This window comes from Ostrea edulis, chromosome 4 (genome assembly GCF_947568905.1).
Source record: "Ostrea edulis chromosome 4, xbOstEdul1.1, whole genome shotgun sequence".
Classification (NCBI taxonomy): Eukaryota; Metazoa; Mollusca; class Bivalvia; order Ostreida; family Ostreidae; genus Ostrea; species Ostrea edulis.
In genome coordinates, this window is record NC_079167.1 from 72,994,867 (window position 1) to 73,134,408 (window position 139,542).

Genomic DNA, 139,542 nt, shown 5'->3' on the forward strand with positions numbered 1-139,542 from the left:
ATAACTCCGTTTACCTGATCAGAATATGGGGCTCACGGCGGGTGTGACCGGTCAGCAGGGGATGCTTACTCCTCCTAGGCACCTGATCCCACCTCTGGTGTGTCCAGGGGTCCGTGTTTGCCCAACTATCTATTTTGTATTGCTTGTAGGAGTTATGAGATTGATTACTGTTCGTTATCTTCACCTTGCATGTTAGTCGTGAAAATGTTTTATTTCATAAATATAGAAAACATTCTCCCTCCGTTTTTCTGAATATAAATCAAGTGCTTCATGAACAAGAGGCCCATGGGTCATATCGCTCACCTGAATCACCTTGGTTCTGCCATTGTTCAACTGCTGATTTTTTAAAAGAGGATAGATTTTTTTTTTTACAATCGTTATTACCATGAATTTTTTTTATCCCCAAAGTGTCACAATTGAACATGAAATCACACAGCATGGGAATGCCTCAACACTAATATGATGAACATGACCTTGCTGTTCTGGTGAAGGTCGTAGATCATGGTATGAAATGATATGTCCCATATACACAATGTGAAAGCTTTATCTTTGTGATATTTAATAAGTTACATTTTCTTAAAGGTAAGTCAAGGTCACAAGGTTAGAACTTCGATACAAAAAACAAAACAAGCAACAACCCAGTTTTGTCACAAGGAATGCATGTATGACACGAGACCCTATCACTCGCTATTAAAAAATTATGAGTAAAATTAAAGTTTTGAAATCTGGGTCAAGGTCTAGATCACAATGTCAAAGATCAAGTATGAAATGTGAGACCTTACTATGGTATAAGGAATTTATATGCAAATTAATGAATGCCCTACCTAGTTCAGGAGATATTGAATAGGTTAATTTTTTAAAAGTAGGCCAAGTATATAAGGTTAAAAGCTATAATATCAAAGAAAAGAATGTGTTCATGAAATATGAGAGCCCCATCACTCGCCATTCAAACGTTATGAGCAAAGTTTCGGACAGATAGCCCCGTGGGGATCCGGGTTATTGTAAAATAGGTTCTCAGTACCCCTTGCTTGTCGTAAGAGGCGACTAATGGGGCGGTCCTTCGGATAAGACCGCAAAAAACGAGGCCCAGTAGCACGATAAAGATCCCTCCCTGCTCAAAGGCCTTAAGCGCCGAGCCTAGATTATGCAGCCCTTCACCAGTAATGGTGACGTCCCCATATGAGGAAATATTTTCGAGAGGGAAGTTAAACAATATACAATCAATCAATCGGATAGATAAGGACAAAACAGTATACCCCTGACTATAGTCGCGTGGGGCATACATTTTCCCCATATATATTACCATATAACATCCCTTATTGTGGCCTTACCCTACTCCCGATATATTACCATGTAACATCCCTTATTGTGACCTTACTCTACTCCCGATATATTACCATATAACATCCCTTATTGTGACCTTACTCTACTCCCGATATATTACCATGTAACATCCCTTATTGTGACCTTACTCTACTCCCGATATATTACCATGTAACATCCCTTATTGTGGCCCTACTCTACTCCCGATATATTACCATGTAACATCCCTTATTGTGACCTTACTCCCGATATATTACCATGTAACATCCCTTATTGTGGCCTTACTCTACTCCCGATGATTTGAATGAAATTGAGAATCTACTAATGTCAGGAATGTTTCATGTAAATTTCAAACTTTTCTGGCCTAGTGGTTCTTAAGAAGAGTTTTACAGATTTTTCCTATAATACCCAATGTTAAAACTTTGATCCCCTATTGTGGCCCCACCCTATGCTCCATGATTTGGACAAACTTCAATGTACACCTATCAGGAAGCTTTCATGTAAATTTCAACTTTTCTAGCCCAGTGGTTATTGAGAAGAATATTTTTGAATTACCCCACCCTATTTTTGTGACTTATCTCCCTTCATATATTGCCCAATATATGCCTATGAGACGATTCTCTGTAAAGGTGTCAAGTTTGCATTTTAGATTCGTCTTCAACTTGGTTATTTCGCATGCAATACAGTCATACAAAAGATATTCAATGATGTGTGTTTTCCTTGGTTCAATCACTTTAAAAATGACCCAAGACGTGCCGAAAAGATCACAACACTGACGTTGTTTAAATATAGATCGTTTAGCACCGATTTGTGAAACAAACTTGAATCCCCTTCACCAAAGGATGATTTGTGCCAAGTTTGATTGAAATTGGTCCAATGATTCTGGAGAAGATAAAAATGTGAACAGTTTACAGACAGAAGGACAAACGACAGACAAATTAACTTTTTATTTTATTTGCATACATATACATGTACCGTATAGCGGGTTTTTCCACAGGGTGATACATTTGGTTTATTTTAGCTGTTAGATAGCTTTCCGCCAAACTTTCACTCGCCAAATATGCACCCAATTGCGACTTCAGTATTTGCAAGAGAGATAACTCTTCCTTTTCCGCCAAAATTTATTCCGCTAAAATTATTAGCATACCGACCAGCAAATCGCCAATTTTAGACCCGCGGAAAATCCCCGCTATACGGGTTACTAACTTTTCCAACAATTTTAAACCTGTATTTTGATTACAAGTATATCAAAATAACGTTCAAATATCATATGAAAAATTTACAACAAATGATAATTTGAAACAAAAAAAATTATGAATAGACAACGGATTCAATCCCTCCAATGCTGTTTATAATGAATGAAAATTGTATCTACAGACTTCCAAGAAATAGAAATGCTTTTTGACAATTTTAAAATGCTTGATATCCTTAAATATCAGAGATCATGTTTATCTTTAAAAAAAAAAAAAAAAGATTTCAACTATCTGGAAAATCGTTTTATTTCTTGGAAATGTTGGCAATGTTTCAATCAATTACCAGAATTAAGCTGTAGCTTTATTATTAGTGTTCATTTATAGGAAATAATCCGTCTTCTTTGTGTGTACGTGGATTTTCTTTTTCTTCTTCTTTATTTTCTTTTTACCTTACAATGGGTTTTCATACAAAAGTTTACCAAAAACAGTGGAAAAAATATTTTTTGTACCGAAATTGTTTCCATGCTCCTTTAAAACACGGCGTGTTCTTTGAAGTAATGTAAAAATTAAAGAAATGAAATCAATTAATTACAAAGTTTTGCCACCAATTTTCGTATTGCGAGATATTGCTATTGTTCATACTGTTTTGAACTATAATATTGCAATATTTAGTATGACAAAATAGGCTTTGAAAAAAAAAGTCTACTTTTTGAACACTAAAGAACCACGCACGCACACAAAGAAAATGGGGAAGGAAATAAACTATCTTATGTTTAGAGATATTTAATTGAAAATGTTAAAAAAAAAGACGAAACATGTGTAAAATAAAGGTAATTTAGAGCGTAAAGTTAACTGAAATGACGACAAGAAGAGCGGAGCAAACTACATCCGTGATGTGATTTGGTCGCGATCGGCGATGGAGAAACTGGTGTCGGTCTAGCTTACTAAGTTGAAAACACTTGATGATCACAGATTTCGACAGAAATTCAAAGGATCTGAGAGAATTGATGGTGGATATGATGGATCTAGTTAACGTTAAGATCTTAGTAGGATTTTTGGAAAGAAACAACAGTATGTTCATCGTTAGGACTCGCGGTAAACGTAGCCATGCAGGAGACGATTCAAGACAGTAGGACAGATTTAGACAAAGTGCAGGTAGGTTGCGTCTTTTATTTACCTTCAGTGTGTGTAAAAGAAAATAAAAACGAACTGACGGAGTTTTTGTTCACTTGGGAAATTTCTGTTGTAGGATTTTAATGAAGACTCGCACCGGTACCCTGACATGAACATGTAAATTTTTCTAGCCTCGAAACCAGCCTTGCTTATGATCATGCCGAGTCATAGCCGTGATGGAAGTTGCTAGGAAACAACAGGTTAACTTATCATCATAAAGTAAATAGGCTTATAACTCTGTCTACATGTCTTCGCTTCCAATATCACAGAACTTTATAAAATCGCCATGCAGAAGTTGAAGACGGTATTTAAAACTGTATAAAATGAAACAGAATGATATGTTTAATGTTTCTCTTTTATAAATTGATGAAATTCTTGTTTGTTTACAATATAAAATCTGTATAAATATCCTGCTGCGTTTGTTTCTGTAATGATATCATTGCAGTGGCGGATCCAGATTTTACGAAGGGAGGTGGGGGTGAAAGTCAAGTATTAGCCAAAATACTCAGCCATTTTAGGTGCCATTCTGGAATTTTACTCGCACTATTTCTGTTATCTAAATTTGTGGCGAGAGTGGGGGGGGGGGGGGGGGGGGGGGTCTAAATCCTCCACTGCATTGCATAAGCAAGAACCCAGGTGAAAATACAGGAACTGACTTTTGAAGCGGTGATTGTATTCATACGCAAGAACAAACTGATCACGTGACCAAATTCATGTCATACGAAATTGAACATCGATTTCATTAGTACTGTCATATAAGGAAGTGCATTGGCAAATGTAAATATATATATATATATATATATATATATATATATATATATATATATATATCATGAAAAAGGATGCAATGTTATTAAATGGGTAGCATTAATGCTAAAAATGGAAGAAAGTTGTATTTTTGTGTCGCGTGTGAAACATGACAACACTTAAGGATTCTTTTCTCCGCTGTCAGTATGTCCGTCCGCTTGTAACGCCCTAGAACTTTTAAACTGTTGGAGATAGAATTCTCATAACTAACATGTGCTGCCATTGTGTTCAAGTCAAATGATACATACAAGGATCGCTGGTGTTCTCTCTCTGTCAGAATCTACGGGACGTATACAATCTAAAAGCAGCAACTGTTGATAACATTTAAATTTGAATTCAGTAATGTCCTTTTTGGGGTGTTTTAGCTTAAAGTCATTGTCAGGCAAAAAGAAAAAAAAAGAGTTGAAATAATGATTTTTACCATGACAATTATATATAATTATTCTAATTTTCTCAAAATATACACAATTAAGCACTGATCACTGATTAAAAATTAGAGTTTGACAAAATCATGCAGGCTGCCATTTTGATGCTCTTCACTGTTCAGAGTTAAATATGTTGTAGTTTATCATCGGGTTTTATCCCAGAATCCCGATCACTTCCAAATGCTCTGCTACGTCAGCAAACCCCTTTCACTGTTCTTATTAGTTCTATAGGGAACATTGATAACAGTAATGTGTTTCTAAATTTGCCAGCTTGTCAAGCCTTTAATTGCACACATAAGCAAGGACAGTGCACGACAATTTTCTATGTGATACCAAACCCTGCTAAAGATGCTGCATCCAAATGAAGATCTTTGCAAACAATGGATAACTAATTTGAAGAATGGAAGTTGTGTTATAAAACTTTTGTATACTATCTTACTTGTTAGACAACTGTTCTGGTGCACATCCCTGTTGTCTTTTGTACATCATTATTTGAATAAATGCAACTGCAAGAACATCTGGGTTTAGAATCAATTAATCAAATTGTTCATGGTCAGTTATACAATGGAGCTCCCCCATATTCCCTACTGGATAATCACATTGTTTACAACACATGCATTCCTCTGCAGTAGGCATGTCCTCACACTGTCCACAGGAACACCATACCTCTAATGTGGAGATAACTGCATTTGATGCATGATCAGTGATGCTTTCAAGTAATTCTTCCATATATTCAGGCTCAAATGCATATGGAACAATCCCAAGGTTATTTTCTTGTGCCATTCTTGTTTAGCTGTAACCATCTGCAGGTCAGTTTACAAAGGGGTTTGCTGACGTCAGTCACAGAGATACTATCATGGCAGCCTCCATGCGCTTGCAGGAAAATTAACACTGACCATTTAACTGAACCAAGTTTTATGGCTTTAGATGACATTATAAGATAAGATATATGGTGGGTGTATACAACATACTTTAGTTTATTTATTTCACTAGAAATATGTTATACCTGACCTTTCCCTTTAAAGCTGTTCATCCTTAAGTGATGGTGTCAATTACTCTCATTTGAGAATTACTTTCGTTTTGTAAACTTTATGATTATATTCTCTTTCACTTTTGACCGACCTCACGATTTGTTCTTTGATATATGAGCCACCGTAGCTCAGACTAACCTGAAATGCAGCAACAACTTTATGATGATTTGTGTCATAGATAATTTCAGAATATCATTCATATTATTCATATTTAGACTTCAAATGAAACAAAATTAAAATTCTTAATATTACAGGGTCCACGGGATGTATAGATTTGTAAGCGTTGTTGGTAGCATTCAGAACAACACCCCCCGCCCCCACACCCCAACCCCGTCTCTCACTCTCTTTCTAAATCCCAGGTAGGATTTAAGAAATTATAGGCAAGTAGAGCTACAGTCTCAACAGAGACATCTAGTTAGACAAACCTAGTTTTTGTAATATGCGACAGTTTTCATGCAGTATCATTATTTTCTCACTCACAAAGGAGTAGTCCGAAATATCTGACGTTTTCCCGGCTTTTTTATGATTTTGATATTTCCTGGCATGATAAATATTAAAATCATAAAAAAGCAAGGAAAACTTCAGATATTTCGGACTAACAATGGAGTTGATGGTATACAATGAGTATATGTCATTATATAATGTAATTATGCCCAATTTAGAAGGAGAGTTCTGCTTCCAGGTTATCTAATTCAAACTCTGCATGATACTTACACACTAAATAGGAGAGGACGTTCTAAGTTTTAAGAACTTGCGCCCAATCCTTTCGTCTTTAATATCTTGACTATAAAATATGTTCTTCTACTTACACACACATTGAAGATCCAGACGTGCACGTTTCGGTATAAGTTTAGACAGATTAGACAAACTGTTTTCAGATTTCATGTGATTGGAACTTCGTCATTTTTGTCCAGACACACTAGTTCTGTACAGTCTCCATTCAACATTATTAAGACTTTGTGTAATGACAAACACAATGATGGCTGAAGATTTGTAGCTTTCTGGGTGTCCCAAAGTTTTTTCTGAGAGCTACTGATCTGCAGCTAACACAATAAACGATGTACATATTGGCAAATGTTTTTGGTCAAACTTACTATAAAGTTTGGTCAGTATGATAGCATTATAATAATAACAACCATATGATGATAATGAGAACATTGGTAGAAATAACGACAACGAAACGCCTCTGTGAATATGATTTATTTAGTCATACTCGGATCCAATAGTGATACTGATTTCGCCGGGGTGAATGTAGGTGGCGTGGTACCACTGGTTGGTGTCCAAGACAACTGCAAAGAAAACGATGCCAGTTTTACAACAGTGTCCATGAAATTGTTTTCTCTAGAAAGTGGTTCACATTGACGTTGAGATTAATTTTAAATGCGCTATGCAGTGCAATATGGAGTATGGGGAATTGCTTTTTGGTTTTTCTCAAACATGGTTCAACCAAACTGATACTACTGCATGTGTTGAAAATCAGTTATCAGACCTATGTAGCAAAATTAGATAGCAGATTAAAAAAGAACTGATCTTTGTATCGCGACAAATATTATTTAATGTGAAGAAGCACAAGAGCTGCATGGTTCACGGTAGAAAACAAAGAGGAGCATGAATTAGCGAGTCACCAAGGATTGGTTTCTTCTCTCCCGGATTCCGAAATAGACCCTGTTTAAGTACGCCGTGTTATGTTAAGTACGCCGTGTTATGTTAAGATGTTTGGGAGCGCAGTGGAGTGCCCGCTTCCGTTCCTTTCTGATGTCTGTATCACTCACAGCCACGTCCAGTGACAAAACATTTCATAATACATAGAACATGTTGAATATCATCTTATATTATAACAGGTCACGTGTTCTCTTTATAAATGACTTTCCGATTCATAGCACAATCGTTACTGGTAATAATAATATCTGATATCTCTGTATCACTACTTGTAGTAATAATTACTGATATCTCTCTGTATCATACTGGTAGTAATAATTACTGATATCTCTTATATCATTACTAGTAGTAATAATTACTGTTATATCTCTGTATCATTACTGGTAGTAATAATTACTGATATCTCTCTGTATCATTACTGGTAGTAATAATTACTGATATCTCTCTGTATCATTATTGGTAGTAATAATTACTGATATCTCTCTGTATCATTACTGGTAGTAATAATTACTGATATCTCTGTATAATTACTGATAGTAATAATTACTGATATCTCTGTATCATTACTGGTAGTAATAATTACTGTTATCTCTCTGTATCATTACTGGTAGTAATAATTACTGATATCTCTCTGTATCATTACTGGTAGTAATAATTACTGATATCTCTCTGTATCATTACTGATAGTAATAATTACTGATATCTCTCTGTATCATTACTGGTAGTAATAATTACTGATATCTCTCTGTATCATTACTGATAGTAATAATTACTGATATCTCTGTATCATTACTGGTAGTAATAATTACTGATATCTCTGTATCATTACTGGTAGTAATAATTACCGATATCTCTGTATAATTACTGATAGTAATAATTACTGTTATCTCTCTGTATCATTACTGGTAGTAATAATTACTGATATCTCTGTATCATTATTGGTAGTAATAATTACCGATATCTCTCTGTATCATTACTAGTAGTAATAATTACTGTTATCTCTCTGTATCATTACTGGTAGTAATAATTACTGATATCTCTGTATAATTACTGATAGTAATAATTACTGATATCTCTGTATCATTATTGGTAGTAATAATTACTTATATCTCTCTGTATTGTTACTGGTAGTAACAATTACTGATATCTCTTATATCATTATTGGTAGTAATAATTACTGATATCTCTGTATAATTACTGATAGTAATAATTACTGATATCTCTGTATCATTATTGGTAGTAATAATTACTTATATCTCTCTGTATTGTTACTGGTAGTAACAATTACTGATATCTCTTATATCATTATTGGTAGTAATAATTACTGATATCTCTCTGTAACGTTACTGGTAGTAATACTTACTGATATCTCTCTGTATCATTACTGGTAGTAATAATTACTGATATCTCTGTATAATTACTGATAGTAATAATTACTGATATCTCTGTATCATTATTGGTAGTAATAATTACTTATATCTCTCTGTATTGTTACTGGTAGTAACAATTACTGATATCTCTTATATCATTATTGGTAGTAATAATTACTGATATCTCTGTATAATTACTGATAGTAATAATTACTGATATCTCTGTATCATTATTGGTAGTAATAATTACTTATATCTCTCTGTATTGTTACTGGTAGTAACAATTACTGATATCTCTTATATCATTATTGGTAGTAATAATTGCTGATATCTCTGTATCATTACTGGTAGTAATAATTACTGATATCTCTGTATAATTACTGATAGTAATAATACTGATAGTAATAATTACTGATATCTCTGTATCATTATTGGTAGTAATAATTACTGATATCTCTCTGTATTGTTACTGGTAGTAATAATTACTGATATCTCTCTGTATCATTACTGGTAGTAATAATTACTGATATCTCTCTGTATCATTACTGGTAGTAATAATTACTGATATCTCTGTATAATTACTGATAGTAATAATTACTGATATCTCTGTATCATTATTGGTAGTAATAATTACTTATATCTCTCTGTATCATTATTGGTAGTAATAATTACTTATATCTCTCTGTATTGTTACTGGTAGTAATAATTACTGATATATCTCTGTATTGTTACTGGTAGTAATAATTACTGATATCTCTGTATCATTATTGGTAGTAATAATTACTGATATCTCTGTATCATTATTGGTAGTAATAATTACTTATATCTCTCTGTATTGTTACTGGTAGTAATAATTACTGATATCTCTCTGTATTGTTACTGGTAGTAATAATTACTGATATCTCTCTGTATAATTACTGATAGTAATAATTACTGATATCTCTGTATCATACTGGTAGTAATAATTACTGTTATCTCTCTGTATCATTATTGGTAGTAATAATTACTGATATCTCTCTGTATTGTTACTGGTAGTAATAATTACTGATATCTCTCTGTATTGTTACTGGTAGTAATAATTACTGATATCTCTCTGTATTGTTACTGGTAGTAATAATTACTGATATCTCTCTGTATTGTTACTGGTAGTAATAATTACTGATATCTCTGTATAATTACTGATAGTAATAATTACTGATATCTCTCTGTATTGTTACTGGTAGTAATAATTAATTATATCACCCTGTAGTGTTGTCTCCCTTACCGGTTACGATACCTACTGATATCGCCCTGTAGAGATATCTGCCTTACCAGTTATGTTACTTACTGATATCGCCCTTGCTGACGGTGACATTCATTGAAGTACACACATCCTCACACTCAGGGGTCGGGATCAGCGTCCAGGTTTTTTGTCCTGAAATTTGGGCCTGCCAGGATGGACGTTGCACATAGTCCAGCTGTAATTGTTGATTAACAATACTAATAAAAGTCAGATATGCAATTTATGGGTCCTGTGGAACTGGGTGACATGAATTGCTTGTACTGTTTAAGGAAAATGGTCCTACTACTATTCTACGATGTATATTGCTGAACTTTCCTACACTCGATCTCAGTATTATGCTGTTTTGCTATTTCATTACAATACACTTACATTCCATGGTGTGTTTTTTTCCTTCAAAACTTCAAAATGTCAATAATATTACAATACAAAAATATCCACGAGACATCACAATGCATAACCGCGTCCATGTTGTATTTAGGTATTCGGTAGCTGATACAAACACGGACAGTTGTTACAAACATCACGTTCAGATGTAGGTTTAGGCGCTAATGCGCGGTATATAATTTGTCTGCAATAATTGAAATTACTTCTTCATTAGGTGATATCATTTATTCGAACAAGTGATATCACGCTCAGTTACAAGTGATATCCAGGGGCGGATCCAGGAATTGCGGTTAGGGGGGCGCCACTTTATGAGGCAGGGGGTCTGGGGGCTGCCTTGAGGGCCCCAGTGGGTCCAGTGGTCCTGGTGGGGCCCAGGGGGCGAAGCCCCCGGAAGCTCCTGGATTTTACAGATTTTATAGGGCTTGGAATATGTCTACTATTTAAGTCATTTGTACTATTTTCTATCATTTCTAATAAAGTGAATTTAGTGAAATGATGCAAATTTTAAGGATTTTTGGAAAAAATTAAGTTCTCCCAATAAAGTAATGCAAGAAATCAGAAGATTTTGTCATTTATTTCTCCGGGAGTGGAAGAGATTATTGCTTCTTTTATCGTTTAGTACATTTATCTAAACAAGATACCAAGATTTACCAAAATTTGAAGAAAAAAATTTGGGGGGGGGGGGGCCTTAAATCCTCCACTGATATCCGTTAAACGAATGGTGGCTGGATTCAAATCCAATTGAATGGATGACGATTACAAACACTTAATCGGGTAGTAATATCGCTTAACGAATAATATAGGGTTATTGAACTTATATTGGTGAATATTGGCACGAGTTGGCTGTTAAAATGCACGAGCTTGCGAGTGCATTTTGACAGCCAACGAGTGCCAATATTCACCTATATAAGTTCAATAACCCTTTTATTATATAGCTAAAGTATTTAGTTGTTAAATTATATCCCTTTTCACTCAAAATACTCCAAAATAGACGAGAAGTAATCCAATATTGGCATCTAAGGTGAAGGTGTGCAATAACAGCATGCATTTCTTAACTGTTCAATATTTAACCCGTCATTAATGCATGAAGCAAACTGATTTTGTAAATGGAGACATCATAATTTATGTACAGTAAAACATTTTGCTTAAGTAAATATTAAATACCGGCTCTGTCAGATTCGGAGGACCGTCGTCTGCTATTTTGGCTTGTTTTTAAATACGTCGTTACGGTAACGTCAATATTGAACGCTCATACTCGGAATGTTTCGGGCGCATATAATTTACGCAATGGAAAGTTAGCGTTCAATAAAGTCTCAGGATATTGAACGCTAACACTCTCTAGATTTTACGCAGATTTAATAATAGACTATTTATTAGCTATATAATAAATGATATCATTTAACAGGTGTTTTCGGAGACTAGGATTCGAGCCCATGACTGCTGAATCTCTGGTCAGTTGCTTTACCAGTATAAGTATCTGGTCATAAGCAATAGAGCAGTCTGACCACCACACCCCTCCCCCTTAAGACATTTTATCCTTTCAGTTCAATGACCAGGTCATCGCACCAAATTTTGTGGGAAAATGAATCATACTAGATCAGAATTCTGGACCTCTGGATCCTCTTTCATATGCTGTTCCACTAAGCTGTCAGGATGTGTTAATGGCACTGTACACAGAAAACTTAAGTACGTGCTAAATTCCAAACAATCGCGTAAAATCTGTAATTATCCAACAAATTCGTGATTTCCGAATTCTGGATAGTGCTCAATAGGGAAGAGTACATTAGTTAATTAAGGAGGAAGTGGTTTCAAATTCTCAATGCGATAGCTTCCTGGACTAGGATGGTTCGGCATTTTAAGGCGTGTGCCTTCACCTACATGTAGTGCGACGTGGCATTATATACTATGAAACAAGCGAAATCCCTGTAAAATGGAAATAATATTCATCAAAAAAAGTTATTTGCAACGTAATTCTAAAATGAGTTTCAATTATTTCGAAATCGCTTAATTCATCTAAACGTTTCGTAAAAACAATCCGGTCTCAAAATAAACATTTACCTTTTCAAAAACCTCATCGCCTTTCTATTTTTTTATTATTACATATATTATTATTTTTTTTTTTTTAGGAACCGCGACCAGAGAAAAAAATCCTTGCGTGCATGCAACATTTCCTTCGTTAAAACCAATAAACGGTACTTTTCCTGATATTTCTTATGAACACTATTTGCAAAGGTCGTACAGGTGCAATCGATCGTTTCAATCATATAATGACCTATTAATAACATCGAACATGCAGATTGAGAGTTTAAAAATCTCACAACATTCTGTACCAAGGTCATATGCTTTATTCAATGAACTAAGGATGGTTTAAGAATCTCTTTATCAAAATAAACCTACGTGCATAATTCTCCTTTGTAGAGGATCGGGATTTCGTTTTGATAGAATATCACATGGAATTGCAAACCATTATACTTCCCTCACAGCGGTACAATGGCTAAGAACACGCTTTAGATAATGTTTTTCACGACAAATGAATGCAGTTGTACATATCCCTTGTTTAATCAGATTGTATACAGGTACAGTACATAGATCTAGGGAAAATATGAATGTTTAATCCACTTCCTTTGAGAAAGCTCAACTGGGGAGGTGGGGGTGAAAGGCTGAAAAAATATCTATAGTCTCTTTTTGTTATTTTCTCGAACACTAATTGCATGAGCCTCGCACACATCTTTAATTCATTGATATATCAGAATAAATAATCCTTCCCAGGTAGCACAAAACGTTTTCATAACATTGTATTCCTGTTGTAAGGACGTTATCAGAAAACATTACTAACAAAACATTTTTAAAATGTTATAATAACATTTTTTTTCCAGTTGTAAAAATGTTACAAGCAAACGTTTTTCTTAAAGTGACCCAAATCAAAGTAGTGTTTTAAAGATATTCTTTTGAAAATATTTTTTTTCCTTAAATTACATATTTGTCCTTCGTGTTCTTAAGGCCCTTGAACAAGTCGTACTTCCTATTCATTGGTTCTATCCGTAATGTTACAGTGTATGTGTATTTAATCAGAGACATATATTGTGTGCGTGTGTGTTATATGTCTCTAATCTAATCTAAAATACATGTACCACAGATATCGCTCAAGTTGGGTTCGATAATACTTTTGAATAGTATTAAGTCGAACCCGAGCGATGCATAGGAAATACGTGAACCTCCTGGATAGTGACTTTTGGTACCTGGTTTAGAATGTACCAAGGTTTACAGCATACCTATTCACACCGATCAATCTATCGCCACCCTGACCAACCACGGTTTTCTACTCCCCCCCCCCCCCCCCCCCCCCCATTCCGTGATATGCATCGCTGTAAAATGTGATACTTTTCTCTCATACATATACACAAATATATATATATATATATATATATATATATATATATATATATATATATATATATATACATATACAATGTATAAGTGTGTGTGTGTGTGTGTTCCGACGATCGATTCGAATGATCGGTGTTCCGTAGATAAGCGAATTTATGATTGTTTAAGCATTGAATTTAATACTGCACGCACCGATGTGCAGAGGTATTGAATAACGCGCGTAAGCTGGTGCATCAATTAAATACATGTGGTACATTGACAGCATCAATGCAGTGTCCCTTGATTACTAATATTACCCATGCTTGTCATTTCCATGATAATAATAATTATATAACCCCAAAATTTCCTTGTCATTAGACTAACTACAAATTAAACTTGTTGGTGTAACTTACATACTGTATATATTTCTTGGCAACTTTTGGTACGAGGTGGAACAATTAATACTACATGTATATGTATTATTATAAGATGATAAATGATTACAATGTACTAACATGGTGTAACATACATGTGATGTTCCTTGGTACTTTTCTGTTGCTATCTATGCTTTCTATACACATCTCTTTACTATGCATAATTTAACATATTTCACTATTTGTAATCGAAAAGAAAACCGTCGATATCTTCTACCAGACTGATTTCGGCATTGTGATGTCAACGTGAATGTCAATTTTGCATTGTGTTGTTCGGTAAACTGTTTATAATTTGCAAGATATGTATAGGAAAACCAGGTTGGAATGTACGTACAATACATAAAATCTATTTTTCAGGAATGTATATTTTGGATACAAAATAATATCAGGGACGTATATACTTAGTATATAGGTCCCTGATAATATGAAGAAGGAGAAAACACACATGTAAAACGAAAATAAAACTTTCCCCACCATTTCAATTGAGCTCCTCCCCCCAATCGTTACTATATATATATATATATATATATATATATATATATATATATATATATAAAGCATATATAAAGCACAGAAATAGCAATGAACTCTTAAATGAACATAACTGCCCTAAGTGATGAAATATTTAATATAAAGCACAGAAAATTTCACTTTATTTGGATCCCTACCAGGGGTTGAACTCACGACCTGCGGATCAACTTGCTTAGATGGTCGAGCGGTCTAGCGCGCTGGTTACATTCTGCTAGGAGATTCGGTTCCGCAGGTCGTGAGTTCAACCCCTGGTAGGGCGGAAGTGGGTATCCAAATAAAGTGAAATTTTCTGTGATATATATATATATATATATATATATATATATATATATATATATATAAAGTATATCAGATCAAAGTATTCATTTTAGAAAGCCCGACATACGTGGATGAAAGCGCCCAGTCCGGGACCCCCCATAAAGATCCAATCTAGCATGCTGGACTCAGAATCCGCCGGAAGGAAGTACGGTCGGTTGTAGTGCTGACGTAAAACAGTGGCCACTTCAGAATGACAGTTACTCCTGTTACAATGAAAATAATTCATCAACGAAAAAGCAATCTCAACGACCAACATTTATAAGTATTTCGTGAGGGTCGCTAAAGTATTTATTGACTGGGATTACAGCATGCAATTTTGTGAGATGGAAATTAACCATGTTGGAAATGCAATACTAGTATTAGAAATGTACTACTTCTTGAGAGAAAAAGTTGTCCGATAGTGTATACATTTGTTGCAATTTAACAGTAAAATAATGTGAAAGTTTAAGTGTTTTTGATAAGACTCTTTGATTCCAATGAGCTCAGAATGGGGCTAAAAACCTACACGTAAACATGTCTGAATTTAGTACATGTATATCTGTTTGGTGTTTTCACGTGTTACATTGCAGCATATGGCGGTACACTACTTGGCGATCATATAACAACACGTGCTGTGTAATTTACAATATTACAAGGCAATGATTGGTTGGAAACAAAAAGTATGTCCTGTGTCTACATTGAGTTGACTTAGCTGTGACGTGTGTCACTTCCAGTGGGATTCAATACCTATTATAGCATAAAGAGACAGGATTATTACGCACCTGTTACAACAGAGCAGCGAATAAGCCATATCTAGTTAAAATTAATCTGTTTTCCAGTTACCAGTTTGTTTTTCAGTTTATTTCATTATTCCCGTCCTTCACTATGGCCAGGGGCGGATCCAGGAATTGCGGTTAGGGGGCGCAACTTTCTGAGGCAGGGGGTCCCCAGTGAGTCCAGGGCGAAGCCCTGGTGGAAGCCCAATGGGCAAAGCCCCCGGAAGCTCCCGAATTTTACAGATTTTATACGCCTTGAAATGTCTCCTATGTACATGTAGTCATATTTACTATTTTCTGTCATTTTTAATCAGGCGAAATTGATAAAATGACGTACATTTTAAGGGTTTTTGGAAAAAATGTAAGTTCTCCCAATAAAAGTAAATCAATGGGGAAAAAAACTTCAAAAGATGTTGCCATTTATTTCTATGAGGGTGGAAGAAGTTATTGCTTCTGTTATCGTTTACACTTTTCAAAACAAAAGATCACGATTTACCTTAAATTTGGAAATTTTAGGGGTGGGTGGGGGGGGGGGGGGTGGGCGCAGTCACCGATGGCGTGTACAATGTAAAACATTGCAATATTATACAATCTTGTTTAATATGCGAAAATCTTGATTTATTTTCGATAATTTTGGCAATTATATGCGAAAACCTTGATTTATATTCGATAATCTTGTAATCAAAATTTGTAATATAAATGGCAAGAATCAAGATTTATTGCATATAAATCAAAATTTTCGCATATAAATATCAGTTTAGATTATCGAATATAAATCAATATTAACAAGATTTTTTAATATAAATCAAAATTTGCATAATATTGCACCGTTTTACACGCCATACTTCACAACCCAGGTTTACCATTCAATGCATATATTTCTAACTTTGTATGCAAGAACATTGTTCATTTAGGAGGGGAATCCCCCTCTGGTTCTAAAGCATTATTAGAAAATATTCACGCCAAATCGAAAACGACCTAATTTAAATTTGAATTAAAAAAAAACAAGGAAATTGTAATGTATTATATAAAGTCAAACCTAAAATCGAGCCAGCAAGAAATGGGTAACCATTTTCACAACATTATGGGAGTTTGTAAATAACTGTGTGATATTATAGACATTAAGAATGACGAGAATGCTAATTCATACACTTCACGGCCAAGAAAACGACATCACAGTGATTTTTCACAATCAAAAATACAGAATAGCACTAAGCGTGAAAATTCTTGGGTTTTTAAAAAGAATTATGGCTTTGGCAACATTCAGGCATGTAGAATCATTTTATTTTTTTCTTCTCTGTCCCCGCCACTTTCAAAAACAATGCTTCATACCTGACATTAACCATTAAGGTGTATAATACATGTAGTTTTTACTAGCAGCTCTGAATGTGCAATCCATCACGAAATCATAATTTTGTTAAAAAGTAATAAAAAGGAGAAATAGATCGTTTATACGGACACAGAAGTTAAAAAAAAAATTCTATCTTTAATATTTTATTTTCTTAGTCGGTTTTCGTAGAGTTGGGTTTCGTTATTTGTCTTGTTTATTTCCTTGTTTGAGACGTCATCAGCTGTGGGTGAAGTACCACAAATTTTGAACTATCCTTAGCGCTCGGGACCTTCTTTAACGTGCAAACGTCTGTCAAAACACGACACCTCCGTTTATCGGTCATATCCAAAAGATCCGTGTTCACTTTCCTAGGACGGACTCACGGGGACGAAGCGAACGCTCTAGATACCACTGAGCTCCGCAACCGGTTAGTTTGGGTCTGGTCGGTTGTATATCGTGACGTATGGCTGCAAGGCAGTACAGGCGTGACCGGTATCTCATTGGGAGATAACAGTCATGTAAACTTATTTTCAAAAGTGGAGTTCGATTGCAAACTATAGTCATAAAAGGAAAACTATAGTTCACCCAAACGTACTTTATTTAGTTTGCCGGAAGTGAATGAGTCTAGTCGAAAATTACCAACTTTTCTATCACGTACTAGCGGTCTAGTTCAAAGATGGCGGACAAAGTGTGAAAAGTAGTTTGAGCACGTTAACAGATTAAATTTTGAGGAATATATGACAGAAATCGTAAAGAAATGCATGTTTTCAGTTATTTTAGTCGATTTTACTCATTTAGGCCCATGTTTACATTTTACTCTTGCCCAAAGCATAGTAAAATGCAACGAAGTCAGTCGTTCTCCACTTGAAGCGAGCTTAATAAATGCAGTTTAAAAAACTATTCTAAATCAAAAAATTCATAATTTTGGGAAAAGTTTCGAACCCGAAAACATGGTGATCGAGAAACAAGCTGTAGCTAGCAGATTTATGCTGGTACATCTGTGATTCTTCAACGCCATTATCGAAAACTACTTTGCAAAATTGACAATTCCACAATTGATTTGTTGCAGACAGCAATATTTTTTTTATTTCTGAACTAAACTAAAATTCGTTCGCGTGCACTAGTTGACTAGACGTGCGTAAACTAAACTTCCGCACTAGACTATAGTTAACACGCGAACTCCACCACAGTCAGCTTATCCGGAAACGCGAAAACGAAAGTGGAAATCCAAAAAGGTTATCGATAAGAAAGTTCTGCAGCGATGTCACAACTGCAAGGACTCAAAATATTCTTATTTCAGATGAAATCTTAAGATCAAAAACTAAATGTTCTGAAATGATATGGATATTTCGGACTATGCATACTCAATAAACGGTTTATTTAAGAAATAAATTTCATTTTCAAAAACCCACGAGGGTACGTTTTTACGCACTGCACGAAAAGCATGCCAGCGTGAAGCGTTGCAGTTCATACCCTCATGTATTTTCTGAAAAGAAATATATCTCTTTACATATTCACATTTTATTTTCATTTCTGTGGGAGTTCCCAGAAGTACGCACATCAATAATGTAACAAATGCAACGCGTTCATGTGGAAATGGCTATCACTACAATAAGTAAAGACATAAAAACAAGATACCCACGGGCCTTATCAGTCACCCGAGTACTAATTAAAAGTATCACTAGTTCCAGAGGCTATGAAATCTAGAGAAAAAAATCCTGTTCTGAATATCTAAGCTAAATTATAATGTTCAGCAACACTATAAAACAAGATGTGGTCTTAAAACTTTAATGCCTTCAAAAGTGCATACACTGATGAAAGGTTTTACATAATATAATAGGTGTATTAACATAGGACTAATTTGAACCCATCTAGAGTCAAAACCCTCGGTTGTGAGATTCACCATTTTTTGTACATCCTTTTCTGCTATTCCTAAATATGCATTTAGATTTTATACAGTATCAGCAAACTTAAAGAAGTGCTATTGAAACTAAATTGAAACCAAATAGATATTTAGAAGGAGTAGACAGTCCTTTACCAAAATTGTACATTCCATGATCTTAGGGGTAAGGGTTTGGTTTCAGGGTGGTGTCAAAATTATGATGACGATTTAAAGAACTTCTTTAGGTTTGCTGATACTGTATAAAATCTAAAGCGGTTGTAGAGAAAAGTTTTGAAATTGGTCAGTTTTTGGCAATTTTTGCCCCGCCCTTAGGGCCCCAGGTGTGCAGGAGTACTGAAATATACAATTCATGTCCCCCTTGTCCAAAAGATGCTGCATACCAAATTTGAAAAGAATTGGAATAGCAGTTATTAAGAAGTTAAAAATGTTCAATTGTTAACGGACGACGACGGACGACAACTAAATGCAATAGGTCATCTCAGGTGACCTAAAAATGGAAATGTAAATAACATATTTTAAAAGAAAGGAAGTAATGGCTAAATATACCATCCCTGTTATAATGTCTTGTTATAAGGTCCTTGGGCAAAACAAGAATGGATATATGAAATAAAGCTATACTTTAAAAACAAATTCAGAATTTTTAATTTAATTTTTCGGTTGTTATTTGAGACCTCCGGTGACTCTGGATTAAAACGTCCCTCAGGCTATAAATTATGTAGACGTTTCGTTGGAATAATTCTATGCATGTATGTGCATATATACTGAAAAGGTAAACATTGAATGCCTACAAGGAGTGGTGTTGTCCTTGTCAAGCAATCTGCTATATTTTTATGTTTACTTCAAAATCGGAATGTCATTTTTCGAAACTAGCTTGTGATGACGATCTCTCTTTAATTTGGAAATAATTTGATTAAAGTACATTATATGTAGTGTTTGTATAACGTACCCTATGGTGAGAAATGAGATTTTGTTGCAAACTATTTTTTATATTTTATAATTATCATGCATTCATAAGGAAGTTGCAATCGCCGGAGATTTTGATAAAATTATATTTATAGGTCCTTGTGGATTACTTTGGAGAATGAAATGCGCCTCTACCATTATTTATCTCCTCCAGTGAAAAAAAAAATATATATCATGTATTAAGATTACATGAATTTTATCAGTAATAGGCTAAACCCTCGATTACAATTTTCGATGTAAGCTGTGAAACGCTAAATTACATTCCATGGAGAGTAATCTACTTACAAATCAAAACAAAAAATTAGTTTTCGTTTTCATCATTTTTGAAAAAAACAAACATCGTTTGTAGCAAGTGGGAAGAATAAGTAATTTCTACGTAACTGATTAGAAATCTTACCCGTAAAGTACCGAAGGGAGGGGGGGTGTTGTTAAATATACAGTGTCTCTTCCCGGGGTGATCTGACTCGACAGAGTGGCTATATAGCCGGGTTTTTGTAATAAAATCCTATTACATTTAACAAAACAAAACCAGTTTTCCGAGGGTGGAGGTGGTAACAACTTCACACTACAAATTAAAGTTAATCCGGGTTAACCCGGATTAAGTACAGTGTGAATGAGGAGTGGGTCAAGTTGCATCTGTTTAGGCCATGGCAAGATTTTACTGTGAATGAATTTCAAATGCAAGCGCGGATCCAAGTAGTAGGGCCGGAGCCCCAAAAATTGATGGAAAGCTTAGTTTCTATATGTTTTACATCAACTTCGTATTCTTTACCCCGTCTCGTGTAACAGGAAGGGAGAAAATGCAACGGAGCAGACTACCCCCCCCCCCCCCCGGGAATAATCTCTAGTCAGGTGGTCTACCAACCGAGCTATCTGGCCATCGGCTATCAAACTCGTCTGGCCACCCCCACCCCCCTTAAACGTCTTCACACTTTGAAGACATCAACCCAGGATCTTTATCCCTTAGCAAGTATTTTGAGCTTTCGGTGACTGGGACTGGCCGTCCACATCAAATGTAACAGGAAGAGGGAAAATACAACTGACCAGACCAAGATTCGAACCCAGGCCCCCTGGGTGCTCACCCAACTGAGTTAATTCGTCTAACTGCCACATTCCTCCCTCTTTACACGTCTTCACACCTTCAAAAAGGTAGAAAATTGATGGCTGGACCAGGAATCGAACCCGCTCCCCAGAATATCTAGTCAGGTGCTCTACCCAATGAGCCATCTGGTCTCTGGCAATCGAACCGGTCTGACTGCCACGCTCAAATAGAAACGTCACACAAACACTTGTTTCTGTAAATAAGTTGTGACGTCTGTACATACTAATGAGAACACGTCATAACTTATTCACAGAAACAAGTGCCTGTGTGACGTCACCAGGTGTAAGTGCAGTGCCATAGATACAGAGTACGTGTGTTGGGTCGTAGTAAGGGGGGTTCTACACGGAGCCAACGCCCACCGTAACATGGGACCTCCGTTTTCAAGGTCTCATGTAGCTTTCACTTTCAATGTAGGTGTTTGTCGAGGGAACAGTCACTACGTATATTTTAAGCGTCTTTGGTTGGGCATTTTTTTCTCTCAGTCAAATATCAATATTTACATTTCAAATGTTTAAGCCTTTATCATTTTTACAAATTGCAATGATAGCCATTTCCTCACGAACGCAATGCAGTTGTAGAACATGCGGGTATGAATTTTTGATAAATTTTGTACGTCTATTTCAACAGTTGCGAATTCCGATAGAAATTAGAGTAGAGTGTAAATATAAGAAATGAATTTCATTTCTGAAAACACGTGAAGGTGAGAACTGCAACATTTTATGCTGGCATACTTGTCATGAAGTGCTAAAACGCTTCCATATAAATGCTGGCGTGCAACGTCGCAATTCATACGTCAAATCCAAGTGATTCTCTCTCTCTCTCTCTCTCTCTCTCTCTCTCTCTCTCTCTCTCTCTCGTTTCCATGTTCAGATCAAGATATTTGACAAGCTATATTTATGTCTGTTTCATAAATCTGACCAGAAATGAGACAAGAGTGTATTTTTTTTAATTTACCGAATCCACCGAACAATTAACGGATGCATATGACATAGAAATGATATGGTTTAACCATGTGACATAGCAAAGCTGAATAGATTCTTTAGATTTTATAAAAACAAATTAAATCCAATTTTTTTAAGTGACAGTTACAGATTTGTGTATATATATATATATACATGTGTGTGTGTATAGCAATGAACTCTTAAATGAACATAACTGCCTTAAGTGAAGATATATTTTAATATAAAGCACATATATATATATATATATAGTGGTTTGGTTTTTCCCAATTTTTCGAAATTCGTTTGGTTCATTCATTTAGGCCGGTGTGAATTCAATTAGTTTACAAAGTGATTTCCAAAAAATATGAATGCTTTACAAGCATTGGTGTTTTTGTTGTTGTTTTTTTAATTTGAATTCTAATGCGTCATTCAAATAAATATCAAGACATGACTTGGCTGGTTTTTATATGCAGACTGGTAAACCTAAAGTTCAATATTGACAAGGTAATTTTTCCCAATTCACTATCTTACACATATACTTACCATCCGATATACCACGGTTTTTCCCCGGATGTAAAATTGGCTCTCTTTGCTGACATATTAAATACCTCCTCCAGGGTCTCAAATTCTGTTTTATAGGGAAAGAACTGGCATTCTTCTTCGATAGACGACAGAGCACCTTTTGTTTTAGTATACAAGTTTTTAAAAAAATCAAAACTAAAATTCGTCATTGCCGTCCAGTTTGTGGTTGCATCCTTGATGAGAACGGGTACAGCGGAATATGCATATTTCTTGACAAAATCCTCATGGGAAATGTTTCTTTCAATTGGAAACTGTTGGAGATTCCTGCAACAATCACAATTTGTTAGCGGTCGGGCAACTTCCATCGTGAAACCCCCGTTTTCAAAAAGACAACGGGATTCGCTAATCGCTGAATAAATCCACTCGTCCCACCCAAAATACTTCATAGCAACCCCAGCACAGACCGTGACCCCTGCTGTAATGATAATCGACAAGGTCACAGCCAATGCCAATATCTTGGGCCACGAGAAATCCACAGAAGGCTGGATTGTCAAGCCTCCCCGAGCCCTAAACACATGGGCTACCAAATCCTTATTTATGTTCCTCTGGCAGGCTTCATCCCTTAATTCACATAACCTGGAATAAAACCGCTGACGACTTTCCCCCGAGCCTTCGTTGTTGTTCACAATCTGCTCATCCAAATCCACGCTCTTCTCCTTTCTGTTTCTCATTTCTGATTTCACTCCGGCCGTGTTTATTATCTGTGAAACGCGTGTAGATACCATTAAATTTCCCACAATAAACCTTTAATGGTATGCATTGCAGTAGTAGATCTATACGCCACGCTGTTCCTTGTTTATTTCAACACTCGTTACTTATGCGTCTATATGACGACTTCCGAACAAGGAACTAAAAGATCAGTAAGTATTGCTTAATCCCAGCTAACACTAATCGTCACCAGACTCCTAAAGTAGAGAGGAGTTCCGTAAGTATGATCATATCTTAGTTGTCCATGGTTATTTATATACATTTAAACTTAAAGGCGGATCAATATATTTAAAACCCCAGATCCTATCATGCCTGTACGCGACTTAAATTGCGGAAGGACATATAGCGCTATTGCAAAATATGTAAAGCATGAGTCTTTAAATTGTCCCCCAGTATTTTTACGCACACACAGTCGATTATGTGTGTATATATTCGTTCTGCTGTTGATATTCATTGTATTTAATTATTTAAATTCCAAGCCTTTTCTTCTCTATAGATACATTAAAATCTCAATGAATCTATTCTATTTATGCATTTTTTTTATTTGATTCGTATCTTAAACTACACAGTAAAAGTATGAATGAGAAAGGGTGTATGTAAGATTTCAAGCTGAAAATTTTTCAAACATTTCAAAACCTATTGGATTCAACAGTGAAATGTGATTTTCACGTGCTCTTCTCTCTCTCTCTCTTCTCTCTCCCCCCTCTCTCTCTCTCTTCTCTCTCTCTCTCTCTCTCTCACTCTCTGATACTCTGATACTAGTGCTGCCATGTATAACACAAGACATCTGACAGACTTTTGGTTTATTTACATGAGGGCATGAACTGCCTCATGAAACCGTTACCTTATTGTTATTTCCTATATTTACATGTATTTTCTATTCTGTCGGAATACCCAGCAGTACGCACATTGTGTACAACTGTAGCGCGTTCATGAGAACATGTCTATCGTTACAATTTGTAAAGATATGAAAGGCAAAAACATTGGAAATGTAAACCTATGACTTTGGCATTTTATACATGTACGATATGTTCAAATTCAAGTTCATTTATTCACTCAAACCATATTATTTATGGTATATGGAGATAAGCCAAACTAATTAGATCAATCGATGATCATACATGTATACATATGAGCCTTGTTTTGTCATTATATTAATTGGGGGGGGGGGGTGTCATTGAGGAAAAACAATATGTAGTACATCTGATAACGTTCAACATTAGCGTTATGATTAGCGAGCTTGTATCGCTGAGAGAAAGCTATGACAAGCCGTTTTACTAATCATATCTCTCTAACTCTAAGATATATTTCTGATTCTTCTTTGATATCTCCCAACTTAAAAAAATGTCACTGTAAGAAAGAGGTAGCTCTTTCTCACTGAGATATCTTTTTAACTTTGAGAGATATCTCATTGACATCGATGAAGAGATATCTCTTTGTGGTAAAGATTTAAGAGATATTTCTCTGAGTTAAAGAGATATCTTTCTATGTTAAATATATATCTGAGATATCTACCTAGCAATATCTCTTCAAACTTAAGAGACTTCTTTCTTAGCTAAATAGACGCCTCTTTAAGTTGAAGAGCCATCTCTCTGAATTAGATAGATATCTCGATTTTTTAAAGGATTTAGTTACATAGCTTCTTATAGAAATCCCATATGCATACTTTTACTGCTTCTTTGTTCGGATACAAAGTTTTGGTTTCGTCAAAAGATTTTCATTGATTATGATATAAACAGAAGAGTTTACTGATATGATCTTGACTTCAGCTGGTAAATCTCTCAAAAAGCATAAAATTTAGCAGAGAGTATAAATAATGATAATATTAATACATGTAATAATAAGATGGTTTTAATTAGATCTTGCTACTTAATTATGGACATAGCCTAGAGATCCTTTTGTGAAAAATCACTGCTGTAGATTGTGTAGCTAAGACACTTTAAAAGTCATCAATGCAGACAACCTCTACCGATACGAAACTCAAATGTCTTCATGAAGAAAAGCCTAAAGCATACTGGAAATTGATTGATGAATAATTGAGAAAGAAATCATAAACACATGGCTGTTGAACCGTCAACTTGATTGATCATATTTTTTTTCATGAGACCACGTCGTCTAGAGGTTCCTCAGCTTTTATTCTATGTTATCGTGTATAAGTGACTTTTTCATTTTATTTTCATTGCATTTTATCTTCATTTTATAAAGTTTATGACTGCATAACCCGAACTACATACGAGATGTGAGGTCGTTATCTGAGATTCTTATTGGGGTCAGACACGAGGTATATACGGTGTGTGAGGTCGTTATCTGAGACTCTTACTGGGGTCAGACACGAGGTATATACGGTGTGTGAGGTCTCTTACTGGGAGTTAGACACGGGGTATATATACGGTGTGTGGTCGTTATCTGAGATTCTTACTGGGGGTCAGACACGGGGTATATATACGCGGTGTGGGGTCGTTTTCTGAGATTCTTACTGGAGTCAGACACGTGGTATATACGGAGTGTGAGGTCCTTATCTGAGACTCTTACTGGGAGTTAGACACGATGTATATATACGGTGTGAGGTCCTAATATGAGATTCTTACTGGGGGTCAGACACGGGGTATATATACGGTGTGAGGTCGTTATCTGAGACTCTTACTGGGGTCAGACATGAGGCATATACGGTGTGTGAGGTCGTTATCTGAGACACTTACTGGGGTCAGACACGAGGTATATACGGTGTGTGAGGTCCTTATTTGAGACTTTTTCTGGGAGTTAGACACGGGCTATATATACGGGGTGTGAGGTCGTTTTCTGAGATTCTTACTGGGGTCAGACACGAGGTATATACGGTGTGAGGTCGTTATCTGAGATATTTACTGGGGTCAGACATGAGGTATATACGGAGTGTGAGGTCGTTATCTGAGACACTTACTGGGGTCAGACACGAGGTATATACGGAGTGTGAGGTCCTTATCTGAGATTCTTACTGGGGGTCAGACAAGAGATCTGCTCAGCTGATAGATATTTTAATCACAAACTCTCATATCAAATGGACATCATATATATGTACATGTACTATGATATGTAACATAGATGTTAGTTGTTGTCAAGAATCATATATGTTTATTTGCTACTCATGCCCCCCCCCCCCTCCATGTTTTTTTTCACGCTATATCCAAGCCCAGCAAAAATGTTATCTATTTAACAAATTAATTAATGAAAACAAACCACTAACAGTCGAATATTTTGAAAAATGTTCTGCTGAAGGTGTGCGTGTGTGTGAAAAAATCCCCTAAAAATATAAACCAATGTATCAATACATACTGCATCAAGGAAAAGTATGTTTTATATCCTACAGAATGAGCATCGGAATCAATGCTCTATATGAACATCCTCTACAGAATGAGCATCGGGATCAATCCTCGTGTGTCCAAAGGGGTCACTCCCACTAGAAATGTGCGCGACTTCTCTATTATTATTTTATTTTATTTTATTTGCATCTAGGATGTATTTTTCCCCCACCTTTTGTCCTCCCCTTTCTATTGTCACCTTCTGTAGTTTTCTTTCTTTTGATGCCTGGATTGTGTGTGCGCCTATTTTAAAAGTGTAAACTGTACTGGTCCAATATTTGAAGGGTATGTAAATCTGGAAATATGCTTTGAACAATGAAAGTCCTCTGTTTGTCGCGTATAAAAGAAGCAGATCTTTGTAAATTTCACAAACAATAGGATACATCTCCCTCTTCCGAATTATGGTATCGTCCCTTGGGGCCCAACGCAGAGGGGTCACAATCTGTTTCTTTTGGGGTTTTTTTTTGCCATTACGCATTTTACGCTATGGCTGTGGAAAGGATATTCTTCATTTATTCTTGTATACTCCATCTACATGTGGACTCGGGGCAAAATTGGAATAAACTTCCCCTAGTATGTACTAGTATAGAAACGAGGTATAATCTACTCTATTCACCCCCTCCCCCTCTCTCTGGGTAGGGTGTACTGTTGCTGAGGTCCTTGTTGAAGTCCCAATATATCCTTTAATTGTTACATGAACAAAACGTATCAATATGCATGGGATAACCTTAATACTTAGTACTAGCAGAAAACAATGAACACACGTGTCAATATGCATGGGATAACCTTAATACTTAGTACTAGCAGAAAACAATGAACACACGTGTCAATATGCTTGGGATAACCTTAATACTTAGTACTAGTAGAAAACAATGAACAACACGTGTCAATATGCTTGAGATAACCGTAAAACGAAATCGAAGATTCCTCATTAGCTTTCAGTGCTGCAGGTATCAACACCGGCAATACTAAGCATGCGCCTTCACTGTCGTGATGTCTGTAATCAGACACGATATCCGGGGGAATGGTGCCAAAGTCTGCGGGAAATGGCGGGACAAAGTATATTAGAAAGACAGGCCATAATTAAGGTCCGCTATTTGTTGTCGCATGCAAAACCATATAGTCATTTGTTGCGCAATGACGCAAGACAGATTTGCAATTTGGACATAAATCCAAAAGGAACTTCTTTAGTTAATGCAAATTAAGACATTCTCTGTCGGGCGCAATAAATAATATGTCTAGCAATTAGTTTACATAATTGGAGAAAATGTGTTTTTCACAATTTTTATCACCGTTTGGAAAGCATGGATTTCAAAAGAGATTTATTGGGCTTTGATTCCAGGTCCATTTTTACACACCCAAATTCATTATATCCTGGAAAAGAGATGGCGCTAAAAGGTTAATGCTTTTTGCTAAAAACCCCACTGTCGTTGATGAGTCGTTATTCAGAAACAAGATATTCAGTCTATTTTTCATCATTCGGTTTCCTAATGATTTTACTTCAAGTCTTCGATACTGACTCCTTTACAACGGTTAGTACACGGGTCTCATCCCGGTCGGCAGACGGTCATTTAAGTTTCTCCCTCTCGCCTGAGGATCCGTTTTCACTGTAGATTAGACTGGTGCCAGGAGTCTATGAAGAGGTAGTCACTGTTTCCATCACATTTCGACAGATATTTTCTATTATTATTATTAAACTTTAAAATGGCGATTTTTGCCTGACATTTTGGCCTGGCCACCTTTGTGATATCGGTAGTTTGACCTGGTCACCTTTGTGATCAGTATTTTGGATTGACCATTGACTCATAGCGACAGGCTATGGTGCATTACGGGAGTTGCTAGCCAAAAACAAACAAAAAAAAAACAAAAAAAGAAGAAAAAGTAGGAAAAAAATTAAAAAAGCGTCAGCTTAATCACAAGGTATAGATTGTTGTAATAAATACTCGATCTAGCTTTGATGCTTTTGTAACCCATCACCTACCCCACTTTCAAAACAAGAAGCAAATCTATGTTGTTGTTTTTTTTAATTCATTGCAGTATGAAATATTGTCCGAATACCAGTTAACGTGTAAGTAATGTGACTGGTGACCATGACCTAAAAATTGAAACGTCATCATTTGTAAGATACTTTATCTAAAGTCTCAATGATCTCAAATAGCACGACATATAATCACCAAACTATTTCCCACTATAAATGTTAACATGACTTTTTGAATTCAACACAGTAGATTATCCTTACCTCATAATGTGAAGTTGCATTGCTGAAGTTCAAATAGTATTTGAAATATTTCTGAATATAATTAGAAGACATTGACCTTTTGACCCCAATAGAAATACTTGGAGGAGACACGCTTCATATAAAGATTAATTCCTTACTGTGATATAAATTCTCAATATAATTTTGACCTTGACCTTTGGACTCAATAAGCCTTAAGATCGACTCTATGAACTTATGTAACAATCAATTTAGTTTTATCACTCCCTTGTTTGGTATACATAATTTGAGAGAGAACTTTTTATAGGAGATGCAATTTCGATAATAATTAATATTAGAGCCATGCTTAGCGATTGATATTGTAAGCGCAAGATGTTTCAAATTACATAGCATAAAGAATATGCTACTAGCTGATGTAAAATAATGCGTATTTCGGAGATAATGCAGGTATGAATTTTAAGTTTGTATATATATTTTATATATATGGTTTAGATATGACATGTATAAAGGAAAGGTACAGACAATATCCAGGGTATACCCTGAGTATGCCCAGGGTATACTCATGGAATACGAAGGGTATACCCTGGGCATATCCAGGGTATATACAATGTGTACCAAGTGTAGACATAGGACTAATCTGGGTATACTCGGGGAATATCAGAGATATACTATGGTCATATTCTTCCTATCAGCAGTTCCCAGCAAAAAGTGACCATATACGTTATCGACAATGTAGAACGTTTTCCCCTATGATTATTCACATATTATTTTTTTGGCAGATGGACACCGAAGATGATGAACAGTCCTTTGCATAAACAGTATTAGAAAATTTGAATCTAGCCAAGATCTACAGCCCTTTGTCTGAGACTCCGCAGCTTTTTCTAAGGAGAAACGAAAGAATCTCAGGACGAAGTGTAACAGTTGATGAAGCAGAAAGAGATGCATGGCTGCACTTTTCTTTTGATAGAGACGGGGGGGGGGGGGTGTATTAGAATTGAATTTCTTAGAGGCGATCACAATGCCTGTTCGACACATAACGATGCTGCCAGTCTAAGGGAAGTTAGAAGTGTTTAAAAAACACGTAAATTTAACACAATTTAGAAAAAGTGAACCGATGAGCTTCTACCATAGTGTTGAATTTCAATTATTTTATGAAAGGGGTTGGGAATCTTGGATCGGTTTAATTCCCACCCACCGAAGAAATTCGGTAGCTCTATCAAAGGTGCAAACCAGACAGCAAACCGCCAACTTTGTTATGGAGTTTCGAGAGAAATTCAAAGTTATGTTGCCTTGCGTGGAGAGGCGACTCGAACTCTTCAAAAGAATGACATGGATAATGTTCATAGACTGTTTGTCTTGCCCGATGATTGTTCTGTGATATTGAAATCTCTTCAGGATTCCTTAAACCAGGTATCTCAAATTGAGAACATGAGGTCCATCATTTGTTTCCGATTCGGAGAGAAAATGACCAGCGGATTATCACTTTCTGATTTCAATAGCAATTTCGTATTGCGAACAACCCTTCATGTTGCTGCCAATATATCGACAGATGGTGATGTTGATCTCCTGTGGTCCACCGCAGGGTTACAGCAGATCATCGGCCATAGAGGTACTCTAAGCACCTGCTTATCCTTCGCAGGTTGTGGCAATTTCCGAAGCAATTTAGATGGCAGGCCAATGGGATATTCTAAGAAATTGTTGTCGCTTTCCTGACCAATTACAATTTGTTCAACTTTATGCTGACATTGCACATCGTAGGCCAAATGTCCGTTTTAATTCAGTCTCAGCATGCATTGGGGGAGGCATGTGCTTTCCAAGGTCAACATCAGACGCTTTTTAAAAGGATGCTGATCATTACGTATCGACATCTCTAGAGAGTAATTTCATGCTGATGAGAAATAGTTCTTGCAGACTTGAGTTTGTGATATCGCAGGATACACTTTCATCTGATCACCTGTATTCTCGAGACTTTTTGTTCTGAAAAATTTTGAAGAACTACTATAAACCGTTCCGTTGCTGGTTCCTTTTTCACTGCAAACGCTCAAATGCATACGACATCTTGGCATATGAATGTGTAAAGAACTCAGAGAAATGCTAAGACAGTTTCAAAGAACTGGAAATGTGCTTACCACCTGGCAATCTTATCAATTAGAATTAGCCTGCGAAAAAGTGCTATGGGGGCGACCGCTTTGTCCTAAAAGCACAAAATATTGGATTAATCTGGGTCCTGGCTGTTTAACACCTAGCCGAAGCGTAACGGATCAGTTTGGATTTCTGCCACTAGACTTGTATTCCACATCCATGCAAAACGATCGAAGCATCCCCCCCCCCCCGAGATTTGGACACAATCTGAGATTGTTAGTAAAATGATTCTAAGCTCAGATGGGTTACACGATCATTTGGATGCCAGCTACGGCGTCATCGGCAGACATTGCCTTATTGCACTACTTCACGACTTTCACGAAATGTGAAAGGCCGTTAGTTACGTTACATTTGAAGATATTTTAAGGGAGATGCAATCTGATAAGACCAGGTTTAAGACCATCGGTGCTGTGACACTAAATTCCATGGTAAAGCTGTTGAAATCAAAGAGGAGAAGTGAAACACATATGGTATTCCCAAAATTGTGCAGAAAAATAGCCTTCCACTTGAAGATGTCCTACAGGCTGGATTTCATGAGCTTCAATTGAAACGCTTTCCAGCAGTCAAAAGAATGACCGCCACGGAAATATTACTCTGACATGGTCATTTCATGGAGACTTTGGTGTGTCGAATACGATCGACTGGCTCCACTTGTCGCAGATCTGCAAATAGACATGAACCGATTAATTGCCTTAGAAATCTTATCCAAATTACAGTTGGCCAAATTAAATCTAAAGAATCCACATATCAACCGCTAACACTTTACTGATCTACATAAAATTGGTGTGCAATTGACCAATGAAGTGAAAAATCAAGAAGAAGAGAAAGCGGTCGATACTGAGCTTGGTTCAAAAGAGAATAAAGCAACAGAAGAAGCAACCAGGAAAATAGGGGAAGATGACGACCTCATTGTATGTGACAAAACATTGGACCACAGAGGAGTGTTAACTGCAGGCTTATTACAAAACTGACAAACAGTACATGGTCCGGGCAGGAGGTTGAATACCTCCACCAAGTGTGCTGTGTTGAAGGACTCACCACTCGCAAGAAATATGAAATATTCCTGTCAAAATGCTTTCATTCCAAAATTCCTGTTCAAACCTTTAAAGCATTTGAAATGAAATTGTCAGGAATCAAAAGCAATTGAGTAATTTGCCATTATTGTAAATGTGTATATGAAAAGAAACTTTGTCAATGTATTCTTTGACAGAAATGGGGAAAAAAAAGAATAGCCTTATTTGACATCTAATTATTAGTAAGTAATACTTAGAATGTATTGGCTTGTAGTTATGTATACAAATGTGGAAATAAAATTTAAAGATGTATCACAGTTATTCCAGTTAAAATTTGCAATTGAAATGACGATAACCAAAACAGAGCTATTTGTCTGAAAACAGTGTATTCCAGAAAAATTGCAGCTGAGGTAGTGAAAACACAAAATGATTTATCCTGTATTTGCAGTATTCACGAAACAAATCGTCGAGAAAGAAACCCATTACCCTAACCCTGACCCTTCTGGTTTGGTTACACATTAGTTCTAAGTTACCCTGTAGTTCTATATGATATAGGCTATATCTCAGTACCGGAAGTACTTAGGGATCTCATTTGTTTCTCAGAGTTCAACCTTTGAGATCTCTTTAGAAAGCCTAAAGGACAGTTTCTCTTTATTTAAAATGAGAGAGGTTATTTTTTATTATGATTAATTTTTATGATAAAATTGTAAATTTTTGATGGGTCATATATCAGTACCGGAAGTACTTAAGGATCTCATTTTTTCATCAGATACCCACCTTAGCGATATCTATCTACTGTTAAAAGGACGGCTTCTAATGTTTTGGGTTAGGGTTAGGGTTATAACATAATTACGAGTTCATTTAGAGGTTCATCTCGTCACGGTCAAGTGAAAATCACGTGTTGTATGTGGACGGAGTTAACTATTCGCATATATATAAAGCTCATGCGTTGAAATTGTCCGTCGTTTTTCTTCTGATATATGAATAAACGAAAAATAATCAGGTACGACCTCAGACTGTATCGTTTTTGTGTTTATAGGTGACTTTTGATTAATTAAATTTGCTAATTTGGATTAATGTTTATAGAAATACTAAATGATACACTCTGATAAACACAGCATTCTTGTCATAAAGTTACATTTTATTCATTCTCCTGAACTCGTGCACAAGATCTAATTAGATCACGCTATCTTAATTCTTGTGAAACATTGAAATGTAATTGACCACGTGATTACTAATTGAACGACTCCAAAAATCACAGGTGCTATCCTTTTTCTCCTTGTCAGAATTAAAACATTGTCATTTGAAGCGATTGCATGAATCGATACCGATAAGTCTTTTAGAATTAAACTCTTATCGTAGCTTAGAGATTGAATCTTGCACACCATTTTCCGATAATGAAGACGTGGAATAAGACGACAAAATAGATGATATACCAATTCTGACAAGTATTGAAGAGGAAAAAGTAGCGAAAGCAAAGAGAAAGCATCTGTCTGGGGGGTTCAAAGCACGATGGTGTCCACAAGAAATGGAGATAATGGACCGCATTATTAGTATAAACTTCAGAGATGTAAAATCTGCCTATATGGAATATCTGAGACAAACGGAAGCAAATTCTCTTCAAGATCGTTCATTTCCGTCATTCAAGATAAAATTTATGCGGATTCAACAGAAATTAAATAACGCCTGATATATTTCTGAAAAACACTTTAAGACGTCTTTCATTTGTCTTATTTCACTCATAAACACAAACATGTTCTTTAATGAAGAGAATTATTTAGAAGCGGAAGCTGGTTGTTGAGGATAAGTGTCTAAAGGTTGAGGAGAAGCATCCAAGGGCTGAAGATAAATTTCTGAGAGTTAAGGAGACTTTTCTAAGCTTTGAGGATTAGTGTCTGAGGGTTGAGGATAAGCATTTGAGGGCTGAGGATTAATTTCTGAGGGTTGAGGATTAATTTTTAAGCGTTGAGGATAAGAGTTTGAGGGTTGAGGATAAGCATTTGAGAGCTGAGGAAAAAATTCTGAGGGCTGCATGAGGAATAATTTTTAAGCGCTAAGGATAAGTGTCTGAGGGTTAAGGATAAGCAACTGAGGGCTGAGGATAAATTTCTGAGGGTTAAGGATATGTGTATGAGGATGGAGGATTAGTCTTTGAGTACTGAGGATAATCGTATGGAGGTTGTTGAGGATAAGTGTCTGAGGGTTGTGGATAAGTGTCTAAGAGTTAAGGATAAGCAACTGAGGGCTGAGGATAAATTTCTGAGGGTTAAGGATATGTGTATGAAGATGCAGGATTAGTCTTTCAGTGCTGAGGATAATCATCTGAGGGTTGAAGATAAGTGTCTGAGGGTTAAGGTTGAGCTTTTGAGGGTTGAGGAAAAGGGTTAGGGTGGGAAAGTATAGCGTTAGGGGGTGCATTTAGTGGAACTTTGAATGTCTAAGTGGGACAGAGTGGATCTACAGCCAACGAGGAAGACGATGAAATGTATTAAAAGTGGCTTCTCTTTAAATATGTAAATGTGGGAAATACACAATATTATCTAAAGAAATGTTTTACCGAAGTGGAAACATACAAACAATGTCATATTTGCAAGAAATATCTTGGATATGGTACTTATGACCGACGAAATAACGTGATAGGATAAGAATTATATGTATTTAATTACTCCCTAAATACTTGTCACTTGCTTAGTTTGTGTATCAGTCGAATTCGGGTGATTAAACAGCGTATGAGAAACTTACTGAGTACATTCACTTACGCAGTGATGGGTATTTGTCCCACCCCTGCGTGTAAACAAATTATTTCGCGCCTTACTATGTACGAGAGTTCTCCAAAGGGAAATAACTCGGACGTATCTCGAAACCGGCGTATTGCCTTCAATTATGAAACTCGGTAATCAAAAATTTATTGATTAATTGTTTGAAAAATTACCTATTTTGATTTATGATGTGTTACGTTTTAGCAATCCGTCTGAAAACTCGCAGTACTTTGACGAACTTTCTTATTGGCTGCTAGCTTCTATGGCTATATTTGCTGCTGGTTAGCCTAGTGGCTGCTAGCTTCAGCCTAGTTAATTTTTAAAACGTGGATAGATTAATATTCTGTCATTAACACGCACGTAGTTAAGCTTCCTGGAGCTTAACAAATGTAAAAAGATACACCATAGATCCGAGATAAATAGTCTATATAATTCATGGTTCGAATTTCCTCCATTGTGTATATATAGATAACGGAGGATGGGGGGGGGGGGGGGGGTCAAACTAGAATCAATTGTTGGAGGGGAATCATCGGTTAATAGGCTTTATATACGATTTCACTCTAAGGTATATTATGAGGTAGAAGTAGGAATTACGATTATAAACCTCTAAAAATCTTCTCAGAAGAAAAACTAAACCAGAAAAGTTGAAATTTACATGAAAGCTTCCTGACACAGAGTAGATTCAAGTTTGTTTAAATCATGGTCCCCGGGGGTACATGTAGGTAGAGGCCAGAATATAGGGGATCAAAGTTTTATATGAGAATATTTTAGGAAAACCTTTAAAAATCTTCTTCTCTAGAACCACTTGGGCAGAAAAGTTGAAATATACATTAAAGCCTCCTGACATAGTGTAGATTCCAGTTTGTTCAAATCATTGTCCCTGGGGCTACTGTGGTGCCATTGTGGGGAATAAAATTCCATATGCTGGTATAGAGGAAAACATCTTTAAAATATCTTTTGAACTATTTAAGCTAGGATTTTCATATTTCGTATATGCATTCTTTACGGCAAGATCTTTCATGTGATGCAATGGCATGGTGTATGATCTTGTGACCTTGATCTGGACGTTTGACCTTTTATCAAAAATTTGACCAATTCTTTTTGTCATGAACTATTTAAGGTACTAGATCTTTCATATCTTGCAAATACATGTATATTTCTTGTGGCAAGACCTTTCATTTCATGACTTTTGACATCGTGACCTTGAACCCAGAGTTTGGCCTTCTCTTAAAAAAAACATTAATAAAATATATCTAGAACTATTTCATGTTTGTATATAGATTCTTTATGGCAAGACTTCGTAATTCCGTGAAGTTTGACCATCTGACCTTGGAGTTAAATTACTGTTTGAAAATCTGGCCTATTCAACATCTCCTAAACTATTTAAGGTAGATAGTTCCTATGTCTTAAGGACCCCAAAAATACCGTACGGTTTCTTCCCGGATCACTAGTTGTGGGCGGAGCTAATCTATGATCAATCTATGATACCTGGAAGTTACCTGACCAAGAGAGCAGGGTGTTGTGTATAGTTTTGATATACACTGGGCATGTCTCCGGGCTGTCTGCAGAGTTTCTGTGGTCATAGTGATTGTATAATGGTTGTATTCCTAATGGTAGCTGACACAAGTCTATACACCCCCCCCCCCTTCTCTCTTTTACTCTCAGTCATTTGTAATACATGTATCTAGTGATCAGTCATTCAAAAACGTACTTTGTTAAACACCACTCTGATTCCACGCACAAGTACTCTGAAGTTGAAATAAAAAATATGCTAGAGTTCCTCATTGACAATATCTTCGTGGTCTTTGGTGATCAGGTCTTCCAACAGTCTGTTGGAATTCCCATGGGCACGGATTGTGCTCCTTTGTTAGCTGACCTGTTTTTATATTCATATGAAGCAGAATTTATTCAAAAACTTCTACGTGAGAAGAAAAAATCTCTCGCTGTGACCTTCAATTCGACTTTTAGATATATCGATGACGTTTTGTCTATTAACAATGATAGCTTCCATTCATATGTCGATTTGATATATCCCTGTGAGCTCGAAATAAGGGACACCACAGAGTCGTCCACTTCTGCTTCATACTTAGATATTTTATTGAAAGTAGACATTAACGGCAAACTAACAACTCAACTGTATGACAAACGGGATGATTTCAGCTTCTCCATCGTCAACTTCCCACATTTATGTAGCAATATTCCATTATCACCTGCATATGGTGTTTATATATCTCAACTGATTCGATATGCAAGAGCTTGTTCTGGGTATAGTCAGTTTTTAAATCGAGGTAAGCTACTGACAAACAAGTTGATGGTACAGGGATTTCAACAGTCTCGATTGAAGTCAGCATTTCGCAAATTCTATGGTCGTTATAACGATCTAGTTCGTCAATACAACCTCGTATTGGGTCAAATGCTGTCTGACGTGTTTCATATCGATTGTTAAGCCGTTCTTGGCACACTGATTTTGACTGCGGATAACTCCATTTACCTGATCGGGATATGGGGCTCACGGCGGGTGTGACCGGTCAACAGAGGATGCTTAATCCTCCTGGGCACCTGATCCCACCTCTGGTGTGTCCAGGGGTCCGTGTTTGCCCAACTATCTATTTTGTATTGCTTGTAGGAGTTGTGAGATTGATCGCTGTTCGTTATCTTCACCTTGCATATAGAAGGGGAAAATACAATTATATTGAAATTGCATTGTTCAGGGGTCTTTTTTAAAGCGCTAAGCGTAGCTGCGGTTTATTGTCGCCAGTTGGATTTTGCTTTCGTCATCACGTTTCCGGTTTATCGCCACCTATAGGCAAATTTAAGCATCGCTGTAGTGAACAAGTCGTGTTTAAAGTAGTCGTAATTTTGCAACCGATCTAGTACGGGGATAACATTCATATCCGTAGGGGCATTCTTTCCCCGGAAATACAGTTCGTTGGACAGTGGATAAAGTATGTATAAAAAGGTGACATTTTTGTCCTCATTCTGGGGGAAAGTGGGACAAAGAGGCAGGTCATTCTTCAGTTAAAATTCCCCTTAGAATCTGCGTCTGTAATAATTAAAGTGATTATTAAGTAATTCAAAATCTAAAAATGAATAAGAATCTGTTCATGAAACCGTTTTGGCTAAGGTGCCTTTGCATTGTTACCTTTGCATAGCGCTTAGAGGTCAAGAAAATCAATACTTTTGCATGGTGCAATCTATAATTAGATGCCACGTCATTAAGCTATACACGAGTCATGGGGGTTTTCCATTTGTGGTTTGATTGTTGTTCCGACTCAGTAAAAATTTTGTCCGACACAGCAAAAATGTGTGCAACACAGTAAAAATGTGTGTAGCACAGTAAAAAAATTAACTGATCCGCGTCGATCGTGAACGAGAAAGAATTTGTGCACGATTATGTTTTGACAGCGAAGGACAGAGATCGGTGTCTCAGAGAGACGATATTATTGCGTAACTGATTACATATCCCCCGATCATATATGTAAGCAGGTCATGGAGGAATTTAGAGGATGCAACGATGTAACTTAGGCTTACCTTACTATTTCTAAACGACCAAGATATTCTTCAGAATCATCGTCAACACAATCAAATTTTATTTCGTTATTTAGTTTCAAAAAATGAGACTGAAAATAATGGTCTTGGGGGAGGGAAAAGACAAAAGGTACAAATTTACGGAAGACAATGCCCCGGTTTCAAGTCTTCAAAACACCGCCTGGAATTTTACGAGGGCTGTTTACTGAAATACAAAAAGTTAGAACAAGTGTTAGATAAACATTGCCATTGTGTCAAGCATGAATATAAAATGGTTTGCGGTCCACAGCACTCTACACACAATGAAAAGTAATCGTGTTTTCGATTTGTTTGTACTTCAAACAAACAATTGACAATGACAGGTACATGTATATGCTACATGTATTTCCGAACGTACAAAGGATGAGGGAGGGGAAGGGGTCATGGTTTTTTTCTGTCGTTCCCTGTCCCCACATTTTGTTTTCGTTGAACGATCTTTTCATTAAAAAAAAATGCATTTAGTTTTTTGGCGTGATGCCTCTTCGTTATTCCTAACAGCGGTTTGAACATTACCGTTTGAAAATTACTTTTGTAACTTTTAAATGACTAGCTTGGGATTCTCATTGAGCTTATATACCGCCGTGGTGGCCGAGAGGTTATAGCGTTCGCCCCGCATGCGGATTAGACCAGGGTTTGAATCCCGGCCGCGACAGATCTAAGTCGTTAAAATAGGTAGTGACAGTTCCATCGCCAAACGCTCGGCATCAGGTGTGAATGTCACAGGTCCTCGGAGATGACCTTAAAAACGGATGCCCCGTGTCACAGTAGGTGTGGCACGCTAAAGAACCCTCACTACTCAATGGCCGTAAGCGCCGAGCATAGACCTAAAGAAGCTCTTTACCGGTCTTGGTGACGTCTCCATTTGAGTGAAAAATTCTCGAGCGAGACGTTAAGCAAGATACAATCAATCAATCAGTCATTGAGCTTATACATTTACATGTTGTAAATATTATATATTTATTGCGAGTCACTTCTGTTACGTTTTTTTTTTCATATTAGAACTCCTACACAAGTTGGGAATCTTATGCTTTTTAGCTCACCTGAAAGCAGAGATGAGGTGAGGAGACAATAGGGGATCAAAGTTTTGCATACAAATATATAGGGAAAATCTTTAAAAATCTTCTCAAAAACTACTGAGCCAGAAAAGCTGACATTTACATGAAAGCTTCCTGACATAGTGCAGATTCAAGTTTGTTAAATTAATGACCCCTAGGGTTAGGATGGGGTCATAATAGGGGATCAAAGTTTTACATAACTAATAAATAGAAACTTTTTTTTTTTAATTCTCCTTAAGAACCATTGGGCTAAAGAGGTTTACATTTGCACAAAAGCTTCCTGGCATAGTGCAGATTGAAGTTTGTAAAAATCATGGTCCCCGGGGGTAAGATGGGGCCACAGTAGGGGATCAAAATTTTACATACATATATATAGGGAAAATCATTAAAAATCTTCTGAAAAATCACTGGCCAGATAAGTTTACATTTACATGAAAGCTTCATGACATAGTGCAGATTCAATTTTGTAAAAATCATGGCCCTCGGGAGTAGGTTGGGGCCACAATAGGGATCAAGGTTTTACATGCGAATACATGTATATAGGAAAAATATTCAAATATGTGCCAAGGTGACTCATGTGAGCGATGTGGCCCATGGGCCTCTTGTTTGCTAAGGTTATTTGCATTTTCACAAGGAGTGCAATACACACATGTTGATGAGTACAGTGTTTAATGTACCTGTGTACAAACTCTTGGGAGTTTTTTTTTAGATTTAGATATAACAAACAATCACTACAATGCTTAAATGTAAATCCATGCATATATGTTAGTCTAATTTATCATATTCGATTTAGTAAATACTCTTGCACTAACTTTCATGTTAAAAATTAGCTCTTTCCACTCTTGTTGATAACGCAGCATTCAGTTTCAAAGCTTTTAATATTGCACATGTATGATGAACATCTTTTTTTTTTAAAATAATTTCCTAAATTTTGTTTTGAGTTATACATATATTTATCCGACGTATTTGGATTCACATTCTCTTCAACCTGATTTTGAATTGAAATCAACTTCATTATTGATTACAAAAAATAATTCCACTTTCATGGTTTGATTGCTATATACAGATAATCATGCACTGGATTTTGTAGTACAAGTCATACAGATGCATGTTTATGTATGTATTTAAATGATTTCTGGTGAGGTGATGAAATGGATGTAGTGTGTTTCATAGACCTGCATTATTGGTGTGTTTTGACATGAATATATGTGGCACTTGTTAGTTAGGGTATGTGTCTTTTTTGTCCAGTTGTTTGTTTGTTCCTTACTATTATTATTTGACATACATGTATGTATCAAACTATTGATTTGTTTCATTTTAGTTGTATTCTAAAAATATTTCATACACTATTAAACTGGAACACTACAATAAGTTAGTTGCGTAATAACAATTGAACACTTTTTACCGAAAACTATCATTACAAGTTTTCACATTTTCTACCACAACTTGACATATCCAAAAATATTCTTCTCTACAATATCACATCTGTAAGAAGAAAAACCCCTGCATAGTCATGTAGAGCATTTCATGATCCAGGGTAGGGGTCGGAGAGTAGCGGATCAGACACCCTTGACTTGGGAAGATGGGTGGGGCCAAACTGGGTATAAAGTGTTTATGTGTAAAATATTTCCTCTCGATAATTTTTATTTCATATGGAGACGTAACCAAGATCGGTGAAGGGCTGCAAAATTTAGGCCTTTGTTCGACGCATGTACGGCCATTGAGCAGTGAGAGTTCTTTACTGTGCCACACCTACTGTGACACGGGACGTCCGTTTTTAACGCCATCTCCGAGGACCCATGACATTCACACCAGATGCCGAGGGTTTGGCGATGGAATTGTCACTATCTGTTTTAACGACCGACAGTCTGTAGGTCTGTCGCGGCCGGGATTCGAACCCCGACCGTCCGCATACAAGGCGAACACTCTACCTCTAGACCACCACAGCGGTTGTAATGCTATTGATACTAAATTCTGATTATAGATGTTTTTTTCAAAAAGGTGTCCTTTATAAGAATTGTAAATTTCATGATCCAATGATAGGGTTTTAGTTCCGGGTGGGACCAAAATTATTATGGTGACCATTGTTTTTAACAACATCATATAAAGTTTATATTTGAACATGTTGAAGTTTCAGGACATTGTTTCCAATCCATATTTGTTTTTTCCTTACAGGAAATGTATTATTTAGTTGTGCGAAAATAAAGAATAACACATGAATTGTTTGGTTTTTTTTACTGTTCTTCCTGCTCATTAATATTACAGACATCTATTCATGAAGTCATCTTAGCGCTTTTCAGTACTTTGATTAAAATTTTGAATTACGAGAAAATATCAGTTGTGGACAGGTCAATGCTATCAAAATTTATGTATACTGGGCTTCCTCAAGATCTAAAAAATGTCGGTAATTATTGGCCGTTAATTTTTATCAAAACACCTCTCTGGAGTCCCTCCAGACCACAGTCTCTTCAGATGTCACTCCACCTGAGATCTATTGTTAAAAGTTTGATTGACAGGCTGCCTACCATTGATGACCATACAGGTAAAATTTGGGGGTATTAACTTAAAATTGGGTCTTTAAGGTAAGACCTTTCATTTCATACTATGACCTTGTAACCTTGGACTTTACCTACTTTTAAGAAAACGTACCATTCAAGATAGGCACTCTTGTTCTTTATGACAAGACCTTGAGATACATGCAAGTTTGATCTTTCCCCCAGTAAATGATCTAGCTTGGGGTTCTCGAAAGAAACCCTCCAAAGAACTAGAGCCAGAAAGTACCAAAATTGGCCCCTTTGCCAAACTATGTGAGCCTTTCACAGTTGATGCTCTAAGATTTATAGGTTAAAGAACAATTTATTTTATAACAATATATTTTATAGTTTTCGTTTTATAGTCGTTTAAACTTACATGTAGATAAATCTAGTGTTGTTATTTTTGAACAGCATGAAAACTATATAACGTACGTCATCATGATGCTTACATCATGATGTCGACGTTATGAGAATCAATGCACAAAAATGGACCCATAGGTTAATATATATGTATATATATATATATATATATATATATATATATATATATATAATATGTGCATGCATATGAACTGTAGATGTGTCAAACCAAAAAAGCTGGGTTTCTTTTTCTTCTTTTACTTGCATGATTTTCCCATCGGGATCGACATGTACATGTAGAACACAAGAAAATAATGTACCGCGCTAACTTTACATATTTTTATTTCATCTAATTATATATTTGGAATGCTCACTTGAGTATTATATTGTAACAAAAATTAAATACAAAATATTTATGATCATTTTGTATTCCTTTTGTTTCGTGTGAATTTTTAGAGTTGTTTTTCGCCAATTATGCGAACCCACTGCACATGTCAGGAACTTTCACTTTGTAATATTTACTTTTTTCTCTGCAAGTAAACCGAGCTCCATATGGACATCTCGGATTCTAATTCTATATCACAGGATGTGAGCATGGACGGATTAAGTGATGATTCAAATCTGGCCAGTACATCATCCTGGAATGGAATATCTTCCACAGAACCAATGGACGGAGACCACGGGGCCGAAGAAGATATTGAATCCTATTACTTTGAGTCAGATCATCTCGCATTCCGCGGAAACAGCGATTATAACATGATGCTGAAAACTATAGCCTTGCTAGAGGCACAAAGAATTCAAGCCATTTCGGATATTGAGAAATTACATGAATGCATGGATGGCGCTCTGAAAGACCCCATTGACTTCGTTAATAAGCTGCAGCATGGTGCAGACCTGGGATTACCGAAGGCACAGCGGGTGGCGGAGTTACCTGCTATTAACTGGGAGAAATACACGAGCTCTGTTGACTTTTCGAGTCTGGGTTTTCCAAAGCATGTTACACGATTAAAAAAGCAGTTAGTCGAGGGGCCTGGCAATCCGGAATATTTGGACGAATCGATGAAAGCAGAGGGTGATGTGAAGTACGTTCGAGGTAGAGTAAAGAAAGAGGACAAGCCAGAAACCTTCAACAAGTTATGGACAGCAGAAGAACAAAAAAGATTAGAGCAACTTCTATTAGAATTTCCACCAGAGGAAGTTGAAGCCAAACGCTGGGCAAAGATTGCAAGTGCACTTGGAAACAGAACACCAATTCAAGTGGCAAGCCGAGTACAGAAGTACTTCATAAAACTGGCAAAAGCAGGACTTCCTATTCCTGGGAGATTACCAAACATATCCATTCACAGACCAAAGCATTCTCACCGCCACCAAAGATTTCAAAAGTTTTATTATCAGGCCTCCACATTCATGACATCACACGAACCCCCAGTCTATATGTCTGATGATGAGAATTTGGAGTCGTTTTATGGCGGCAATGATTCACGAGAAAATTTTGTCAGTTCTGGATTCCATTTCTCTGACAATGAAGATGAGCCGGATGAAGACGACAGCATTCCTTTAGAGCTGTATCATACCTCGGAGTATCAAGAACTGGTGCAACTGAAGAAAATGAAACGTCAAAAATTGAAAGTAAAAAGTGAAGCAAGCTACCAACATACTGGCTTCAAATGTGATAGCTGCAACCGTGAACCAATTATTGGCATTAGGTGGCATTGTCAGGATTGCGATCAGGAAGACTGTGTGGATTTTTGTGATAATTGCGTAAACAGGAATGTGGAGATAGGGCATCACAACTCTAGTCATCGTCTGATAGCTATAACCAAAGAATCCATCGATAGTGATTACGATTCTCAAACCTTCATGCCAGATGGCTATAACTACCTGGACCCCAACTACATGCCTGCAACTTAAAAAAGTCGAGAGTACGTGCATACCTAAAAATGGAGTGTAGATTGACAGGAAGAGAATTTTATCTGGTGGAATAAATTCTGAAGCTTATTTTGAATAAAGTTGAATGCAAAGTCTGTTCATCTTTATGTTGGGAAGAGGTTAATCTGTAATCTATATATATAATTTATGCAGTTGGTCTAACAATATCTGCCGAAGACATGTTTTGTTGTACATATTGCATAATAAATCATGTTTAAGAAATATATTTAAACAATTGTGAAATGTTGTTTACATGGCCTCTTGTTTCAAATGTCAGAGGAAATAGGTCTACATGCAGCAAACATTTCCTGGCTCCACTGAGAGCCTACCATTCCACATTCCATGCTTACAGAAAGGTACATGTGTATATTGATATTTTACAGATGATTTACAATGAGGTGTGCACTTGTACTTCATTTCTTTATTTTGGGAATAACTATCTTCTCCTATGTTATTAGAGACTGTTGACCTTGATTCAGCTGAACTGTAAACATAGTTTTACTGGCAATATGTTGGTGGAGATGGTAAAACGGATGTTTGTGGTCATGAAATCAGCATCAACAATCACAAATGACAAAGGAGATAGTTATTCCCATTCTAATGCAGTTTTGCTTGATGTTTATGTTGTATTTCATCAAGTTTTGCTTTTTAAAAAGATAAAATATGTCATGAAATATTTACATTTGACATTATATTTTTTCATCATTCTATATTATGACATCGCAATCAATTTTTTTTGTCTTTTTCTTGCTTGTTTAACTGCTTAATTAAACCTCAGTGCATTAGCCAATCAAAATGCAAATCACAAAACGGTAGCATTAAAATATTTTTATGCCTCTGCCATGAAATGGTGGGGGCAAATAGTATTACCCCTTTCCTTCTGGCATACAGTGTAATTTGTTAAGTTTTCCAGATTTTTTCTCTCTTTTTTGCTGTCTTTTAATGTAGATAATGAAGTAATATTTGGTATACATCTTTTTATATGACAACTTACAGATCAAGTTCAAGTTTCATGTTGTTTGATCTATTTCAATTAAGTTATTGCCCTTTAAATAAACTTTGAAAATTTTTAATACTGTTTTCCAGACTTTATTTTTGCTCATCATTGCTAGCCATGCTTACTGAGTATATACCCTCACCTCAGTATTTTTGCTGTGCTTGTAGGTAATCGGCTGATAATAAGGTGTATCTCTTTATATTCATGACTTGGAGATCAATTTTAAGTTTTATGTCAATTAAAACATTTTCATCAAAGTTTGCCCCTTAGACTTTTAAAATTTCTAATTAGTCACCATTTTTATGCCCCCCTTCGAAGAAGAGAGGCATATTGGTTTGCACTTGTCGGTCGGTAGACCACATATTGTCTGCTCAATATCTTGAGAACCAATCACTTGATTGTAATATTTCATATGTGGGTTAGTTATGAGAAGAAGAGGACCTCTACTATTTTTCAAGTCCAAGGTTCAATCTACTCTGGACATAGGAAGACCTTGTCCACTCAATATCTTGAGAACCTTTTGCTTGACAGACATCAAACTTCGTACACTGGTACATCCCAAGGAGTAGATGACCCTATTTTGAGGTCACATGGTCAAAGGTCAAACTGGACATAAAAATATACTGTGAGCTCAATATCTTTGCTTGACAGTGCATGTATCTGAGATATCGGTGTTCGAGATACTGAAGTTCAACTTCAGAGTACTACATGGGCCATTTGTCTGCTTACCATCGAAGTATCAAGGTTCGATCCTCACTCTGAGATCTTGTACGCATCATCAAGTAAGACCAGACCATTTCATCTTTCTAGCCCCGAGGAGTAGACGTAGAAAGACAATGCATCATGGGTATCCAATGATGAATTATGGGATGGATCACGTTGAGTGCTTGTATGGTATGAGGTTTTATAGGAGCATGCATCTTTGTATTGAATAAGCTATACTTCCACAACTTCACTGAAGTGAACAATTTTTATAGGTTTTTTTTTAAATACATGTACTAGAACATGCATGATATACTACTAACATAACAGTATAAAAATATGTATGTACCATTACATCACTTTTAAAGCCATAATTTCTTAAAACAGGGAAAAAAAAGCACTCTAATTTTTTCCGAGTGAAATCAGATATCCCAATTGTTTCACATTTGACATTCAATTGAATGTCGATGTTTTATTCTGAAAATAAGCTATCTTTAAGAAAATAAACCTCCATTCTCTTTTTTTTTTTTTTTTTTTTACCAAACTTGGAATCACAGTTTACTTTAAATCCTTCAAGGCATAATGTAGGAAAAGTTTGCAATGTGTATCCATAAACGGCCCTCTTACAAGGAATACACATTCTAAATAGCAGTCCTATCTCTCGACTATTATTACCAGCTGTAGGTTAGGACAGACAGACGAAGGAGAAAGTGGCCCTTAATTAATTTCCTTAGAAAATAATAACACAACCTCTTTCTTTACTTCATGTATAATGTGAAATTCAAGTGTTACATTTTTGAGTGTTTAAATAGATTGTCCAGATGTATGCATGTGACATGTCATGCTTTTGATGTTTGAAAGCTTGGGCTGAGATTCTTCACGTTGGTGCTGGTCCCCCTGCAGACTTTGGACACATGGGTACGTGGTGTCCAGTCAAAATCTGTTATTGTGTGAACAACTCGCACTTGGAGGTAGAACTCTCACACAGGCTGACAACACCTCCAGTCTGACCATGTCTGTATCAATGTGTGGTAAATTGTCTTTTAAACCAGTAGTGAGAAGTGGTAAGTTCTGCCACCACTATGATGTCCAGTAGTGAGAAGTCGTCAGTTCTGCCACCACTATGATGTCCAGTTCCATTTCAGTCAATGTCTGTGTACCACTGTGGAAGGAACTGAAACCTTGACCCCGGCTCCTGAACAGAACAGGATACATTCCCTGGTGGAGTCCATTCAAAAAGGTAAACTGTCCTACAACACAAGGTAAAGGTACAGTAACTAATGCAAAGGTTACAGATATGTGATAACAATTTACAAGAGTACCGCAAATGGTACAACATACGCCCGTCAAACACCGAAACTCAACCTGTCAGCACATCATGCACTCTGAACTGATATTGCACACATTCTGAATAGAAAAGCTTTAAAGTAGGTCATGGTGCACCAATCTATCTGACATGTGAACTGATTATGTATTTCTCTGAGAGGGGGTTTGTAATATTAGTATCCATGATGAGGAAAAGTCCAGGAAACTTTTTGACCTACTTTTAGTCCTAAATTAGGTCATGGGGTGCACCAATCAAGTTGAAATGTAAACTAATTATGTATTTTTATGAGAGGAAGGTTGTGACAAAGTTTCAGAACAATACCTGTATACATAACGAAAAATTTTTTGGAAATATGTTTGACCTCCTTTTAGTCCTACAGTAGGTCATGATAAACCAAGCAAGCTAAAATACCAAGTGAACTTGTATTCCTTCAAGAGGAAGCTTGTAACTATATTTCAGGGCAATATCTGTAATGAAAGAAAGTCCAGAAAACAGTTTAACCTATTTTTAGCCCTAAAGTAGGTCATCAATGGATGGACCAATCCAGCTGAAATGCAAACTGAACTTGTATTCCTCCAAGAGGAAGCTTGTGACTAAATTTCAGTGCAATATCTGTAATGAAAAAAGTCCACAAAACTGTTTGACCTACTTTTAGCCATAAAGTAGGTCACGGTGCACCAATCCAGCTGAAAAACAAACTTATTCTTATGCTTCTTGAGGGAGAAGTTGGGACCAAATCTAAAAGCTATACATGCATCTGTTACGGAAAAAAGTCCGAAAAACATGACCTCAGACAGCCAGACGGTTGGACACACCAACAAAGCCGAAATATAATACGTCCCGTCTCACGACCGGGTGTATAAAAATGGATTCCATAAACAATCTGAAAATTCACAGGATTCAATTAGTATCCTTTAATCTTTTTAGTATCAATGATAATCTTTTTAGTTTCTTTTAATTAATGATAATCTGTTAAGTTTCCTTTAATCAATGAACGATAATCTGTTATTAACGCACCTTGGGTCATCTGTAACACAGATCTCCTTTACATGAGCAAGAAATTTGTCTAGAAAATTGAAACAAATGACAGGATCCCAACCGTCACGCTCATCCTACAAGAACAGAATACAACATATGATGTACATTTATATACATGTACTGCTGTAAATTTAACATCATTTAAAGGTCAAGTGTAATAGAAATAGATTTGAAAATAATGTTTATAATTCATTAAAACCCGTTTTGAAAAGTTTATTGATGTGTTTATTTTTTTTTTAAATCCAGATAAATGCACAAAATACTTAATCCAAAATCGTTGTTTATAGAAACGAATGAAGGAATTATCGCCCTTTCTTATGACGTCATCTGAGACAATTGTAGTGGTTTACGCCTATACATCATTGTTTTAATTTCTGTGAGAAATTGCCAGTTTTAGCAACACCGTGGATATTGACGGTGAAATACCGTAGATACACTTGAGTTTAGTGATTCAACCTTGCACCCATTTCGAAACCATCCGATAGTAATATGTCTATGTTCGACAAATATCTCATAGGAATCTCAGTTAGAAATTATTTACCGGGCCAGTTTATAGAAAATTGGGAATGATATTGGAAAAAATGTTCTATCAAAAGATAACCTTTGTATTTTACACAATATAGGCTAATCAAAATCAGACTTCATAGATACTCGCCATATACTCTATTGTAGCAATTGTGAGCGTGTTTAACTAGACTGACTCTAATGTTTGTATTTTTTAAAATGGAATTTACTAGTATGAGATTGATCAGATTCAGATTATAATATGTTTAGCAAGATATATATTTAATTGAAAAATGCCTTTTTGAAAAAAGAACAACAAAAAGACAAAAGAACTTATTGTGCACAACATTATTTGTAACCCCCCCCCCCTTTTTTTTAGAAAAACATCTACATATAGATACAATATCATAAAATGTAAATTAGGCCCATTAGTACATGTAATTTCTTCACAACACAAGTCAAATGCGAAATTGAAATATTACAGCACAAAGTTAACGAATTGTTGCATTTTGAGGTGTGAAATTTTGCCTTAATGATTCATGATATATTAATTAATGTAGCACTTAAAAGCATATTAGGAAAAGGAAAACCTTGTACTTGTTTTCATAATGAACTTGAAAAAAAAAAGCTTTGGAAATAAGGTTTTATTAAACTAGCTTTTTTAAATTGAATTCATTTCCATTTTTACTATATTTTAAAATATATATAGTGAAGAAATGAAATGGTGAGTCCCTTATAAATATAGTATGAGTACGACAATATTCGAAAGATATTTCATTTAATAAAAGAAATAAAATCAATTCGAACTAGGGAATGGGTGACATTAATTTTTATGTCCAATCGCAAACCCATTGAATACAATGTCGCATTAAAGCATTCAGTGGTGGATGTAGAGAGGGGTGGATTGCATCCCCCTTTTTGGGTTGAACTTTGTATAATTAAAATACATCCCTCAACTTGTTTTGTAGGATGCCCAGTTAATCATCACTTTGCACTTTGTTTGGAGTCAAACAGGATGATGCGTCAGGGTTGATGGAAACCTGATCCTCGTGAATATTAAAGTGTCACTCACTGATCCTCGTGGCTTGTCACAAATCTCAGTGTCTCTTTTCAGTTTCAGTGTCCAAATTCTTCGAAATTTAGGGTCTTTTGGGAAAAGAAACATAATTAATCCCTGTCCCGATTTCACATTGCATTTGAAAGTAGTGCATTGTACCATAATATAGGACTTAATTTTCTATGTAAACACTATAAAAACCTATATCAATGCAATCGAAAGTTGTCTCAGATGACGTCATAAGCTACGAGCGATAACTCACGTCACAACACATTTATCGATCGCTCAGGTAAAAGTTTGATAGTGCCGTGTAATTCACGCCAAATGATTTTTATCAAAATTGCCATGGAAATTAATTCATAAGTGTACGACAGACATTTTTCTGTATAACACTCAAGTTTTAGGAAAATCACCGTACTTGACCTTTAACAAGAGTACCGCAAACGGTACATAATAAGCCCGTAAAAATGTTTACATCTATAAGGGTGTTTTTCTTAAGGCCAAATAAAAAAAATATGTGTGGTTCCAGTTACTCGACCATCCCTAGTTTTTACCTCCAACCCTAAACTTTTTTTTTACTATTTTCAAAATCAGTTACCATATTTTGCTGAATATAATGCACACTTTTTTAAAGATTCTCTTTTACGAGAAGGGGTGCATAATATATACCACTATACATATAGGTTTTTGACCCGTTTTCCTTCAGGTGAAGCTTGACTGTAAGTTCATTCATAGCCAATATATAGATACCGCTAAAATGCTATAAAGCTGTAAACACTTACAACAGGCCATCTAACGTTAGACAGAAAGTGACTTAGAACTAAAGAGTGCTTAAATAAACAATAGACTAAGTGCAAATTTCAGATTGTTTGAATATACTGAGCCATCACCCTCCTTATTTCTGAAAAAGTTGGGTAGATTTAAAGACTTGGAAGGACTTAATTGAAAACAGTCATCTGGTTGAAATGTCATTTCCTACTTTCATGTTCAAAAACATGATTGTGGCAAATGCACTGATTTTTTTCTGTATTTATTCTTTTTTGAATCTATCATTGAAAAAAAATAAATGAAAAAAAATAAAATAAAATCCCACCTACCTATCCTATTTTTCAAGGGAGTGTATTAACCGGAACCACACATATTATTTTATTTGGCCTAAGCCATAATTTGTAGAATTGTAGAGGTAGAATTTTGCTTTATGGAGTATCATAGAGAGGTAAAAATGGATCAAAGTTGCAAGAGTGATCCACAAAGAAGCTACATAGCAAGTTTCAGCTTGATATATGACAGAGAAATGAAAACAGAAACAGAAAACTGCTAACAGACCGACAGACATTGTACAACAATTGCAACTTTGATCCATTTTTACCTCTCTTGCAGGAGTTTTGCCCCTTTATTTAAAAATTATTGTTACATGGAGGGTACACAATTTTTCCGGCAAACTCCTCCCACAATTTTCAAGTGAGGACCTTCTTATTTTACAGAGTATTTGGATGTGCATGTGGCAAGGATTTTGATTTTCTTCAATTTTTTTTTCAATGGTGACGTCTCCATGTGAGTGAAAAAATTTCAAGTGGGATGTTAAACAATATACATTGTATAAACAATCAATATATAGCGCAAAACATGCTCCTGACATTTCAGTTCAGCAATTTAGAGAAGAAAAAACCAACAAACAGTGGAAATGCTGAATTAGACTTTATCATGATTTCTCATTTTACCCCTTCTCTATCAGGAAGAACTTGCCTTGGCTCGATGAGGAATTTTTAAAGTCTCCATTTTCTCTAAGTTGTGCACCACTCCATCGTCGTCACGGTAACCACAAACAATTGTGGGAATGCCCACCAGGAAACTCTGGGCCCACCATTTTATTAACTTAAACCTGTAAGTAAAACATAGACTTAAACCTGAAAGTACATTTTCTTTATTTCAGTTTGATAGTTTCAGGAGTTATGTCCCTTATCACAGTTCAAGTGTAACTCCTCTTTCCTGTTGATCCTTACTTTATGAAATTCCTCTCTTGTCTATAACTTTCTAGTTGCCGAGTTGTTTTAAATTCTACATATTTACAGGATTCCTTGGCCTGAAGGTCAACAGCATCAACTTCTCCAGAGAACACTGCATAAAGAAAAACAATAATTTTATATAATACTTTATAGTTTTAAAATATAAAAAAAACCCAAGAAATGTTTCAGAAACATAATATTATATGCCCCCTGTGGTACAAAATTGAAAAGAGTTACACACGTGTCATTTAATTGATAGTAGTGCCAAAACAATTCAAGATATTGAGAGAACAATATCTTCCTATGTCCAAACCACCACAGTGGTCGAGAGTAGAGCATTCACCCCACATGAGAAGACCTTAAAAACAGATGTTCCGTGTCACAGAAGGTGTGGCATGCTAAAGAACCCCGCTGCTCAATGGCCATAAGCGCTGAGCATAGGCCTAAATTTGAAGCTCTTCACTGGTATTGGTGACATATCCATATAATTGAGAAAATTCTTGAGAGGGACGTTAAACAAGATACAATCAATCAATCCAATGTCCAGAGCGGATTGACCCTTGACTATGTGATCTCCAAATCAATAGGGGCTGTCTACTTCTTAGAATGTACCAGCGTACCAAATTTGGTGTCAATCAAACAAATGATTCTTAAAATATAGAAGACAATATATTACTATATCCAGTTTTACTTTTGACCTTTGACCATGTGAACCCAAAATTAATAGGTGTCATCTACTTTCTATGGTGTACCATTGTACTAAATTTGATGTCCATCAAGTGAAAGATTCTCAAGATATTTAGTTGACAGTATCTTCCTTTGTCCAGAGTGGAATGACCCTTGATCAGTGACCTCAAAATCAATAGAAGTTATCTACTCTCTAGGATGTACCAATGTACCAAGTTTTATGTCTGCCAAGCAAAGGGTTCTAAAGATATTGAGCAGACAGTACATTCCTATGTCCAGTTTGACCTTTGACAATGTGACCTCTAAACCAATAGGGGTCATCTAACCCTTACAATGTACCAAGTTTGATGTATGTCAAGGAAAGGGTTCTCAAGATAATGAGCATCGTTGGAAACCCCTGGTTGGTCGCACTTCTTTTACCTTAAGTGCAACAGACCACGAGTTTCCGATGATGGATAATGAATGGATAGTATTTTCCTATGTCCAGAGTGGATTGACCTTTGACCTTCAACCCAATAGTGGTCCTCCTCACAACCAACCCATATACGAAATATCATTACGATCAAAAGAATGGTTCTCAAAATATTGAGTGGATAACATTTGGTCCACCAACCGACATACACGCTGACTGACCAACAGGTGCATATCAATATGCCCCTCCTCTTTGAAGATGGGAGGGGGGGGGGGGGGGGGGGTTATAACATACGTGTATAATGAATTGTTCTTTGTAAACTTAGTGGTATTAGAATTAAATCTGGCCATGTGTGTGTCATAAGATGGTTAGTGTAGGATATGCCTTTATTCCTATTGCATGAAATACGAATACTTTTCCCCGTACACAGAGAGTGCTTTTCTAGTCTAGATCTGACCACAGTACAGTATGCCTCACAGTTGTTCACTGGGTCTTCTGTTCTTGGTACTCCATCTGGTTTGTCTAAAAGAGGAAAAAATATCTAAGCAAAATAAAATTATCATCTTTTAAGCTTTGCCGTGAAACCTGCATCATTGAAAATTCCCTAGACTTGTTCAAGTCTTCATGTTAATTTTTACTTCATATTTTGTGCATCTGCTGTCATTCACAATTGTTTTTCAACAGATTTAGGTAGACCTCTGAGGCACTGACTGATGGCTGATTGAGCCAAGGCTTGTCGGAACTTGTAACGACGACCACATAAGAACTTTTAAAGTTTTGGAAAAAGGAAAAAGTCGCATGGGGCTAGATCTGGAGAGTAAGGTGGGTGTGGCAAGATGGTAACCTTCTCTGACTTAAAAAATTGCTTCACAATCTCAGATGTATGTGATGGAGCATTATCATGAAGTAGATGAACATGCCTAAATCCTGATATAGGGCGTCGCTTATGATAATATTTCTTGAAATTTTTTAGTATAGCATCTTGGTAATACTGATCTGTAACACTTTTGCCCTTCAACACCAGAATTTGTACAGCTATACCATCATGAGAAGAATATGCTATAAAGAACCTTCTTTGTGCTTATGGTTCTTTCGGCAACTACAGGCCTTCTACCATGTTTAGTTAGCCATATTTTGTTTCCAATTTTTCCTACTGGTTCGAAATAGTGAACCCATGTTTCGTCACCAGTAACAAGATTTGCAAATTGTCTTCGATTGAATTTGGAAAACATTTTGAGCAATTGCTTAGCGGTTTGTACTTGTACCCGTTTTTGGTCATCTGTCAATATATATGCGGTATCCATCTGGCAGAAATCTTTCATACTTTCAAAATATGCTTCAAAATGAAATGCACCAGCGATAGTGATATGCCAACAGCTTTGGCAATATCACGAATGGTGTATCTGCCATCACTTTCAATTATTTCCCTGACGTTTGAGACATTTGCTTGCTATTACACTCACAGGTCAGCCAAACTTTGCTGCTTCTTTGACGGACTCTGCGCCAGTCAGAAATTTCTTTCTCCACCTACAAACTGTCTCATAAGATACCTTATCAGACCATAAACTTCCCCCAACTCTGTAAAAATCTGTATTACCAAATGACCAAGTTTTGTGCGAACTTTTATATAAGCTCTTTTTTCAATATTCTCAACTCGTTTCCCAACCATTTTTACAACAGTGGTCAACGACTGGCTCTATTGAAATGACTATAAGTTTAAAACTATGTGGAGCTGAAGGCTCATGTTTATACTGTTGGAAAGGTATTGAATAGAGCTATTCAAGAGTATCATCATCCATGAAATCGTGCAAAGCGTTATTGCGCTGTAGTACAATACACATTACATATCAAGCAGCCCTCCTATACATGTACAACTATTCTGTATGTCTTTAATGGCTACATGTATATGTCTTTAATGGCTTCATGTATATTATAACTCAGCTATTCAATCTGACTTACATACCTGCAGTAACATACTGCTCAAACTTCCAGCCCCAGTAAGCCATTTCTTTCTGCCTGTCTGACATTTCGTCCTTCTGGCGCTTTCGACTCGCGGTGTCAAACTCGCACATGTAGTAGGTTCCCTGATAGAGACTAACAGCTATCAACCAGCCATCTCTGTTTTCATACGGCGTGCACAGCAGCTTGGTCAGAAGTCCGCGCCAGCAAACAAAATCAGTGTGGAGATTCCTGTTCATAAGTAAGTACACTCTATAATGCATTGCAACCAAATCAAAAGTTTACTGTATTCCCAGCTCAAACAAATATACTTATAAAAAGAGGGAGTCAAAACATTTTACCATGGTATCTGTATCTCACATATTGGTGTCGGAGCTAAATCATGGCTAATCTTTACACCACTGATAATTGGGTCCCGTGGGGATCCAGGTAAAAATAGGTCCCCAGTACCCCTTGCTTATCGTAAGAGGCAAATAAATGATGTGGTCCTTCGGATGAGACTGTAAAAACTGAGGTTCTGTGTCAAGCAGGTGTGGCACGATAAAGATCCCTCCCTCCTCAACGGCCATAAGTGCCGAGCATAGGCCTAAATTTTGCAGAGTGAAAAATTCTAGAGGATGTTAAACAATAATTGATCAATTTAGCACCACTATTGATGATTGAGACATTAAGTTCAATATGATTAAGACATTATTATAATGTTACACCTCTAATGGACACCTGTGGGGTAAATGTTACACCTCTAATAAACACCTGTGGGGTAGGGCTCTACACCTCTAATGAACACTTGTAGGGTAAGGTTCTGGGGGCAATCACTCACCTGCCAGAGAGTACTAGGATCCCTCACAACCTATGTGCTAAATGAAATAGACACAGCAGTTGTTGCTGCTGGGAATCAAATCTGGAGCCTCTCCAAGTATGACTGTCCAGTGCTCTACGAATTGAGCTGAAGCGTTAACCCACTAGCCAGGGCAAGTAAGAAGGCAAAGTCTCTCATACTACCATGTACAATTTTTAAATGTTAATTCATTCCATAAGGCCATAATAGATAATATCTGTTTATTTCCTGTTCCTTTGTCATTTTCAGTCTAGGTAGGTAGCAAAAAACATTTAATTTTACAAAATTATTCAAATTATTACTTAAAATACATGTACTAGATGCATCTAATAAAACTCAGATAAACTTTCTTAGATATATATACATATCAATAATTAATAAAATGTGTCAGTGATAAGATTTCTAGTCAACTCGTACCCTGACCGACTCGTACCCAGGTCAACTCGTACCCCATAGGTCAACTCGTACCCAAAAGGCAAAAGTCATCTCGTACCCAAGAATCTGCCCATAATGCAAAATATGTATGCGCAAATAAGTGATATATCGCTTAGGTACGAGTTGTCATCAATTGAAGAGGAGGAGTCAATTCGTAACCAGATTCTTGGGTATGAGTTGACTTTTACTTTTTGGGTACAAGTTGACCTATTGGGTACGAGTTGACCTGGGTACGAGTCGGTAAGGCTACGAGTTGACTTGACTCCAGTGATAATATACAGGACTGAATGAAAATACTAATGAAGCTGAAAAATTTGAAACAACAATCTATATAGTTCAGGACTGGAATAATTTTTCCAGTCCTGTAGGTTCACAGGGAATCGGCAATACATGTTATTTTATGAAGCCCAACCTTCCTTACATTAATAAAATGTTGTGACTTTTAATTGGCCTAATTGACTTTGACTGAACTAAAAAATATATATAGAAAAAAAAGAAAATATTTTTAAGAAAAAAAAACAGCTGGTCTATCAATACCCAAATGTACACAGAGAGAAAATATGTGGCTGGACCAGGAATCGAACCTGGAACCCCTGCATTACTAGTCAGGTGCTCTAACCACTGAGCTACCCATGCCAATATCCATGGTCTGTATAGCCCTAACTACTACATTCCGCCCTCCTTAACTTGTCTTCGCCCTCGAATACACACACACAAATGTATAGGAGAGAAGAGAAAATCTTTGGCTGGACTGGAAATCAAACACGGGACCCCTGCATTACTAGTCAGGTGCTCTAACCACTGAGATACCTAGGCTGATATCCACGCGGCCACGGTCTGTATAGCCCTAACTACTACACTAAATAACCCAAGTTCTTTTCCACAGAAATTACAATGACATACTGCACGTTTTTCACACTCTTGAAACTATTCATTTGTTAATTACATCTGGTAAAAATGAATAGCCCACCTTATCTTTTCCTTCTCCTCTTTCGACTTTTTCTTTTCATTTTCTAACAGAAATTTTTCCCTGTTACAACAGATCCATTTCAAAATGTCGTTGATGAACTCCACAGCATTCTCATCCTTCTGTATAAAGTTATGATAGCCTTTAGTCAGATCAAAACGAACATTGTCAACGTCTCTTGGTCGAACATAATGCTTCAGTTGACTTTTATCATTATAGAAATTTCTCTGTATGTCAAGAGATAAACATCCAATTTCTGATGGCTGCCTAAAATTTGGGAAATTGCCGGTTCCTTTGAACAAATAAATGGGTCTTGTATGTAGAGTGGCAGTTGTCGGTTCCCTTCTAAGCAGTTTCTTTTTTATGGTTCCTGAAGAGCTGTCATCTCTTTCTTCATATACACGTTTCATTTTTGAAAAGGAAAAAATGCATTTCAACCCATTATGAAAGTGATCGGCATGATGAAAATGAAAGTAGACTAACGGAAGTGAAATATTTATCCAATGAAATTCTCGCATTTGCTGATTTCGCGTGACAGTGACATGGAAGCTCCCTTGACGTAAAGTTCTGCAACGACATCAGCTGTGAAGAATGTATAATGATATATTGATTAGATTATTTTAAAAACATTATTGATCATATTCTAATTTATAAAGTATCTAAACATACTTATCATATGTTTTGTTTAGTGATGAGACACCTTTTGTCATATATATCAGTGTAGGAGTCGTCAGTTTTATCTGAAAGCATTCACAATGTAAATAACCACTGACAGACCCTTACAGTTAAAACTGCCGACTCCTGTTATCAAATGAAAAAAGTAAATGGTGATATAAAAATATTTTAATTCATCTAACTCAATACTACATATTATTTCCTTTGGGTATTGGCTTTCAGGGGAACTTGGCTTTAAATTTAATATCAGTTGGTTATACCAAAACGATTCCTTGACTTGTAAAAGGGTTGTTGTTATAACACGGAACGGAACGATTTAAGAAATTTAGCAAAGAGTACAGAAAAAATCGGGCAAATGTATTTTATTTTGATTAAATTCAGAATTTTAGGAATTGCATTAAACAATTTATCTGTAAATTCGGTACCATAAATTGATTAAGCTAAGTTGAATGTTTGAAAGTGTATTAGGAGAATATTGTAATTTCGGCAATGACAGAGGTGTTAGTCAGCAGGGGGCATGATGGTTGAGGAGTTGGCATATGATTGAGTGCATTCGAAATCGCCGTTCTTCGTACAAGTACAAATTCCTGTCGATCCCAAATGCCGAAAACGCAACCCGAGAACGGGCTCGAGGTGCAATAACTCACACCACCTCTGTAGCTAGTGTGGCGAAGAACACGTTCATGCGCTCGCCGTTCGCGACTCTGAGAACAGCACGAGAACAACGGGAACGGCGATTTCGAATGCACTTAGTTTACTTCATATTCATTAAAAAAAATGTGACAATGCACCATTAAACACTCAATTAGCCCTCAACATCACTATACTTTAGTGGCAATGCATCGCTTGAGGGTCTGGTTGGTGTCAGGTCAGAATTTATCATATGGGCAAGAAACTGGTCTATTGCCCAATCTTTGTATAATAATCAACTCGTGAACAACAAACAACATCGTCACCAACCCCCAAACAGTCGGGCACTCTAACTGTCGCAACTCCTGAACAACAAACATCGTCACTAACCCCCAAACAGTCGGGTACTCAAACCGTTGCACACCTAAAGTGTAGTAATTCATCTCTCCCCCCCCCCCCCCCCCCCCCCCCTATATTTCCACATGATAGTGATTATGTACTTGCATTGTATATGGACGTTGGGATACACATGCATACATATAATTACTTAGAAAAGTTGATTTATCATGAACTTGTAAATTTTATTTTTTTATCCATCTTCTGATAATCACTCTTTTTAGGTCACCTGAATTCATTCAGGTGACCTATTGCTATCTGTTTTTGTCTGTCGTCGTGCGTTAACATTTGAACATTTTCAGCTTCTTCTCTGAAACCCCTGAACCAATTTCAACCAATTTTGGCATATAGCATCTGTGGGTGGAGGGGAACAAAAATTGTGAAATTCGTGGTCCCTGCCCCCCTGGGGCCTGAGGGGTGGGGCAAAAACCATCAAAATGAGTGTAATTTTAAAAAATCTTCTTCTTTACTCCTGGACATCAAGAAGCCAAACTGTGGGCATAATTATAATGAGCATTGAGCCCTCTACCAAAATTGTGAAATTCATGGCCCCTGGGGCAGGGGTTCTTGTGTTAGGGTGGGGCTCTATTGGTCCTATAGTGAAAGTGTAGAAATTCTTTGAAAATCTTCTTCTCTGTCTCTGGGTATTAAGTAGACAAACTAATAGCATGGTAATGATGAGCAAGGATGCCTCTTTATACCACCCGCAACAAGTTGTGGGGGGGATATACTGGAATCGGGTTGTCCGTCCGTCCGTCTGTAGACGCAATGGTTTCCGGGCTCTAAAGCATTATCCTTTCCACCTACCGTCACCATATCATATATATTGACTACCCATGGGATGAAGATGTTCCCTATCGATTTTGAGGTCAAAAGGTCAAAGGTCAAGCACACTGGACATCGAAGTAGCAATATGGTTTCCGGGCTCTAAAGTGTTATCCTTTCCACCTACAGTCACCATATCATACATATCGACTACCCATAGGATGAAGATGTTCCCTATCGATTTTGGGGTCCAAAGGTCAAGCGCACGGGACATTGAAGTAGCAATATGGTTTCCGGGCTCTAAAGTGTTATTCTTTCCACCTACAGTCACCATATCATACATATGGACTACCCATAGGATGAAGATGTTCCCTATCGATTTTGGGGTCAAAAGGTCAAAGGTCAAGCGCACTGGACATTGAAGTAGCAATATGGTTTCCGGGCTCTAAAGTGTTATCCTTTCCACCTACAGTCACCATATCAAACATATGGACTACCCATGGGATGAAGATGTTCCCTATCGATTTTGGGGTCCAAAGGTCAAGTGCACTGGACATTGAAGTAGCAATATGGTTTCCGGGCTCTAAAGTGTTATCCTTTCCACCTACAGTCACCATATCAAACATATGGACTACCCATGGGATGAAGATGTTCCCTATCGATTTTGGGGTCAAAAGGTCAAAGGTCAAGTGCACTGGACATTGAAGTAGCAATATGGTTTCCGGGCTCTAAAGCGTTATCCTTTCCACCTACAGACACCATATCATACATATGGACTACCCATGGGATGAAGATGTTCCCTATCGATTTTGGGGTCAAAAGGTCAAAGGTCAAGCGCACTGGACATCGAAGTAGCAACACTCAGAAAAGAGGTAGTTTATACCTATTACCAACACCCTTTGGGAGATTGGGGTAAGCGGGGGGTATTCTTAGTGAGCATTGCTCACAGTACCTCTTGTTAAAAATTGTGAAATTCATGGCCCCTGGATCAGGGGTTCTGGTGCTAGGGTGGGGCTCTATAAGTCATATAGTGAAAATGCATTATTTCTTTGAAAATCTTCTTCTCTGTCCTTGGGTATTAAGTAGACAAACCAATAGCATGGTTATGATGAGCAAGGATGTCTCTTTCAAAATTGTGAAATTCATGGCCCCTGGGTCAGGGGTTCTGGTATTAGGGTGGGGCCCTATTGATCATATAGTGAAAATGCATTTTATTTCTTTGAAAATCTTCTCCTCTGCTGCTGGGTATTAAGTAGACAAACTAATAGTATGATAATGATGATCAAGGATGCTTCTTTCAAAACTGAAATTTATGGCCCCTGGGTCAGGGGTTCTGGTGCAAAGGCGGGGCTGACCACATAGCTATTCAATGTTTCTTCCATCCAAAAGTAAAATTCTTATATTTAAACACAAACCTAATTCAAACATTGGAAGGTTGTTACATGATACTCAGGTGACCTATAAGGCCCCTGGGCCTCTTGTATGATTTATGTATATGAACTTTGTATGCCCTCTAAAATTGGAAATAAATTACTTATTTACTTAAGTAATGCAGGGAGTGTGGTACGTAAGTCAACAAGTTGTATACCTTGTGTTTGATTTATTATTTTTTAACTAACAGATGACCGCAGCACTCCAATCCTAAATAAGTGATAACTTTTGGCAATTTATTTATGATAAATCTAACTACTGGTATTGTATCATTTAGATCAATAATGAGATAACCTTTTAGTTCAATTTAAACAAATTCCCTGTAAAGTTAGCCTTCAAGCCATTTCATATGTTATAAAACAAATCTGTTAATTCCCTTTACTAGGGTCATGTACTTCATCTTAGTTTACATTGATTCTATTTTTATCCTGCGTTAACTCTTCAGGTTCAACATATATCTGCAGGATAACGGTACTTGTACAAACTTTTACTTTACATGAATTGATCCCAAATGAGGCAAACCAGTTTTATACACGCTAGACTCGTTCACTTTAAAATTTCATGTGATGCATATATACATGTATATTAGACTAGATGTTGACCTAAAATCAATAAATTCAAGTTGAATTATCTTTAAAATATCTAGTTCAATTAAAAGTAAATTTGATTTGATAATACTATGGGGGGAGGGGGGGGGTAATTATTGAGAAAATTATTCCTCTTTTTCAATGTTGTTTTCAGGGGGTGGTTGGATGGGTTGAAATCCTTTCATTTATTGGATAGGTTCATGAAATCATTGCTCAAGGTGGAGGCCAGAAAAAAAGTATTAAAATTTGAAAGGTTGAATAATTGATGTCGTTTTCAGTATTCTTTTTATTTTGAAACAACGTACTGTCACAGTCGGTGGGAGAGTGAAGATCAGAAAATGACAAAGCAGGGAAAAGGAAAAGGGGATGACACCCACAGGCAGTAGCCTAATATTTTTGATTATAAGTTATAATGATTTTGATTTGTTTATACATTGGTACATGTATAACTTCTGAAGTATATAAAACAGTGGATTCTGAGGATGACTTCCTGTTCTCTCTGTAATGTCTGCTTCTCTGTTCATGATAAGCCTTTTAATTTTACAAAATGCTGACCTCCTCAAAATATCATTACTTACAATGTTTTCTGTTCCGCTTTCGTTTTCTGTTTCGTGTTGTAGCAACACCCCTGTAAAGGTGGAGGTTTTAATTCCATTTGGTGAAGTGCACCTTATATTTCTATTCTGACTACTGTTTTCTCCATTTTTACAGAATTAAAAACATGTCCAAGCGGTCAATGGTTAATGACCTTTACAAGACCAGAAAAAGACTTTGCACCACCCCAAGTTCATCTACCAATGAAACACCAGAATTCAATGATGGGCTGAATGGAACATCGTTCATTGGTATCGAATTTTAAACTATTTGTTTTGCAATTGGGAAATCTTGCATATATAAGAAAACTGCTTGCATATGACATGCTCTTATTGTAGTTAGTTTGATTAGTTATACTTGCTTGAATTTAAATATAATTTACAGGGTGAGGAAACAAAATTCACAACCACTCGTCCCATTGGTATAAATAGGTAATTTCCTGATTTAATGGTCGCGAATAATGAATGAGAAGATAGCTATTCCCATTCTAATGCAATGTGTATGACGTCTATGTCTTATTATGTTGAGTTTCACCTTTTATTTATAAGAAATACGCTACCAAATGTGTACGTTTGATGTTGTGTTTTTGCGGCATTCTATTATGATGAAAACACTGGAAAGCTTTCTGTTTTGCTCATGCTCACATAATAGCCTCGAAAATCAGTGCATTAGCCAATCAAACTGCAAGTTACAGGGATCATGTGGATTAGAATAAGATATAGTGTCCACTCGATCCTGTAATAGTTTTACTCGTCACATAAAATTTTTATACTTAAACTTAAAGAAAGAATGCACATGGACATGTTTTTTTAAATCACGAAAGACTTCCATGTCCTCTGTCATTGATAGATTGACATGTTAAGTTATTAATCGGGGTCTTGAATCACATAAATGTAAACATGCACATCATAGTATTTCTAACTTTAAAAAAGCCAATAGATTGTTCACTTCTTTGACATCTTTCTATTAAGTTGCAAAAGGATGTTTTGTAATATTTATCAACAGCAGAACCCTTTCTCGTCACATGCTCTGAATTGTCATTCGTAATATACTAGTTAGTAAATGAATTTATTACTGTTTGTATAATTAGATATTTACAAACATCTGCTAATTAATTCTCTGTTTCCTTAGCTTTTTAAGTTTGACACAATCAAAATGTTTAAAAGAATTATCCAGATATGGGTTTTTCTATTACTTTCATAAAACCTCTCGTAGGTTGACATATGACATAGGTAGTTACTCTATATACCAGTAACATACACGTTCAGTCACAGCATTTTTCAAATATTTCTTCAATAAAAAGTAAGCAGTTACATAAAATTTTACTCACCACCAGGGATGAGTGCATTTTGACATTCACTCATCCCAAGCCAATCTTAATTTGTTCAGGATAAGTAGTTTTTTTCCTACTCTGATATTTATTGCGGAATTTGAAAAATACTTAAAGGCATAGGGTCTATCTTTTATCTAAAAATTGACAGCACAATATTTTGCAAGAAGAACTCCAAAAAACAAATTTGTAGTATTAATTTTGAGTTATCTAACGCTGCAGTGCTTTGAAATTGAAGTCATTTTGACGTTTTAGCCCTTTATAAAAATTTTGTCTGGAGGACAATATATCAAACTGGTACCCCGCTGATTGGTGGCTACACACAAACATAAGAGATGCGAAGTCAACAGGGTACCAGTTTAGGCAAATGAGAACAGGGAATTATTTTGTAATTACTATCATATCCAATGTGTTTGCAAACATTCTGAAGAACTTTTTGTGATTTTTTTAGTTATGATCTTAAATTTCGCCACCTTTTTGGAACATGCAAAATTTCACCAATATCTTAGACCCTATGCCTTTAATTTTATGGCATTTATTATCTTAGCGGCAGAAATACCATCTGATACCAAAGTAACCCTTCTCCACTTGAAAGAGGTATTTCCCTTGGATAAATTTGAAGGGAGGCTACCAGTGGTGATAGTGAAGCATCAGATGTACAGTTTGATGACGGACAGAACCACTGTAGACAAACATCTAGTAAGTACAGAATCACTGTAGACAAACTGTAGACAAAGTACAGAATCACTGTAGACAAACATCTAGTCAGTACAGAATCACTGTAGACAAACATCTAGTCAGTACAGAATCACTGTAGACAAACATCTAGTCAGTACAGAATCACTGTAGACAAACATCTAGTCAGTACAGAATCACTGTAGACAAACATCTAGTCAGTACAGAATCACTGTAGACAAACATCTAGTCAGTACAGAATCACTGTAGACAAATATCTAGTCAGTACAGAATCACTGTAGACAAACATCTAGTCAGTACAGAATCACTGTAGACAAACATCTAGTCAGTACAGAATCACTGTAGACAAACATCTAGTAAGTACAGGATCACTGTAGACAAACATCTAGTCAGTACAGAATCACTGTAGACAAATATCTAGTCAGTACACAATCACTGTAGACAAACATCTAGTAAGTACAGGACTATTACTCCGTGAACACGCAGAACAATGAATGAGACAACTCGTGAGCACAAAGCAAGCAAAGAGGAATCATAAGATTATCAAAAAAGGTGGTGATAAAGCTTGGATTTATCAAACTGATCACTGTCCCAAAAGAAGATCTGATCCATTAACTGTGTATAGAAATTGGTTTTACTTTTCTCTTCAGAATGACTTAAAGCTAGCCAATGAGATAAAGATGTTTAAACTTGGTGCTGAGTTAGACGACTACTGCATTGTATTCACTGCAGACTACAGAGACCATGTGAGAAGGGTGATGGCCGAACTCTCTATTAGTAAAAATGTTTGTAGTAAGTCAATCCAACTAGAACTTTACAGAGATTCTATCTTGCTTATATATGTTTGTTAAAATTGGTTATGATGTGTTATATAACAAAGAGCAAATGTGGTAAAAATTAGAATATTAACTTTTGTTTTGATGTTTGCCTCAGAGATTTTTATTATAAACTTAAACAGTTTTCCATTGGAGAAAATTGTATGCACTTCCAAGCTGTTCAAATAATTGTTTGCTGTATTTGATTGCAGTAATTAATTCTGTAATTGCTTAAAGACATTCCTATTGCTTTTACAGATAAATTTGTGAATACTGTAATAAGAAAATATACCGATGTCTGCATTAACAAAGATACTCTGATGAATGACTTCAACTTCACAGACTCAGAAATTACGTAAGATACATGATTTTTTTTACTAGTTATTGTGCCACTGTTTTGAATACAGAGACTTTTTAGTAGTTATTGTGCCGCTGTTTTGGAATACAGAAACTTTACATCCAGGGGTATTTATTTGTATTGCAGGCAGCTGGTCAAAGCCTCGGTCCTCACAGTGAGGGGGGTCGGAAACTGGTGGATTGCACTTCCTAATGCAGGAATCTTCATGAAGTGCTTTCTGCGGGGCAGGAAGGCAATGCTGACCATGATCAGGAAATGCAAATACCGAGAAATTCTACAGAATGTAAGTACCGAAAAATTCTCCAGAATGTAAGTGATTAAATACAGAGAAATTCTCCAGAATATAAGTACCGAGAAATTCTCCAGAATGTAAGTATTGAGAAATTTTCCAGAATGTAAGTGATTAAATACCGGGAAATTCTCCAGAATGTAAGTGATTAAATACCGGGAAATTCTCCAGAATGTAAGTGATTAAATACCGAGAGATTCTCCAGAATGTAAGTACCGAGAAATTCTCCAGAATGTAAGTGATTAAATACCGAGAGATTCTCCAGAATGTAAGTGATTAAATACCGAGAAATTCTCCAGAATGTAAGTGATTAAATACCGAGAGATTCTTCAAAATGTAAATGATTAAATACCGAGAGATTCTCCAGAATGTAAGTGATTAAATACTGAGATATTCTTCAGAATGTAAGTGATTAAATACCGAGATATTCTTCAGAATGTAAATGATTAAATACCGAGAGATTCTCCAGAATGTAAGTACCGAGAAATTCTCCAGAATGTAAGTACTGGGAAATTCTCCAGAATGTAAGTGATTAAATACCGAGAGATTCTCCAGAATGTGAGTGATTAAATACCGAGAGATTCTTCAGAATGTAAGTGGTTTTAAAGTCATACGAAACGATTTCTAACAGTGATATTTTAATTTATAAGCATAAAGATAGGTATGAATGAAAGTTAAATAGCGTTTAATATAAATTATTGTCTTTGCATGAATCAGAAATAAAGCATAAATTTGTACATAGAATGAATTTGTTACCCGCTTATCGTTCTTGATTCTGTGTGTTTGTGACATCACAACGACCCATTGATGTAAACAATGCAATGGAAATAGTCTATACTGTGTATATTGTACACTGTTTTGTTTAATGTAATCTCTCACTAATTTAATGGATATGGACAAATTTCTGTTTTCTGACGAACTACCCGATTTTGTGGTTCAACCATATAAGTTTAAACCAGTCAGGAATGATGCACGGAAAGCGAATAATGTTCTTCAGCAGCAGATTATCTTACTTTAAAGAATTCAACATATGTAGGCACTTAAACTTGAAGTATGGACATTACTACCCCCCCCCCCCCTTCTGAATTTTTTTGCTGGGATGATTTCTCCAAAATGTGTAGATTCCCTGTCTATCCCATCCTAATTTGTTTGATAAACCATGATTAATGAATTCCAATGCGTAACCCAATTCTTCAGAATATCATTTCATATGACCTTTAAAAATACCGAGAGATTCTTCAGAATATAAGACATGAAATACTGAGAGATTTTTCAGAATGTACTAAGTGATAATCCCAAGAGATTCTTGAAAATGTGATTTAATTCCGAGAAACTCATCAGAATATAAGTAATTGAATCCCATGGTGTAAGTGATTAAATCCTGAGAGATTCTCCAGAACATTTTAGAGAACATATCCACTAAAATAAATTTAAAAGTCTTCTTCTCAAGAACTACAAGGGTACGGTATGTCAAATATGCAAGCATATCCTCATGTTGTATAGGTCATCAGGGTCTTGGCATGGCCGCAAAAGGGCTTTAAATGTTTATTCACATGTACATGTAATTCAACATGCAAGAGTCCTTATGTATTGTAGAATTAAGCTTGTTCAGACCATGTTATGCATGGCCAGGGTTGGGTTTAATTGAGGTTTAATGTTTTACATTGTAAAGTGCAAATATGTTCGTGGGTGTGATGTGGCCACTGGGCCTTTTGTATTATACATGTTTGAAGAGCAAAATTTTCTCAACATTTATGTTGATTGCTTACATGTAGCTACAGTACATAGAAGTGTAATGACCTGAAATGTTGTAATTAAAAGATTTATATAGCGCCCTACCAACATTAGTTCTCTAAAGCGTTTTACAAATGTGAGAGAAAAGATAATATAAAATCAAATGTGCACATACATGTGAATAAAATATTCATAGTGTCGGAATTAAAATGCATAATTATTATTATTAATAAATAACGCCTAATGTAATGATATAATTACCCTAATAACATATAAAACAATATGTAACAGACATTAAAAGAGACAAAGAGTTTGATAATATTGATTGGTTGTATATTGTTTAACCTTCCTCTTGAGAATATTTCACTCATATGGAGACATCACCAATACCAGTGTAGGGCTGCAAAATTTAGGCCTATGCTTGGCACTTATGGCCTTTGAGCAGGGAGGGATCTTTATCATGCTACACCTGCTGCGACACCGGGCCTTGTTTTTTTTCCCCGTTTCATCTGAATGACGGCCTCATTTAGTTGCCTCTTATGACAAGCAAGGGGGTACTGGGGACATATTCTAACCTGGATCCCCATGAGAAGAGTTAAAAAATAAATTAATATGTTTAAGATAAACATGTATAACTGCAGATCTAGTTCTCTGGGAAAACATTGGGACAAACCAGAGAGCTACAGATCTGCCCCGTAGAAAAACCTTTGATTCCAGAAAAAATGCACATAGCTGAGGCCTTATATCACTATCTTGCATCATCATCTAAAAAATCTAATATTAAAAACTTCCTATCATATTTCCACACCATACTTGAGTCCAAACATACCTTCAAATATTCATTAAAGCCCCATGTAACTGGAAAACTGGCAGCTTCAGTTGAATTTGTTTGTTGACATAGCCATGTTTCTATTTTACAAGACAGCTACAGATCTGCAGCTAAAACATGTGTTGGAGATTTTGTGTTTATATAAATGACTATTTAGCATTATCAGTACATTATATGAGAATATATGAGGATATTTGTCATCACAGGATCTAGAGCAGAGAAAATGGCCGAAGCTTTGTAAGCTTGGTCTCCAGTATCACATGCATGAAGCCATTGGTGCTGATCTCATTAAATGGTAAGTTTCAAACCTCTCCATAGATACCTACATGTTTATAGAAATCTGTTATGCAAATTGTGAAGTGTCAGAAATAAAGACTTGTTTTCTGCAGCCATATGGATGAGTTATTGAGAGTCACATGGATGAATTATTGAGAGTCACATAGATGAATTATTGAGAGTCACATAGATGAGTTATTGAGAGTCACATAGATGAATTATTGAGAGTCACATGGATGAATTATTGAGAGTCACATGGATGAATTATTAATAGTCACATGGATGAATTATTAATAGTCACATAGATGAGTTATTGAGAGTCACATGAATGAATTATTGATAGTCATATAAATGTAGAGTTATTGGGAGTCACATAGATGAGTTATTGAGAGTCACATGGATGAATTATTTATGTTCACATGGATGAATTATTGGAAGTCACATAGATGATTTATTGAGAGTCACATGAATGAATTATTAATAGTCACCTGCACAAGTTTTTGATATTACTGTATCTATATTATGTGGTGACTGGTGTGAGTGGTTGGTACAGCTGCAGATTATATGTTGATACATGTCATTCTCATTTAATATCAGCTGTGTCAGAATAAACTGTTGTGTTTATGAGCTTTAAACTCCAACAATAGCTGTTTCCTTTTGAAGTTCTGTAAATGTGCATACGTACATCCAGACATCATACGTCCTGTCGTGTTTGAGTAAATCATCTGTCTTGCCACGGTTGACTAATTTTCTATTAAATTTTCTAGACTATATGATTATAGTAATTGTTATCACTTTCAAAGTACCATTAATTTGATGTTTTGACTCATTGCAATAAGTGGGACAATATGCCAATGCATTGCTTCAAATGAAATGACTAATATTCTCCTGATCTTTCAGCATTCAGACTACCTCAGGACAACTGCTACGCCTCAAGGATACTTAGATTTGTGAAGGTCACTCGAGAAACTGCAGGGAATCGTCCAGCACCATTTGTTTTACTTCAGAAACAGGGTTGTAGTCAAATTAGGAGGAAATGAAGAGATTAGCTCAGCAAATTAAGAATAGTCCCTGCTGATATTAATCTGATGCCAGATGATATTATTTATGTTTCACCCATTGTCTTTCCTGCATGTCATATGTGGTTGGTTTAAGGAGCTCCATTGTATGAATTGTATTTAATTAAATGAATGTGTATTTATTTTAAAAGTACTACATGTACATGGAGAGTTTTGGGATGTCCTCAATAGAACTTTGCAAATGGTAATCTGTAAACCATTCCATTCTTTATTAACTGGATATGTGTGAGTGCAAGCAGTGATTCTCAACTGCTAAATAGACTACCTGTAGGTTTTGTTTTAATGGTGGTACTTATTAAGTATCTGACTAATCTTTATTCTTACAACTTGGGGCATTAATAATGTTCAACAAACACAATGTTTTCAGAGATCAATTTGCGTATAGAGCAATGAATTGTGAGCAAAATGTCTGTTTTAACACAATGTTCATTCTACCTCAGATAAGGCCAAAATAAAATATTTGTATGTTTCTGGTTTCCTGACCCTACCTACTTTTTTGCTGCCAACTCTAAATATTTTATTGACAATATATATAATTGAATAAAAATCTGCAATTTTCAAACTGGAATCATTTTACTTTTCGCATTTGAGTTTCTCTGATTTACATTTTGACTATTAATGATCTTCAAAATGTTTGAAAAGTAATTGAAATATATATACACATGTATTCAAAGTGTATCGAAAACTAAGTTTTGAAGTAAAATATTTCAATCAAATAAAATGTTTAACCTACTTACTCTACTAAATTTTTGGGGGAGTGAAGCAGGAAACACACATATATTTTATTTTGGCCTAATGTAGGTTTTGTCTTCAGGGTACAGAAGAAAGATTTTGGGGTTCTTATTTATATTGTACTTGTTTGATATTTTTTTGTCATCTGTTTGATGTACAGAGGTTGAAATATATTTTTACATGTAGCAATTTGAATCTGCCATATATTCAAGTATATTTTCCAGGTTTTGTTTTAATGATTTATTTATATGTAGTGCAAGGTGCATATAATGCAAAGTAAGGGTACAAAATCACTTGACTCTTTATGTTTAATACATTTTCTGTCTGATTTTGGCAATAATTGTGTCAACTGAAGTAGTGAAGTACATCTAGATGTATGTCATCAGCCATTAATTCCCTTTTCTATGATAATATTTGAAAAGAAAAAAATCATAAATTTGATAGTATGATTACAAATTTAGTTTATTAATAGAATGATTAAGATTTCATTAATGAATGAATATTATATTACATCTTTTTTTTTCTAATAAATATTTACAAAAGTTTAGGTGTTTGTTCTGATGTAAGAGAACTGTCTTTTGTTAATGCAAAAACAGTAGTTGTTTTGTAGTCTGACGTTTAACATCAACAATTGACCTCTCAAATGATTGTCGTCAGTATCAAATTATACATGTGATGTTAGTCTATTGTACAGCTTCATAATGATGGGCATTGGACGTAAATTAGAATCATTATCGATATTATCCACCCTTTGTTTTGTACGTTGATCTATACTACTGTATTTTCTGCGCACTTTATGCCTTCAGATAGGAAACGTCTGTACAACTTTGCAGTGAACAGCTATATATGGACTTTTGTGAGAAAGGCTGACTTTTACAGTCAACGGCTGACTTTGACAGAGCATACTATACGGAAACCTTTTCGTGACATACCTGTATATATGAATAAGTGATGAACCGATGGTCAAATGTTCCAAACATTATAGAGTTGATCCGGTACATTTCCATACTCGTACTCTTTCTGGAACAGTAAAGTATATGTGACCAAATATTCCCATTAATATTTTAGATCTCCTAAACTTGCAATTGGTCAGCATCTGTCGTCGTGCGCCGTGCGTTAACAGTTGACCATTCTTAACTTCTTACTGATAACTACCATTTAATATTATTTTTTAAAATTTGGTATGAAGCATAATTGGGACCAGGGGGTATAAAGTATAAATTTTAGAACTCCTGCACCCTCGGGGCCTTAAGGATGGAGCAAAAATTTACCAATTTAAAAAAAATCTTCCCTACAACTGTAAGAAAAACTAAATCCATAGATCGAGAGTAATGTAGAGCTGGAAGGCCTCTACCGAAATTGTAAAGAAGATGGGTGACTTTATCGAGCCGAGAACCCACAGAAGGACAAATATCAAAGTTAAAATTGAAACTCTCCAGAAAAAGAAAAATTTGCATTCTAGTTAAAACAAGCAATCCATAGTTTCCAAAAATGCTTTTTCGATGTGCCCATTTCAAAGGAACATTGAAAAAATCCTATTTAAAATCACGTATACGCGAAAAACGCACAAAATAACAGTAAATTCGACATTTCCAAGCAGATTTTCATATGGAGTGGGCCAAGTCTCCATTGTGAACTGAGGAAAATATGTTAGTACATGTTCAGGTGTAAAATGTTTTGTAAATAAAAGTATGGAGACTTGACCCACTCTATGAAAAAAACTTACTTCTTGTGTATAACTTTTGTCGTATTATCAAGAAAATTCTTAAGTCCATGTCGGGTGACTTTAGATACATGGGATGTGGAAAATCTACATGGGATGGATAGCCGAAGTGGTATAGCGACAGTCTCATTGAATTTTTGGACAGGCCCAGATTGCATATCTGTGGTTCGGAGCACGTACTGTTGGATGTTGCGAGCATATACATGTATGCAGTGTCATTTTGGTACCTTGGGTACTCCAGGCATCAGTGTAATTATGAGTGCGTGTTAAAAATCGCTTAATGTCTGATGTACATAATCCTGCCTGTGAAACAAAATAATTCTGATGATGATTTTGACTAAATATTCTTCTTTGAAGTATGTTCTATATATTTGTTTTTAATTCAAAATACTTTGGACAGCGTTTTAGTACGGTACTGTATTTATTGTAAATACGGGTACCATCAATGCAGATTCTGAACTCCAGATTCACGACCGGTGCCCAATCATGAATAGGCTTTTTGTTCGCCAAGTTCACCCATCTTCTTTCAAGATATCCAGGGTAGACGTTCTGACTCCAGGGCGTACCTGTGTGTGTGTTTGATTGAATGAAGCTGTATAACAACTTCATACATTTTATGATAAAAGAAAATGTAAAACTCCTGCATAATAAATTTACATTCGATTTATCATGATGCAATTACTTTTTATAAGGTTTAAACATAAATCAAGATATCTGCGGGTTAAAATTTTACACCTAGGTATGCATGCAAAATTCAAATGAATTAATAGCTTGTGTTCTTATTTTTTGATAATTATGAAAGAAGTTCAAGTGGTTTGAAACGTAACAGGCCTACCATAATAATATTGTAATGTGCAGCGTTCTGAACACGCTTGCCGTTGCTTAGAGAGATACTGCCACATCACTAGGAAAGCTAGCTCACTAGCCAGGCCGTAGAAGTTCCCTACACACTGTCTTTACACTCCTCCCTGCTCAGGGAAGCTTCGTCCCGAAGCTTAGCATGGGTTTTCTCTGATTGTTTGGCACCTCTTCAGCAGCGACATCCGCCGTTGTCCCCGGATGAAACCACGTCCGCATATGGACATAAAATCCCAGAGTTCCAAAGATACTCTACCTGAAGCAGGCCTCCCGCCAAACACCAGAGTCACAACGTTGCCACCATTTTGTAATGTGCAGCGGTTTTAACACGGTCGGCTTTGCTTAATTTGTGTGATCAAGAGAAATCACAAGAAAAGCTAACTCAAGAGCGAGACAGTAGAAGTTCCCTGTATACTGTCCGCCACACTATATATGCCAGCAATTCACTATTACATATATTTAACGATATCGTGCTTCCGTACAATACGCAGGTTTAATTAAGGTTGTACTCTACATCGTCATAATGGTCGACTTCTTTAAAAACATGGATGAAAAAATCGATATCAGCAATATTTGACTTTCCTCTTCCATTTAAATACCTAGCCGTGTAGCTCAGTAAGTTAGAATACCGATTGCTGAACAGGTCGCAGGTTCGAGTCCAGCAGGGATATTAAATTTTTTTCCAGATTACTTTCTTCTAAAACTGTATTTTTTGACAAAGTAAATTTGAAAATTTTCAACTTCAAAATATTGTTGTACATATCCTCCACTTTTCATCTACATCAAATTTCTCTGGTGTAGCATACCTCCTTAATTAAATGTCCAAGTCAGCCGTTGACTGTAAAAGTCGACCCTTCTCGCAATTTAAGTCCAATTTTGTTAGGAGTTATCGCCCTTTGCATACATCTCTTCTCTCTCTCTCTCTCTCTCTCTCTCTCTCTCTCTCTCTCTCTCTCTCTCTCTCTCTCTCATTTTATGCCTGTCCCATTTGAGTCTGTAACACAGATATTTCCGGATTATACCTATTACAAACAAGATTCTCCGTGACAGAAGTACGTACGAAAGCATATTAGGGCCGCAGCAGTATCTTTTTTTTTAGTTTGTTATAACAAATTAGTCATTTGTTATAACAATAATAATAATAACAAATTATTAATCTGTTATAATAAATTTAACAGATTATCAATATCAATGATAAGACATCATAATAGACAATCGTGAATTTTCTCTCCATATAGTCACCACATATCAAAGGTCTATGTCAAAAGACAAAAAAGCTATGGCCCGGACAAACCTAGTACGAGAAACGGAAGAAGATGAAAAATTCACACTAAAACAATATGCCCCCTTTCTAGGAAGGGGAGGTATATTTATTCATAAATATTTTTAAAGAAAAAATGTGAAATACTACCGGTACAAGAACTTTTCAATCAAGAACATGCATACATTTTCAAAATGGGTTTTCTGCAAACTTAAGGTTATGTGCTCAATATCAGATCTAGCACCATGTATTAGAATGCTTTTAAGGAACTTTACAATTATTCACAGTATAACTAAAGTGGCAATAAAGCAAAACAAGAGGTTCATGGGCCTTAAAGATGGCCTGAGTCTGAGCTAATCTTCAAACGCTAAATATAATATGAATAGAAATTACATATATGTAGCTTAGATATGCAACCAGGAAAATTAGTATCGATTTCATAGCCGTTTGCAGTAATGATACTTTTAACTAATGCTCAGCTGGTTACCAAAAAAGCATGTGGGCCTCTTGTTAAATTAATGATTTTAAAGAGCAATTTAGTAACTTGCAATAACAAATTGATAATCTGTTATAACAAATTACTAATTTGTTATAACAACCTAAAATAAGATACTGCTGCGGCCCTAAAATACTTCCGTACTTGTGTTTTGATATTAGATAGTCAAAAGAGATGATTTTGGGATGATATAATTATGAATATCCTTTGAACTTGAGCAATGAAAAATAGACCTCTTTCGTCTTTGAGTTCAGAAGATGCAAGGACACCAAATCACATATTACTGGTGTTTGAATGATATCTTTAAATGATAGATTGATTAATTGTATATTGTTTAACATTCCACTTTTTCACTCATATTGAGACGTCACCATTACCGGTGAAGGCTAGGGCTGCAAAATTTAGGCCTATGCTCGGCACCCACGCCATGCGATGACTGGAACATATATATACTAATGTCCCTCCCTGTCCATTGATGTGACCACCGCGGTTGTCTACAGGTAAAGCGGCGTTCGCCCCGCATACGGAAGGTCGGGGTTCAAATCCCGGCTGTGACAGACCGAAGTCGTTAAAACAGGTAGTGGCAGTTCCATCGTCAAACGCTCGGCATCAGATGTGAATGTCAAGGGTCCCTCGGAGATGACCTTAAAAACGGATGCCCCGTGCTGTAAGCGCCAAGCATAGGCCTAAATTGAGACTCTTCACTGGTCTTTGTGACGTCTCCATAGGAGTGAAACATTCTCGAGAGGCCGGACGTTTTAAACAAGATACATTCAATCAATATCCATTGATGTCTCTTACATAATGTTTCATAATGTCAGGTTGTTTAGAATTGACAGGGCACTGTCAGATAGAAATACTTTTTATCGGGTAATTTTGGCGGGAATATATAGTGGATTTTTCTCCCAAAATATCATTTTAAAACTTACATGTATTTATTGCAAGCCCTTGCTATTTTTTCGAAAAATGATATCTCTTTAAATCAAATGATCTCTTATTTTAAAGAGACATCTCTTTAAAATGAGAGATATCTCTTACTTTTAAGAGATATCTCTCTAAATAAGAGATATCTCTTTCACTTAGAGATATATCTCTTTCACTTAGAGAGATATCTCTTTTACTTTTAGAGATATCTCTTACATTTATATCTCTTTCAATTAGAGAGATATCTCTTTTACTATGAGAGATATCTCTTACTCTGAGAGATATATCTGTTACTTTGAGAGATATTTCCTTCACATAAAGAGATATCTCCCAAAGTATAAGAGATACCTATTTAATCGTTGAAAAAGAGATATCTCTCAAAGAGAAAGATATATCGCTTTCCAATATTTTTAATTAGTTTGAATACTTAAGAAATTCTCCCTAAACCGGAAGCCCACCAAAGCGAATCTTAACATGATGGCTGCAATCCCGGGGGAAGATTTTGCGTTTACTGTATGTGATGTGTATACACAGGTAACAAAACAAAAAAAACCAAAAAACAAACAAAAAAACAAAGAAAATAAATTGATAAAATATGTGAGCTAGACTGGATTTAACCTCTCGGTAACTTGATAATGTTACCCCAATTACCTCTTTGAACAAACTTTTCCACCATTTTTACACTAGAAGTTATCTCTAACTTTAAGAGAGAGAGAGAGAGAGAGAGAGAGAGAGAGAGAGAGAACGAGAGAGAGAGAGAGAGAGAGAGAGAGAGAGTCTTCCCCCTGGGGGTAAGATTTATTCTAGAGCAATTCTGCTGGGGGGGGGGGGGGGGGGCTTACTCTAGAGCCAGACTTCAGGGGGAGGCTCACTATAGAGCCAGACTTCCGCAGGGGGGAGGCTAGCTCACTCTAGGTATCACACCGGTAATTGTCCAATCAAAATGAACTTAGTCAATTGTAGTTCCATATATTTAAAGAAATATTTTTTTTCCTTGCGCGATTTTTCTCATTTCCTCTTCTTCTTTTCTCTTAATTTTTGTACCCCTGATTGGGAAATTTTGTGTAATTTGTAGAAATAACCAAGTGTATACAAAATAGTATGTGTACTTATAATCTGACTCAACTTATAAACGAGCCAACCCATTACATCGAATATCCCCACTCTTTAATTGACATAATTATGGTAAGTGACACCTCTATGGTACATAAAGCCTACGTGAGTGACTGTTTTCTTAACCAATACTTTAGGTAACATTGTCCGACTTGCGGAATTCTCAGTATCACGGACCGTAATACAAGGTGTTTCAAAAGAAACATATGGTTATTTGACAATGGAAACTATGATATTTACAGGGGAAAATTGTCTAACGTAAGGTGGGACGATTTATTTCGGGAAAGTGATGTAAATACATGCGTTATTAAATTCAATGAAACCGTTCTTACACATTTCCGAACAAAACAGTAACTATAAGACAAGCAGATCCACCCTGGATGACAACCAAAATTAGACAATAAATCCGTCAACGAAAACGTATACATAAGCATGCTAAGAAAACGAAAACCGACGAGGCATGGTCCAAATTTAGAAAACTACGCAATATGTGTGTTGCTTCCATAAGGAAATCGCGAGATGATTATACGCACAAAATGTCAAAAAACTTACTTACTCAGCACAATTCAGCTAAATGGTGGAAAACAATCAATACTCTTACAAATAATAATTCTTCTCATACTGGCATTCCTCCCATACACTATATAATGGTATTACATACGACAACGACTTTGAAAAGGCTACAATATTCAATCATTTCTTCTCCAAACAGTTTCAAGTAGACAAATCATCGTCAAGTTTACCTCATCATTCTGACTTTAATCCAAACAAAAACTATCTGTGTAATATACAGATCTCCAGAGCTGGGATAGAAGCTATCCTTCCTTAGACACAAGCAAAGCCATAGGTCCAGACCTCATTAACCCAAGAATACTAAAAGAAGCTTCTAGAATTTTGAACTATCCCTTAGCAATAATTTTCAACAAATCAATAACCTCTTCAGTCTATCCAGATATGTGGAAAAAAGCAAATGTTATTCCAATTCATAAAAAAGATTGTAAAAACGAAATAACCAATTGCAGGCCAATTTCTTCAATTAGTATAATTGGGAAGGTAATGGAAAAATGTGTTTATAATCATATGATCAGTTATATATACGAAAACCAAATCCTTTGCAAGAATCAGTCGGGTTTTATTAAAGGCGATTCCACTGTGAATCAACTTTTGGATATTTCTAACGATATTGGTAAAGCTATTGACCAGGGAAAAGAAGTAAGAGCAGTCTTTTGCGATATCAGTAAAGCATTCGATAGGGTCTGGCATCGGGGATTAATATTCAAATTACATCAGACAGGTTTCTCGGGTAAAGTTTTATCTTGGTTAGAAGACTATATATCCAATAGAAGACAAAGGGTAGTTATCAACTCCAAAACATCTAAATGGGTTAAAATTAATGCTGGAGTTCCACAAGGTTCAGTTTTAGTACCTCTACTATTTCTCATTTACGTTAATAACATTGTCCTTGACATAAAATGTACCATTAGATTATTTGCTGACGATACTACTCTATATATTGTCGTTGACAACCCGCAAAGAGCTAGTGATACCCTTAACTGCGATCTTCAAAAGATTCATTTGTGGTCTAGGAAATGGCTCGTTAACTTCAATCCCTCTAAAACAGAATCATTAATAATAAGCAACAAACGTACACAAACTACTCACCCGGATTTGTTCTTTAACAATTGTGTCATAAAAAATGTTGAATGTCATAAGCATCTAGGCGTTACATTTTCCCAAAATGGGTCATGGTAATTTCATGTTCATACAGTTCTCTCCAAAGCTTCTGTTAGATTAAATATGCTACGGAAAATTTGTCATATATTAGATAGGAAATCATTAGAGAAGTTTTATTTTTATTTTATCAGACCTATTCTTGAATATGCTGACATAATATGGGATAATATTTCTACTGAACTTGGTCATAAAATCGAACATCTTAATCAAGAAGCAGTCAGAATCATAAGTGGGGGTACAAAACTTACAAATATACTTAATCTTTACAAAGAATTGGGTTGGGAACCACTTGAAAGCAGAAGGAAAAAACATAAAATTATCCAATTTCACAAAATGGTCCACGGCCTAGTTCCCGAGTACTTATGTAATCTTGTTCCTCCCAAAATATATGAATCTCACTCGCATAACACAAGACAAACTGACAATATTTTACAAACCAAATGTAAAACCACGCAATACAAAAATTCACTTCTACCCAGTAGTATCTCTCTGTGGAATAGTCTTCCTGACGATGTGAAAAACAAACCCTTAATATCAAATCTCAAAAGGCATTTAAACATAAATATTAAATCCCCTCCGCCATACTTTCTCACAGGTTCACGACAAGCTCAGATTTTACATGCACGTCTACGAATGGATTCCAGTTCATTAAAGTATCATTTATTCACAAAAAATATTGTCGACAGTCCTTTATGCTTATGTGGTGAAGTAGAAGACAGCAAACATTATCTCTTAGAATGCCCATTGTACCATCAACTCAGGGCCAGGTATCTTTTAAATCTAACACAATTGTGTAACATTAACACAAATACTCTGCTTTTTGGAAATTCACACTTATCAGTATCTGAAAACATAACTATATTTCAATCAGTGCATAAATTTATTACACAAAGTAAAAGATTTGCTGTACCCTATAAAACCTGATATATCAGCAATACTTTCGCTTGCATTCTAATATTTGCCTTTTGTATATGTTCAAAATGATGTTGAAATATTCACACAACCCCATCACACATTATCACCATTGTTTTATCATTATTTTGTATGTACATGTAAATGACGAATCACATAATTGTATGTTATTGCCATAACCATAACACGATTCTGATTTATTAATGTAAAATAGGAGACGGACTTATATAAGTGCTAGCACTTGTTTCCGAATCCTGTTAAGGTATTCCATGTATAATGAAAGGATAATGAACAATTTTGAAGGATTTAGATCAACATAAAAGTTTATTGTTAAATAATGATGAAAGTGAAGCAGATGAAATTCACATGACTGGTAAATGATTAGAAGCTGACCTTTTTGCACTTAAGACTTTTTGGAAGAGTTGTCTGCCCTTTGTAAAAATAATAAAAATCTAATTTTCTAAAAATGTGTATGGTCAATGATTAATTTTATTTCATATTTTCATAAAAAGAAAGTATATGTAACTTTCTACCAAGAGATAATTATGAAAATATAATTTGTTTTTAAAATATTGTAATAAAACATGTTTTTCCCATATACTTCAATGTTAAATTCTAGGTGAAATAAATCAGGCAGTAAACAAAATTTTGAAAATTCCTATGGTGGATTATTTTTATTTGATGGACCCTTCAAAATGATACCAAGATTACAAATATTCCACCATCCATTTATTAGATGTGAAATATTGTCATTATACATTGAATACCTTAATTTTGCATGCATCTGTTTGTATGTTTCATGTACATGTAATGCTTCATTTAATAAATATAGTTTAATAAATATACTTTAAACCAATGACAAAGCAAGTTATAAGAAAGAACAACTATTTCATTTTAAATTTTATTTCTCATTTAATATAAATTTTTTTTAAAAAGTTTTTAAACAACATTTATTCACATGATAACAGTCAGGGTTTTATATTCATAGTTAATATAAGCCTAAATTAACAAATATAAGCATTTAATTCATTAATTTATGAATATTTTCTTTAAAATATATAATTTTGATAAATGCATGTTTGTGAAAATATTCAATATGAAAACAAACATCATCAAAAGAACCTTTGAAAACAATATAAAACAGCCCACCCACAGTGGCGGATTTAAGGGGGGCGCCCCCCCCCCCCCCCTAAAATTTTCAAATTTAAAGTAAATTGTGGTATCTTGTTAAGAAAAATGTACTAAACAATAAAAGAAGCAATAATTTCTTCCACTCCCGGAGCAATAAATGACAAAATCTTTTGATTTCTTGAATTACTTTATTTGGAGAATTTAATTTTTTCCAAAAACCCTTAAAATTTGCGTCATTTTACTAATTTCACCTTATCAAAAATGATAGAAAATAGTACAAATGACTTAACTAGGAGACATATTTCAAGCCTTATAAAATCTAGGAGCTTCCGGGGTCTTCGCCCCCTGGGCCCCCACCAGGGCTTTGCCCTGGACCCAGAGCCCCTGCCTCATAAAGTGGCGCCCCCCGTAACAGCAATTCCTGGATCCGCCCCTGCATCAGGACATTGCTCTCATCAGGCCATTCTGATACATTATATCCTTTGTTTAGTTTAACCCTAAAATAATGAAAATTTAAGACAATTAATGAATATCATAAGATATATACCAACTCATAAAAACAATTAGTTTGGGTGCATTAAACATCGTAAAATTATACCATTTTTTGAAGAAATGTCCCGTAATTTAAGGACAATTACACCCCGGGTTTGAAAATGAGAAATTATGATGCATTAAAAGGCATGTAATTTTTCATCCTTATTCTAAGAAAAAGTATATTTGATCAGAAGAAATCTTAAAATATCATATTTTAAAAATATGATTTAGCGTATATAGAATTATTACCCATCAGGTCAATCAGGACATTACACCGGCCTTCTACTTCCGCTTATTAGCCAAACTTTGTCAGTTCACATGGTTTTGTTGACGTTGATATTTGTAGTATAGAAACCATTTTCAGTCGTAATTGCAAAATGTAAAGCAAATAAATGAAAATTAATTATACAACGGATCACTTTGCAAAGTTGTTATATTGATCGTAAACCTTGCTTGATAGTTCTGACCGAATTTCCTCAATGCAAATCGAAGGTGAACATCATCAGAATGCTGGATTACACAAACATTGGATTTATTGATAAATGAGGATGCGTGTGACTGTAATCTCTTTTAAAGTAGATAATGTATTTGTAGGTAAACATGACACAGAGGCTGATTTCGGTGTGTTTACGTAATCTATTGGATGTTCGTCTTCCTGCGAACAGAATACGTCTTGCTTCCAAGGCAAGGTAAGGGTCAGCAGTGTTCGAAATTGGTTTAAAACTTGGTTTAGACCACGGGTCTATGCCAAAACAAGATGACATAGACCTTATTGTATTGGCATAGACTACAATGTTGAAAAAAAAACATCCCACAAATTTAAAACATTGTTATTTACTTCTGATGTACTTAGAAAGCATATTTTCTTTCCATTTCCATAATAATGTCCTCCTTTCCTTATAACATTTATCAGACGACGACTGACCAGGGTCCTTTGGGATAACTATTGCTTTAAACCTAGAAAATCGACATGGACCATGTAGACAATTCGGTCTATCTTGGTTACAATTGGCATAGACCAGTGTCATTTGACATAGACTCGGTCTATGGTTAATTTTGAACACTGAGTGTGTGTAGTGTAGTCCACCAATTGAGTTCACCCCTCCTCTTTTGAGTGCATGTATAGACCTAATTTCTATTTATCTGTAATTGCTGCTATGAAAATCCTGAAGTCCTGATCAACATTCATTCACTGGGATTGGCTTGTTTTGGGGCAGTATTCCACAGGATGAGTAACTTATATAGGTTACTAGTATTGCTCAATTTAATTGTGACTGCCATATAGGCCCCCAACAGAGGACTGTAAGAATTTGTTTTAAGATGACATTCTATTATAATGCATTTCGGATTTCCAGTCTTTTCTACATCCTTATATTCTGCGTTGTGCTTGAAATACTTTCATTTTATCAAATTACAAGACTTTACAATCGTCTAAGCCGGGGACTAACAGGACTTTGTTATGTGTATATAGGGAAAGGACGGTCGTTAGAACTTGTGCCCGATTCTTTTGTAGTTATATTACAATAACATACATTCAAACCAACAGGACTAGTATTATTGTCAAAGTCTCCATTAGCTAGTCTAGAATTACTACAAATATAAACCAACTAACTTACTACATGGATATCTCTCAGGTAAACTCTATTATCACAAGTATAGTTTAGCGTTGTAAACTATATACATTACAGTTTAACTAAGTTATTTATTACTTTTTAAAAGTGTTCACTACAGTTTACTATTGATCAAGGTTAAACTTACTGTAGAATTTTCCTCTCCTTCATTCAGCTTTGTGTTACATTTAAACAGTGTGAAGAATTATCATCAGACAGCCCCAGTCATGTTCTACAAGAGATTCATGAAACCAAAAGAGAAAAAAAACAAAGGAGGCAAAGAGGAGGATGCAGAAATAGACGCCAAACTTGTGGAGGAGAAAGTAAACGAACTGGACAAAGTGGCCAAACTTCCGTATAAAATCCACGTGCCTTCATTTGAGAGTAACACAGAGAGGTTTGTGAATAGAATTTTCAAACAGGTGGAGCAGAGTGGTGAAAAGACGGAAGAAACATTTAAAACTGCTATCCAGATTTATAAACTGAATGCAGGACTATATATGCGAGGGCATATAGAGTTTGGTGAACTAGCACTGGACAAGTTGGAGGAGTATAACTTACAATATAACCTGGACGTTTACAAAATGATATTCAGCATATTCCCTGAGGGAAAGTATTTACCAACGTCAAAAATTGCTGCTGAGTTTACACCTTTCCCACGACAACAAGATTCTGCACTACTAGTTTTAACGAAAATGTTTGAACATGGTATGTGATATATTCTGTATTATCATCTTTTTTCACTGTATTTGAGAAGACATAAATTTGACTCATTGATTTTGTCTCAACATATTAATGATAGGGCCCTGCAACGAAGATGTGGGAGTTCAGCCCTATAGTCCCCCCCCCCCCCCACCCCCCCCCACCCCGCCCCCCCCAATCTCTGTATGTCCATCTGTCTGTGCACATATGTGTGGGACTAAAATATTAATCTATAATAACATGGCATCATGTGAATATTTGTTGTCATCCTTGAATCATGTTGCTTGTCAAAATCATAGTGATTATTTACAAGAGTTATGAGACTTAATATGTGATAAATGGCCAATTTTCACATATTGTGCATTATGATTGAATTATTCTATCTGAAATATCTGTATACAACTCTTAAATTCCCTCCTTGCTGTTTTCACATATTTTTCATTAGTGTAAATGATAATGAGCTTATTGTAATGAGTCAATTTTCAATTCATTCACAGCCATTTCCAGTCCATTGTCAGCTAGTGCTTGTTGTGTTACTAAATCCAAATCGTTGTATTGTCAATTTCAGGGAACCAGTCATATGTCAAATACCTGTAATTTGTTCTCAGAAAACTGTAGGCATCTCATGAATATGTAGGGCTAGGAATAGTTATTTTCATTCACAATTCACTTGGGCTATCAACTTAATTTTTTACTGGTCAATTTAAAACTTTTACTGCCCCTTTGGACCAGTGGGTATGAAAACAACTAGCCCAAACACTTCCATACATAATTGTTTATAACAATCACATTTATTGTTCAGTGAACACACTTGTTTTAACTACTAGTAAATAGATAAGAAAAGAAAATATCTTAAAAATAAGTACTTTGATTGTGTCCATGCTATGTAAATGTTATGGCTAGATTATATTTAGTGCACTTTTTAGTTTTTACATTTTTGAACTTGGACAGTGACAATTTAGCAAATACTGAACTGCCCTAAAAACAAGGCTGTATTCATTAGTATTTTTTTTTTAATGGAAGATGGCCTAAATTCAATCTAATATAATAAGATAGTGGGGGACTTGTAAATTCCACTCTACACAAGTTGATAAAAGGAGCATCTTCCCAAGTCAACGGTTTCTCATCTCCGCTTCAAATAGGAGTGGTCTGTGGATCAGAAACCCTTGACTTGGGAAGATGTAAAAGGAGTGTACATGTAATTTACAAATCTAATCCAATTCTAAATAGATTGGACCCAAATTTTAACTTCTCACTAAGTTGTAAGTCAAAACAAACTGTCTTTAATCATCATGTTTTATGAACAGGCGTTATCCCGGATGAGGAGTTTGGAAGAATGATCATATCTAGATTTTCTCAGCGATCAAAAGTCTTCACACGCTACCTGAGGATGCTGTACTGGATGCCAAAGTTTAAGTACATGAACCCCTGGCCCATCCCTCGACCACCACCTAAGGACCCCATCCAGCTGGCTGTCCTGGCTCTCAAGAGAATGAGTTTCGATTTGGAGACCAAAATCACTGTTGTTAATGTGAGCTGAAAACTGGCTATATTTTCTTCAAAAGTAGATTTATGAATTACTTGCATATCATTTATTAACATGCAAGTGTGTTTCACCCATTTTTCCAAAACATCTTTATAAATATATATGTTAGCTTTATTTATGAATTATTTGTATCCTTATATATCCACTTCTGAAGTGAATGGATTTATCTGCAAGGATTCTGAATTCAATTTGGTGATATGTGGATATTGCTAGAATTCTAAATGTGAATATTGTTAATATTATAATTCTAAAGGCGAATATTGTTAATATTATTAGAATTCTAAAGGCAAATATTGTTAATATTATTAGAATTCTAAAGGGGAATATTGTTAATATTATTGGAATTCTCAAGGCAAATATTGTTTATATTACTAGAATTGTTTACATTGTTAGAATCCAAAGGAGATTTGTTTATATTGTTAGAATCTAATGGCAATATGTTAATATTGCTAGAATTCTAAAGGCGATATGTTCATATTGCTAGATAATCAAAAGGCAATATACTTATATTGCTTGAACTCTAAAGGCAATATGATTATATTACTAGGACTCCAAAGAGGTTGATACTCCAGGATGGGAAAGTGGAAAGTTTATAGCCAGTGCACAGAGTCCCAAACAGAGGGAGCTTCTTTGTAGACATCCGTCCTCTCGACCTATCATTGTAGATGGGGAGCACAATGTTTATCTCAGAAAAGTCTGCCAGAAAGTGTTTTTCCTCAAAGCTGATCAAGAGAAGGAAATAACTGAAGAGGACTCAGACTATTATAAAACTCTGGAAGAAGAGGATTCAGAAGGTACAGTGCTTTTTAGAACATAGACTTTACAGAGGCACGCTATGATGATGCCAGATGCTATCAAATATCTTAATCATTAATCACATGAGTGTTTTTCTGTAGTCGGTGAGGTACATGCAAGTCTGATAAGTAATTAAATTTTGAGAGCATTCATTGTATTGCAAAAAAGGAGGTCAGACATAATCAAAAATAACTGGAAAAGACACGAACAGGCAGTACAATCATCTGAAATACAAAGAAATGTTGTGACAGTGGATATTTTGTCAGAAGGAAAATGATTTAATGTGTTACGTATGGTGCCTAGACATGAGAGGGCAATTGCTAATGTTAAGCAGCACCTGCTCTTTTCACAAATCTCTGAATCATTTTATCTCACCAGAGCCAAAGGCTCAAGTGAGCTTTTCTGTTCAAAATTTGTCCAGCTTTGGGTGACCGCAGTGTTGGAGATGTTGGCATTGTGAACTTTTCACAATTTCATCTTCTTTTTTAGAACCATTGGGCCAATATCAACCAAATTTAGCACACAGTATCTTTGGGTGAAGGGGACTAAGTTTGATCAATGCAGGGCCATCTCCCCTTCCAAGGAATACAATAAAGAAAAGGCAAAAATAGGTTGGGGTCATTTATGCATGCAAGAACAATCAATCGGATCTTGGGTTTTTGTACAAAATCAAAGTAATTTTCACTAGTATTCTGACAGTTTAATTTCTTGGTATTTTAAGGTATTTATTTTGTGTTATGACATTCGAGCAATTTCATTTTAGTATTTAAAAAATAAATTACACACAACATATATATCTTAATAAAATAGGATTAAGGGCTTGAATGAAAAATAAATATATACATTTATGATATGAAAATTCAACATTTACTGAGGCCGATTTCATAACAAGAAAATTGATGCCCTGTTGCCATAGAAACACAAGCCACATCACATTTTTAAAGATGTCATGATAAAATGACCGAAGTAGATATACTTTGTGCAAACTTTCGTCAAAATCCATTCTGGTAGTTTGTCACATCTCTTTTATACTTACAGAGAATGGGTGACCCTTAAAGACTTTCTTCTCAAGACCCACTGAGCCAAAACAGTTGAAATTTGAAAGGAAGGTTCCTGACAAAATGAAAATTCAAGTTTGTCCAAATCTTGGCCTCCAGTTGTAAAGTGGGGCTACAATAGGGGATTAAAGTTAATTAACATGGGAATATGTACGAAAAATCTTTAAAATCTTCTCAAGAACAACAGGACCATGATTAGTCATATTAATAATCCCAGCATCATCTAAATGAGACAGAAAGTCCAGAGTTCACTTTTTGGCCATTGGTGGTAGCCTAGGGCTAGAATTTGCCATCAAAGTTTTACATGGGGATATAGAGTAAAAGTATGTAAAAAAAAAAATTGTCTCCTGAGCTGTTATACTATGATTAGTTATGATGATTGGCAGTCACCCTCAGGTAATGCAAATTTCAGTTTATTTAAATCATGACTATTGAGGGTGAAGTAGGACCTTGATAGGGGATCAAATATTTACACATGGCATTATATGCTTGGGAAATGTTTTTAAGAACAGTAGGACCATGGTTAGTCACATTAATATGCAAGCATCCTCAGGTACTGGGGGGGGGGGGGGGGGGGGGGGGGCAACAATATAGAGTCAAAGCTTTAAATGGGACTATGTTGGGAAACTTCTCAATAAGAACAGGGTGGTGAGTAGTATGCATTCATGCATGAGTAGTGCAGATTCAAGTTGGTTTGAACCATGAGAAGATTTTCAAAGATTTATCTATTATCAAATGTAACTTACCTCCCAGGACTTAAACCATGGTTGTAAAATATCTTCTCCAGAAATCAACAGCAAGATATGTTAGTAATATTGTTATCAATACATCCTTATTTTGTATGGATTCCAATTCGGTTAATTCTTGACCCTGTGGTAATAGGATTGGATCATGATATGAGATCAGAAGTTTTTGTGGAAATTAAGAGTGTAAAAATTCTTTTAAAAATCTACGAAGAACAGCAGGGCCAGGTAAGCATTGTGTCCCAAAGGGTCTCTTGTTTTTTAAATGGAACAAGAGTTATACTACAGTACACGGCACGAGTTTTATACACCCCTCTGTGGAAAGACCACGGTGGAAAATCCACGGAGATCCACTGTGTCCTCCGTGTTCCACGGTGTGTGTTATTTGTGAATACACACCGCTTCTAGGAGCTTTGTTGTGGCTATGGGCGCCTTGCAGGAGGTGTGAACATGTGCCGCAGGCTAGATAATCACGATAAAGGTGATGATGATTTTCTTCTGGGTCTGATGACTGTAGATGAGACTTGGGTTCATTATTATGAGCCAGAAAACAAAGCTCAGAGTTGTCAGTGCGTAGGGCCAGGGTTCCCCGAGGCCAATGAAGTTCAAGACGCAACCATATGCTGGCAAGGTGATGACCACAGTCTTTTGGAACGCAAAAGGCGGTATTATGTTGGACTTTTTACCCAAAAGAAGTACAATAACTGGAGTGTGCTATGCAAACTTGCCAGACCAGCTGAGAACCGCCATCCGTGAAAAACGCCGTGGTAAAATCTTTAAAGGTGTTTTGATGCAACAGGACAACGCGAGAGTCCACACTTGCAAAGTTGCAATGGATGCTGTAGAGCGAAACGGGTATGAATTAATACCACATCCTGCCTATTTGCCTGACCTAGCTCCTAGAGACTTCTTTCTATTCCCAGATTTGAAAAAGGATATCCGTGGACGTCATTTCCGGTCTGACGAAGACGGACTGTCGTGACGGCAGTTGAGGAGTGGGTCAATGGAAAGGACCCTGCCTTTTTCAGTTCTGGGCTGATGGCATTTGAACACCGTTGGTCTATGTGTGTCACACTAGAGGGCAATTACATCGAAAAAGAAGAGGTGGATCTCAACCGGAAATAAGTTAGACTGGTTACGTATTGACTCGCCCTCGTACATACAATTAATTATCGAGAGCGTAAACCCTCCGGGTTAAATGTATATATAGTCTATTATTGTACTTATTTATTATCAAAAATGTGATATATATTTATATGAATTACTTGTGCATGCGTGGATATTGTTTTTGAATGCTTGTTTAATATGGTCTCTATGTTGTGTTAACAGCGAATTAGAAAAAAATGAAACTTCAAACTTGAACTTGACAACGCGCAACAGATTATCATAACGTGCTAACGCAGTTTGTCTGCACACAGGCATTATCAACACAATTAGAGCAAAAGAAATCATTTGATGCTTTGGTAATAATGTAATGATATATTCAAATATGGTACTTCTTAAAGATAGTTATACAAACAGAACTCTGTAAGTAGTGCATTGTTAATATCTACCCCCAAATTTAAGAATTTAACTAAGGACTCTAATGATGACAAGTATTGAGAACAATGTTATTTTACTGTTTGAATGGTGTTCAACAATTTGAAGAAGAAAAAAAAACAAATAGATTATTTTGTAGAACAAGTAATTACATATTCCTGGAGGTTGTGGGATGTCAATTCTTTTATCATTTTGATTTTCCCTGACTTTTTCGTGATACTGGTCGATTTTCAAATAATCCATATTTAATTTTACAGGTATGTTCGAATTTACCACTCCACTGTCAGATGAAGACCAGACAGCCATAACTCCTAAAAAGTCGGTTCATGAACAGGAAGATGGGACTGTGTATGCAATGTGTATTACTAGTGACGCAAGCAAAGAGTCTCTGCAGGACTGGATCCAGTTCCTACAGACCACCAATCCCGCCCTAGAACATATACCGGTGTTATTTAGGATTAAGGACGCTGACTTTTTACTCCAAGAAACATTAAAAGAAGAGGAAAAAGAATGAGAACATGTGGACTTCTTTTTAGGAATATTAAATAACTTATTGTCGGTGGTCTTTTATCTTTCAATTTCATCTCGGATGCTAGTTTAGACCTATGATGTCATCTCGGATGCTAGTTTAGAATTATGATGTCATCAATCATCATCAGAAGAAGATAAGAGGCCATAATTATATAGTCCTTCATATTTTGTTCTCTACGCTACACATGTTGATCCCGACCTTATTGCAAGTGACACGCTACACATGTTGATCCCGACCTTACTGTAAGTGGCGCGAACTGTGCTTTGAAATGACACAATCCTTAGCATGATTAATATGTATACGGTGTGACCGTTGGACCGAGCGAAGCATGTAATGGTCATTGGAGTGTCCCAAGTGGTAATCATGATTCCGTTAGGTACGGTAGATTATGATTCATTTAAAAAGATATATTTTTAATGAAATTTTCCTTGCGCTAAAAACCCAGTAACATCTCAATATTCAAGGGTTTTATATGGGGAGAACAGTTTTACAGGATCCGCCTATTCATTGAACGCGGGAAATAAAACGCAAGGCGACGTCAACTATGCATTGTGACGTCACATTTAGCCTCGACTTTTTTTTCTTTTTCAAAGCAAACTACAATAATACATTCCGTATGCAATGAAAAAGGCCGTTATAAAACTAAACAAAATTAACCAATCAATTCAAAATGGTGAAATGTAACGTAATTTTATCGTATATTCTTATTCAAAGAAACTCATGAACTCGTTCATCTATTTAGTCGTATTACGGTTTTATATGTAATTATTTGCTTAAACCTGTTATAATGATAATTATACCGAGCGAAGCTCGGACGGGCCAAAGGCCCGTCCGCGAAGCAAGGCTCTAAAGGTAACACGTATGTAAAAGAAAAAAGTCAAAATCAGCAAAAGAAAAAGAGGCAATCTCTAAATACGTTCACTGAATTTTTCGTGATCCATATGGGCGCCGCCATTTATTTTTTCATCACCTGCTTCAACAGTTATTCGTGTTTTTTTATGAATGCAAATAATAGACGACTCTGACGTGCAATTCGTAATTTAAACACTCTGTTTGTTCAAAGTGAATAGTATAATTTTCATTGTAACAGGTTTTAGCAAATAATTACATATAAAACCGTAATACGACTAAATAGATGAACGAGTTCATGAGTTTCTTAAAATAATAATAAACGATAACATTACGGTTACAATTTTACCATTTTGAATTTATTGGTTAATTTTGTTTAGTTTTATAACGACCTTTTTCATTGCATACGGAATGTATTATTGTTGTTTATAATTGTTTGCTTTGTAAAAGGTTGAGGCTAAATATGACGTCACAATACACAGTTTACGTCGCCCTGTGTTTTATTTCCCGCGTTCAATGAATAGGCGGATCCTGTAAAGCTGTTGTCCCCATAATATGTATACGGTGTGACCGTTAGACCGAGCGAAGCATGTACGTAATGGTCATTGGAGTGTCCCAAGTGGTAATCATAATTCCGTTAAGTACGGTATATTATGATTCATTTAAAAATATATATTTTGAATGAAATTTCCTTGCGCTAAACACCCAATAACATCTCAATATTAAAGGAGTTTATATGGGGACAACAGTTTTACATGATCCGCCTATTCATTGAACGCGGGAAATAAAACGCAAGGCGACGTAAACTGTGCATTGTGACGTCACATTTAGCCTCGACTTTTTTTCTCTTTTTCAAAGCAAACAATTATAAACAACAATAATACATTCCGTATGCAATGAAAAAGGCCGTTAAAACTAAACAAAATTAACCAATAAATTCAAAATGGTAAAAAAGTAACCGTAATTTTATCGTATATTCTTATTCAAAGAAACTCATGAACTCGTTCTTCTATTTAGTCGTATTACGATTTTATATGTATTTATTTGCTAAAACATGTACCAATGATAATTATACTATTCACTTTGAACAAACTGAGTGTTTAAATTACGAATTGCACGTTAGAGTCTTCTATTATTGGCATTCAAAATAAAACACGAATAACTGTTGAAGCAGGTAATGAAAAAATAAATGGCGGCGCCCATATGGATCACGAAAATTTCAGTGAACGTATATAGAGATTATCTCTTTTTCTTTTGCTGATTTTGACTTTTTTCTTTTACATACGTGTTACCTTTAGAGCCTTGCTTCGCGGACGGGCCTTCGGCCCGTCCGAGCTTCGCTCGGTATAAACCCCTTTAATATTGAGATGTTACTGGGTTTTTAGCGCAAGGAAAATTTCATTAAAAATATATATTTTTAAATGAATCATAACCTGCCATACTTAACGGAATTATGATTACCACTTGGGACACTCCAATGACCATTACATGCTTCGCTCGGTCCAACGGTCACACCGTATACATATTACAATTCACTTTGAACAAATTGGGTGTTTAAATTACGAATTGCACGTCAGGGCCTTCTATTATTGGCATTCAAAATAAAACACGAATAACTGTTGAAGCAGGTAATGAAAAAATAAATGGCGGCGCCCATATGGATTACGAAAATTTCAGTGAACGTATATAGAGATTATCTCTTTATTTTGCTGAATTTGACTTTTTCTTTTACATACGTGTTACCTTTAGAGCCTTGCTTCGCTCGGTAATATGTATACGGTGTGACCGTTGGACCGAGCGAAGCATGTACGTAACTCCGTGTCCCGAGTGGTAATCATAATTCCGTTAAGTACGGTAGATTATGATTCATTTAAAAATATATATTTTGAATGAAATTTCCTTGCCCTAAACACCCAGTAACATCTCAATATTAAAGGAGTTTATATGGGGACAACAGTTTTACATGATCCGCCTATTCAGTGAACGCGGGAAATAAAACGCAAGGCGACGTAAACTGTGCATTGTGACGTCACATTTAGCCTCGACTTTTTTCTCTTTTTCAAAGCAAATAATTACAAACAACAATAATACATTCCGTATGCAATGAAAAAGGCTGTTAAAACTAAACAAAATTAACCAATAAATTCAAAATGGTAAAAAAGTAACCGTAATTTTATCGTATACTCTTATTCAAAGAAACTCATGAACTCGTTCATCTATTTAGTCGTATTACAGTTTTATATGTATTTATTTGCTAAAACATGTTACAATGATAATTATACTATTCACTTTGAACAAAATGAGTGTTTAAATTACGAATTGCACGTTAGAGTCTTCTAGTATTGGCATTCAAAATAAAACACGAATAACTGTTGAAGCAGGTAATGAAAAAATAAATGGCGGCGCCCATATGGATCACGAAAATTTCAGTGAACGTATATAGAGATTATCTCTTTTTCTTTTGCTGATTTTGACTTTTTTCTTTTACATACGTGTTACCTTTAGAGCTTCGCTCGGTATAAATCTGATGTTCTGCTTCACCACCAATATCTCTGAGTTGCCGTCGGGTCAATAGCTCCTGATCTATAAGAGACATGCACTGTGAGTTATGCCTCGATTTTCTGGTGTGATCCACCGTTTTCCTCAAGCACAAGTTGGTCAACTTTCTTCAAGGTATCGATGAATTAATTTTTGACTACGGATCACTCCGTTTACCAGATAAAGATGTCCAGGGATCCGTGCTTGTCTTTCTCTTAATTTTGTATTCTTTGTAGGATTTGTAAGATTGCATGCTGCTCGCTATCTTCGCTTGTTAATTCACCATGGACGAAGGAGCGGGGGGGGGGATGATTCCCTGACACGTTTGTAAATTGCCAAGACGGATAGATTTTCTAGATGTATTTTAGGAGTACTAGAAAATATTATGTTGAGAAAAGCCCACTCTGAATTTAAACGTCATGATAATAATAATGAAACCAGAAACATGCTTTTTTTGTTACAAAATATTTCACCTCATGAAATATGTTATTACACTTAATTGAAAGTGGTTTAACCCAATAAATTTTATCTATGAAAAAGGTAAAGATAATGAACAGTAATCAATCTCATAAATCCCACAAAGAATGCAAAATCAAGAACAGAAGGGCAAACCCGAACCACTGGAAGCACCATAGAGGTGGGACCAGGTGCCTAGGAGCAGTGAGCATCTCCTTTTGACTGGTCACGCGCAATATTTTGTACCTTAATCCGTATTTCTTCTATAATAATAAAATTTATATAGCGCCTTACATAAAACACATTACTATAATACTATAAGGCGCTTTAGAAGAGGAAGAAGATTGATTGTATATTGTTTAACGTCCCTCTCCAGAATATTTCACCCATATGGAGACGTCACCACTGCCGGTGAAGGGCTGCAAAATTTTGGCCTATGCTCGACGCTTACAGCCTTTGAGCAGGGAGAGATCTTTATCGTGCCACGCCCGCTGTGACATTGGACTCGGTTTTTGCGGTCTCATCCGAAGGACCGCCCCATTTAGTCGCCTCTTGCCATAAGCAAGGGGTACTGAGGACCTATTCTAACGCGGATCTCCACGGGAGAAGAGGATTAAGAGTAAGAAGAGAATTAAGAGTAAGACGAGGAATAAAACGCAATTAAATGGCATAAGATCTTGTATCTGTAAAATTATCAAATTAAAACACTATACTTAAGATCAATAACTAATTGGGGGGGGGGGGGGGGGTGTCGAGCACTATGCAAAGTATCAGAAATCGAGGATATAAAACAAAGAAAATTTAGAAATTTGCATTAAAACGGTCATTGAAAATCTGTATTGTGTAAGAAGCTTAATAATCTACGAAAGCCGGATGGTCTCATATTTGAAAAAGTAAAAAAAAAATTTAACTCGTTATAACGAGTTAGTATCTCGTAATAACGATTTAATTATCTCGTTATAACGAGTTAGTATCTCGTTATAACGAATTAATTATCTCGTTATAACGAGTTAGTTATCTCGTTATAACGAGTTAAGTATCTCGTTTTAACGAATTAGTATTTATGGAGGGCCTGTACTTTCCAAAATTACGACAAACTGATTAGAAATTATTTGAATTGCATATGATTATTTCTAATGACTATTGTGCATGATTTTATTTGTCGTAAAGATGACAAGAAAATGTTAGTTATTGCTTCAAACAAATTAACATGTGATGATTCATTTTTTTTTTTTTAAAAATACCTACTTTTCCTTGTCAAGAATAAATGTAAATTGTGTCGTTTTGATAACAAGTCGAGTAAATACAACAATGCTTTGGCAAAATGTTTGAGCTAATTTCATATTTGAGCAAAAATCAGCCAGCCTAGATGCTGATGATTCTTTTGAGAATATAGATATATTTATACATCTTATGCAAGCTTGTTAGTACAAGAACTAAACTTTTTAACAGCGTTGATTTACCGTTATTTTCTACATTAAAAACTTTCTTTGCAATCCAAAGTAAGATAGTTTGGGTTATTCTCCCTTTTATTTCCTTTTTTCAAATTAGTATCGAGTGTTAAGGATGTAGGCTTGAACAAGTAGAGGTAACGAACGTTGACGTTCACACAGCCGTGAACCCTATATCTGTAAGAGATACAAGACTCCAATGGTCTATCATGTCAGATACGGGACTGGCACGATCCGCGTAGCGGCGAGTTATCAGTCCCGTATCTGACATAATAGACCATCGGAGTCTTGTATCTTACTTAAAATATTGTTCTATCTAAAACAGTACTTCTCATAATATTGGCCTGCTCTTAATAATACTGGACTATGTTCAGTACAGTATGAAAAATAAAGTACTGTCAAGACAAAGAACTAACGTCACAACAATGTTTTAATGATCAGGTAAACAAGTAATCCGTGGTTGAAATTACTCTGCAAAGAACGTCCTACCAATTGATATAATGAATTGAACTCATGTAGAAAAGGACGATTACTCGCTAAACCCCGCCCCCACCCCCTCTGTTTATAATATTGTGGGTGTGCTTTCACTTGCCCCCACCCCATCCCGGATTTTAAAGTTTGGATTTTTATTCTTTTTTATTTGATTTTGCTTGTCAAGAATTACATGTATAGACAATTGTGACGTCAACTTCTCAGAAGATTACCCCTACCACTTCTCTCACTTTGAAAACAGTTCTACGTGCTTGAATTATCAATCCACCAATAAATAATAGAATCATTCATGGGTCAAATGCTGTCTGATGTATTTCATACCAATTGTTAGGTTATTCTTGACGCGCGGATTCTGACTATGGATAACTCCGTTTACCTGGTCAAGATATAGTGCTCTTGGCGGATGTGACCGGTCGGCAGGGGGTGCTCACTCCTCCTAGGCACCTGATCCCACCTCTGGTATATGCAGGGGTCCGTGTTTGCCCATTTTTAAAATTTGTATTCCTTATAGGAGTTACGAGATTGATCACTGTTCGTTATCTTCACTTTTTCATGAAGATAGAGCAGGTAGCAGGACATAATTATCTGTCTTGCAAAGAAAATTAATACTACATGTACTTTAAATTCATGCTTTTAATATACCCAAACCAACAGCAGCTTGGATTTATTTATGTTATATCACCATAAAAAGGTATAACCGATAAGTAATATATTTACTTACAAACATCGGTAAATTAATATACAGGGTACTGTGGTGATTTACTTTTACAGCATACACGCATTTTTACCAACATTTACAAAGTTGATATGTGTTTTTTACTCTGAAAAATCTAGATTAAGAAAGCATTTTCAGATTCTCTTAATGGTTATTTTTTATTTCCTTAAGTACATGAAATTGTATTATTGCAACGACTTGTTAAAAAACTAATCTTAGATTTCAGTAACAATCTAGAGAAGGACCTACAAAGTTTCCATAATATATCTTGTTATTGCAAGTTCATTATCTCGTTATAACGAGTTAATTATATCGTTATAACGAGATACTAACTCGTTATAACGAGATAATTAACTCGTTATAACGAGATAATTAAGTCGTTATAACGAGATAATTAACTCGTTATAACGAGATAACTAACTCGTTATAACGAGATACTAACTCGTTATAACGAGATAACTAACTCGTTATAACGAGATACTAACTCGTTATAACGAGATAATTAACTCGTTATAACGAGATACTAACTCGTTATAACGAGTTAGATTTTTTTTTCTACTTTTTAAAAATGAGCCTATCCGGCTTTCGTAATAATCAGGGAAAGCAATTTTTAAAAAGTGGGTTTTTAACAACAGGTAATGTTTTTGGCAGATTTAATATGTTGCGGAAGGTCATTCCACAAACTGGCTGCAGCCCAACTGAATCTGCGTTCTGCAGAAGACTTTGAGCGAATTTCTGGCACAGTGAGTCTCTGTGATGTTTCAGATCTTAGTAGTCGAGATGGGGAATGCACTTCAATGAGTTCTTGCAGAAGGTAAACGCCAAGATTTTGTATTGTGGACGATACTGCATTGGAAGCCAATATGCTGCTGCGCTAAGACTGGGGTCACCCTGTGTCGTCGTCCTTGACACAAACCTGGGTGCGATATTCTGTACCTTTTGTAAGCGGTCCAAGGTGGTCATGTTGATTCCAAATGGAAGAGAGTTAGCATAATCAAGTTTTTATGTAACGAGTGCATTGACAAGAAAAACCTAAAGCATGTTTGTAAAACTATTACTCCTTAAAATAATACGTAATAAGGTACATAATGGCACAAGATAACAGAGATATCGAAAAGGAATTGATATATTTAATTTTTCGCTAAAATATAAACGGGTCCGCAAATGGGAAGCTACATAGATGTACATAAGGTACCATGCAAAGTCCGTTGCTTTTGCCTTTTTCCATGTTTTTGAGAATGGTTTTTGTGCTTTGATGTTCTTCTAGAGACAAAGTCATTATTTACATTCTGTCGATGTATGTATTTGAAATGATGTTTTAAATACGACAACCACTCCGCCGAAAATTTATGGGGAAAGTGAACATAAAGAACTGATCGATTTCATAAAGTCTATATAGAAAACAGAACGGACAGACATGGAGTCCTGGAAAGACGAGAGGTGGAATCAGGTGCCTAGGAGGAGTAAGTATCCCCTGTTGTCCGGCTACACACACCGTGAGTCCTATTCTTGACTAGGTAAACGGAGTAAAGACCAACCTTGAAATAAGTATCACACTTGTCAGACAATATTCGACCTTACGGCAGGCTGTCTTTGCCTGTCGGATAATAATGACGATAATAAAATGCCGACTTTAAACGGGACTTTTGAAACCCTATAACTTGTTTGTTAGTGGCCTGACCCATTCTAGAAATTGATCATACACGGGACATGTTCTAGCGTATCGAACTGATTGGAAGACATGAATATATATACACACAAATATATACGTACGTACATACATCTATTGTTAATAATGGAATATTGTCTCGCGTATATGGGAAGTTGTCGGTGGCGAAGCTGAGGTTTATGTTATGTTGTTAGATTACTATTAACATCTATGTTAAGTAACAACCCCGGAAACAGATGCGGAAATGTCTTCGGTAGCTTTTATTTCAAGTTCACCGAGATATATCATCATTGTCACAAACGTCAAATTATCATTTCTAGAATTGTCAGAATAGCGAAACATTACGTTTTCATCAATATCAGAAGGAGCAAAAATCAGCATTACTAACATTGTTAGCAAAGAGAATTCAGCAGTACTATCATTTTCAGAAAAGTCATGAAACCAGTATTACTAATATCACTTACATTATCGGAAAAGTAAAACCAGCATTACTAACATTGTCAGTAACATCACCATTACTAACATTGTCAGTAACATCACCATTACTAACATTGTCAGTAACATCACCATTACTAACATTGTCAGTAAAACCAGCATTACTAACATTTTCAGTAAAATCAGTATTACTAACATTGTCAGTAAAATCAGTATTACTAACATTGTCAGTAAAATCAGTATTACTAACACTGTCAGTAAAACCAGCATTACTAACATTGTCAGTAAAATCAGTATTACTAACATTGTCAGTAAAACCAGCATTACTAACATTGTCAGTAAAATCAGTATTACTAACATTGTCAGTAAAATCAGTATTACTAACATTGTCAGTAAAATCAGCATTACTAACATTGTCAGTAAAATCAATATTACTAACATTGTCAGTAAAACCAGCATTACTAACGTTGTCAGTAAAATCAGTGTTACTAACATTGTTACTAAAATCAGCATTACTAACATTGTCAGTTTACCAACATTACTAACATTTTCAGTAAAATCAATATTACTAACATTTTCAGTAAAATCAGCATTACTAACATTGTTACTAAAATCAGCATTACTAACATTGTCAGTTTACCAACATTACTAACATTTTCAGTAAAATCAATATTACTAACATTTTCAGTAAAATCAGCATTACTAACATTGTCAGTGAAATCAATATTACTAACATTTTCAGTAAAATCAGCATTACTAACGTTGTCATTAAAATCAGCACTACTAATATTGGCAATAAAATCAGTATTACTAACATTGTCAGTAAAATCAGCACTACTAACACTGGCAATAAAATCAGTATTACTAACACTGTCAGTTTAACCAGCATTACTAACATTATCAGTAAAATCAGTATTACTAACATTGGCAATAAAATCAGTATTACTAACACTGTCAGTTTAACCAACATTACTAACATTGTCATAAAAATCAGCACTACTAACATTGGCAATAAAATCAGTATTATTAACACTGTCAGTTTAACCAACATTACTAACATTGTCATAAAAATCAGCACTACTAACATTGGCAATAAAATCAGTATTACTAACACTGTCAGTTTAACCAACATTACTAACATTGTCATAAAAATCAGCACTACTAGCATTGGCAATAAAATCAGTATTACTAACATTGTCATAAAAATCAGCATTACTAACATTGGCAATAAAATCAGTATTACTAACATTGTCAGTTTAACCAACATTACTAACATTGTCAGTCAAATCAATATTACTAACATTGTCAGTCAAATCAGCATTACTAACATTGTCAGTAAAATCAGCATTACTAACATTTTCATTAAAATCAATATTACTAACATTGTCAGTTTAACCAACATTACTAAAATTGTCAGAAAGTAAATTGCAGTACTACTAACATTGTCAGAAAGTAAATTGCAGTATCACTGATATGGTCAGAAAGGAAATTGCAGTACTACTGACATTGTCAGAAACTGAAATCATCATTAGTAGAATTGTGAGAAAGAAAAATCAACCTTTGCTAACTTAGCGTTCAGACACTGATGATTTGGTAATATGGAACAAAAATGATGATAAAAACATTGTTTTAAAATACAATTTCATGACATGATGGTGAATTTTATTTAAATGACAACAAAGAAACTTATTGATTTATTTCTGTAGCATTGATGTTGCACTAAATTCAATCGAGATAGCTATATATGATGGCGATAACTAGCAATTCTAGTATTCATAATTAGAACGTTAAGAAAACAATATTATGTCCCTGTCTGTACTATGGAACTGGCCAGAAGGTAGTCATAAACTTTCATTATGGATACAGCGATTTATTTCCTGAAATATGTTACTAGCTTGAAAATACGGATGTATATTTAATTGCTGTTATAAAATTTAGAAATTCATTTCAAAATTAAGTATTATCTCCCTCATGCATAGCTCTTATCCTTAGACGAATTTGACTCCACTTTTTTGGCACGCTAAACTTCATTGTTATTTCGGATTTCAAACATTTCGGTTGAGCATCACTGAAGAGACATTATTTGTCGAAATGTGCATCTGGTGCATCAAAATTGGTACCGTATAAGTTTTACATTATGACCCCTGGGTCGAGGCCTCTGCTGGTGGACTGTTAGTCCCCGAGGGTCTCTACAGCCCAGTAGCTAAGTACTTCGTTACTAGCTTGAAAATACGGATGTATATTTAATTGCTGTTATAAAATTTAGAAATTCATTTCAAAATTAAGGATTATCTCCCTCATGCTTAGCTCTTATCCTTAGACGAATTTGACTCCACTTTTTTTGGCACGCTGTTATTGGCTATAATAGCTCTAAAACTTCATTGTTATTTCGGATTTCAAACATTTCGGTTGAGCATCACTGAAGAGACATTTGTCGAAATGCGCATCTGGTGCATCAAAATTGGTACCGTATAAGTTTTACATAGTTCCGCTATGTATATTGATTTTCTTCGAAATCCATCGATCGTTTTAAGTACGTATATGTCCTATTATACCAAATTAATCTAGAGATTGGTGTATGAAATTTTGAAAATTAAAGTTTTTTTGTGCAAAGTTGTGACAACTCCCTCTTTTGAAATTTTCTTTGTCTTCCCCTTCATATGTATTAATTAAGCTAGATTTGCATATCTAATGCTCTCCGCTCTCCTTCCATGGAGAAAGAAATCACTTGATTACTGATTAAAAAACAAAATACAATCGTTACATACTCAGAAATGAAAACATAATTTACAGTTCCTAGAATGCGTGTGGAAGAAATCACTTGATTTCTGATTAAAAAACAGAAAACAATCGTTACATACTCAGAAATGAAAACATAATTTACAGTTCCTGGAATGCGTGTGGAAGAAATCACTTGATTTCTGATTAAAAAACAGAAAACAATCGTTACATACTCAGAAATGATAACGTAATTTACAGTTCCTGGAATGCGTGTGGAAGTACACGTGAGTATATCGTTTCTGGATCCAATGTAACCGTGACCCAATTTCACGTGGGTGTCTGATGATGAAAAATTGCCCATCTTTAGCACATTGTTTGCGAATATAATTGTGATAATCATCATGCTAATTTGAAATCAAATAAACAATTATCATTATACATACTGTATATGCAATTCATCTTAGTTAGTATGATATTTATTTCAACATTGAATGCATATTCTCATTTCAAGTCATCTCAATAAATATAAAATCATGAAAATGGGGTCAGTGGGAAAGGGATAGGAAAAGTGAAGATAATGATCAGTGATCAATCTCATAACTCCTATAAAGATGAAGATAACGAACAGTGATTAATGAAAAATGAAGATAACGAACAGTGATCAATCTCATAACTCCCATAAAGATGAAGATAACGAACAGTGATTAATGAAAAGTGAAGATAACGAACAGTGATTAATGAAAAGTGAAGATAACAAACAGTGATTAAAGAAAAGTGAAGATAACGAACAATGATTAATGAAAAGTGAAGATAACGAACAGTGATTAATGAAAAGTGAAGATAACGAACAGTGATTAAAGAAAAGTGAAGATAACAAACAGTGATTAAAGAAAAGTGAAGATAACGAACAATGATTAAAGAAAAGTGAAGATAACGAACAATGATTAAAGAAAAGTGAAGATAACAAACAGTGATTAAAGAAAAGTGAAGATAACAAACAGTGATTAATGAAAAGTGAAGATAACGAACAGTGATCAATCTCATAACTCCTATAAAGATGAAGATAACGAACAGTGATTAATGAAAAATGAAGATAACGAACAGTGATCAGTCTCATAACTCCTATAAAGAATACAAAATTTAGAGTAGGGCAAACACGGATCCAAAAGAAAAATTGAAAATGCTTGTTGAAATCAATGACAAATGCTGTACATACGCCACACATCTTCACTCGCTACACGGTAGCTAAACTGAACATGGTGTTATATATCATGGAGGCCATTAAACGCACGAAATTAAGCACAACGGAGTTTAGGGTTAATTCCCAATATTTTCATTTCCATGCATTTTATCAGTAATAAACCAAAGCTGTTTCAATATTTTCAAGAGGTGAGCACCATTGCGGATGGAGTTTCTTCAGTATCTCAAGATGTCCATTTTTCTTTCTTCCTTACCGTTGTAACAATCAAAGGTAGAATGAGACTATAGTTCTGGTAGAATGAGATGTGTCGCAGATTATTTCCTCTAGTGAATAAAATACTTAAAGTAAAGACTCCCGTACGACAAGGTTTTAAATCACTAGCAACGTTTTTCAAAACAATGGGAAAACGTTTTCATTAGCAAAAGAAATAGAATGTAGAAAATTAGCCAGATGGCTTGAATTAGCTATTCCTTTGGGGGTATCTTAAGATGTATTTCCACCAGTGAGGGAAAGAAAATAATTTTCTCTTTCCTAAATCATCTGATAACCATGGTATGTTTTAAATCATTTACATAACTTTTTAAAACAGCATTATGATACATGTATCTAAACTTTAGAATTATTAAACACTAGAGGTATTAAACAAATAACGTCCAATGAGTAATATTTTGAGAATATCAGAGGAAATTGGAATCTTTTGAAAATGTATTATCATACATGTGATTACTGGTATTTATCAGTTCTACAATGTAAGAGGGCAGAAAATTGTACATATTTAGCGTCTGTGCTACATGTTATGACATGAATTGCAGTTAACTACATCTACAGAAGTTAATTTTACGTGGAAACAACTGATATCTGTTACACCATATTTTCTACACCCTCTGACTTTTAAGAAATTGCTTAAAACTAGAACAGACACTCGGTCTTTTGTGTGTCAGCAAATATGAGAAGAACTCATCCTAAAAGTTTGTTTCTGAGCCATTCACCCAGTTACAGGACAAGCAACCCTATACCATTGCATAGTTAGCATTGTTTCGTAAAACTCTCATGGCATGAACAATGAATATTTCTATCCTACACCATATGTTATGACATCTAAGATTGCATAACATGATTACATGTTTTGATTTACAGCTAGGGATAGGTAGAAAGATCGAAATTCAATTATCAACAGACTTCACAGATGATGCAAGAAAAAGCAGTGTTGTTAACAATGCATCGAATGTCCCATCAAAACTCTAAAAACCGATATCGCAATGCCTCGATCACGTGGGTCCGCATTAAGGTCAGCGGATATAAAACAAAATCAGGAAATAATTATACACTAGCTCATGCAGACAGTATTAAGGTTTCAATTTCTTGTCCAGCAATTTTGCACAATATTTGCTATATTATATACATGTAACTATGAAAGGTCTGTATTCATTTTTAATGCAAGATATTTTTTCTAATTAATGTCAGTAAACCGTTTTCTATCATGGTGCGTAGCAATGACTCTTAATCTTCTAAAATAAAAATCACATTGTCTTGATCTTTGGGTCTTATACCTGTATACAGTGGAAACTCCTTTAAATACCATTCAACTTAATCGTCAACCTTTGTCTTTCGGCGCCGCAACCATTGATCTACTTGTTGCATATTATGTCTTTAGAGTAACAGATGACGATTGACAGAAAACTCTCTCTCTCTCTCTCTCTCTCTCTCTCTCTCTCTCTCTCTCTCATCTCATTATATTGTTGTGAAGAATATTCTTCCGCAAAAAGAATGTCGTAAAATTTTATTCATTCATAAAGAATGTTTTTTTTTTTTAAAAACTACTACTAGGTAAAAATAAATACGGTATGATGTTTTGCATATGGTAAAAATAATATGGACAGGTGTTTTCTTCGATATCACAAACGATGTTATGAAGATATCGGCAGAACATTTGACCGTGATGGTCAAACCGGATCTAAACAAATGAAATTATTGTAACCAATGTAAAACACTCCCCAGAGGATATCAATACACGGCGGGTGTGACCGGTCAACAGGGGATGCTTACTCCTCCTAGGCACCTGATCCCACCTCTGGTGTGTCCAGGGGTCCGTGTTTGCCCAACTATCTATTTTGTATTGCTTGTAGGAGTTATGAGATTGATCACTGTTCGTTATCTTCACCTTGCATATAGCTTTTTCGGATATCTGTAAGTATGTTAAGTATCAATTTCAATACCGGATTGAGAAATATGCATTATGATATTTCATTTAAAACATTATTTATATCATTATTCCATTTTGAGGGGAAAAAATGAATAAATTATCATATTGTTTATTGACATTTATCGGGTTAGGGTTTTTACGAACCCCTACATTCCAACCTAACCAGTGGATATGGGGTAATTAATATGTAAAACAATATGCATACAACAAACACTCACAAATAAAGAAAGAAGAAAAGAGGACAGAACAGTATGAAAAAAGTGTTACTGTGCAACAATACTCAGGCTACATATTCCTTATATAAAAAGGTAGGCCAAGGTTTAAAGGTATAGGACAGTCATGAAATGACAGTCTTGGTATGTAATTTACTAAATTGTGTACTTAACAATATCCATACATATACTATAGCAATATAAATTCATAAAATCTTATTGTATTCTAAGTTGCTCGAATAACTTCCATTTTTTCAAAAACATTTCAACATATTTGTTTCTTATAGCTAATTGCAATTCTATATTGTATACATTTGACAAAGTCAGCTTAAAGCTATTTAACACAAGTGTTTTGTTCTGACATCTACAACAATATATATAATATTTAAGGTGGTAATTAATAATGTTACTAATTTCATTCTCAGCACATCCAAGAATATATTCTTTTTTTTTTTTTTTTTTTTTTTTTTTTTTTTTTTTTTTTTTTACAAGTTACAACATCAAAAGAAAACATGTCACTGATCCATTCATATACGGTCCTTATAAATATTTGAACTAGTTCACATTCATACAATAGATGTAAAATACTTTCTCTTTGTTGGCTACAGAATGTACATAAATCTGTATCCGACTTGTGAATATTTTTTAAGAATGTGTTAGTAGTCAATATCCTATGGTTAACACGATATTGAAACCATTGTATTTTTTATTTCTTTAAGTAATAAAAATACATTAGTATTACTGTTTTCCATTCAACTTGTAAACTTTGAAAACCTTTCATTCCATTTTAATTGGCCTGTAGGTTTTACTTCATCATCATTAAGAGTATTATAAAAAAAATTATTTCCATTTTTGTCTAAAATGTGTTTCATTATTTTCTTTACTACCTTGGGTACACTTAAATATTCTAAAACATTGGTTTTTACTTTGTTATATATAAATGTAAATTTGTTGTATTCCATCATTTTTCCATCATTGTCTAATAATGAATTAACAAAGTTGATATTATTTTCACTCCATGCCTTCAAAAATATTACTTAATTATTTACCTATAAGTTCTCATTATACCATAGAACACTAGACGTTATTGAGTGATGGTATCATCATGCGCATAAAATTAACAAGTTTATTCCAAGATTGAAATACATCAAACCAAAACTGATTCTTAGATTTCTTCACTTTCTGTTAAGCATAAAGTGGCCCTAAAGTAATAACTTGATTGATATCAATATCTGTACCTATGACTGATGCCATTTGGCAGAACACTTGAGTAATTTTTTAACCCAGGATATTTTCATGGTGTCTATGAAATTCTCAATATCAATCAATTTAATTCCCCCTTTTTCATAATTCTGTGTGACTACTTTTTTCTTAATTTTAGAAACAGGACTCTTCCATAGGAATTCAAACAGAATCTGATTTAGTTGTTGAATTATATCTTTCGATGGATTGGGTAAAGCAATAAAGAGATGTACCAGTTTAGATATAGTAAGTGATTTAATTACAGTGATACGACCCATAGGGGTAAGATTTCGCCTCTCCCAATGTTTTAATAGATTTTTGATGCTTTTGTTTTATTTTTTTCGGTAAAATTAGTTTTAACCATACCTTGTAAACTAATGTCAAATTCTATGCCCAATATTTTAAAAGACTTATTTCCCCATGTCAGATCTGTGTTATTTATTAATATTTCTGTGCTTTGTCTTTTACTTCCGATCCATATAACTTGTGATTTTGAATAATTTACTGATAGTCCTGATGTTTGTTTGAACACATTTAATTCATGAATTGTAGCCTTCAGAGATTCCCTGGTTCCATCTAGAAAAAGAGGGTATCATCTGCAAATTGTGATGCAAGGTGAAGATAACGAACAGTGATCAATCTCATAACTCCTACAAGCAATACAAATAGATAGTTGGGCAAACACGGACCCCTGGACACACCAGAGGTGGGATCAGGTGCCTAGGAGGAGTAAGCATCCCCTGTTGACCGGTCACACCCGCCGTGAGCCCCATATCCTGATCAGGTAAACGGAGTTATCCGCAGTCAAAATCAGTGTGCCAAGAACGGCTTAACAATCGGTATGAAACACGTCAGACAGCATTTGACCCAATGCGAGGTTGTATTGACGAACTAGATCGTTATAACGACCATAGAATTTGCGAAATGCTGACTTCAATCGAGACTGTTGAAATCCCTGTACCATCAACTTGTTTGTCAGTAGCTTACCTCGATTTAAAAGCTGACTATACCCAGAACAAGCATATCGAATCAGTTGAGATATATAAACACCATATGCAGGTGATAATGGAATATTGCTACATAAATGTGGGAAGTTGACGATGGAGAAGCTGAAATCATCCCGTTTGTCATACAGTTGAGTTGTTAGTTTGCCGTTAATGTCTACTTTCAATAAAATATCTAAGTATGAAGCAGAAGTGGACGACTCTGTGGTGTCCTTTATTTCGAGCTCACAGGGATATATCAAATCGACATAGGAATGAAAGTTATCATTGTTAATAGACAAAACGTCATCGATATATCTAAAAGTCGAATTGAAGGTCACAGCGAGAGATTTTTTCTTCTCACGTAGATGTTTTTGAATAAATTCTTTAGATGTGTAACTTCCCCTATATTTATTCCCTTAATATTTTTATTACCTCTTAATTTGATTGCAAGAATCTCTGCACATAATAAAAACAAATAAGGAGAAATCGGGTCCCCTTGTCTACAACCTCTTCCATTCTTGAAACACCTTGACATATTCCCACCTTGGTTAATTGTTGTTATGATGTCGTGGTAAAACATTTTTACCCAACTAATTATTGACTTACCAAAATTGAAAAATTTCAACACTTGTATCATAAAGTTCCATGACACTGTATCAAAGGCTTTTTCAAAGTCTATAAGTAAAATTAATCCAGGAATATGTTTGACTTGTGTATAATTCATAATATCATAAATTAATCTAGTATTTTCTTCAATATTTCGACCTGTTATAAATCCTGTTTGGTCTCCACGTATAAGTACTGGTAAGACAGATTTTATTCTGGGTGCAATGCACCCTGAGGCAATTTTGTAAACAGTATTTAGTAATGTAATCGGTCGCCAATTTTTAAAGTATTGTTTTGGCTTGTCAGGTTTCGGTATACATACTATTATACCTTGTCTTTGAGTGACAGATAAATTACCATTTCTAAAAGAATAATTCAAATATCTGACAACAAAATGTCCCAAATCCCTCCATTTAAAATAAAATAAAATTCACTAGTGTGTCCAGGGGTCCGTGTTTGCCCAACTATCTATTTTGTATTGCTTGTAGGAGTTATGAGATTGATCACTGTTCGTTATCTTCACCTTGCATTAGTATATCCAAATCACTGATTATTGTTCTGTAACTTGGGATTGTGATGACAAGCTGACAGTAAGATTAATTATAGCTATGTAACGTAGCATTGTGATGGCAATCTGACAGTAGGGATATTATTATAGTTCGGTAACTTGGGATTGTGATGACAAACTGACAGTAGGATTGAATATAGTTACATGTATGTAACTTGGCATTGTGATGACAAGTTGACAGAAGGCTTGAGTTCCTTTTATTCAGGTGAATGATGTCTTTGTTGAGCTGTTTTAAGAATCCCATTGGCATGTACAAATGAGTTCTTTTTGCCATAGTGAATGCCAGTTGAATTTTCAAAACGCTCAAGTCCCTCTCTTTAAGATTTCCTCTGGCCAGTTTAGATCAAGTACTACAAATGATACTTCTTGGAAAACTGAGGCAAACTTTTTCTGTTTAGATCCTAATTAGGCCTGGATCCCCTCGTTCCACTTTATTTGAAAATGTCATTTCTCTGTGAATTTTATGTGATTTACCCCACCCCCTCCCACCTTCGTTATAAGTATTGTCGTCTGTGAAACGAGAGTACAATTACAGACAAAAGATGAAAAATCGAACATCTGCAAATCTTTTTTCTATCACGATTTTTTCAGTAGGCTTCAATCGATTATTCTATACCACCCCTTCCTCCTGAAAAACGTGTCTGATTTTTGTCCCCCCCCCCCTCAAAAAAAATAGAAAAACGATTTGAACAAGAACAGTAGAAGAAAAACCGAGGTGCCGTGTCACAGCAGGTGTGACACGATAAAGATCCTCCCTATTCAATGGCCATAAGCGCCGAGCATGGCCTACATTTTGCAGCCCTTCACCGGCAGTGGTGACATCTCCATATGAGTGAAATATTCTCGAGAGGGACGTTAAACAATATTCAATCAATCAATCAATTGATACCATCGACATTTGACTATTTTTTTATTCGAATAGTTAGTAACAAAAATTGCAAATACCGATAACTGATAATTTACCAATTTGAATACATGTGTTCCAATGGATAAGGGTATTCGAAATGCCAACATGTTTTGCTTTTAATTTGAAATAGAATATGTCATGCATGTTTTCTTGATTTCCATACTGGATATTTACGGGATCTACTTAACTAACTGGACACTACTCGGTGGGAATTTACACCTCGTTGATCCTGCCGTTATTTATAATCAAGGTGCTTATCATATTCATCGCATACAACGCCTTTTCATGACAAATTTATTTTATTTCAGAAACATTTATAAAATCAAATTTAGATGAAATATCTTGAAATAGCTTGTATTATGCATATCTGATTGTTGGTAAAGGCACGTGAATACGCGAGCAAGTTACACTGAACAATTCATGTATACACACTGTACTAAGGAACATAACCGCAGCAGTGGTTTGAAATGTTTGAACAATCGAATGTTCTTCAACTTAAGCTATCAAATAATCGACTAAAATTTTTACCCATTTTGTCATTACTAATCACACACATAATGTTCCATTCAGGGGAACATAACTCACGTAATTTAATCGGGGAGCATTAATGAGGCTGATTTCACTCTTAAAAATCCTAAAATTGCTGATTTTACCTTATGGCAATGCCACCAGTGCTGAATTTGCTCACTGACATGCTGATTTTAATTTGTAAACATGCTAGGAATGCTGGTTTGACTTTCAAACAATGCTGGAAATGTTGAATTTTGCCTTCATTCATGATAGTGCTAGTTTCTGACGATGCTAGTAAATGCTGATTTTGCTTTTTCGACATACATGTACTAGTAGATGACAATGTCGCGTTACAGACATTCTAGGAAATGTTAATTTTGCTTTTCTGGAAATAATATTTTAAATCATGCAAATACAATAAAAACTGATTTTACTTTTCTGACAAATGGTAATATCTAGCAATATTAATAAACACTGAATTAGCTCCTCTAATGATACTAATGTCTGACAATATTAGAAAATTTCTGACAAAGCTAATGTTGGACAATGCCAGTAAATGCTGATATTACTATTCTGTCAATGTTAGTAATTGTGGAAAGAATTAGGAATTCATTATCGTTGATACTTATTCCTTGGAACTTTACATATTGTAATTCGTCATATCATAGAATGAAGTAAAAAAAAAAAAAATTCTAATTGAAACAATTCAAAACATTTGTGTTTCATTTGACAATGCTTGATTATAATTATTATTTTGACTTTAGCGTTTGCTACATGCACAATGTACTTCTTTTTAAGAGAGAACAAACTCAAGTTTCTGTGAATAAATTCTGCTTTTTATAATTGAATTTGTTTACTAGATATCTGCAATATTGTTTGGAGAATTAGAATGAGAATGCATCACTGCCGGGATTTAACTAGGTGTTTTGTTACCTGGACATCTGTGTTTCCCCCCCAGATAATTAATTTCAAACGAGAAGATGTTGTTAAGGCCAATGACGTATCTAAGCAGAGAGAGAGAGTGTGTGAGCGTAGTAAAGTGGGTGTTTCATTATTCTCACTCTGCATATATATACATGTACACGGAACATATTTTTGCAGTCAGCGCACATTCCAGAGGCTTTGTCACTTGGCATGGAAGTATTCGATACATCTAACCCGGAATGCAAGGTAGAAATTTTACTTCTTAAATATACTAAATTTATATTTAGAAAATATTTGCAAAATATGCATTCCAAGGGGCAATCCCTAGGGGTCATTGCATGGTAAAATATTGAATACATGTACCTAAGAATGTGTTTTCCCTTGATGAAAAATATAATTAAGTTTAAGGTATTCTTAGATGATGCCTTAAAGTTTATATAACTAGAAAATGAAAACCTTTACAATATGTATCTTAGTGTAGTCTTACTAGGATAATATGTATTACATGTACATATGTATTTTATAATCCGAATTATCATAAATGAAAATTCTTCAGTTTTAGCTAACAGAATTACGCGCAAATGAAATGAATTGTATCTGTTCTAATAAGTAACTTTAACAAATCATTTTACACACCAATTTGTGTTCGCCCCGAAAAAACCGGGGAAAAAAAGAGGAATTATTTTTATCCCTTTCAAGCAACATATTCGATTCAATATTATTCATTGCTTGCATTACATACTACAACTTAATTAGAAATAATAACATTGTATTTCTAATTGCAGGGCCGGTTTTTGAACGATAGCGAAACGCTGAACAGTTGTATGGACTTTGTCAACCAAAGTATAGCGTTACGAAAATACCCACTTCTTCAAACCGACAGATGGCTTGCAATCGTCTACATCGTTACCATGGCTACCGCTCTGCTGGTTGGGACCTGTGGAAATACTCTCATTATTTTAGTCTCTGCCGTAGTGAAGGGAGTTAACAAATCCGGAAAGGAGTTCATCGTCAACCTTGCTTTGGCCGACTTTTGCGTCACAGCAATCGCAGATCCTCTCTGCATTATCGGTATGTAATATTTGTCCACCATTTTTAATCAATTAGTTATGTTATACGAAATAAAATATGATATATTATAGTATGGATGGTTTAATTATTTTAATTGTTATTTTGATCGGGACGTGACCTCGTTTAATACACTAATTGGACATTTTGTTTCCTTGGCGTTCATTGAAAACTTTCTCCTCTTGTTTTATACGTAGTTAAAGTTCAAAGCGAACATAAATGTTGATATTTAAAGGGGAATTATCTGTAATTTTCTCGCTAAAAATTGAATTTAATAAAAATTGCTCTATATTAAATTTCAGTAATAACACAAGTATTTCAAACACTTTTTAACCTCAAAGTAGACACATTAATATGTAAGTTTGGTTATTAAATAATCATTGGCTTGCAAGACAATAATTCTAATTCCTAGTATATTTCTTTACGGTAAAAGCGGTTATCTAATAAACTTTTAATGATAGTAATAATGTTAAAATTTACAATGTGCCTAATATTAAACAAATTACTCTTAGGTGCTTTACAAGATGGTTTCTCTTCTTTTTTGCACAAAATAAGTGGTTTTATTTGTCAATAATATACATTCCTATGCCATTGAGATATTTTGAGAAAACAAAATGGTTGCAATTATTTTCACAGCCAATGCCCCGTTAAGATTTCTATATACCGGATGCATATGAATTCATTTTTCATTCATATGATAAAGAATCATCGCTGTGTATCAGGTTAATACCATAACTGAAGTCCTTTGAACGAATAATAATCACCTCGTTCTTCGAATTATTATTCTCGGGTAGCTAATTCATGATATTGACTCATTAAACACGGGTACTTTCAGTATATTACACATGGTCATAAAGAAGTTCCAGGATCAAAAATATTTCTTTCGTTATAAAAGGAATTCAATACATGTTATTCATTTTTATGGAATATTTTACGAAGCCCTAGAAATAAGAATCACCTACCAGTAAAACCGTAAACAAGAGCATTCTCACTTACCTCGCCTTTTTTAAATAGCTGAATTTAATAATGGGCACTATAAATGTCTCATTACTCTGAAGTAGTAAAATATAACTGTTCACTTTTATGTTCTACGTGCACAGTAACTAGTAGTTCTTCGGATGAGACCGCAAAAACCGAGGTCCCGTGTCACAGCAGGTGGGGCACGATAAAGATCCCTCCCTGCTCAATGGCCATAAGCGCCGAGCATAGGCCTAAATTTTGCAGCCCTTCACCGGCAGTGGTGACGTCTCCAATGAGTGAAATATTCTCGTTAATAATATTCTTCTTAAACAATAATCAATCAATCAATCAACTCATTTGTTGTGCCTGTGTTTATCATATCATATGATTTAATATCAGATCTTGTTGTTATTTAAAGGGGTCGCTAAAGGAGAACAGTTCTTTGACGACAAAAAATGGCTGTGCGAATCCGTGGCCAGTCTCTGTTTGACTGCTTGTTTTTGTGCGTTCCTTAGTCTGACTCTATTGACGCTGTCCCGCTATATTTACCTTTGTCATAACCATATCTACGATAAAATCTTCACCCGAGTCTCCTGTATAATAATATGTGTTATCAGTTGGGTTGTGGCTTTCTTGTTCGAGTTTCCTAATTTCATCGGTTGGGGAGGGCATTACTTTGACCAAAAGAACCATCAGTGCATCTGGGATCGCACCGCTAGTTTGTCCTACACCATGTTTGTATCCATCGGTTTGATTGGTGGACCGTTATTGGTCATGGCGATTTGCTACTTCCTGATTTTTCAGGAAATCTGGAAAACCAAACGTGATATTTACAAACTGGATTCCGAAAACCCCAATAGAATGAGAAAAGCTTGGAACGAAACCGTTCGTTCATCAAAAACCCTCTTTTGCATTTTCGTCGTTTTTCTTATTTGCTGGACACCATACGCCGTAACCGTGACCTTGGATATGCAGAATAACTTCTCCACAGAAATCCATCTATTTATTACTCTGCTAGCACACTTTCATTCCAGTGTTAATTGCATTATATACACTACGGGAAATAAGAGGTTTCGAATGGGAATTCTTCGTTGCTTTGGCTGTACTTCATCTCAGAAGTCATTCTGTTCAAATCCCGATGTCATTTCGAAAAAAACCCATAGTGGATCGTCCAACACTCCGTCATTAAACAGTGACTCATCTTCCCCTCAGATAACGAAATCTTCCTCCTTGAGTACCATATCTGTCTCTGTGACGTCAAGTCCTCCTTGACGAAATGAATATAACTTGAGTCTGTGTGAATTTGGTACCACATACCCGGTAATTTTTCTCTCTGAACTGATATCTTATACTATCAATTGTTTCGATTTTATTTCAATTTGGAATCCTGTCCGAGTCATTGTTTTGTTTGTATTATGAACTAAAATCTTATTGCTTTGCTTGCAATCTATATTGGTATCCTATACAATTTATTGTTTTATGTAAAATATTGTTATTTGAATTATATGATTTGTTGTTATTATTATTGCCAAAGCCGTGTTTTATATTGTTGTTATACTTGTAAACTTGAATAAAGAGCGAAATGAATATATTTGTATCTGCATTCACATGTTAATAAAAACGAAATCAAGGTATCAACTGACAAATGAAACGACAGACAGCATCTGTAAGTGTGTAGCGCGTTTCCCCTAGCCGTAGACTGAGGACAACAGATTCATTAGAGGGTCGAATAAAACAGCTGTTGTCTGAGGACACAGTCTATATCTGTTTTGTTATACACTTTCATTTTTAAAGGTGTTTTTTTTTTTCTAGATGCACATGGTTTGTTGACTTTGAACTTCCAACAGGAAAGTGTGATTGCCTACATTTATCATCGTATCCACTAGTTTAAAAGAAAACATGCCCAATATCCAATTTAAAATTTATTTTTTCTTTGTTCTGTTTACGAACTATCCGTGACATAATACTGGTGCACGCGCTAAAGATCAAAGAAGCTGTACTCATTCAGACCCTAAATAACTAATTCAATAACTATTTTTAAAACACGTGTGGTACATTATATTGCAAATTCCATAAAAGCAATTATTCCCAATACTACTTTATTGTGTAATAGTAGTCATCCGGCTAGGCTATCGCAGTTGTGGAAAGAAAAACCCCCGAATACAACTCTTTAGCGAATATTGTCATTTATAAAATGACAATAAATATATGAAAGATGAAGATAACGAACAGTGATCCATCCCATAATTCCTAGACAGAAATAAAATTAAGAGTTGGGCAAACACGAACCCCTGGACACACGAGAGGTGGGATCAAGTGCCTCGGAGGAGTAAGCATCCCCTGTCGACCGGTCACACTCGCCGTGAGCCCTTTATCGTAATCAGGTAAACGGAGTAATCCGTAGTCAAAATGGATCGGTATGAAACACGTCAGAAAGTATTTGACCCAATGATAGGTTGTTTTGGCAAACTTGATCATTATAACGACCATATAATTTGTGAAATGCTAACTTTGAAACGAGGCTGTTGAAACCCCTGTGACAACAACTTGTTTGTCAGTAGTCTGCCTTGATTTCAAAATGTGTTATACGCAAAACAAGATCGTATGTATCGAATCAGTTGAGAGAGATATATACACCATATGCAGGTGATAATGACAGATTTGCTACATAAGTATGGGAAGTTGACGATGGAGAAGCTGAAATCATCCATTTTGTCATAAAGTTGAGCTATTAGTTTGCCGTTAACATTTATTTTCAATAAAATATCTAAATATGAAACAGAAGTCGGGGGACTCTGTGTTGTCTATTATTTCGATACATAGAATTGACATATGAATGATAATGATTATAATTTTCACCAGCAGAGATACAAGCTCGATGGTTAAATGAAAGGTGAAGATAACGAACAGTGATCAATCTCATTACTCCTATAAGCAATACAAAATAGATAGTTGGGTAAACACGGACCCCTGGACACACCAGAGGTGGGATCAGGTGCCTAGGAGGAGTAAGCATCACATGTCGACCAGTCACATCCGCCGTGAGCCGCCCTTTATCTTGATTGGGTAAACAGAGTTATTCGTAGTCAAAATCAGTTTGCCAAGAACGGCCTAACAATCGGTATGAAACACGTCGGACAGTATTTGACCCAATGATAAATTGTATTGGGAAACTAGATCATTATAACGACCACATCGAATTGAAGGTCACAGCAAGAGATGTTTTCTTCAGAAGTTTTTGAATAAACTCTGCTTTATAAGAATATGAAAGTCCGCTAACAAAGGAGCACATTGCGTGCCCATGAGAATTCTAACAGACTATTGGAAGACTTGACCACCAAAGACTACGAAGATAGTGTCAATGAGGAACTCCAGTATATCTATTTATTTCAATTTCAGAGTACTTGCTCGTGGAATCGGAGTGGCGTATAACAAAATAATATTTTGGATGGCTGATCACTAGATATGAATATTTCCGTTGTTCATTTTTGTTGAAGAAGCAGTTACTTTCGAAAATGTCAAAAAGTCTAGTCTTTAATTTATCGGGAGGAATGGTCATGTAAAGTGTTGAAATGTCATACGTTTTGATTTTCTTGATTTGAGAAAAAGTCTGCGATTTCAAATTTACTAAAAGTTCTTTACAATTCTTTAGAATCCACATTTGATTTACACCACCTTGGCAATAGTAGTCGCACAATGCATTGAAGCTTCTCCTTCACAGCTCTTAATATTTTTATAAGGAGCAAAGATAAGGGCTTGGTAGAACATTTACTGGATCCAGCAATGTATCTTAGTTTGTAAGGGTTTTTATAAAGTTTAGGAATCCAATATAGGTACGGTATCTCATAGTGATCCGACCCACTGACTGGAATATTAAATGTGTCTAAGCGGTGTATGTGTAAATCTCCATAACAAAATAATAATTTTTCTCAAATGATCATTGATAAATTGTTTTCTTTGATATGATAAAAGTCTACATTTTTTAATATAGTATGCGCTACGGTAATTTCAATTTTATGTTGTGACCTTGAAATTGTCACTAATGGGCATCGGCATTTGGAATACCTGTAGGAAGTCAGTTGTTTGTAAACAACGGCATGGCTCTGTTAAAAAGATGATGATCGGTACCGGTTGCTGATATTTTGTGTGAAACCATGAGATGATCACATGTAATCGCTGCGAATCTTGCTTGGAAAAATTAGGATTTTTTATGCTGTTATAATCGATCATTGTTTGTGAATAGTATCTTCAAATTTGACAAGGTTAGACATTTACGAAGCTAGGAATTTTCACGAGATTCCCAAGCATTTTAAAAAAAGCCTGACCATGCTTTAAAACTTCTCTAATTACATGCACTTTATATTTCAATGCTATGAAATCTTCTTGCGCCGATCCGGCGATTTATCGCATGAACTTTGAAATTAAAAAACGCGACTGATATGATCACGTAAGAATAAAAGAGGGGTCTTCTCTCGTATATCTTAAAATATTCTTAATTTTGTGTAAGGAACATCTGCATAACGGCACGGATCCTGTCGACATAAAAACAGATTAGTTTATAAGTGTAATTTTCACTAACTTTACGTTAACACCCCACCCCACCTCTAGATATGCCACTGACCGGGGTTTGTAATGTCGCGAAGGTGACAGTCGTCTGTTCAACTATGTAAACAAACATCAAACTATGGAACAAAAAGAGGGAATTTATTTTAAGATGTAGTATATGACTGGTTCGAGCTAATGAAATACGGAATTAATGACGAAGCGGGACCGTGAAAAACCCGCGGGGAAATTGAAGATATCAATATTGCATTGTATTGAATTTTAAAAAAAAACCATCTTAATTTTTAATAAATGTGATACGACAATACTTGACTAATAAATATAATTATCATTTATCATTTTTGGGCTGGAATTGTATTTTGTTCATGAAAATGCTCAATGCACTCTTCAAAAGTTTTACAATTATAAAACAAAGTGACAAATTGCATAACTTTAATAATTCTTTTTAATCTGTTACCATGGAAACAAAGCCCGGTGGGCAGTAATTCTATATGCTTTCTTAAATGTTTATGATCGAAATATTATGTTTAAAGTGAAATTTTTCTGGCGTAGCCCTTGTAAAGCTGCTCAATATGCATTTTTTGTTGCCATGAATTTTATTCAAGATATAAAAAGTGCTATTTTTGTGTTTTGAAATAAAATTTCTTCACCAATTAGTATACATAATATCTGATAGATGATACTCTTTTAAAACATTCTACCAGCTTTTTACCCCATACATTTGCCTCGTGTAATTTTTATACCACTAGTATTCCTTTTTGTACAAAGATCCTAAAAATGTAAAACATCACAAAATTAAACCCATCTGGTCAAAAAACGGCACGGGCAATTTTTTTAAAAAGTCAATTTTAAAAGTTATATTCCTATTGAACATACTGATATGTAACATGACTTTGTTCACTACATATCAAAATGTCGCAAACCTTACCTTCAACCACCACGGGTCATGGATAATATTCCTTCCAAATCATGCCGCCAGTTCCTTAAGCACTGGATATAGACCATATTATACTAATTCTACCTACGTGTTTTTGTTCTTGATCTTCTTTCAACTACATGTATAGTCCAACTGGACATGTCATTAATGAGTACCTCAAATCACTTATATTAAACGGTCCTATATACAGAGAACCTCGGTCTTTCAGTTGGCAACAGAACTTCATCGCTATTATGAATTCTATCGAGGATTATACCAGACGATGGGCTAAATACATGTATGAAAAAGAACTTGATACATTGTCAGAATGGATTAGAATTATAAAAGGCATATCAAAATCCCACATTAGACATATTCAAAAAAAAGTATGTATCGCCTTTCCTTCTGTGTTTAGTTAACCAGAAGTGATAAAAGAATTAGATAGGTTACATGAGGAATATGTTTTGGTTCCAGCTGACAAAGCTTGTAACAGCATTATCTTTGTTTGTAGGGTTCATTATTACAACTGTATTTCAAACGAACTTAACATTAATTCCACTTTTGGTAATCGTACTTATACTCCAACTGCTCTCTCAAAAGACGAAATTCTTCAAAATCATGCTTTAGTTTTAGACAAATTTAATATATCAGTCAATAGGTCGGATGAATATGAGTTACCGTACCTATACTAGATTATTCAACTTCATAAAAACCCTCACAAATGAATATACATTGCTGGATCCAGTAATGTTCTACCAAGCCCCTATCTTTGCTGCTCACGAAAATATGAAGAGCTGTGAAGGAGAAACCTCAAACGTACTGTGCGACTACATATGCCAGAAGTGGTGTAAATCAAACGTGGATTCTAAATTGTAAAGAATTTTTAGAAAACTTGATATCGCAAAGCTTTTCTCAAATCAACAAAATCAAAACGTTAGACTTTTCAACATTTTACACGACCATTCCTTATGATAAATTAAAGACTAGATCTTTTGCCATCACAGACAGCTGTTTCTTCAACAAAAATGGAAAATGTAAATATTCCTATCTCATCCAAAAATATTACTTTTTTAAACGATACTCTGATCCCACGAACAAGTACTCTAAAGTTGAAATAAAAGATATGCTGGAGTTCCTCATTGATAATATCTTCGTGGTCTTTGGTGATCAGGTCTTCCAAGAGTCTGTTGGAATCCCCAGGGGCACGAATTATGCTCTTTTGTTAGCTGACCCGTTTTTATATTCATAGACAGCTCAGTTAAGGCTATCCGAGAAAAATTCCAGTGCTGTTATAAATGTACCTCTGTGCACTTCTCACCATATGACATCACAATGAAAAAGTACGTCACAACGTACAGATTCTTATAGTTGTATCGTGGGGAAATTGTCATAATATTTCGTCGATATTTACTACTTTTATCAAGTGATAAGCTGTATACGTGAAAGCATTTCTTGTCAAATGATATATATTATTTCTTTATGATATCAAATCACTCTCCATTTTTAATATATAGTATGCACGAAGGTGATATTCATATTATATTGTGACCTTGAAATCGCCCCTAATCTGAATGACTAATGCGTTTAAAAATTCCCTTGTGTGGGGATCCGGGTTAGAATAGGTCCTCAGTACCCCTTGCTTGTCGTACGAGGCGACTAAATGGGGCAGTCCTTCGGATGAGACCGCAAAAACCGAGGTCCCGAGTCACAGCAGGTGTGGCACGATAAAGACCCCTCCCTGCTCAAAGGGCATGCGCGCCGAGCATAGACCTAAATTTTGCAGCCCTTCACCGGTGATGGTGACGTCTCCATATGAGCCAAATATTCTTGTGAGGGACGATAAACAATACACAATCAATCAATCAATCAATCAATAAATCAATGTACATAGATCACCTCATTCTATAAAACAGTGGCAAAGTTCAGGTTCAACTGCCATGGAAAGCAGTGTGAATTTTACTGAAATATATTCTAGATATATTTATGCGTTTGAAAAGTGCAAGGGGCCAAAAAACCTAGAACCTTGTGTTTTCGTGTATTTTAATTTTCTACTCACACCTGCTGCAATCTAACTTGGGAATAGATAATGTGTTTTGTAAATTTTCATCATGTTTGATAACGCTGCTGGCTCCATGTGTCTAGCATCGGTTTTCATTCACAGATTTATGTGACGTCAATACTTTTATATCGCAAGATTAAACATATAGCCAAGAAATGATTTAGATACATCTAAATTTCGGATTTCCAAACTTTCGGCTTGAGCATCACTGAAGAGACATTATTCGTCGAAATGCGCATCTGGTGCAGCAAAATTGGTACCGTACAAGTTTTACAATACATCTAAATTTCAAAAACTGGTCGGAAATGAAGTTATATGTGATCACACAGTCTCCATAAAAACTTTCTCAGACACTAGCCATTGTGGCTAGTTATTTTGACGGACTTGCTTGCTCAATGTCATAAAATTGTAAAATTAAACATTGAAGGCATGATGCATCAGGATGAATTGTAGTGGTTGATGGATTGATTGACTAATGTTTTCCGCCACACTCAACAATTTTTCAGTTATATGGTGGCGCCCAGTTTTTTATTGGTGGAAGAGAGAACCCAGATACAATGTACCTGGGAAGAGACCACCGACCTTGCTAAAGTAAACTGGGAAACTTTCTTACTTACCGGCGCGAGTGGGATTCGAACCCGCGCCGACAGAGGTGAGAGGCCGTGTGATTTTGAGCGCGATGCTCTAAATACTCGGCCACGGAGGCAAACACAAATCACACTCAAATGCAAAAAAGAACGTTGTCGTACATTTTTCAATCTAGGAAAGCTATTGATCCATGTTTTATATCATATACCTAGTAGTGTATCAGCCCTGATACAACTATCTTGTTTAGGGTGAGACACCTGCAAGTAGGTAGGGCTGTCTCGCCCTAAGGGCCGAGATATCTCTGTCTCGGCCCGTTGTCAAGGGGCTGTCTCGCCCTCAAATTTCAAATGGCTATTTCTTCTTTAATCTTTTGAAATCTAACATAACTACATGAAAAAATTATGTTAGACACAATTTTTTTCAAATAAAATACTTTCTTCCACGACAAAATTTAATTTAAGCAGAAAAATTAAATAAAAACGTTTTCAAAAACAGCGCTAAATTGCAGCGAGTATCTAAGCAAAGGGGGGTAACCCAAGTAACAATTGTTTATTTAGAACAATAACACGTTTAACTTCATTTAAAAACAATCAACGTTCTAGGCGACAGAAAACAGTAGAAGGATTATGGAGGGTGATACTAAAGCATTATTAGAAATTCCCGGTCCTAATGGAGATCAAAATGTTAATTTACGGTAATTTTGATGTAGAAAACTGCTTTAAAACGATTTCTGAAATCTAAAATCCCGAGGACTTGGCAATAAAACGAGAAAAGCAGAACCAATATCTTCCGACGTTTTTCAACGACTTATATGCTAAACAGATGGGAAACGGTAAAAAAAACTTACTTCAGTATAAGGTAACATTCCCTAAGCAAATAAATAGCAGCATCAGATCTGTAAACATTCCCGTTCATACGATGACGCCACGTAAACAAAGTTCTACAACTCTTACAAATTATATGAAATAATGAAAACGGGCGAGTTTGGTAAATCCGAAAAAAGAAATAAAAATAATTCACTTATTTCTAATTTTAGTAATCATTAGCAAGCCCCTAGGAGCTGCTTAATAGTATATACATGTACATGAACAGCACAGCGATAGATATGACGAGTTTCTCAGCCAAGCAGTTCAGTTAATTGAACGTTCAGATTCAAGACCATATGAGGGGATGTCCATGATTAATCATCCAATTATTGTGACCAGCAGTGGAATAAAGCTACAAAACACAGACTTTAGCATGTTTCACAATGCAAATAGTACTGGAAACATAACCATTAAAGTAAACTCACTGAAGGAATAAAATAGTCAAATATCGTTGTACAGTATACCATGTATTTATGTTTGGGTCAATACCCCCCCCCCCCCCCCCGCAAAAAATGTTTATCAACTTGTTGTGTTTTAGGTATATGATATAAACAATATCACACTCTAATGTTGATCTCGGACCTGGGATTGCCCCTCGAGTGATCTCGGCCCTCGCCCTACAGGCTCGGGCTGAGATCAACTCTCGGGGCCAATCCCAGGTCCGAGATCAACATTAGAGTGTGATATTCTATATTTCACTAGCTAGACAGACTCGTGAAAGGTGAAGATAACTAACAGAGATCGATACACTTTCATTTTCAAAGGTCGTTTTTTTTTCTAGATGCACATGGTTTGTTGACTTTGAACTTTCAACAGGGAAGTGTGATTGCCTACATTTATCATCGTATCCACTAGTTTAAAAGAAAACATGCCCAATATCCTAATTAACAATTATTTTTTCTTGGTTCTGTTTACGAACTATCCGTGATATAATACTGGTGCACGCGCTAAAGATCAAGGGAATTGTTCTCATTCAGACCCTAAATAACTAATTCAATAACTATTTAACACAGGAGTTATGAGATTGATCACTGTTCGTTATCTTCACCTTGCATCTTGAACATTATATTGCAAATTCCATATACTACTTTATTGCGTAATAGTAGTCATCCGGCTAGGCTATCGCAGTTGTGGAAAGAAAAAACCCCGAATACAACTCTTTAGTGAATATTGTCATTTATAAAATTACAATAAGTATATGAAAGATGAAGATAACGAACAGTGATCAATCCCATAATTCCTAGACACCAAAAAAGTAGGAGTTGGGCAAACACGGACCCCTGGGCACACGAGAGGTCGGATCAGGTGCCTTGGAGGAGTAAGCATCCCCTGTCGAACGGTCAAACCTACTGTGAGCCCTTTGTTTTGATAAGGTAAACGGAGTAATCCATAGTCAATATGGATCGGTTTGAAACACGTTTGACCCAATGATAGTTTGGTTTGGCAAACTAGATCATTATATTGACCATATAATTTGTGAAATGCTAACTTTGAAACGCGACTGTTGAGACCCCTGTAACAACAACTTTTTTCTCAGTAGCCTGCCTTGATTTCAAAACTTATTATACGCAAAACGAGATCTTGTGTATCGAATCAGTCGAAAGATATAAACACCATATACAGGTGATAATGGAAGATTGCTACATAAGTATGGGAAATTGACGATGGAGAAGCTGAAATCATCAAAGAGTTGTTAGTTTGCCGTTATTGATAAAATATCTCAGTATGAAACATAAGTTAAAGATTCCGTGGTGTCTTTTATTTCGAGTTCACAAGGATATATAGAATGGACATAGGAATGATAATGATTATTTTTTTTCCACCAGCAGAGATACAAGCTCGATGGTTAAATGAAAGGTGAAGATAACGAACAGTGATCAATCTCATAACTCCTATAAGCAATACAAAATAAAGAGTTGGGCAAATCCGTCCCCTGGATATACCAGAGGTGGGATTAGGGAGGATTAAGCATCCCCTGTAGACCGTTGACACCCGCTGTTAATGTTTTCTCTTGACCCTCTAAATATACATGTTAAATGTAAGATTTGTTTTAAACGAACTTGCTGATTTTCAGTTCCGCTGCATTTTTAATCGAATACATTCAATATTTAAAGCTAAACGGTGAGAAAAAAAAATATCATGTTTTTGGTGATTTTAAAGAAAAATCATTTATGTTTTAATGAATGGATAGAAATTATTTCTGTTATTGATATCCATCTGCTCAATGAAAAACTGTGAATTTAATTGTATTCTGATAAAGGACACGCAATTACATCAAAATTCGGTTTAAAATTCTAGGGGAGGGTATGCGTCCCTACCCTTATCTTAAATCCGCCAGTATTAACACTTCAAATATTCCTGAAACTTAAATCAAAATCAATGGTAAGCATACAAAATCTCTGTATGATAATTATGTGTTTGAAAAAAAAAATCACTCTTGAATTTCTAAAGACCTGAATTCATGATATTATACTCAGGTTTAAGGTGAAATCTTCAAAACGATGCTAGAGTTTTAAATGCAATTGATATTCCAGTCAATGAATAAGAGTTACCGTACAAATACTGGATTATTAAACTTCACAAACACTCTTACATACATATATACCTTGCTTGATCCAGTAAATGTTCTACCAAGCCCCTATCTTTGCTCCTCACCAAAATATTGATTGAGGTTAAGGAGACACCTCAAAAGAATTGTGCAACAAGAAATGCGATAAGTAACGTGAATGAAATTTTGATTAAAAAATTCCATAAATGGAGGCTCAAAAATTCGTACGTTTAGTAAATTTGAAATCAGAAAGCTCTTCCAAACATATTTTCTAACATCATCAAAACATCAAAATGTAAAACTTTTCGACACTTTACATGACAATTCCTAACAATGAATTAAATACTAGGCTTTTGACATTATAGACAGCTGCTTCTGCATTCAAAATAGAGCACAGGAATAGAGCAGTCATCCAAATAAATTACTTTGTTGAACTCCACTCCTCACAAATACTCGATGTTGACATTAACAAATGCTGGAGTTTCTCATTAACAATTTATATGTATTATTTGTTGATCAGGTCTTCCAACAGTCTTTTAGAATTCCCAGGGGCATACAATTTTGGCAAATACACGCATTATTTTCCTCACTCTAATTAACACAAGATTCTTCCGCAAAATGTCTATGAACACGATAAAGTTACATGTAAATGCATAATGTATTTTTCATAGCATACCAATTTTTAATTGTCTTTGAACTCAATGAGTATTGTTTTTTAAATATAAAAAATTTAAAATTGTAACGTTTAGTAAAATATTCTAGAAAATCAGGGGTCTGTAAATCCTATAACGTTGATGACGTCGTTCCGAAAAAGCGACCGTCGGAAGACAGCGTCAGAGTTAACAATGCAACATTGTAACGTTATTTTCTTAATATCTGCAACAAGTAAATGGTACATGTTATATATGAATGAAACGAGAAAACTATCACCTTTCTACCTGCAAAATATGGTCGGCTTTTGAAGCGCGGCCAATTTTGGTCAATAACGTCCCTTGTTTTCAAAATCCTGACCGTCATGGACAAGATGGAGTGGTCCGGGGAATTGAAATGTTTGTAAAGGTGTTGGTTACCACCATTATTTATTTGAAATCTGTTCTTCTATTAAGTGAACCCTTAGTTTCTCCCTGTGACATTTAAAGTCCAAACTGCTTTCCGTTCATTCATAACCAAATATGTGTTCAGGTAAATAGATAATGTTATCCCAAACTTTCACCCATACCATTAAATCAAGTTTGAAATTGCCTATTAAGCAAGGTCTTTTCATAAATCATGGTATTCGAACTGGTTTGCGGTGTTTGCTTTGGTCAGTTTGGGCATAGCAGGCAGGGGTAACAAACGTCAAGTAGCTGGTACTTCAATTAATTATATTGCTTCAGACAAATTTCACTTTAGCACTTCTGAGGTAATCTTATCTACTTCATTATTGATATTAATTTAATTTCAGTTTATTTATAAAACTTCCAAATTTCTTCAACTTGCAGGTTATTGTTGACTTTGTTGTGAAAAGTTAGTTCAAGTTTGCATATTGTTAATTTTGCAAGTACTGTGTATAGTTTTTAAGTAGTATGTGTACAACTCTCATGAGTGTACAGGTGACGGGTCTTTGTCAGCTGTTAGTAACAATGTAAAATGAAACATTGTCAATTATCATACATTAGTATGTGTATTATGTAGTAAGTAAAGTACATGCACAAGTATATGTATATACTGAGTATTGAGTATATGGAGTATTGAATAGAGTAAAAGTACATATATAAGTATTCAGTGTATCGTGGTTGTAGTACAAAAATGTACAGCGTAGTAGTGATGCGTACATATGTGCACTAGGTTGAGGTACATGTACAATGTAAGATAACAATTAATGTATATTTGAAAATGTGCAACTTCATTTTATAGATCCCTTAAACAATTAGTTACAAAAGACGTAAAGGAGAAGTAGAGTGGGAGCCTTTAGAAACAGGGTATTGTATTCCAAGCGGAGCCACCATTCCAACTGGACTCAAAGTGTACAGCTACCATCCACGTGATCCATAAGTGATTCAAACAACCTCAGTGTCATTAAAGTGACAATTATAAGACTGATATTTAATTATATTTCATTGTATTCTTCTAATAATTAGAAACAAAAATAAATAATAAATATATAAAGTTTAACCTTATCTGTTATATTTCCAGACAACAAAACGTGACACTCCCACAGAAATTAAGCCACACAGGGTACACTTAATAGCGTAGACAACTTTAGAATATTTACAAGTCAAATTATCAAAAGTTTTGGTACAGAAACTACGCCCACTGAGAATACTACTACTAATAAATTTCTAGTGATGAGTATATCACAAGTTTTACAAATTTTTTTTTACAGATTATTTTCAGATGGAGCACATGGAATCTGAGATGGAATCATCAAACATATCTCTTAAAGGAACATAACAGTCTTTAATTTGGGTATAAGAATATTGTTTTGGTGTAACAACATTTATTTCCATATAAATAGATACACTATTATATACATGTATGTGAATATATGATAAGAAAACATATAAGTATATATTATTGCTGTGAAGCATAAATATATGGTAAACATATCTAGATCTTTGATGTCATATGTGTGTGAGAGAGAGAGAGAGAGAGAGAGAGAGAGAGAGAGAGAGAGAGAGAGAAAACCATTTCTAATATATAACTTTATCAATTTCATATGCAATTTATCAGATTTTTCATGGATAGGCTATTTTTTAAACATCTCATTATATATATATATATATATATATATATATATATATATATATTTAATGCTTTGTGGACATTAACATGATATTAAATGTTTTGACTGATTCACTTTTGATTAATTCTCCAACTATGAAGTTATTGGCATCCACGTTTGAAATGACCTTTTTTGAATTACAAAGATCAATGAACTCTCTAAGTAACTTTTGGACAATGGGACAATCCCATAACAGATGATAGATTGTTTCTTCTTCGTTTTTACATAAATCACACAAATTTCAGTTTACTTTGCCAATTTTGAACATAAAACTATTTGTAGTCAGAATGTAATGATTAATTCTGAATTACAACCATTGTAATTTACTATTTTGTGTGGTTGAAAAAGGCAAATCATATATTACTTTACACTGTTTTTGTGTGATGTTGAAATATCTATCCAACTTTTTGTCACACACTGGCTTCTTTTGTTTTTGTTTTTTAAATTCTATACATGGGTTTCGATCCCTTTTTTGATAATACAAAAGCTTTGATATTCAATGGTTTAATAATGATTTTCCTCTCTATAGAGATTAAACTTCTCTATATCGGTCAGTATGGCTTGCCTAATTCCTGTGTACGTCAAATGGTTAATCTTAATGTTGAATGGATTTTGAAGTTTTTCAAGACATAACATATTACTATTTGTATCTGATAAATCACGGACAAATTTTATACCTTTTTCATACCAAGACATTAAAAACAGACTGATTTCCAATTCTAATTCTATTATTATACCATAGTGGTTGGGATGTATAATCTTGCCAAGTTTCAATGACATTATTGTCTTGCATTTCCTTGAAAGCCATCAATACATATATCCAAAAGGTATTTTGTATGTTTTCCATAATATGGTCAATGTAGTCTGATCCTGTGTTTAACAACTTATCAATATCAATCAACCTCTCTAATAAAATTGTCCACTTAGAGTTATCATTCCTAATTATTCTCCTTATCCATGTTGATTTTAATCCCTTGACGTAACATTTCAAATCTACCATTCTTAGCCCACCATTTGTATAATCTTGTGTACTTACTTTCCGTTTAATTTAGTCAATAGTTGACTCCAATAGAAAATGAAAGAATAAATCATTTAGTTCTTTCAATGTGTTATCGGTAGGACTGGGTAAGGAAATAAATAAATGATTATGCTGTGATATAAGAAGTGATTTGATAGGTGTAATTCTTCCAACTGGTGTTAGGTTTCTTTTACTTCTTTGTTGAATTATTGCCTTATTTTTTTTTTACTAATTATTTGCCATAGTTAAATTAAAACTTATACGGTACCAATTTTGATGCACCAGTTGCGCATTTCGACAAATAATGTCTCTTCAGTGATGCTCAAGCCGAAATTTTTGAAATCCGAAATAACAATAAGCTTGTAAGACCTAAAAGGAAAAACAGAGTGCCAAAGACTGGAGCCAGCTTCGCCTCAGGATCAGAGCTACGCATGAGGAAGATAATCCTTAATTTTGAAATGAATTAATCTATTTATTTTTGACAAATCCACATCATAGTAAATTCCTACTAATTTGAACTGTGTAATCCATTGAAATTTCATTTCCGGACAAAGTTTATCTTCTGAATATTCTTTACTACCTATCCATGTAATTTGAGTTTTTCCCTTTGTTTACTTTAAGTCCAGATATTTTGTAGAATTCTTCAATTTCTTCCATTGTAGCCTTAAGTGACATTTCTGAACCATCAAGAATTATCAATGTATCTTCAGTATATTGTGACATAATATATTCGTTATCATTAATCTGAAGTCCTTTTTTATTTTTATAGATAAGATTTCTGTGCATAGTAGAAAAATGTAAGGTGAGATTGGGTCTCCTTGTCTACAACCTCTTCCAAATTTAAAGAAATTAGACAGGATACCTGCTTGAGTTACACTGAAAACAGTATTATGTTGAAAAGTTGCAACCCATTGGCAAATGGATGGTCCAAAATTGAAGTATTTTAGAGTTTCAGAAATGAATTTCCATGATACTGAATCAAAGGCTTTTTCGAAATCAATCATTACTAAGACACCTTGTATATTGTTAATTTCTGTATAGTTCATCAGATCATATATTAAGCGTGTATTTTCTCCTACATACCTTACTGGAATAAATTCTATATGATTAGAACTTATCAAAGTGTCAATACATGTCTCAGTCTTCTAGCATTACACCCTGACTCAATTTTGTAGCCTACATTTAATGACGATATAGGTCTCCAGTTATTTAAAGAGAATTTACTTTTTCCTTGTTTTGCCAAATGTAAAACTTATACGGTACCAATTTTGATGTACCAGATGTGCATTTCGACAAATTATGTCTCTTCAGTGATGCTCAACCGAAATGTTTAAAATCCGAAATAACAATGAAGTTTTAGAGCTATTATAGGCAATAACAGTGTGCCAAAAAAGTGGAGTCAAATTCGTTGAAGGATAAGAGCAATGCGTGAGGGAGATAATCCTTAATTTTGAAATGAATTTCTGAATTTTATAACAGCAATTAAATATACATCCATATTTTCAAGCTAGTAACGAAGTACATGTACTTAGCTACTGGGCTGTAGAGACCCTCGGGGACTAACAGTCCACCAGTAGAGGCCTCGACCCAGGGGTCATAATGTAAAACTTATACGGTACCAATTTTGATGCACCAGATGCGCATTTCGACAAATTATGTCTCTTCATATAATTCCCTGCCTTTGTGTTGATGATAGTTCCCCTATTTCTTAACCATAGTTTATGGACCTAATAACAAAGTGTCATGTATTCACTTTGAATCTTTATTTTATCATTATATCATAGGGGTTCAGACAAAATATGAAAATCTTTCATTTCAAAACTTTCCAAACATTCTGCGAAGTAAAATATAGTTTCTCTCTAAAAAAGAGTTTCTAGTGGAATTTGTTTTTTGTTTACAGTAAACAGGTCCAAAATAGCACAATTTTGTAATGTTACAACCAGTAATTTCAGAAAATAAGCTTATCCAGCTACATGTAGAATTAGTTGTAAAGAGTTTCCTAAAGCAAGTTAGTTTGAGAGACTTGATAAATATTTCTATATTGGTCATTCTACACCCACCATTTTCATTTCCAATTCTAGTGTTTTTCTAGAAATTTTCTCCATTTTGTTCCCCCATATAAATTTGTAAAAAGTTTATAAGCTGCTGTATCCACTGTAAACTTGGTTTGGGAAGCGAAATGAACAAGTGCGTAAACTTTGATAGAAACAAACTTTTCACTACTGTAATTTTTCCTATGGGAGAAATATTTCCTTTTGACTATTGGGTTATTTCTGGATAGCTGTAAGCCTGTTATCAAAATTAAGCTTTTCCATGTTCTTAAGGTTTACAGTATATGTAATGCCTAAAACTGTGAATGGTTCTGTTGTCCATTGTAATCCAGTATCACTACAAAAAGCATATTTAGTATTAATCTTAGAACCAATCCAAATTGATTTGGTTTTGGAAATATTGGGTAAAACCTGAAAATTTTGAAAATTGAAAGAGGAGATCAAGAGCACTTTTTAGACTTTTTTCTGATCCTTCCAAAAATAAAACTGTGTCATGTGCATATTGCATTAAACAATTTTTAAAAAATTTATTTTAATGCCCCTGATATTTTTGTTTTGTAGTATCATATGGCCTAAAATTTCGACACAAAGGTTGAATAAATAAGGAGATATTGGATCACCTTGATGACAACCCCTGCCAATTTCAAAGAAATGGGAAAAAACACCATTTTGAATAACACATAATTTGGCTTTATTGTATAACACTGATACCCATTTGATAAGATCAGGACCAAAATAAAAAAAAATTAAGGTTTTGTACGTAAATGTCCATGATATAGAGCCAAATGCTTTTTCAAAATCCACAAGTAAGAGCATACCTGGGATGTGTTTTTCATGTACAGAATCTATTACATCGTAAATCAGTAGCGTATTTTCCCCATTAAGCCTATCTTTAAGGAAGCCCTTTTGATTATCATGTGTTAGAAAATCAAGAACATTTTTTATTCTATTCAGAAGCAATTTTGTATGTTACATTAAGAGGTGATATTGGTCGCCAATTTGTAAGTATTCCCTGGGTTTGTCTCCTTTGGATAATATAGATATAATGCCTTGTTTATGTGTTACAGACAGTTCCCTCACATTAAATCCAAAATTTATTGACCTAATTAAAAAACATCCAAGATCTTTCCAAAAAAAAAAATTGAAAAATTTTGCAGTAAATCCGTCACTTCCAGGACTTTTATCATTAGACATATTTTTAAGTGCTAAAAGGGCTTCTTCATTGTTTATATACCCCTCTAATTTTTTTGACATGTTGTCACCAAGTATTCTAACATCATTCTTATCAATAATGGTATTAATGTTCACATCTTGTAATTTATTATCATAACTAGAATAAAGATTTTGTAGAATCTCTCAATTTGTGCTAAAATATCTGTCTGTGAAGAAATAGTATTACCATTGCTGAGCATAAGTTTGTTTACAGTTTTATTTATATAATTTCTTTTTTCTAGGCTGATGAAATATTTCGTTGGTTTTTCTCCCTGCTTATTCCATTTAAGTTTTCTTCTGACAAAAAGGCTTTTCTGAGTTCCTCTAAACTTTTTTGAGCAGCAGTTATTTTTTGTACAATTTCTGTGGAGTCATCATTGTTCCTTAGTAATTCAATTATCTTAGGTATTATCTTGACAGTTTGCAGATATTATTTTAATTTCTGACATGTTTGAGAATGCGATTAGTAATGAGTCTATTGACTATTAATTGCCATCGGTGTTTCTTTCTTATACCAACGTCGTGAAAAATTTAAGGAGTGAATAGATAGAACGTGAAGAGAGAGGGGGTATTGGGTGTGGATAGGCATGCTTGATATAGATGCCATTTATAAGAATTTTCGTTTCTGTACGATTGTACTTATGACATATCTTTGAAATCTCGAAGGAGCATCCGAGGGACACCAACCAATCAATCTGTGAGAGCGTGTGCCCCTTAAAGACTCCACTGAGTGACACCTTTTATACTAGGCAAAGTGTCAGTCAGTATTGTCTCGTTATTGGTTATATTCATGAAAGAACATATATCGAACGACAAGTATCCTAGGGGGTAGACTGTCCACTAGCAAAGATACAAGCTCGATGATTAAATGAAAGATCACGAACAGTAATCAATCTCACAAGTTTTATAAGCATTACAAAATAAAAAGTTGGGCAAACACGGACCATTTCATATCCAAGTCAATGGTTCGGATGAATATGACTTACCATATCTATACTGGATTCCTAAACTTCATAAAAACCCTATAAAGATACATTGCTGGATCCAGTAAGTGTTCTACCAAACCTCTACCTTTGCTCCTCACGAAAATATTAACAGCTGTCAAGGAGAAACTTCAAACTTACTGTGCCACTACATATGCCAGAAGTGGTGTAAATCAAATGTGGATTCTAAAACATTGTAGAGAACTTTTAGTAAACTTGAAATCAGAAAGCTTTTATCAAATTAACAACATCAAAAGTATGACTTTTTAACACTATACAAGACCATTCCTCAAGATAAATTCAAGATTAGACTTATTTTAATATTATAGATAGTTGCTACTTCAACAAAAATGGAAAACGAGAATATTCATATTTAGTGATTAGTCATCCAAAAAATTACTTTGTTAAACGCCACTCTGATTCCACGCACAAGTACCCTGAAGTTGAAAAAAAAAATGCTGTTATTCCTCATTGACAATATCTTCGTAGTCTTTGGTGATCAGGTCTTCCAACAGTCTGTTGGAATTCCCATTGCAACGAATTGTACTCCTTTGTTAGCTGACCTGTTTTTATATTCATATCAAGCAGAATTTATTTAAAAACTTGTACGTGAGAAGAAAATATATCTTGCGGTGGCCTTCAATGCGACATTTTGATATATCGACGACGTTTTGTATATTTATATATTGACAATGCTAATTTTCATTCATATGTTGATTCGATATATCCCTGTGAAATCGAAATAAAAGACACCACAGATTCCTCCACTTCTGTTTCATACTTAGATATTTTATTGAAAATAGATATTAACGGTAAACTAACAACTCAACTTTACGATAAACGGATGATTTCAGCTTCTCCATCATCAACTTCCCATATCTATGTAGTAGTATTCCATTATCACCTGCATATGGTGGTGTTTATATCGATCAACTGATTCAAAACGCAAGAGATTGTTCTGCATATGATCAGTTTTTAAATCGAGGCAGGCTACTGACAAACAAGTAGATGGTGCAGGGGTTTCTCGTTTAAAGTTAGCATTTCGCAATATCAATGGTAGTTATAACAATCTAGTTTGCTAATACGACCTATCATTGGGTCAAATGCTGTCTGACTTGTTTCATAACGATTGTTATGCCGTTCTTGGCACACTAAGTTTGACTACGGATAATTCCGTTTACCTGATCAAGATATAGGGCTCACAGCAGATGTGGCCGGTCAACAGGGGATGCTTATTCCTCCTAGATACCTGATCCCACCTCTGGTTTATACAGGGATCCGTGTTTGCCCAACTATCTATTTTGTATTGCTTGTAGGAGTTTTGAGATTTATCACTGTTCGTTATCTTCACCTTTCATTCAAGAAATCAAAATAGTTGTCTCTTACTCGTTTTATCAATGTAACTTAATGACATAGAGCTTTTGCATGAATTTGCAACCTTCTTTAGTTTTTATCAAACTTGACGGATTTGTCAAAGTTGAAACATATGTGCAATAACAGTTCTAAAATATGTATTCAAAGTGTTAAGTAGCTTTCATTTTTTGTCTTTATTTTAAAATTTATACAACGTTCGGATTATGATAAATTGTGAAATTTGAAACATTGTGTTTCGGAACTCTTTATCAATTCCCCAATTTGAACTTTTACTTAAACAATAATGTTACACTGTTAAGAAGCTTTTATTTTCTATCTGTATTTGGAAATCTATACGTTCGGATTATGATAAATTGTGAAATTTGAAACATTGTAGTTTGATATTGAACTGTCACTAAACCCATAAGAATTACAATCGCAAAACAATTGTTTGTACAATATGATTGACAGGTACACCTCAAATACATTATATAATACATGTATCTCCAGAAAACAGTGTGGCATCATAACTTAATTAAACCACACGTGACTTTCAGTGAGGTTAAGAATCCAATAAGACGCTTAAGCTAAGAATCCTTAAATCTCAGTCATAAAATATTTGTATGTATCTAAGTTTCATTTTAAATGTTGCATTATTGTGTTGTTTATTACACGAGATAATATGAAATTATTGGTTTACCCTGTCAGGTTTTTTTTACAAAAGATTTCAATATGCACTTGTCTAGTTAAGTTTGGCATTACCAATTTTGCGTAGATATGATAGGTTCAGATATTTATGACCCATAGCCTCATCCAATAATCTTGGCTCGTAAGGAGATATTGAAATATAGTATCCTACTGACGAGATGAGATTAATGTAAGTAATTTTGTAGGATTATCCGAACAAGAGCCGGGAATCGGTACACGGTAAATATCCGTGATTGCTGTATAAATAATGAAGTGCAGTTTCTGAAAGGTTAAATCCATACAGTCTCTTATATCACCCCAACATTTCAAAAGCGTAATATTCTATTTACTACATTGTATCCGAGTCTGTTCATGAAGGAATTTGTAAAGGTTTCTTTCTATTTTGAGATGAATTGGCATACTGTGTGAATTCCGTTGAATGATTATTAAAAGCCCGTGTGATTTCGGATTACATGTACCAGGATCTTGTAAACAAGAGTCTTTATAAACCTTCTTAATCTGGGGAGTAGATATGCCGTTTAATATTTCCTAAACTCTGCCTTTAAGCTGTTAGGTAATGGATTTAAGATAACGAATAAACATAGGAATTTTCAATGCAGCATTACTTGTGCTTTCATAACTATGTTAGAGTAGCTGCAATGTACGTGTACTGTACATACACTTTTTCCATGTCAGTGTATTGGTTCAGATGATCTGTGTTCTCCCGTTGAACAGTTCGTACTGAAAATGTATTTGATAATGAAGATTATCGTGAATAAAGGTAAAAGTGACGAAAGTAAAAATCACATTAATGCACCCCCCCCCCCAATTTAACCATCTTTACCAGAATAGCATAACCTAGAAATATTCATCTACGTAATAAACAACATCTAAACTTACTTGTCACTAGGTGGAATACGTGATGTCCAAATCTGGTCACGTGATCTTGCATTTCATATCCAGAACGTCTTAAATTGCGGGAAATCCCCATTAAATCTCCGAACTGAGTGTGTATGCATGAACCTTAAACTCGATAGTTTCAGTATGTAAACGTTTTGTTTGTTATTGGGTTTAATATATATATATATATATATATATATATATATATATATATATATATATTCAATTTTTTTAAAAAAAACTTACAGTGTCCGGTATAAGATATTTAAGGAAATAAAATAAACAGTACACAAACTATTTTAAAATGTAACGCCTGGGGATTATAAAATGAAAGCGCTTGCGTTAAAATGTTAACTTTGTGTACTGTTTATTCTATATGTATATAAAGATAAGATATTCTTTATTTCCTCCAAGGTAATGGACAGTTATGAGTATTGGACAACTAGAACATTATACAAGGTAGTGGACAGTTATGAGTAATGGACAACTAGAACATTATACAAGGTAGTGGACAGTTGTGAGTAATGGACAACTAGAACATTATACAAGGTAATGAACAGTTATGAGTAATGGACAACTAGAACATTATACAAGGTAATGAACAGTTATGAGTAATGGACAACTAGAACACTATACAAGGTAGTGGACAGTTATGAGTAATGGACAACTAGAACATTATACAAGGTAATGAACAGTTATGAGTAATGGACAACTAGAACATTATACAAGGTAGTGGACAGTTGTGAGTAATGGACAACTAGAACATTATACAATACATACAACACTAGTAGAACGTAAACGCTTTCATTTTGATTTTTAGACGTCTGACGATCAAAATGAAAAAGCTTACCTTTTGTTTTACTGGTACTAGTGATGTTAATTTTTAGGCCCCCGAGATCGAAGATCGGGGGGCATATTGTTTTTGTCCTGTCTGTCATTCCGTCTGAAACTTTAACCTTGCTAATAACTTTTGAACTGTAAGTGCTAGAGCTTTGATATTTTACATGAGTATTCCTTGTGACAAGACCTTTCCGTGGGTACTAAACCTTTTGACCTTGACATTTGACCTACTTTTTTTTTTTTTTTTTTTTTTTTTTTTTTTACATTGGTCATAACTTCTAAATGGTAAATATTAGAGCTTTCATATTGTACATGAGCATGTCTTGCGACAAGATCTTTCTACTGGTACCAAGATATTTGTCCTTGTGACCTTGGCCATCTTCGGAATTGGCCATCATCGGGGGCATTTGTGTATCACAAACACATCTTTTCTGTTTTTTAAACTTTATCTCTCTTTCCCTCTCTCTCTTTAAAGAAAGAGAGAGGCGGTAAACGATAAAATAAGAAACACTAAGATGTTTAGTAAAGCTTATATATATATATATATATATATATATATATACAACAGGGGATGCTTACTCCTCCTAGGCACCTGATCCCACCTCTGGTGTGTCCAGGGGTCTGTGTTTGCCCAACTATCTATTTTATATTGCTTGTAGGAGTTATGAGATTGATCACTGTTCGTTATCTTCACCTTGCATACACACACAAGGAATAATGTGCTCCAATCTTCTGACCATACTCCTCTCCCTAAAAAAAGACACAAAGGTATGTCTTATATAATTTTACTTCCATTTATTTATTTATATAATAACATTCTATAATTGTTTCAAAATTAATCTAGATTAACCTAATTGAATTAGTACGAGTTTTTTCTGCAGCTGCGAAATATATGGTCACTTTAGCCGCTATAGAACACCAAGTCAAAGAGCAAGGGATGGTATGTGATTGTATAAAATCTAATAATAATTTACATAATTACTGTTACATTTTCTAGATTGAGACTATCAAATATTGTTATATTGTGTTAGGATGCACATATTTTTGTTTGTTGAAAGAATAAAATAGATATCGTGAAAACTGTTGTAAAACTCTAAATCATTTAATAAAGGAGTTTTGAGTTTAGATGAGGTTTCTCTTGTCTATACTGACCTTGACATGCATTGGTTGACTGATCAGGTCTGTGTCGTCAGAAGTCATTAACTGTATATCATATTGTTGCTCTTGTTGCGTATGATATCATATTGTCTATATTATATATAACATCATGTTGCCTGTTAGTATACACTACTGTGTTGATGTGTTGCATATTGCATTATGTTGCTTTTGTTGTGCATTAGACCGTATTGTCTTTGTTACGATTGCCGTGCCTTTGTTGTATGCTCTGAAATATCACATAGGGAATGCCCTCAATGTGAGAGAAGCATTCTCGCTAGAACGTTAATCAATAATCAAACAATCACAATGGCATCCGCTTAAAAATGCCATTCATTATATAACGTTACCTGACGCAAAATATTATTAAAGGAAGACAATCCAAAATTTCAGAATACATGGTGCATGCAACATAGATGTACTTAGAAGGAACAGGGTCTGCGTATTTTATAGTACATGTATTCCATAGACAGTGCTTAACGTGGTGATGGAATAACGTCAATCGTATGTTGGCTTTAACAAACGAGTTACGTTACAACACTGAAATTAATTTTACCTAAATTTCTCTCTCATAAAAACCGTCTGAGGTTTATATCTATACCCCCTGACAAAGCACAAGTTCAAATATGAGTAATATTTTGTGAGGTCTTTGAAAGTATCCATGTACCCCTTGCTTGAGGAAAATTACAATGAGGGGCGAGGACCTTCATGACAATGTCGATACCAACACAACAATTTCGACATTTCAAATTATGTCATTTCTCATATTATGATTTGGCAAGCGACTGAAAATCCATTTTTACTAACGGAGAACTGTCTTCACTGTGATGATAAAGTGAATTGTAGTTTTATAAAAACTGTAACTTAGGTCAAATAAGAAGGGATTTAATTTTCACACCAATACCTGAACAGACGATGTTTTAAAGAATTGGGATGCTAAAACATTTTCACATAAGTTGTAAATCAAGGTTACTTATTTGACTATGGGTAACACAGGACGCGCTGGGTTTCTCTACACCGGTGTTGTCGGTTTACAGTTTATAATCAAGTGCAATTTGGTGTAGTGTAGTATATCCAATATGGACGTTCAGCAGCTGAGGAGATCCTCATTGGATAATTTTAACGATTTTAATTCAAATAAAGTACAAAATAAATGATTACTAGAATTAAGATTTTTTTTTCCAAAACAAAACTGTATTATAGATACCTACATACATTTGAATAATATCAGTTCCAAAATCTTGATTTTTTTAGCGCCAAACTTGTTTTTGATGATTGTACAAAATATCAATCGTTTTCATTTATTCTTTAAAATACATTTTAAACTTCTGTCGATGACTACATACAGTGCACTAGAATTATCCTCTTGTATAGTTTACAGCAAACAAAACACGGAGAAAGAAATCTGTATATTTTCCATCTCACCATTTTCCAGCCATATTGAATTTTTTTTTCGCCCATTTACGAACACCTGCCCTGTGCAGGGTGTTGATGGTGTACACCAAAAAGTGCACACCTTTGCACTTGATTACGGAAATGTGTACACTTTGTGGTCAGTGTAGACAAATCAAGCGCGTCCATCAATGAACAATATCACGACGCAATTGGAATTAAGTAGATCAAATTTGTCCAGAAAATAAGATCATGGTACTATACTCACAACAGATGCCTATCATTTATTTTGTATTTGACATTGTACAATCATTCTCTTACCAATGAAATCATTTATTACTTATGGCGTGTATTTCCTCTGCGTTTTCTTTATAATTATAAAATTCTTTGATCTTTTAAAACAAAATTAATGAAATCTTCAAGGATGGTGTACAACTCCGAGCGCCGAGAATAGGTCTAAATCTGTGGTAGTTCATTTACAGATGTAAATTAAAATTGTATTAATGTTAAAATGTTACTATTCCACATAGTCTTTGTCATGCCGTGCGTTATATGTTAAACAAAATATTGAACAAATCATTATCTGTATATACGTTAAACCCATGAACTGGATGGTTCTTGATAATAAACAATAAACGAACAGCTGAAGATTGATTGATTAATTGCATATTGTTTAACGTCCCTCTTGAAAATATTTCATTTCACTCACTGTCGGTGAAGGGCTACAAAATTTAGGTCTATGCTTGGCGCTTATGGCCATTGAGCAGGGAGGGGTCACACAGGCAGGTGCCACACCTGCTGTGACACGGGGCCTCGGTTTTTGCGGTCTCATCCGTAGGACCGCCCCATTTAGTCGCCTCTTACGACAAGCAAGGGGGTACTGAGGACCTATTCTAACCCGGATCCCAACAGGATTACAGCTGAAGACGTCTCGATATCAGTGAAAACTGATGAAAGGTACATAGAACAAACATACAAAACTTTGATTATGTCGACCAGTGTAAAACCCTTTGACGCAACAATGGTTCAATATTGATATCAAGGAATTCATTGACAATATAACATCTGCGAACGCTGCCTTCATTT

General features: G+C 35.2%; 6 protein-coding genes, 1 long non-coding RNA gene and 1 pseudogene across 9 annotated transcripts; 6 read left to right on the forward strand and 2 right to left on the reverse strand.

Moving 5' to 3' along the window:
• The first annotated feature begins 2,933 nt into the window (after positions 1-2,933).
• LOC130054310 (uncharacterized) lies at positions 2,934-4,095 on the forward strand. Its single transcript, XR_008802621.1, has 2 exons — positions 2,934-3,671; positions 3,766-4,095. It is a non-coding gene; the product is annotated as an uncharacterized LOC130054310 (long non-coding RNA).
• A 3,041-nt stretch (positions 4,096-7,136) lies between these two features.
• Positions 7,137-23,951, reverse strand: LOC125668331 (uncharacterized). Its single transcript, XM_048902312.2, has 4 exons — positions 22,834-23,951; positions 15,364-15,499; positions 10,309-10,438; positions 7,137-7,241 (listed from the first exon to the last, which is right to left on the reverse strand). Exons 1-4 carry the CDS (start codon positions 23,595-23,597, stop codon positions 7,156-7,158), a joined length of 1,116 nt encoding a protein of 371 aa, XP_048758269.2. The 5' UTR covers positions 23,598-23,951; the 3' UTR covers positions 7,137-7,155.
• A 5,623-nt stretch (positions 23,952-29,574) lies between these two features.
• Positions 29,575-31,991, forward strand: LOC125668323 (uncharacterized; annotated as a pseudogene).
• An 11,031-nt stretch (positions 31,992-43,022) lies between these two features.
• On the forward strand, positions 43,023-45,565 carry LOC125668327 (ZZ-type zinc finger-containing protein 3-like). The gene has a single exon (XM_048902307.2). It carries the CDS (start codon positions 43,116-43,118, stop codon positions 44,472-44,474), a length of 1,359 nt encoding a protein of 452 aa, XP_048758264.2. The 5' UTR covers positions 43,023-43,115; the 3' UTR covers positions 44,475-45,565.
• A 1,379-nt stretch (positions 45,566-46,944) lies between these two features.
• On the reverse strand, positions 46,945-57,998 carry LOC125668329 (decapping and exoribonuclease protein-like). 2 transcript variants are annotated; one of them, XM_048902310.2, is made up of 7 exons: positions 57,425-57,998; positions 55,186-55,412; positions 53,649-53,744; positions 52,121-52,235; positions 51,864-51,999; positions 48,536-48,630; positions 46,945-47,441 (listed from the first exon to the last, which is right to left on the reverse strand). In XM_048902310.2, the coding sequence occupies exons 1-7, from the start codon at positions 57,937-57,939 to the stop codon at positions 47,333-47,335; spliced, it is 1,293 nt and encodes a 430-aa protein (XP_048758267.2). In that variant the 5' UTR covers positions 57,940-57,998; the 3' UTR covers positions 46,945-47,332. The 2 variants fall into 2 exon arrangements, with proteins under 2 accessions (XP_048758267.2, XP_056019700.1); XM_056163725.1 differs by lacking the exon at positions 46,945-47,441 and adding an exon at positions 47,448-48,401.
• On the forward strand, positions 57,941-71,179 carry LOC125668337 (serine/threonine-protein kinase 19-like). Its single transcript, XM_048902320.2, has 8 exons — positions 57,941-58,014; positions 62,617-62,750; positions 64,377-64,528; positions 65,176-65,317; positions 65,599-65,695; positions 65,825-65,981; positions 68,757-68,845; positions 69,727-71,179. The coding sequence occupies exons 2-8, from the start codon at positions 62,627-62,629 to the stop codon at positions 69,770-69,772; spliced, it is 807 nt and encodes a 268-aa protein (XP_048758277.1). The 5' UTR covers positions 57,941-58,014; positions 62,617-62,626; the 3' UTR covers positions 69,773-71,179.
• Positions 71,180-81,586: 10,407 nt separating this feature from the next.
• Positions 81,587-89,874, forward strand: LOC125668328 (evolutionarily conserved signaling intermediate in Toll pathway, mitochondrial-like). Of its 2 annotated transcripts, none has more exons than XM_048902308.2 (6): positions 81,587-81,815; positions 81,918-82,012; positions 83,130-83,641; positions 84,943-85,166; positions 85,729-85,975; positions 89,574-89,874. In XM_048902308.2, exons 2-6 carry the CDS (start codon positions 81,924-81,926, stop codon positions 89,828-89,830), a joined length of 1,329 nt encoding a protein of 442 aa, XP_048758265.2. In that variant the 5' UTR covers positions 81,587-81,815; positions 81,918-81,923; the 3' UTR covers positions 89,831-89,874. The 2 variants fall into 2 exon arrangements, with proteins under 2 accessions (XP_048758265.2, XP_048758266.2); XM_048902309.2 differs by lacking the exon at positions 89,574-89,874 and adding an exon at positions 86,466-87,559 and having other exon boundaries at positions 81,609-81,815.
• A 20,846-nt stretch (positions 89,875-110,720) lies between these two features.
• On the forward strand, positions 110,721-114,116 carry LOC125668330 (melatonin receptor type 1B-like). Its single transcript, XM_048902311.2, has 3 exons — positions 110,721-110,779; positions 111,319-111,604; positions 112,980-114,116. The coding sequence occupies exons 1-3, from the start codon at positions 110,744-110,746 to the stop codon at positions 113,831-113,833; spliced, it is 1,176 nt and encodes a 391-aa protein (XP_048758268.1). The 5' UTR covers positions 110,721-110,743; the 3' UTR covers positions 113,834-114,116.
• Positions 114,117-139,542: the final 25,426 nt, after the last annotated feature.

What these genes read in the sequence shown, in the direction of transcription:
- LOC125668331 (XM_048902312.2), bottom strand. Translation starts at nt 23,597, where the DNA reads ATGGTATCTACACGCGTTTCACAGATAATAAACACGGCCGGAGTGAAA. An exon ending in GACTGGGCGCTTTCATCCAC is followed by an intron (nt 10,439 to 15,363) that starts GTATGTCGGGCT and finishes CAACAATTACAG; the next exon opens with CTGGACTATGTGCAACGTCC. An exon ending in CGTCAGCAAGGGCGATATCA is followed by an intron (nt 7,242 to 10,308) that starts GTAAGTAACATA and finishes TTTTCTTTGCAG; the next exon opens with TTGTCTTGGACACCAACCAG.
- LOC125668327 (XM_048902307.2), top strand. Translation starts at nt 43,116, where the DNA reads ATGGACATCTCGGATTCTAATTCTATATCACAGGATGTGAGCATGGAC.
- LOC125668329 (XM_048902310.2), bottom strand. Translation starts at nt 57,939, where the DNA reads ATGCGAGAATTTCATTGGATAAATATTTCACTTCCGTTAGTCTACTTT. An exon ending in ACTAGAAAAGCACTCTCTGT is followed by an intron (nt 52,236 to 53,648) that starts GTACGGGGAAAA and finishes TTCTTTATGCAG; the next exon opens with TGTTCTCTGGAGAAGTTGAT. An exon ending in AAATTCCTCATCGAGCCAAG is followed by an intron (nt 48,631 to 51,863) that starts GCAAGTTCTTCC and finishes CTGTTCTTGTAG; the next exon opens with GATGAGCGTGACGGTTGGGA.
- LOC125668337 (XM_048902320.2), top strand. Translation starts at nt 62,627, where the DNA reads ATGTCCAAGCGGTCAATGGTTAATGACCTTTACAAGACCAGAAAAAGA. An exon ending in CCACTGTAGACAAACATCTA is followed by an intron (nt 64,529 to 65,175) that starts GTAAGTACAGAA and finishes TTTTCTCTTCAG; the next exon opens with AATGACTTAAAGCTAGCCAA. An exon ending in TTCACAGACTCAGAAATTAC is followed by an intron (nt 65,696 to 65,824) that starts GTAAGATACATG and finishes TTTGTATTGCAG; the next exon opens with GCAGCTGGTCAAAGCCTCGG.
- LOC125668328 (XM_048902308.2), top strand. Translation starts at nt 81,924, where the DNA reads ATGACACAGAGGCTGATTTCGGTGTGTTTACGTAATCTATTGGATGTT. An exon ending in CGTCTTGCTTCCAAGGCAAG is followed by an intron (nt 82,013 to 83,129) that starts GTAAGGGTCAGC and finishes ACATTTAAACAG; the next exon opens with TGTGAAGAATTATCATCAGA. An exon ending in AACGAAAATGTTTGAACATG is followed by an intron (nt 83,642 to 84,942) that starts GTATGTGATATA and finishes TTTTATGAACAG; the next exon opens with GCGTTATCCCGGATGAGGAG.
- LOC125668330 (XM_048902311.2), top strand. Translation starts at nt 110,744, where the DNA reads ATGGAAGTATTCGATACATCTAACCCGGAATGCAAG. An exon ending in CATCTAACCCGGAATGCAAG is followed by an intron (nt 110,780 to 111,318) that starts GTAGAAATTTTA and finishes TTCTAATTGCAG; the next exon opens with GGCCGGTTTTTGAACGATAG. An exon ending in AGATCCTCTCTGCATTATCG is followed by an intron (nt 111,605 to 112,979) that starts GTATGTAATATT and finishes TGTTATTTAAAG; the next exon opens with GGGTCGCTAAAGGAGAACAG.